At 38.2% G+C, this 144,179-nt stretch overlaps 8 protein-coding genes across 23 annotated transcripts in view; 4 read left to right on the top strand and 4 right to left on the bottom strand.

Moving 5' to 3' along the window:
• Positions 1–901, top strand: part of LOC115425971 (glial cell line-derived neurotrophic factor-like) — a 3,505-nt gene extending 2,604 nt beyond the window's left edge. Inside the window, exon 2 of the mRNA XM_030143869.1 lies at positions 1–901. This exon is cut by the window's left edge and continues 808 nt beyond it. The gene's annotated coding sequence lies outside the window, so the exon portion shown is untranslated.
• A 23,030-nt stretch (positions 902–23,931) lies between these two features.
• Positions 23,932–34,077, bottom strand: ndc80 (NDC80 kinetochore complex component). The gene is made up of 17 exons (XM_030142690.1): positions 33,946–34,077; positions 33,391–33,489; positions 32,913–32,996; positions 32,612–32,738; positions 31,743–31,915; positions 31,457–31,559; positions 29,920–30,009; positions 29,644–29,737; positions 29,332–29,432; positions 29,054–29,198; positions 27,640–27,845; positions 27,332–27,481; positions 27,108–27,197; positions 26,656–26,748; positions 26,449–26,579; positions 25,775–25,877; positions 23,932–24,436 (listed from the first exon to the last, which is right to left on the bottom strand). The coding sequence occupies exons 1-17, from the start codon at positions 33,951–33,953 to the stop codon at positions 24,308–24,310; spliced, it is 1,926 nt and encodes a 641-aa protein (XP_029998550.1). The 5' UTR covers positions 33,954–34,077; the 3' UTR covers positions 23,932–24,307.
• A 532-nt stretch (positions 34,078–34,609) lies between these two features.
• Positions 34,610–60,122, bottom strand: nipbla (NIPBL cohesin loading factor a). 9 transcript variants are annotated; one of them, XM_030142681.1, is made up of 50 exons: positions 59,737–60,122; positions 58,075–58,149; positions 57,802–57,823; positions 56,550–56,699; positions 56,185–56,350; positions 55,833–55,933; positions 55,576–55,687; positions 55,245–55,408; positions 53,639–53,787; positions 52,896–52,986; positions 52,517–52,738; positions 52,132–52,389; positions 51,273–52,024; positions 49,806–50,019; positions 49,420–49,596; positions 48,612–48,785; positions 48,117–48,278; positions 47,919–48,025; positions 47,730–47,816; positions 47,327–47,558; positions 46,893–47,047; positions 46,636–46,716; positions 46,303–46,403; positions 46,031–46,160; positions 45,800–45,882; positions 45,335–45,467; positions 44,107–44,250; positions 43,882–43,968; positions 43,333–43,553; positions 43,100–43,202; positions 42,673–42,771; positions 42,325–42,471; positions 41,517–41,651; positions 41,319–41,417; positions 41,162–41,215; positions 40,969–41,077; positions 40,722–40,852; positions 40,417–40,557; positions 40,210–40,303; positions 39,858–40,012; positions 39,526–39,616; positions 39,224–39,397; positions 38,862–39,052; positions 38,429–38,536; positions 37,983–38,183; positions 37,579–37,725; positions 37,074–37,453; positions 36,811–36,985; positions 35,997–36,194; positions 35,542–35,904 (listed from the first exon to the last, which is right to left on the bottom strand). In XM_030142681.1, exons 4-50 carry the CDS (start codon positions 56,611–56,613, stop codon positions 35,542–35,544), a joined length of 7,662 nt encoding a protein of 2,553 aa, XP_029998541.1. In that variant the 5' UTR covers positions 56,614–56,699; positions 57,802–57,823; positions 58,075–58,149; positions 59,737–60,122. The 9 variants fall into 9 exon arrangements, with proteins under 9 accessions (XP_029998545.1, XP_029998548.1, XP_029998541.1 ...); XM_030142682.1 differs by having other exon boundaries at positions 58,075–58,146; XM_030142685.1 differs by lacking the exon at positions 57,802–57,823 and having other exon boundaries at positions 34,610–35,904.
• A 1,641-nt stretch (positions 60,123–61,763) lies between these two features.
• On the bottom strand, positions 61,764–73,649 carry slc1a3a (solute carrier family 1 member 3a). 2 transcript variants are annotated; one of them, XM_030144277.1, is made up of 11 exons: positions 73,515–73,649; positions 72,980–73,038; positions 72,687–72,894; positions 71,608–71,745; positions 66,331–66,535; positions 65,966–66,008; positions 65,329–65,597; positions 65,011–65,244; positions 64,601–64,795; positions 63,952–64,086; positions 61,764–63,509 (listed from the first exon to the last, which is right to left on the bottom strand). In XM_030144277.1, the coding sequence occupies exons 3-11, from the start codon at positions 72,868–72,870 to the stop codon at positions 63,302–63,304; spliced, it is 1,611 nt and encodes a 536-aa protein (XP_030000137.1). In that variant the 5' UTR covers positions 72,871–72,894; positions 72,980–73,038; positions 73,515–73,649; the 3' UTR covers positions 61,764–63,301. The 2 variants fall into 2 exon arrangements, with proteins under 2 accessions (XP_030000137.1, XP_030000138.1); XM_030144278.1 differs by having other exon boundaries at positions 72,687–72,891.
• An 11,806-nt stretch (positions 73,650–85,455) lies between these two features.
• Positions 85,456–94,127, top strand: lmbrd2a (LMBR1 domain containing 2a). Of its 4 annotated transcripts, none has more exons than XM_030144589.1 (18): positions 85,456–85,564; positions 87,086–87,305; positions 87,516–87,625; positions 89,459–89,554; positions 89,749–89,916; positions 90,049–90,259; positions 90,481–90,555; positions 90,684–90,788; positions 90,880–91,063; positions 91,209–91,390; positions 91,662–91,795; positions 91,993–92,098; positions 92,305–92,402; positions 92,556–92,659; positions 92,873–92,913; positions 93,015–93,123; positions 93,661–93,754; positions 93,851–94,127. In XM_030144589.1, exons 2-18 carry the CDS (start codon positions 87,132–87,134, stop codon positions 93,912–93,914), a joined length of 2,055 nt encoding a protein of 684 aa, XP_030000449.1. In that variant the 5' UTR covers positions 85,456–85,564; positions 87,086–87,131; the 3' UTR covers positions 93,915–94,127. The 4 variants fall into 4 exon arrangements, with proteins under 4 accessions (XP_030000449.1, XP_030000446.1, XP_030000447.1 ...); XM_030144586.1 differs by having other exon boundaries at positions 93,848–94,127; XM_030144587.1 differs by having other exon boundaries at positions 85,459–85,561; positions 87,084–87,305; positions 93,848–94,127.
• Positions 94,128–94,823: 696 nt separating this feature from the next.
• On the top strand, positions 94,824–103,018 carry golm1 (golgi membrane protein 1). Of its 2 annotated transcripts, none has more exons than XM_030143654.1 (11): positions 94,824–95,028; positions 96,461–96,602; positions 96,742–96,921; positions 97,136–97,190; positions 97,305–97,407; positions 97,660–97,783; positions 98,548–98,707; positions 98,828–99,055; positions 99,589–99,738; positions 99,902–100,000; positions 100,397–103,018. In XM_030143654.1, exons 2-10 carry the CDS (start codon positions 96,474–96,476, stop codon positions 99,997–99,999), a joined length of 1,227 nt encoding a protein of 408 aa, XP_029999514.1. In that variant the 5' UTR covers positions 94,824–95,028; positions 96,461–96,473; the 3' UTR covers position 100,000; positions 100,397–103,018. The 2 variants fall into 2 exon arrangements, with proteins under 2 accessions (XP_029999514.1, XP_029999513.1); XM_030143653.1 differs by having other exon boundaries at positions 98,545–98,707.
• An 822-nt stretch (positions 103,019–103,840) lies between these two features.
• On the bottom strand, positions 103,841–115,386 carry naa35 (N-alpha-acetyltransferase 35, NatC auxiliary subunit). Its single transcript, XM_030142658.1, has 23 exons — positions 115,154–115,386; positions 112,166–112,294; positions 112,016–112,049; positions 111,765–111,879; positions 111,521–111,595; positions 111,263–111,430; positions 111,095–111,161; positions 110,897–110,940; positions 110,738–110,788; positions 110,324–110,407; positions 110,054–110,168; positions 109,213–109,391; positions 108,984–109,043; positions 108,777–108,883; positions 108,572–108,638; positions 108,184–108,282; positions 107,404–107,582; positions 107,176–107,312; positions 106,960–107,027; positions 106,730–106,870; positions 105,377–105,499; positions 105,199–105,279; positions 103,841–104,991 (listed from the first exon to the last, which is right to left on the bottom strand). Exons 2-23 carry the CDS (start codon positions 112,284–112,286, stop codon positions 104,932–104,934), a joined length of 2,175 nt encoding a protein of 724 aa, XP_029998518.1. The 5' UTR covers positions 112,287–112,294; positions 115,154–115,386; the 3' UTR covers positions 103,841–104,931.
• A 64-nt stretch (positions 115,387–115,450) lies between these two features.
• agtpbp1 (ATP/GTP binding carboxypeptidase 1) lies at positions 115,451–141,230 on the top strand. Of its 3 annotated transcripts, none has more exons than XM_030142656.1 (26): positions 115,451–115,579; positions 116,952–117,010; positions 118,214–118,344; positions 121,418–121,485; positions 121,973–122,036; positions 122,313–122,459; positions 122,655–122,786; positions 122,922–123,015; positions 123,119–123,156; positions 123,380–123,588; positions 123,706–123,883; positions 125,003–125,103; positions 125,628–125,744; positions 128,046–128,830; positions 129,348–129,431; positions 129,525–129,614; positions 131,046–131,194; positions 131,383–131,470; positions 132,103–132,247; positions 132,761–132,911; positions 133,061–133,241; positions 133,515–133,644; positions 134,732–134,863; positions 135,776–135,952; positions 136,886–137,037; positions 138,866–141,230. In XM_030142656.1, exons 2-26 carry the CDS (start codon positions 116,979–116,981, stop codon positions 139,044–139,046), a joined length of 3,756 nt encoding a protein of 1,251 aa, XP_029998516.1. In that variant the 5' UTR covers positions 115,451–115,579; positions 116,952–116,978; the 3' UTR covers positions 139,047–141,230. The 3 variants fall into 3 exon arrangements, with proteins under 3 accessions (XP_029998516.1, XP_029998517.1, XP_029998515.1); XM_030142657.1 differs by having other exon boundaries at positions 115,451–115,583; positions 138,869–141,230; XM_030142655.1 differs by having other exon boundaries at positions 115,451–115,583.
• Positions 141,231–144,179: the final 2,949 nt, after the last annotated feature.

The following is a 144,179-nucleotide window of genomic DNA, read 5'->3' as shown; positions in this document are numbered from 1 at the left end:
TAAAAAACCAATACCAGTCACAAACAATGGACCATTCTGCCGACTGTACAGCACATACTGTATGTTACATGGAAAAAGTTATACACATATGAACTGTATTTATGAAATATGGAATTTATTAACTTATTAGTATTTATTTTGTTTTTTTTATAAAGTGAATAAATGTTATTTATTATTGTAATGTGATATTTTGCAGTGTGCCAAAGATTTACACAAAAACAACAGTTCAGAAACAATCTCTACACAAGTTTATCTCATTTTCCATGAATTTTTGTAACATCTGACAGCATTGCAAGCAAGCGTTTTTTGGTCTTGTGACTTAAATAATAGGTAACACTGGTCTACAATTTATTTTTATTTTTTGAATTTACCTGCCTCAGAGATTAAATGTGCTAAATCTTACTTTTTTTAATAAGAGGAATGGGGAAAACAAATGACAAAAGTGCTGGTTAGTTGATGTTTTCAGTGAATATGATTAAGTGTTATTACATTATGTACATTTATACAGTAGATTTATAAATGTTCCACAAGAAAGAACATGCAAGGTGAATGTATTGTATGTGCAGACAATGTTTTGAAGTAGATCTGGTAGCTCTGAGACAAACATTCATTTTGAGTAAAACCCATTTTCTCATAAATTCTCATTATTTCACATTTTAACCCAAGACTATACGTTGGAAACTACAGCCAAACAGCATTTTTGACAATGTTAGCGACTCAACCTTAATGAAGTTTTCCTACGTTTATTCTGGAGGCATTTTACTTGTAGACCAGTGTAATAGTCTTTTCCTAGATTAATCATTGCCTAAGCCACACAAGGCCTCTACAGTTTAAATAGAGCTTTATTTTTATACAGTACACATTTGCCTAATGTAATTGATAATAAACACATTCTTTCCCAGTGTAGTGTACTCTGTATCTAAATTAATACCACATTGGAATTAGCGTTTCACTCCTTTGTAAAGAGTTTAAAAGAGAGCAAGCTGTGCTTTTAACATCATCTTTACTCTCAGACTCTCAGACTCTTAGATTCTAGTTTTCAATTACACCCCATTATTTCATAAAAAAAACACCAACATTGAAAACATGGTCGATGACAGACTAAAGCTTGAAGGATGGCAGGAAAAAATGTCTGTTTTCTGTCACTTTTTGTGTGAGGAGATGAGTGCCTCTGTTGAGTCCATTGTAGTAAATGAGAGTAAAGATAAAAGCTTGAATAAAATCTGATCGAATGACAGGAGCAACCATTAAACAGGAGGGTGAGAAGAGTATCCATATCTACTACATTCTGGGAGAATAAAAGGAGTGTGAGACACCGTGGAGAATGGAAGACGGATGAATGAAATGGTTAGAGAAGAGTGTTAAAAGGTGGTGGAAACAAAAAGAAAACATCATGGAGTGTGAGTTATATGTTAGAAGACAGAGAGAGGACAATGGAGAAAACAATTGGATTCAAAGGCGGCAAAACCCATGAAGAAGTTGGAGAACATGAGAAGTGAAGCTGTAACTTGCTTAACTAATGTGTGTGGTCGATATTTGATCCACGCCCCGCTGTCTCACATTTCACACCCCTTCCTCTGCGTGTCTCCTAAATGTGAGTCAATCCAGTCGAGTTCACAAACTCCAGGGCAAAACGGGACCAGCCAAGTCTCTAACATTTTCTTATGCAATTGTTGACGCTATAAATGTCATTCTCTGTGAGAGTTTTTGCACCCAGACATGATGCTCCGGTCATGCTGGTGATTGATACAGTTTGACAGCCGAGGATTCACGGGTAGATCTGCAGGCTTTACTAAGAGACTGAAAATGAAATAGTGATTTTACTGAAGTGACGATAGAATAAAAATATGCAGTAAGTGGTTAAATATGATAGCATTCTTCTGCAATATCAATATTTCCCTGAATGAAAAGAGCCTAATTTTGGAAGAACTTTAATTTCCTTGCTTTATTATCTGGATAAAAAAATCAATATGCATTGAGTGAGTCAATAGTTTCCACAGTCTTTTCTTCTCTTTCTTAAGCTGATTATTTTAGTTTCCAAGCCACAGATTAATCACAAGTAGAGTCAAAAACCTATTGCATAAATATTTTTCAAAACGTAACACCCACAGTGCCGCTTGGCCAAACATATCAAGATTTCTGCAAAGCGTCAGGAGCCCAGTTAAACATCAGAGTTAGTCCTAGCGTTACCAAACCTTTGCATAAAATATACATAAGAAGTTCATCAGCTTTAGCCCTGGACAACAGAGGAAACCATCAAGAGTCAATAGAGCGATGGTGTCATTAGTCGGATGAGTTTTCTGCTCTTTTGTTCACGGTGTCAGAGGAGCTTGTAATGAAGGATAATGTTGCAGAAGCAGTCAGTGAGCTGTACACAGGACGGTAACACAACACAAGTGTAAGCAGTTGAAGAGATGCTGTTCCAAATAGATGCAATAAATACTGTGCATGCTGACACTTCAAAGGATCATTTCACCTGGGTCGTATTTTTCGTTTATCTCCAGTGGTATTTATGGATGATATTACACTTGTTTGTCAGAGGTTTGAGTTATTTGTCTATACCTTACAATGGAATACAATTGAGCGATGAAAAATCGACTGAAAGGATTGTAGAAAAGAAAGAAAAGACAAACAGTTTAGCCCATAAAGACCCAGTGCTACTTTTGTCAGTTCCCAAATGACATTTTCTCTATATTTTATCTTTCTTAAGTGATTTATTACCATTTATTTAAACAATTATCCTCTGTTTTTTCTATTTTATCAGTATAAATCATGTATTTTCCTATATTTTATTTATTGATACTTTAGATGTTCATAAAAGATCAGATTAACGTTAAGGATTATTATGTAAAAAAACAGAGAAAACTGCAGAAAAAGTGACTTTTTCAGTAAAATATATCATTAATTGAACATAATGATGTTTCCACATTCACGCCTCTGAACGTCCAAATGGGCTGAATTTACATAGTGCATTTTCTTTGGTGCCTAAAGTTACTCACATACAGCGCTAATTCCTCACATTCACACACACCAGCAGGTGGCTGCTGCCATGCAAGGCAGGGTTCAGTGTCTTGCCCGAGGACACTACAACCCATGAACAGTTGGTGCCAGGATTCGAACCGCCAACCTTTTGGTCATTGTACGACCTGCTTTACCAACTGAGCCACAGCCGGCCTTTATTATTTACATGTGTTGATAGGATAAGGAGATGAACAGGTATTAAACATTTTACATCAGTGGATGTTTTTGGTCAGTGATGGATGTTTGGGTCTTTGTGGGTTAAATGAAAAGGATTTAATGCAATATAAGGCTTACAGTGTATAATAAGTTGGATGACAATCTCTGTGTTAAAATGAAGACCTATCATTGGAACCCTTTGGCCCTCAGACAGTTGCAGGGTTTAATGTGGGATAACAGAGCTCTTGGTGTTCTCTTCTCCCATGATCTCAAAACCACTGTGGTGACACTTCCATCACAAGCTGACCTCTCTGACATCAGGAGAGAAGCCTTTGTCCTTTGTCTTTCAGCCTCCAGGCATTTTTGTTGTTTCAGATTCATACCATGAGAACTAGATCAGATTCTCATAATTCAGTTCAAATTAGTGACTGGTGTGTTTACCAGAGGAAGCAATTGTGGGTAGAGCATTCTGTGCATGTACAGCGCCTGCTGGCATGAGAAAAGATACAAATGATAACCTTTATGTAATCAAGGTTATACCAAACATTTTATAAAACATCTGTCAAACCACAAGGAGCTTTTTGTGCCACTGCTCTGGAATTTATGAGTGTGACTCAGGCTATATGATGAGTCTGTTGTAAAGAAACCACAGAAGAAGAAAGAAGAAGCATCACAGACAAACACATGTCTGTAAAGAAGTGTTGCGACAACACAATAGTAATGTTATCTAACCATGTTTGATCAAAAGGAGCTGTAAGATGTGTTATCTTCTGAGGGTGATGCACAATAAAAGTAGCTTCTTTTGAAGGGTCTGGATGTTTTAAACAGAAATTCTCTCAAAAATCCTGAAGGTCGGAGAGATATGGTTTTCCCTTTCTACTAAATCAGAACTACAAAGTAGAACAGCTAAAGAAAACACTTGTGTTCTTGTGATTCATTGGAGAAACAGGGCGCTCAGTGCTCTGTGCAGCTGTTTAACGAACACTGCTGTGCTTTCGTTTGACTGGATGCAACACAAAGCAGAGGCACAGGGGATTATCATGGAGCTGTAACCACACTATACTGATCATCTTCAACTGGCCTTTAGCCAAACCTCCAGTCTGGACCACCAGCCGCAGACTCCCCACTCATCACTATCACTATGACACACACATTGACACCAGTTATCAGTCATCACTACTGAAGTGCACATGGAATAAAACACAGATTCAGTCTATGGCCAATGAGAAGGAGAATCAAAGTAGTGTCTTTTTCCCATCTCACTCTGTAATAGATGTGGTCTGATATGCACAAAAACCATATATTTTCTAAACCATTTAAATCCACTTAACTGAAAATGTTTCGAAATCTGCACTGTTATCTTTTGTATGTTTATGGGAAGCACTAATATAAAAAAAAGATTGAAAAGTAATATCTAAAATATTTCTGCAGCCATGCAATCATATAAATGTTTAAAAAATTTGATTTATATGTTAATATTTCATGTGTAAATTATTGGGGTGTCTCCTGGTGATGTAGTTGACTGTAGCCAGCTGACCCTCCCTATGGTTGCTAAGATAAAGTGTTTTGTTTTTATGTTCTGGGCTTTTTACTTAAGGGGGTACTAACTCTGGTTCACACTCAAACTCATTACCCCGCCCCCCAAAGGGGAGGCAAGGGGTATTGTTTTTGGTTCGGTTTGTTTCCTTGTTTGTTTGTTATCACTTTAGCAGCAAAACTATTGGTTGAATTCAAAGCAAATTGGGTTTATAGATTGCCAGTGATAGATGTCATTACATTTTGGGAAAAGTAGGTCAAAGTTAAAATTTTTTATGAATATAAAAAAAAAAATCTCATTTACTTATGATGCATGAAATTTCACATCTATAAACACATCAATTTTCTTTCAATTTACTTCAAACTTGGCACATATATAGGGACACTTGATATGCTGACATCAGCTGGATCGATGCCAAAATAAGATACGATACGTGTGAGGGATGGGGTTTGTTGTGCCTGACACCACTTGTTAGATGTTTGTAATGGGTGTCATGGTGGTGCAGTGGTTAAAGTCACCTTACAGAGAGAAGGTTTGATTCTTGGATGGATCAGGTGTTTGCATCGTATGCTAGGTTAACTCTCCTGTTAGTGCCATTGAATAAGGTACTGGCATGGATCAGAAGTTGGTCCCTGGGTCAATCCATTTGGCAGCCCACTCCTTGTATTTACTCTGATGGGTTAAATTTGTATACTCATCAAATGTCATGCAGTGGACCAAAGAAGAAGGTGATGTCTGCTTGGACTTTCTATAGAAATATGGTGGTCCAACATGTTAGACTGTGGTCAAATTAATAACAGCTATTTATGTCAGTGTAATTACGAAAATGATTGTTAATATTTACTGGTGCATCCTCATAAAATTCACACAACAAACCTAAAACCATATGTTTTCATTGCTTTCATTGTATCTTTTTTGTAGAATTTCCCATTCATGATGATGAAATAAGTTGCTGAAATTATCCCAAATGTCCATTTACAACTAGGTGACTCATTCTTGAAGTACTAAAACATTTAAACATGTGGAAACATGGTCATGGCTGAGCTCACAAAGACACAAATAGAACTCTTTGTCACATGATTTCAAGTACTGTGGTGGGAAGTGGAAAAGGGGTTAATGTAACACTATCATGTGCGTGTCAGTGTGTGTAAGGTGTTGCTAACATGGTAAAATATTCACGTGAAACCTGAGAATGTGCGTTGCAACGTCCTGTCTCTGCCTCACACCTGTGGTACATCATTGTGTCTGTGTATGTTTCATACCAGTAAGTGTAAACCTGTATGGACATTGTGTATGATTAATGACTTTACATTAGCTTGAAAATGCTTATTTAACCCTTTTTAAACACAGAAAATGAACAGAATTGACCCCGTCTTTGGTCACGATATGCACCATACTGTTAGAGAGAAAATGAAACAAATCCTCAAAGCAACGAGGGAAAAATGTTGGTGATGCATAACCACAATCAATGCAGTTCTACAATTTATACAGGTTTACAAATCGCAGACGGGCCTCAAAGCAAACACAGTAAAATAAAAAATGTTTCCACTCTTTACAATTCTTACAGGTGTTCTGCTTCAAAGTCTTGTGTGTGTTATCTGTTTTGTGAATGAATGCATGCAGAGTAAGGTAAAAGTGGAGCGTAACTATGACAAAATGAAATATTTTAATACCAATATATTGGCTGATATTGAATACATAAGTGGAAAAACCAAAACACAGGGTGGGAAGCATAATGTAATGGGAACACTGAAAAAATGGATTTGATGCCATATGTAGACCTACAAAATATGTGCAAGGAACACTATGACTAGTGTTCTACAGCTTTAGGCCGAGGTGAACATGCAGGTACTACATTTATAATAAAGAAACTACATATGTAAGGGTGCTTTAAATGTAACTGATCCTTTGATGATGCAAAGACTTATGTATATTACCCTACAAATATCAGTGCAGATGTAAAAACTGGTATGTAACTGTTTGTGTGCTGGAAAAAAAACATCCAAAAACTGTAAAGAAACTAATGTTTTTGTAGAATATGATTAAGTTTTAGAGCTGACAAACAATCTAAGAACAAATCAAGTCTGGATTCAAGCTAAATACAGTTGTATACATAACGCTCTTGTGCTAAATCCCTAAAGATGGCAGTTGTACTAAACAACACAAATTTCAGCCATTTTAGATCCTTCATTGAGCATGCAAAAACACGAACATGGGAGTTACAAGGTGTCCACATGGTAACATACTACAGCTGTTCCCTCTGGGCTAATAAATGTTATAGATGTTACCAAATGTACATAGCATACATTGTCAATATATCAGCGTACATTCCTCTCATCGTTTACACATGTGGCTCTGAAGCACCTCGAACGGAGTGAAACTGCTCTAATCTCCTTTGTAAACACAGTAGTGGTGTGTATGTGTGTGTGTGCATGTGTATGTGCATGTGTGTGTGTATCTAAGACCCCAAGAGGCAAACCAGACCCCTAACTCACCGTTTATCCTCCCCACATGAGGAAACGGCAGACCTCCCTTTATCCCTTTCTCACTTCATACTATCCCCCCATTCCTGCTTGTATCTTTCACTGCCCCCCCCCATCTCCCATCGGCCTTGTGTCCTTGTGCCTTTTGATGTCCTTTAGATTCATCCATTAATGTCTCAGGCTCTCTCTGACTTTCTGTTTTCTTGCTCTTCCTCATCCCCTGTGAATAACCGCAGGACTTGACTTGGCCGTTACAGCCTCCTGCGTCTGTTCATGTAAGTCCACATGCTTGTGTATCTGTGTCGGTATATTCCCTGGTGTTAAAGGGAGGAACCTCTCACTTCCTCCATAAACACCTCAGTGGTATGCAAAAGATCTGCAACATGGGTTTCTGACTCCTTCACCCTCTGAAGCTGCTCTGACACATATAAACAGATGAAATGTCTCAATGTGCACTCTGTGAAAGTTCTAACATAGGCTAAAAACACGTACATTCTAGGAGATGTCAACCTTGAGTGAGTGGTTTAAGGAATGGCATAGAGCACTGGGATTAATCCCCAAGGAAGGAAAGCATACCTTCAGGAAGTGGCCTAGTTGACAGACCAAGGGTGCAAATGCCTTAAGTAAAACCTAAAGGGATTAATGTAACATCTATTACATAGATCCTTTATAGGTGTAATCTGTAGTACTTTTACTTTCAAACATTAAAAAGTGTCATAAAATTACCACTAGTTTAGAATAGAGTTATGTTAATCCAAAGATGCACTTGATTGTAGAGAAATACACTGAATATATTGACACCAATGCTCCGATAGATTTCTGTGACCACTAGAGGGAGTAATGAGTCATTCTGCTGATTTCCCACGGTGAGAAAAACCAACACCATGGGGCTTTTCACTGAAGTGTCAGAAAGAGCTGAGATGGGATGAGAACCACTAATGCCGCGTTTCCACTATGTGGAACCAGCTCGACTCAACTCGGCTCGGTTCTGTATTCCTGAAGACCGTTTCCATTACAAGATACTACCCACTTTACAGTACCTGGATGCGCCGCGTTACTTCCATGTTGTCTGCTCAGAGAGTTGCTGATAAACTCGCTCATTGCGTGTTGTCTCGTCTGAATTTTTACGTCAGCCACCATAGACTGAATCTCCTCGACCGACCATGATGTAGTTTTGGGCTGTTATCATGTGGATTAATGTATCGCTATATTTACTGTCCACTTCTGCATCTGTTTTTTGTAAAACGGCAGGTCACAGAGACAACTGTCTGACCAATCAGTGGTCTGCAGTGTGTACATGTCACCTTTTAGTATCTGGTCCCCAGTCTTGGAAACTCGGCGGAGGTGATACCAAAAAAGTAGTACCGGGTACCAGATTCCAGGTCCTTTTCGTAATGGAAACACAAAAAAGGCTGAGCCGAGTTGAGTCGAGTCGAGCCGATACCACGTGGTGGAAACGGGGCATAAGACACAACTTTCAAGTTAAAAGCCTCTTTTACACAGCACTTCTGGAATATTTCGCCTTTATTCCGGAACGACGTCTGTGTAAACAAAATGATAAAGGTGGGACCAGATGATCCCACCTTTATCACGGCTCTGTAACACCTCTAGAGGTAGTAACAAAGCCGTGATGAAGGTGGAATCAAGATTGCGGAACGCTACGTAAAAGGAACAACTCTTGTTCCGCAGCCAAGGTGTGACATTTTGATGACGTATTGCATGTGTGACCCCCTCGCCGGGTAAATTAAAAATGTTGTGTACATTAAACAAACGTATCAACATGACCAGAAAGATGTCAAACTGGGGAGACGCCAAGATCTGCGAGCTGTTGTCATTACAGACAGAGGACTCTATCCATGCTAACATTTATGGAACAGTGAAAGACAGGCAGACTCTGGAGAGGTTAGCAACACTGCTATGCTCAGAGTATTTCCAAGGTGCAAGTTATACGTCACACTACACGCTGCATCACTGCCCCTTTGATTCCAGAATGCAGGTCCACTGTGTAAAAGTCCAGCCTGTCTCAACTCTGTTACTCCTTTGGCTGTGGAAATCAATCAATGGTCGAAAAAAGGTGGAATCACCATCTCGTCTTTTTTCCAGGATTTTTGTGTAAAAGTGGCTAAAGAAAGTGACAAAGTAATAAAAGCTAGAAGCACTGTTGTTTTCACCACTGGACACAGCTCTAAACGAAAAGAGTGGAGTTTAAAGCTGAAATCAGAGTGTTTCTTCTCCATAGGTAAGTGTGAGTACGAGTCTTTGGAAGGTATAAAGTTAGTATGTGATTTATTATCTTTTCAGAATAAACTCTGACAGTTCTAACCTTGTTTGGTTGATTCCAAACAGATCTCTGGTGCAGCTGCTGACAACACAAACCGTACAGAAAACAGAGGTGTTTTTTTTTTCATTATTTATTTTATTGTTGCTGTTTACTGTCTAAAATCAGAGCTAAGCTAACAGAGGGTAATATAAACTATTAGCTTAGGCAGCACATGAAGATTATAAGACAGTGTTATTTTGATCAACTGTCGAAATACTTGGTCCAAAGTTAATGAAAACTTGAGGATACTATTATACAGATGTGTAAACAACTTCATTCGGTGAGTGACAGCGTCTGTGGATACATAGTGTTGATTGGTCTATGGTTTTGGTAGTCCAAAGTGTGTTCTTGTGTGTGACTTCCCTCCGCTGTCGACAGTTTGAAATATCAATACTATATATACAGTAACCCCTTTAATCGAGGTATGAAGGAATAATATAAACGTGTGTGGAAAATAGTTTTATTTCTTCTTAATTTGTATTTTTAAGGTAAGCTAATGCATTTGATGAACCTATTTTTCAGTAACATATGGTGTGTATTTCCTATAGATGTAGATGTTTTAAAAGGTGTAACACATGAACAAAGTCATAATTGTGGTGCGTTTATGTGTGGGTTCATTTCCTGTCTCTATACTCAGACTTATTAAACTGAATATATCCCACGTTTGTTTTGACAAGACAGTAAATATTTTGGACATAGAGCCTGAATTAAAAGAAGCAATTATATCTCTCAAAGGCTGGCTTTAGGATCTAACTGACAGTACAATACCCACACACAGACAAACACACAAACATAAACAGACACTATACTCTAACAATCTAACATGATCCACATCCATGATGTAGACTTGAGCCAAAAGGAAAGAACAACAGTGCATCATGCCAAAAACTGACATACCTCTGAACCTTATGTGTAAACATGAACGTACTGCTCATCAGTACGCTAAAACAATATGATCTCCACAAACATGGGATGGCTGCGCTCCGATCATGCAAGAAGAGAAATGCTGCACGAAACCATCCTTTTCTTGGATCTTTTAGGAAGGCAAGAAAACAAAAAAATCCTGTTCATGTAAGTTAAAGGAATAGGTTTATGATTTCATGTAATTGCATAAAAGCTGGGATAGAAATGACAGATGTTTGTCTCACCAATACTGTTACATACTCCAGATCCAAATATTATTGTATCAGATCCTAAAAATACTTAAACAAGTATTTATCTGCCTCTGCTCCCCAAGCACACATCTGTTTCCTCCCTGAGGTGAATGGACCCTGAAATGGATCCTACTAACTTAGAAAATGACTCACAGATCATGAAGCAGGGAGCAAACAGTTCAACCCTGTGACTCAGTCCCCCTTTATAACCCTACTATGACCTTTCATAGTCGAGAAGGACCTCCTCGTGACCCCTCATATGCCTTAATAATGGCCATTCAAGCCTAAGTGAGCAGAGACAGAGCTGATGGAAATGTGATATCTGAAGGTTGGTTGGCCTGTATGTCTCCCACACACATCATCTAACTTTAACTCCTGTACATATACACACACATGTCCCGACTGATGCCACACTGTTGTAGGTTTGACAGCGAGACTGCAGAGAAGAAGGCAGCTAATAAGACACTGTTTATCTGGCCTTTGATTCATTTAAGTTCTTCCATATGTAGGAAAGTGCCCTGTAAGAAGTGGGCACATTTCTACCAGATTACAATAACAGGAAATAAAACATTGACCTGTGTAATGTTTCTGCTGTGCTCTAACCTTTGAGCCACACAGAACGACTGTAGAGGTCAGAAAAACATTACTCCTTCACTCTGCATGGAAAAAAAAATTCACATAAAATCACAAACGAGATAATGACTTTATCTGCTTTCCAAAATGCAATTAATCTAATGACACCTTTTTTTTTTTTCTAAGATGCAATAAACTGCAACATTTACGTAAAATGTGGAATCCTGAAAACCACAATTTGGACAGACCGAGCCTATAAATAGGGTTCACCCACTTGGACTCGTGGTTGATGTAATTTAGCTTTTTTAACAATAGATTATAAAAATAAAGTCTTTAATGTCCATCCATTTTCTGAATTGTTTAGTCCTCATGAGGGTAGCAAGGGGGGTGGGGGTGGGGTATCCCAGCTACACTGTGAATGTGTCGCCAGTTCATTGACTTACATTCACAGTCCAGGTCTTCATGGTCAGTTCTGAGTTTTTGCTGAATTATGATTTTTTTTTTGCATGGTTGTTAACATTATACTTTGGATGCGACTGCCATCGGACTCATATGTAAACTTTAGCCCCTTTTACACAGCACTTTTATTCTGGGAATATTTCACCTTTATTCTGGAATGATGTCTGTTTAAATGAAATGGTGGGATCATTTAGTCTTACCTCTGTCACGGCACTGTAACGCCTCTGGAGGTAGGAATAGAGCTGTGATAGAGACGGAATCATGATTCCAGAATGCCATGTAAAAGGAACACCTCTTGTTCCACAATCAAGGTGTGACGTTTTGAAGACGTATTGCGTGTGCAACCCCCATGCCGGGGGGATTTAAAAATGAGCGTGGGCCGTGTACGGTAAACAAACATATCAACACGACCAGAAAGATGTCGAACTGCGGAGACGCTGAGGTCCATGAGCTGCTGTCACTATGGGCAGAGGACTCTATCCATGCTAATATTTGTGGAACAGTGAAAGACGGGCTGAGTCTGGAGAGGTTAGCAACACCGCTATGCTCGGGGTATTTTCGACGCACAAGTTATAGGTCACACTATACTCTGCGCTGCGTCACCGGCCCTTTGATTCCGGAACGCAGGTCCGCTGTGTGAAAGTCCAGCCTGTCTCACCTCTGTTACTCCTTTGGCTTGGCTGTGGAAATCAGTCAATGGAGGAAAAAAGGTGGGCTCACCATCTCACCTTTTTTCTGGAATCTCTGTGTAAAAGTGGCAAGTGAATGACTCTGAAGTGACCCACATGCACCGAAGAAGACGTGACATCACACACACAGCCTTGCCTCCTCCTCCTCTGTCGCATTTCAATGACTTAAAAATCGGATGAAACGTGAACTGACCGTTCAGACTGAAATTACATTGGTAAACATCAGATATGTTTCAGGTTTATCCCCACACATGAAACTGAGCTGGGTCTGATTTAATACAGTATCAGATATGGGAAAAAGTCAGATTTGGGCCACTTTTTCCTGCAGTGTGAATGTAGCATATACAGGTGAACAACCACTCACTCTCACATTCACACATATGGGTGATTTAGAATAATCAGTTAACCTATTATGTCTATTATGTGCATGTCTGGATGGTTGGAGGAAGCTGGAGTAAACATTAGTACACACAGAAGAACAGATGTCATTATATTTTGGGAAAAGTAGCTCAAAGTTCCAATTTTTTAATGAATTTTTTAAATTTTTTCCCCCCCATTTACTTATAATGGCCGACATTTCAAATGTCTAAAAAAACATCAATTTTGTTTCAATTTACTTCAGACTTGGCACATATATAGAGGCAGTTGATATGCTGACATCAGCACAGGCATAGACATGATGACATCAGCTGAATCGATGCCAAAATAAGCTACAATACGTGTGAGGAGTGGGGTTTGGTGTGCCTGGCACCACTTGTTAATGATTATTATTATTTTAAGTTGTGATGAAAGCTGTGAAACTCTTGTCCCTACAGGGGAAAATATATTTTGCTAGGTCTAAGGAGGTTAGACCATCTCTGTAAAGGTTATACAGTATGCTTCATCATCATTGGTCATCATCTAGCTGGAAAATCTTCTTCCAAGTCATAGTTCTCTTGCAAACTGATTGAGATTGTCTTCCAAGATTTCATAGTATTTTGCTGCTTTCATTTCATCTTCTGCATTTAGATGTGTTCCAGGGCCTGCTGCTGAGAGTCATCCCCACTAGGTGTTTCAGGGTGGGGATGGTGTGTCTGTGGTGATGTGCAGCGTTTGGTCTGATGGCCAAAAAGTTCCATTTTAGGTCATATCCACACAAAACTGCATCTTTTCCTATACAATTTTTTTCTTTGTTGTTTTCAAAAAAGTGTTCTGTAAACACAGAGTCGTTTCAGGAAATATCTGGATCGACACGAAACCACTGAGAACAACTGAAAATGATGGAGGACAAATGCCAGGCCTGTATGTGGCGTTGTAATGCTCTCGCAAAAAAATAAGAAGAAGTGGAGTATGCGCATAAAGCTTGCTTGGTTCTGCCGGGTCTGGTTCCTTCTGGTTGCCCCCCTCCGTGGTACATCTAAGGGCATGTAGTGAATACTGTTAGCTATGGTTGTTTGTTGCTCACTGTAATGAAAGAGTAGCTGAAGATTTTGATTCAATATTTCCAATAAGCTCACTAGATGTTGTAGCACGAGCACTATTCTGTTGTCCGCCATTGTTGTTGTTGTGAAGTGGGGTCTTGATTCTGGGGTGAAAGGTTAGAGAGGTGGGGCTATGACATCATCGTTTTAGAAAAGTTGCGGTTTGGTCGGGCAGACGAGGACATGAAATCGGGGTTTTCACATTTATCCACTCTGGGACCCGGTTTCATAAAGTTGTGGTTTCAGTGACTGAAAATGCTGGTTTTGTGAGGATGAAAGGCCTAGGCTATCCGATACAAAACTTTTGCGGATATGACCAAAACCATCTTCATATTGACAGGGTCTTAGTTTCATCAGGCCAAAGAACTTTGAGCATAAGTTAGTCTTTACGGTATCTCCCATCTGACTTTCGTTCATTTCTCTCAGAGTCGTGATAGGCCTCCATGAGACCTTCAGGGTCTCTGCTCGAGGCAGATTTATAAATGTGCCATATTATTTTCACTTCTTAATGATGGATTGAACTGAACCCTAGTGGATGTTGAGAGACATGGGAATAATTTTTATATCCTTCCCTTGACTTGTAGTTTTCAATAATCTTTTCTTGGCACAGCTTGAAATGTTCCTTTGTTGTCATGGTATAAATGAAGCCAATATTGATCAACCAGTGACTGAACCGTTAAGGGGCTGATATTAATACATATACTTATTTTATGTTTTATGGTTGAAATTTGTTTTCATTTTTACAGTCAAGATTTTTATTAATTTACCAAATCACTCACTCACTCACTCACTTTTACTTAAAGTAAAAAAAAACAAAAAAGAATTAAATTGACTATGATTCCATTTGTGACAGCATTAAAGGATGAAAACAGGGAGTGAATACTTTTTAAAGACTCTGTATGTTCATATGGTGAAATTTAGTGAAAAGAACATACAAAGTCTCAATAAAAATTGCCTTGCGTTTGCTTGTCTATTTTAAAAACAGCTGAAGATGAAAATGTTTTTTTCAGTACATGTAGAGCAAATGAGCAGTTATCTAAAGGGAGTGAAAGAGATTACAGATAAGAAAAGAGTAGTTATTTCACAAATGTTGCTTCCAAGTATGTGTTTGCATTTTTTCCTGCTGGGAAACAAATGTCCCCATTGGAACAATAAAGTTAATGCTGAACTTGAATAAATACGACCTTGCTGTCATTTGTCTTTATGCTGAAATGAACTATGCGATAATGGTGAGTCATAAAACATGCTCTAATCCCCTGAAAAAAAACGTGTGAAGTCAGTTTATTATTTTTTGCTCTGTTTTGTTTATTTGTTATGGAGCTCCTTATGGCTGGGACATATCTGTGGGACATGTTGTCTGTCTTGTTTTCTGGCTAAATCTACAACGGATCATACAGTCATACAGTGGATTAGACAAATGGTCCTGACACAAAGGAATAACATCTGAGAAAACGTTTTGTTTTATGCCTTAGCTGAATTATGAGCAAGTCTAAATGGAAAAACCTGCTGTGTGTAAACCAGTCACTCACTGAATCTATTATTCAACAAAAGATAGCCTGATTACTGCACTTCACACTCAGGCTGAACACACAGGAAACTGTCAACATGCACGGAGGTCACAAAGGAAGCTGCCATGTCAGAACAGCACACTGTCATCAATGGCACCGTAACAAGGAGGCTCCGCTGGCCCCACACAGGCATAATGGAGCAGGGGGAGTCTGTGGAAAAGCTTTATCCCTCTCTTTTACACAGAAATGTGATGACAGAGGTAGACACTATAGGCTGCTCAAGTCTGCTGTCAGACTCAGTCTTCATTTCTGGAGGTTTTTTTGTGACACTGAAACTATTTTGTCAGTCTTCTGGATGACATGATTATCCTCTTAAATCACCAACTGTGATGATGTTTCATCTAAGCTCTGAACGGAGGCCAAGGAATATGGTGCAGACAGCAAATTAAAATATAGAACTGCAATCAGACGGTGAGAACTGACTGATATCTTGGCAAGAGACAGTGAGTGTTAGCTCCGCAGACACTTTTTTGTCTCCTCTTTGTGGTCTTATAATGAGAAAGTACAGAATTCAGTTTCAAGGGCAGACCTGGGATTATGTCTAATAACGAGACATTTACAAAGAAAAGCTTTCATACTGAAGCGAAGATGAGAAATAAAAAGATTGAGTCTCATTCTTTTAAAATCAGAAATGCATGACTTACAGAGTCCAGGTTGTGTTAGAAACTTTCTGTTTTTTAACATCAAAAACAGGATATGCACAAGACAACACGATACAAAGGCATCGCTCCTGTCTGCTCAGTCATCTGCAGGTCACTGCACAATACATTTAGGATTTCAGAGCCCGAGAAAATGTCAAAGTCTTGAATATACAGACACTGTGATGTCACAGGAATTGAACTGACATGATCTGGGTTAACTGAACTTTCAAGAGCTTAAATACAGCACTTACCTAACGTTAAGTATTTGCTTAGAGAATTGTGTGTGGACAGTGTCGGTCTGAAAGTTCTCATCTTTTCATCATTTTAAATAAGAGTAGACAAGCAGATGTTGCCAATCTTACAGAATGTAAAGAATAAAGTAACTGTAACAACTGTCTGTGATTCCTGCACGGAAATCTACACCCCCAGCGATGCATCAGCACAAAAAAAACCTAAACACATTTGCACAGTGTATAATCACAAATACAGCGAGAGTTATTTCTGTCATTGCTCAAATTGTTGCTATTAATTACTGTGTTAAAGTCCAAATGTCAACAATAGTTTTCCCCTTGCAATGAGACAGACAGTGAAGTCTGACTCTTATTACTACGGTTGCGTCATTTCTGTGCCTGTTTGCCGCAAAGCTACAGCAGGAGTAGATTCATCTTCTAAATCTGGAGTCAATTAGTCGCTGGACAGAAATCAAAATGCCACAGCTACTCATAATGCAGGTCTGAGGAAGATAGACTTTAGCTACGCAACAGTGTTTTGACAAGGAAAGGGGAGAAAGAAAATCAAATTAAAAAAAAAAGAAATTAAAAAAACATGGCTGAGTTATGAGATTGCTTTCTCTTTTTATCTTCCCTTTCTTTCTGCCCCCGTTTCCCACATCTGTAGAACAGATTATTCTAGTGGCAGATGGGTGAGATTAACCCCTAATAAGACTTGGCATTAACACCTCGCTGTTCTACTGTGTCTGCCTGTCTCTGACATGACATATTAGCTGCTGAAAGCTTTGGGGCACACAGCAAATCAACGAGACACACCTTCCCCAGGTCAGAGAGCCTGGAAGAAGACAACAAGTAAAATGGGCTTTGCTTTATATCTCTGACTTGTCTTCCTGTGCTCACATGTGCACTCACACGTCCATCACCCTCCTGGTTACATCTCCCTTCTCTGAAAAAGGCCCCATGACAGCTAGCTTTTGCCCTTGGCTGTGTCATATTCACATCCCCTGTGAGAGAGCAGGAACATACAGTGTATTAAGAATTCATGGTGCATGTCTCTGAGAGCAATGATCCATGATAGCGGAGGTCCACGCAGGCAACCAGCAGCGGAGAGCACACAAGTAAAAAATAAATGCACAACATGTACAGCTAACAATGCAAATGTGTGTTTATTTTCGGTAGAACATCAGTATGCAATTTCCCACACAAGGAGTCACATTTGGGCCACCATGTTCATGGCTGTGGGGGTACTTTCATTTTCTCACACATGCAACGACGCATACACACTGGTAGAAGGCCTTTATGGATGCCACCTGTCTGCAGAGATCTGATAAACACACCCGGGTCCATCCTGTTTGCTCGTATTAAGCTGCTGTAGCTGTTAACACATGGCACAGACCTTTCTCATGTCTTTCACTTCCTGTGCACCTCTCCGATCCTCTCCATTACCCAACACACACATAGACTTTCTCTCTCTCTAACACACACACAGTCTAGGGTTGCCTCTGCTAATGGTGGAAGTTATCCTTCACATTTTTCTTTCCCTCTTTTCATGGAGCTCCTCACTATCACCTCATCTTTCCTCATCACATGTGCCAAAACATTTCTCTCACACTTGCAGCACTGACAGCGTTCCCTTTATTTCAGTACTTAAGGGTATTGACATGAGTTTGAGTGTCACATAGTGCCCCCATACGCCACTTGTTTGCTCATATATTCTGTATATTTAGGGTGGTAGATACTTTTTAACACTTTAACTCCTAACGCGTCTGTGGTGAGTGTTCTGAGTGTGTTATTTATTTTAAATATTCATAAAAATTCAACTGTTTGATCGATAGAAAAAATTTCAAAACGTGCTGATAAAATAGACCTTGTGCTTTCCATACTTCTGAGCATGCTCAGTGCACCTCCCCGACGCCTGTGTAATGGGGGACAAAACAGAGCAGTGAGTGAGACTAGCTTTTTTTCACTGTTTTCTTTGTTTTTTGTTTTTACTCTTGTTTGCAATGTTGTTGTGATTTTCCTTCATTGTTTTATGGTGTTTTTACCAAGTTTTGACCATGCAATTGCTTTTTGGAGTTCAACCAGGAGCCAAAAAGCAGCTGGACTGATTTAGAAAAAAAGAGCCCCAAAACAAAACTACAAAGACGGCATTTATATACATGTTGTTCAGTATGTTCCAGTTCACAGCTCGTGTTCAACATCCTAAATCCAATGTGATATCATGACTTTGCGCCAAATGCCATAAGAAGTGGCGTGACATACAACGCGATTTCACGACATCAGTCTGCTAAATCTGTTACTGATGTACATTCTGAGTGCCTTATTTAGTAAAAACCTGTAAAATTTCAATTCCTCTTGTTGTCTTTTTCTGTTATTCCACCCTGTTTTGACCCTAAAACACACAGTCAAACAAAACCACTGAAGAAAAGAAACACAAGCACACACTCACAGCAGCGTTTATGACACCGAAACAGACGCAAATTCACAGCAGCACGTTTACCTGAAATAATGTCTCAGGGGTTAAAGGGTTAACAGATCTACAGGTGGTAATATCGACAAATGCTTGGCTAGAAAGTGTCAATAACGCAGGAAAACAAGAGTTTTTAAGACGTCACTTGCTGAACACGTAAGGTAATTTCTTTCTGGTAGCTGCTGCAAAAAAAAAAAGACCTTGTCATGCATCAAATTATTGGACACTTTGACCACTTTTGATAGGTCCTGGAACACTGCAATGCACAAAAAATACAAAACGAAGCCATAAACAATGTTTATCATGGATAAGTGAAACAACATGAGATAACTGGGAAAGTATCCATTTCTATAAAGCCATACATCAACACCTTCAAATCCAAGAAGCAGTGAATGAGAAAACAGACCTTTTTAGCTGAAAAACATCCTCAGGACCCCCTTATTTCATAAAATAGGCTCAACACTGACTGGAGGGCGACCCATATTACTCAACACACAAAGGAGTAAAGTTCTTTTTCAGTATAAAATTGTATACAGACCGAATCTCTGGACTGAATAAAGTTGTAAAATATTCTAATCCTTAAGGCCAAGCATGCAAGTACATTGGAAACAGGTACAATAGTGTGAAGCATGAATGGAGAAAACATTGGAGAGATATATAGCTGACTTCCTGTTTGCGTCGTCACTGCCAACTTTGCTTCAGCCAGATGGTTTTCAATAAATGGCCCTGCCAGAAGTGTAGAAAACTATTAAGTCCCAGAATAAATGCTTTACTAATGAGCCAGTTCGTTATATGGGTTTTGGCTGTTTTAAAGCCTTTAAATGCTGTAACGTGCTTGATAAAAATAAATTGGCCTGACACAAATGGAAAGTAATAATTTATGTTGAACCGCTATTTGCGTGTGTTCCTATTGAATTATAACAATAGTGTCCCAGATAAATCTTTTCTTTTCTATACAGCAAGTAACAGCGAGAGACAGCAGCCGACTGTCAGTGGAGATGGTACTGACTCTGATCAAGAGTTCAAGTGCTTCAATAACATTGGGGTTGATGTTCTCAACATTTGTCAAGTTAAAAAAAAAAAAGAGAGAAAAAAGTGAAGAGATAAAAATAAGATTTCAATGTCACATGTGTCAGAGCTGATAAAAATGGTAGTTGTGAATGCTATAATTGTATCAGTGAGACACATATGATGTCAAACTCAGCTCCATGTGACTCAAAGCTATGACAATCTGAACAGACATGTTAAACAGAAGGGTTTACATGCTTTTCCAGTCACCACACCAACATCCAGGCCCAGGGGTGTGTGCTGCCCTCTAGTGGCTACAATACAACACAACTAAGTACAGTCAATTCACTATGAAGATGTGGGATGTGAAACGTATGGCCCACAAGCCAAAACCGGCACACCAAAGGGTCCAGTCTGAAGTCCAAGTCCAAATGTACACAGATGGTCAGAGGTGTCAAACTTATTTCAGTTCAGGGGCCACATACAGCCCACTCTGAGCTCATGTGGATCAGACCAGTGAAATAAAAGCAGAATAACCAGTGGGGGGGCTGGTGAAGTAATTTTTTAGTGGGGCGCACTATCCAAGTCAGTTTTCAGCTGCACAGTAACAACATATCACCACTAGGATACACCAAAGTACACGTACCACTATTTTAAAAGATTTATTTAAAATAATATAAAAGTACACAGTATGTGTTTTCAGTCATGTATTTTTTAACAGTAAATTTCACCTGTCTACCCTTCACCTGTCTATTCCTCACCTGTCTGTCCTTCACCTGTCTGTCCTTCATCTGTCTATCTCTCACTTGTCTGTCCTTCACCTGTCTATCCTTCTTCTGTCTATCCTTCATCTGTCTATCCTTCCTCTGGCCATATTTCACCTGTCTATCCCTCACCTGTCTATCCCTCATCTGTCTATCCTTCACCTGTTCACCTGTCTGTCCTTCACCTGTTTATCTCTCACCTGTCTGTCCTTCACCTGTCTGTGTCTTACCTGTCTGTCCTTCCTCTGGCCATACTTCACCTGTCTATCCCTCACCTGTCAATCCCTCACCTGTCTATTCGTCACCTGTCTGTCCTTCACCTGTCAATCCATCACCTGTCTATCCGTCACCTGTCTGTCCTTCACCTGTCTATCCATCACCTGTCTATCCGTCACCTGTCTGTCCTTCACCTGTCTATCCATCACTTGTCTCTCACCTGTCTGTCCTTCACCTGTCTATCCATCACTTGTCTCTCACCTGTCTATCAATCACCTGTCTATCCCTCACCTGTCTGTCCTTGTGTCTTTTCCACTAATAATATGACCAATGCATTTAGACCAGGGATGAAGGTAGTGTGGGGAGATCACACAGCTTTGAAAAAATAGAAATTCAACGTAAGGGTCAAAATGTATCACTAATACCACAAATCAAACCCCCCCACACACACACACACACACACACACACTGAAGTCTGCTGTGTGAACCACTGAGCTATCCAACTGTTTACTCACTACTCAGCAATGTTGGGGAATTTACTTTTAAAAAGTAAGTTTTGTTCATTACTCCTTTAAAAAGTAACCCATTACTTTACTTAGTTATACTCTATGGAAAGTAACTTTTTATGTTACTTGTTACTTTTACGTTACTTTTATGTTGCTCGACTTTGGGCAAAACCACAGATCCGTTCCTAAATGTGTAGGGCTACATAAAGTTCTACTATGGAGGACATAACAGGTATTACATTTGTGCTTTTCACTGTAAAAAATGCCACAGAACAGGGCACACACCAGGAAAACACTGGACTTAACACAAGGCTTCGGGTTCAACGCGACCACTAAGCCCTGTCAAACAATATATATATATATATATATATATATATATATATATATATATATATATATATATATATATAGGTGAACACAAAATACATAAGGGCTTATTTTATAGGATCATCTTTTATGAAACAGGCTACACTGAAACTTCTCCGACAATGAACGAAGCGACAAGTTTGTTCAAATCTCGTTTAGTTACCTGGTGAAACTAAAGTTTTAGCTGCTTATTTGGACTTGGATCATTTGACATTACATCATTTCCTCAGGATCTTGGGCTACAAGCTTCATGCTAGCATGTTTTCCTTTCAAATGCTTAGTGAGGTTAGCGGTTGACTTCACGGCAGCGGACAACAGTTTTTCACCAGGGCACAGTGTACACTTTACACTCACATTCCTCCCTTTAATTTCAACGAGTTCAAAGTAATGGGAATACCTCCATCCTTCCAAAGTTATCGTTGGCTGCTTCTCACTTGCTAATGTCTCCATGCTACTACCAGCCTCTGTGGTACCTGTGGAAGGAGAGCTCATGACTATAGCACAGTCGCAGTTGTCTCACTACCCAATGACAACAGCTAAAATTGTACATACAGCAAATCTGTCCCTAAGAAAAGTAACATTGTGCCAAATTGAAAAAGGAACTGCGTTTTATTACCAGCTTTTCAGTAGTAACGCGTTACTCTACTTTTATTTTTTTAAACCAATAAAAAGTACCTCTGTTACTGCACACCAGAGGCGATTTCTCATAGACTGCAAGGGAAGCGAAAATTAAATGGTCAAATTTGTACGGTTGTGTTGACATTTCATTGACTACAAATGTGTTAGAACGCGTTCATCTCACAGACGAGTTTGTTCAGAATCAGCTTTATCACAAATCAATGGACTGGATGTTGTTCACTTCTCATACATTCCCGTTGCGCTGTTTTCTCATACATCTCTGCTCAGTGCATTTACCTGTAGAAGCTCAGCGTCCATGCACTTCAATGGGACTGAGTGGAACAGTTTTTTTCATTGCCTCAAAACTGGACGGTAATTGGATAAATGCCACGATGTTGTCCCGCCCCCGGACAATCGGCGTCTCTGGGGGTGAATGGAGCTGTGGGCGGAGCTCGGCTGGGCTGGACGCCAGAATCCCACGTGCTGATTGGAGGATCAGTCGAAAGGCTGAATCCCGTTTGATTGACAGCTGTTTTCAGATCTGCTCCTTCACTGACACAGTTCAGTTTAATACCGTCACACATTCTGCTGTGAAATCGAGAGAGAAACCACTACGAAATTACTTGTTCATTTCTTGCACTGTAAATAAAACAGTCATTGTACTTCCTTGTTTCAATTTAACATAATTTCAGCGTTTTCTTGTTTAGTTGGTACAATAAGGTCACTGACCATTTTCTTAAAAAGGAACGGAGGGACGAATTTATGTTTAAATAACCTGACTTTTTTTTATGTAAGCTGACAATGAGCTTCCCCTGTCTGAAACAGGAGCAGCTGTCACTGCTGTACACACCACACTGCTGCTCAGTAGTCATACTTACAGAGGTGTTCACTGAGTCCACTTCTGTGGAAGGTCGCGATTCTTTCCAGGATGTGACGTTTACGCCTGTGGGTGGTGCTTGGGTGCAATGTTTTGCGACCTGAGGCTGTCTTATTTCTTGTACTGGGGGGGGGGGGTCCCACTGCGAATTCTTGGGGCGCCCCAAACAGGAAACACGTGACTTGACTACTCATTAAACAAACAAAAACATTTTCAAACTACACTCGGATGCAGATTATACACAGTACTCACTGGCTGGATCATGTATAGCTTGTTTATTTAAATATTGTTTTTGTAAAATTATTTTAGGTGATTCCTATTGTCTTCTTCATGACACAGGTGGGGTGGTGTCCTAGCGCCCTCTATTGACGAGCCGCCGCTGAAACATAGTCAACTCCAAATGCCACTCTACTAAATGTTTTATGCCTTTGTAGATCCACTGTTGCATACTATTGTTAAAATTGCACTTATTTTTCTTAAATTCTAGGTTGTTCATAGTTGTTCAGGTTACTCACAATTTTTGTGAAAGGATTTTTGTAGATTTTATTTCTTTACTAAAAGAAAAATTTGGAGTTGTCATTATTTATGATTTATTGTTACTGAGGTCAAATTGGGCTGCATATGGCCCCTGAACTACAATGAGTTTGGCCCACCTGGTCTACACAGCTTTATGCAACAAATACATACACAACACTGAAGTTAAATGGATGTACTGTATGTGTTGTAACAGCAGACACTGCAAACTGTGAAGCATGATGCCTTTTTCCTTGACATCTGGTTGACATAAAGTATAACACATTAAATTGTGATTTTAACATGCATATGAATGTTTATTAGTAAAACCAGAGAAATGTTGACATAAAATAGAAAGCACAAGAATAAGGAAATATGAACACAGCAAGAGGTTTTTGTCAGATATTAAGACTGTGTACATTAACAGAACAGAACTCGAACAGAAAAACACTCCTACTACGGCAGTAATTACAAACACAATAACTTATATACAGAAAACAGGCAGTGGCCAAAAATGCTTTTTTCATTTGTTATTGATATACTGTAAAGCTGTAAATTATGTGACACATTTCTAAGACTTAAGATGAAAAACATCAAAATCTAATTCTGATAGTAATTAGTTACATTTTTTAAAAAACTGAACATGGGCGTTGAAGGCCTCCACGCTGCTGCTACTTCTTATAGCCTATTGGCCTTGGAGGTGAAGCTCCTCAACATGTCCCTCAGCTGCTGAAGGGCAGCGTCGTCCTCCTCGACAGCCTTAGAGCAGGCGCGCTCCACTCTGCTGTGAAGATCTTCCATGCACTTCTGTTGTACAAAAACAACAGCAAATGGTGAGTGAACTCACCATGTCACATTTGTCTATTTGGTCAGGTATGCTTAACCCTCCGGTATCCGGGTACACTTTTAAGGCACACTTTGCACTTTGTGTTAATAAACTTCATATTATGTTTCACAATTTAAATAAGGTTAGAATTCAAAAGTTGTTCATTTTTGCATGATCTTTAAAATTCTGGCCACCAACTAAAATTTGCACATTGTAAAAGAAAGAAAATTACAAGACTAGCATCTGTCTCCCAAGTGTGCCTAAAACGTACCATTTCTTCCATTATTACCACTGTTTTTGATCCGTAAGCCAATAAGGCATAAATCATGCTTTTACTGATGTCTGGGCTTTGTTTGAGAGGTGAGGGTCTAAATTAATTTATTAAAGTTGTTAATGTTGCTGTTAATTATTGACATATGCCACGCTGCAAAAATCAAATATGTAATCCAATTTTTATGTAGTATTTTGAAAAAAATATATATATATATTTTGTGTTTTTTGCACCAAAAAATGTAGTGACATCTTGATCAAAAGAGAATGTAATGATGTAAAATGTAAAAATGTAAAATGAATTATTATTTGATATGTATGATTAGGGCTGACCTTGATTTACAAAAATAAAATCAAATTAGAGCAGAAAAATAAATCAATAAATAATAGTTAATAGTTTGATTTATAGGTTGTGCATTTTTCACAGACTTGGTGACAGATGCTAGTATTTTTGAACATTTGACCTAGCGGCAAAAATAATAATGCAAATTCACCGATGTTGCTGTTAATCATTGACATATGCCAGGCTGGAAAAATCAAATAATATGTAATTCACTTTTTTTGTAGAATATTGAAAAAAATACATTTTTTGTGTTTTTTACATCCACAAAAAAAAAAAAAAAAAAAAAAAAAAAACGCTTTGTTTACATTACAAACATGGCATTTAAAGGGTTAAAAAATGTGACAATTATTCAGTATTTGGTATTTTTATTTACGGCTCAAGTTGATGAAATAGAAAAAAGTGTAAAAGAACTAAAAACAAACTGTATGAAAAATGTTTTGACATTATTCCACAAGTGTGTGAAAATGGCACACTTGGTACTTAGTAAGGGCCTTGCTGGATGGGATATCGGAGGGTTAAGAGATCAAAAACCATGTGTGTGTCAGGATTTTCACACTGATATTTATTTTATTCCCCTCTCTGTGGCCAATAATGACAACACACCTCCTATTTTAACAGTTAACAATCAAAAATGTATTAGCTTTTAGAGTTAGATACTCCTTTTTTGTATGTAGGGCAGATACATAACTGTAAAAGTAGAACTTACCTCTGTAATTGTTAAGTGGTTAGCAGCTGTAGTAAACACTGAGGCAAGGTTGTTGAATACTGTTCGCCTTTCCTCACTGGTCTCTTGAAGCACTAGGTGGTACCTGAAGAAAAAAGGATAAGGAGTCTCTTATAATGGAACAAAATAATCCGCATTTAGACCAGGGGTGTCAAACTCATTTTAGTTGAGGGGCCACATACAGCCCAATTTGATCTCAAGCAGGCTAAACCAGTAAAGTAACACCATGAAGACTTATAAATGAGGACAACTCCTAATTTCTCTCATGTAAAATTACATTATGAAAATGTTTACATGTAAAAACACCAATGAACCTGAAATTTCTTGAGAAAATGTTTAATGTTATGCCTCAGTTTATCATTTACACATGTACATGACAACTTACAGATCACAGTGGATCTACAAAGACATAAAACGTTTAGTCAAAGCCATCTGGAACTGACAAATATATTATTTAATGTATTTTTTTCTGTGTCATTTTTGTACTCCAGGCCATATGTTTGACACCCTTCATTAAGACGGACAGAAATGAGCAGAGGCAACAAGTAGAAACACTACATTCAGGGACATTTGATGATACACTTAACTGCTCTGTTTGTAAAGGTCATAAAAAGCTCAATAAATGCACCAACATTACAAAAACAATATTCACTTACTGTTGTTGTGCTGCTTTCAGTTGTTGCATTGCATCATCATAACCATAATTAACCTTCTTCTCAAGAAGCTTACGGTGGTTCTCCATGGACTCTATCTCTTTTGCCCATTCCTGTTCTTCACGGGCCAGCTCCTACACAAAGGCAGATATTAGAACACAAAAAGGGAATTGTATTCTCATAAAGACGACTCATCTGCACAGACTGTACCTGCATGTGAGAATCCAGTTGCTCATCCAGCTTACGAATCTGCTCTCTGAGCTGCTTCAGGTCATTGGACTTGTCCAAGATATTTGAATTCACCTGGAGGAGATACACAAACACTGAAGTACAAACTGACTGGTATGTGGATGTTATCAGCATACTCCTGTATTTTTTCATAGATGGAATTTGATTTAGTGGCAAAGAGATAAAGATTATAAAGTAGAAACTGAATTTAATGCTCATATTATTGGTACATGGTATTTATGTTGTTAATAAAACCCCTAGGTTTCAAATATCATGATCTCATACTGTGCACAATTACAGTGAAGTTCACCATTACACCCTTTTAGAAAGGGAATTTATAAAATACCTGCCTCCATATGATACTCTGGTAATTATGTAACGTTAGTCAATGTGGGATAAAGTTACTGGAGCAAAACAATAAACACTCATGTTACCTGTTCACAGGACTCCTCCAGACTGAGTTTCATGTTGGTTAATCGACTGTTCTCCTCCTCCACATTACTGATCAACTTTCTAAGGAGCATCTACAAAACAGCAAAAATTATAAAATACTTCATATGCATTATACAGGACAAGGCAGAAGGTAATAGGATGAACTAATTAAGACCTTTACATTCACTACAGGATAATGAACCGTTTTCTGAACAGTATTCCATACCTGTATTTGTGTTTTATGCTGAACCATGCCGCCAGAGCCATATTCAAAAGGTCTGATTTCAAAATCATGACCGCAGGCGTTCTCCGCTGACAGCGGTATCAGCTTCAGTTTACGTGCCAACTTGTGGTACTCAGTGAGTTTCAATTCCACCTAGAATCGAAGGAAAAAACATGAGGGACAGTAAAATAAACACAATGGCTAAGGAAACATTGTGATTGTGCATCAATGGTGCCAAAAAATACTGGTCAACACCTACACATACATACATCATGGACATCAGTAGTAAATGGAATCATTACATACAGTACCTTTTCTTTCACTTTGGCCAGAGCGATCTCTTCATTCCACTTGTGCTGCTCAGCGTCCTCTAGAGACTTACTGAGGCTGGAGATAGTCTGTTGGAGTTCTCCTTTCTCTCTGTTGATCCTTTCAACATCGGCTGGAGTGAACTTCTGGTTCTGCAGGATGTGCTGCAGTTCATCCCGCTCATGTTTTAGAGTCTCCAGATGGCTGACTGCAAAAACATGGAGATGAGAAAAATGATATGGAGAAAAAAAAAAAGTCAAATCTATTCTGTTTAGAAGTAGAAGCTAAAAGATATATATATATATATATATATATATATATATATATATATACATATACACACACACACACACACACACATACATATATATATATATATATATATATATAAAGTCAAAATCATCGTTGATCATATAACAATACTGATAATTGAACCTGAAATATACAACTTCAGGGATGTGCAAAAACACTGTAACTGATTTTAGAACAGAATACCTTTACTGTCATTATGCACATCTATAACAAAATTAAAAGAGACAACTCTCTTGTGGTGTGTAGTGCAAAACAGTTTAAAAGAAATGTGTAAATCTTGAATTTCCCCCGGGGATCGATCAATCGATCTATCTATACAGAATAAAAAAAAAGCATGTCAACCAACCAAAAAACGGTAGAGATGAATATACTGCACTTTGAGCAGTCGTATAAGATTATTGGCAGTCACACTGAGCCACAGGGATGTAATACACTTAATTACACCACATATACAGACTGTTTGATGTTAAAAATCTAACTAATCTCAGACTACGATACAAGTAAAGGTACAAGACTTGAATGTAATCCGTGCACTTCCTCTCCCTGCAGCTCCACGCAGCTGCATTATGGCCGCAGCGGCAGCAAACACGGAAACGGCCTCTTGCTACTGCAGCTGCGTGGAGCTCCACTTCCCACAATGCACGTTGCGACAAATTTCTGAAAATGCCCGAGTGACCTCCTGGCTCTGTTTGTAAATAAATGGATTGTTTATGGTGGAGTATACTTTGAAATGGTTCACCGTGAGGGAAGAGATTCAGGTGCGTAATCATGGGAAGACTTACGGATTCGTGATACTTAGGCTATGACTCTGGTTTTACAGATTTGATGAAAAATTGGGGATGAAAGTCATACACAGCTTTAAGGAGATGTAGGTTGTATCAGCTTCACACCGTGAGATGACCCAATACAATTTCTAACAGTCAAAACTTTGTCCCAGAGTGTTTTTGGATGTCTGTGAACCTCTTTCTACTGTGCAACTGTTTTGTTTCCACATCTAAACAAAGTGCTAGGTTTTCTCATATTGTCTGACAACGCAAAGTCACAGTAAATAATGGATTTAATCCGTAGAACTGAGTGAAAGGTGCTTTTATTTCCTCTGATTACCAGTGTTCTCCAGGTCATCAGTCAGTTCTGAAGCTTTGCTCTCCAGGTTGGCTTTGAAGGAATCCAGGCTGCTACGATAACTCTGCAGTTTCTTGAGGTCTGACTGCAGCTTCACCTTTTCCATCCTCTTAGTCATTAGACGGTCCTGTTCAGAAAACAAGCACTTAGTTGCAGATGTTTACCCCTTTGCCTTTAAATGAATGAATAATCCACAACAAATATCACTGTGCACAGAGTTAAAGATGTTCAAGCATGATCTATTTGGTGTTTTTTCTCACCGTTTGGCTCTCCTTCTCCAGTCTTTCAACTTCACTGGTTAGTATTCGGTGCTTCTCCTCCATTGAAGCCAGCAGTGCTTCATCCACATTGTAAAGCTTCTCTGTAAACACACACACACACTCATCAACTAAACTCTCAAATATAGGATATGTATACTTTTCCTCTTGATGGAATTTTTTTTTATCCAATAGAGGAGCAGAAACAGTGAAAACATAATTTTTTTCTACAAGCAAACTTTGTGTTAAATTAAGAACGCCCAAAAGCACAATACTTTTTTATGTACTAATTTCAGAGAGATATGAAGTCCTTACTTAATTTAATGAGAAATGCCTCATCTTCATCTTCAAATGTATCATCACCCTGCATGAACTTGGAGTATGTTTCAACTGTGTAGTCATGGAAGAGCTGCCGGGGCAAAACAAAAGAAAAAAATCTTAAATGTACAGATTAAAACACAAAATAAGAACAGCGGTGTATGTTTACTACTAACGGCTACTGTAGGACCACGACAAGGATGACAACAACTTCACGGACACAGAAAAAAATGAACATTTGAGTCTCAGGGCAGTTGAAAACAAAAAACATACCTTGTTATATTCAGGTCCTTCCTCAATATTTTCACTGTCATCACAGAAGTCACTAAATAGCAGCTCCTGCCTACTCAGACTCCAGGTGATCTGAGCACAAACATACAATACATCAGCACAACACTGCTTTAAAGATGTCACTCAAAGCTAAATACATACACTGATGAACTACACTCAGCTAAAAATGTTTTGAGCTTTCAGTGTTCCTCAACATTTTCTACTTAAATTTACAAAGTGTTTCTAGATTAAAACTTCCAAACATCACAGCAGTCTTTTTTCTATATTTAACACAGACTAAAGGTAAAAGGGAGCGATGGCCCTGTAGCTCTCTGACATGTTCTATCAAGAATCAAGGACAACTTGAAGTTGAGAGGTTGTCAGGTTCTGCCGCTATGTTAGAGTCCTGTGATCAATCTCCCAATAGAAGTGGGTGGTACTTTCACTTGAGGATAACTCAGTCAATTAAATCAAAGTCCATACATGACTTCCTATCAGTGCTCAATAGTAACTATACTGATATCTCAAAGCATTTCAATTTTATAAGCCATTAAAATATGGCCCATTATAAGTAAAGGCAAATTTGTAATATTTCAAAAACTCGCCAAAAAAAAAAAAAAAACATTTTCAAAAATGTGAACATACTTTGTAGACATTGTCCCAAGAAAGCTACATAAACAATTTGACATTAATCTGACCAGTAGTTTCAGAGAAGAAGATTGTTGAAATGTACATCGGTGACCCTGAGTTTGACCCTTCACTCAAGGTCAAAGGTCATGGACCCAAATGAAAGTCCCTATAAGACTTACTATCAGTGCTCAATAGTAACTATACTGATATCTGTAACCATTTCCATGTTATAATCCATCAAAATTTAGCCCATTATAAGTAAAGGCAAATTTTAAATATTTCAAAAATTCAAAAATCAAAGTATCTCAAAACTGTGAACAAACTCTGTAGACATTGTCCCAAGGGAGCTACATATAAAACTTGAAAAAATTAATCTGACCAGTAGTTTAGTGTGAGAAGATGTTTGAAGAAATTGCTAACGATGAAGACGACCCTGAACTCAGTGCCTTCACAATAAATCATGGCCTCTTGGCCGGTGAGCTAAGAGATTTATGTTTTGTTTATGTCTGACATTTTTGCTTATGTGTATGTTCATTACACATGGGAATTTTCACAGTAAGTTTAAGATTCAACTTTTAACAATTCTCAATCACCTCAACTGAAATTACTATTGCACATGACTACTTTTTAATCAATTAATATAAGCAACTGTGCAAATCTGAGCTTTATTTAAAAAGTGGTCTCAGAAGATGACATGAGACTACAATTAGTTATAATACTGTCAATACTGGAAATAAAAAAAAAAAAAAAAAGTCCATACTTTGTCATGATGCATAGCAACCTTGTTTTTTCACCCTTTTTTGTTAAATTCTGTTTACTGTAAAAATTAACCTGCTGTTAGATCACAGTGTTTCGGGTCATTTCATTTAGATTAAGTAAAATGTACTGTAAAATGTCGTTTGTGGCTCACCTTTACATTATCAATGAGCCACATGAGGGCACCTAGTGCCTGAGGCCAGGTGTGAGGAGCTCCAACAGAGTACATCGAACACTTAGAGAGAACAAATGGATACCTTAAAAGTAGAAGGGAAAACAGACAGTAAAACAGTCAGCTGTGGTTCTTTTAATGAGGACCCATATCAAGAATTAAGGTTTGGTTACTCACTGAAGGGAGTGATGTGACAAATGCATAAACAGACAAACTGGAGCCTTTTTTTAAAAAACGCTATTATACAGAATAATCTTTTTTTTGTTACCTCAAAGCTTTTAGGATAGCTGGAACCTCTTCCTCTACTTTTTGGTTTGGCATCTCAAAGGTTGGATCTAGTTGGCGGTAGATGAACTCAAATATCTTCACAAATTCCTTGGTGGAAGGAGACTGGAGGGTCTTCGATGTCAAAGTGCCTGGGTATCCCTGCTCAGTCAAAAACTACACAAAAAAGATACAAACAAACCTGATATAGTTTTTTTAAGGCTGATTTTGATTTTTTTTTTTAAAAATTTAGTCAGCCAATGGCCAATATCTACAGTTGATTTTCGAGGCCAATATTTAAGGCCGATTTTTTTTTTTTAAAGCACATCGACCGTAAAATACAATTGAAACACTCAGATAATTAAGATTTTTATGCAGCAATATAAATGAAATTATTAATACACGTACACATAGTACTCTTAACATTTATGGAGCTTCAGTTGCTGCCAACACAGGTGCATGATCAAATATCTTAGAACATTTCTACTACTGATCAAATATCAGCTTTCGAAAAAAAATTAAGGCCAATATTGAAAAAAATCTATATATCAGCCGGCCAATATATCAGTCTACCTCTACAGAAGATGATGAAAAACTGTTTCATAATGACCAGGATTACACTCTGAAATGTCTTGTTTGGTCCACAACCCACAGATGTTCAGTTTAGCAACAGAGATAAGGAAAGAAAACAAAATATTCTCAGGACTTGCATTAAGGGAATTTGGGTTTAGTAATTGATTACTTAAATAATTTACAACTAATCAATTATTGCAGCTGGATTTAAATAAAAAAAAAGCAATAGTTATAGTAAAGTCAACAAAACTTTTTTGCATGATTATAGTTAATGTACAGTGACAGAGAAGGTGTTTATACCTCATGTAATTGTCTGATGCATTGTTGAACATAAGATTTATCATGGAGAGGCCTGGCATCTTTGATCTTCTCCGTTCCTCCAAACCCTGACATGGTGCTGTTACGATGCATGCTGGCTCCACTAGTCCTGCAGTTACAGTATTATTAAAAGACTGCCATTGTGTAATTCTTTAATCAAATACCAGTTTTGCTCAATAACATAAATACAGTATTTTATCAAAATGTAGTAGGAAATGAAAAAGAAAACACTATAATGTTAGTATTATGTAATGCCGCTTTAAAAGTCTGAAGATTTCCATACCTGGCACTAAAGAAGCTGGTCCGCCTCTCAGAAGTACCAGATTGTGGTTTGGGAATGTTGAGTTTCCCAAATGAAGGCTGTTTGCTGTAGAAACAATTGTTTACTTACCAATTCACATTTTAACAAGATGCCTTTTTCAACTTTTTCTTATTTCTTGTGCAAATGATTTGCCTAATAACTCATCCATGCCTACTTCATGCTCTTATGCTTATGTTGTGAACTTTCTTTACACAAGCTGAAAGTACCATGAATAGATCACGCTCTTCATTTCATATTCCTACATGAATAGACTAAAACACGACAAATAAATACATAGACCTTTGGATTACAATAACAGCATTGATATTGTGTTTCATTCACTCTGTACAAACTGCAAGTCAATGACATGGTATGAAATAGTGAATGAGAAAATATGAGGTCTACATTTTTTAACAAGGTCCTAAATCCATAATGATTTGAATGATGAATGTGCTTGAACCTCTGAGGTGTTGTGTAAACCATGCTCATCCTGTTGCTGTCTTGAACTCGCATCGGCAGCTCCGAGTGTCTGCTGCTGACTGCTCGACTCATCCTTCCACTGGACATAAAAACATTACATAAGAACAAACAAAGGTCATTTATCTGGCAGTTTTAAGTGCCGGGAGATCCCCGCGGTATCCACCGAAGTGCACATCGATGTATTTTGTTTCACATTTAGAGTTTACTAGTATAAAACGTCTTGGGAAGCTAGGTCCCACATACTCCCAGCAATATGGAGTTTGCGTTGAAGCAGCTTAGCTAGCTAACTAGCAACTACTATTCGTTCAGAAACCTAGCTACTTATTTCCCAACAAGGCGAATAAAGTTTCATTTGCTGAAATGTGACGCTAACTGCACAGTGGTTGCTGATGGTTAGCTATACGACTCAAGTTAACAATAGCTAACGTCAACGGTTATAAATGATATCAACAAAGGCGGGTCGCTGGCAGATTTTACTCGCTTAATATTTTGAGAAAAACATTTTGACTAGTGTAACAATGCAAAATAGACGTACCGCTCCATAGTTCGTATTCCTGAGGCTAATATTTACTAAAGTAATCGCTCATCCGAAACCGTCGAAGTTGCCGTCCCCGCCAAAACAATACAAATTACCGAAAGATGGTGACATCAGCGCGTGCAAAACTACGGCAAGCCGCCAAGTCCAAAAACCTCCGATTCGCCGGCGTTATGGAAAACAAAGTATGACGTGAAACCTATAGGTCAAAATAATAATATAAAGAAATTCAAATTACTGTAGCTCATAACGAAAACAATGAAAATTGTGGAAAATTATGTTCTGTCACAGCTGTGATAAAACCCCACAACAGTGATCGTTGTGGTTTAGGTGTTAGTGGTAATACTTAAGTGTTCCCTTATTATGAAAACATTAAAATACCTTGTTCACAGTCTGTCTATTTTACCAGCATGTTTTGTTCAAAAATGCAGGATTATGCTTATGTATGTGAAATCATAGAAACCATTAAAACACTACTGTTAAAATTATTTTGTTACATTAAATAAAGAACCCCAAATAAAAGTGTTGTTTGAAATGGTCCATGATCTCCTGTAGTGAAATAATCCTCTTAATCTTTTCAGGTCTTTGACAGTTTTGATCACTGTCCTGAACTTCTGTTCATTAGTATAAAGTGGAAATCAGATTCACACTTTGAGCAGACAAGTGACAAAGAGAAGTAGAAAATTTATTGCAGTATTTGTTCCACCAAAAGGGTATGAATCCCCTTTCCTCTTATTACTAGGGTGACCTAATACAACAAAATCTACATTTACAAAATATCCTCCTCCAGTAGGCCACATATACTGCATGCGTAGTTCGAAATAGAATAAATTATATTCAGAGGACTCTGCCATTGTACAGCATGGACAAATAAAAGTGAACAAAAATAAAAATTCTTGTTTTTTTTTGTTTTTCTTTTTCTTTCAAATATCTAAAAACTAAAAGGAAAAACCATCAGGGTGCTAGTAGTATAATAAACTCCAAAAACACTTTAATAAGAACATCAAAAAGACTAATTTCCAACATTCACTTAAGGTTTTATTCTTTTTTTACAGCTTTTTTGTCTTCAGAGATATAAACATTTTAGTTTTTGTCGTGTTAAACTATGATACAGTGGGAGTAGAAATGAGCGACTAGAATCTGCTGCACAACAGCGAAGGAGCTCCCACAACAATGTTGACAAAACATTTCCCTCCAGGTCTCTGTTCTGGTAGCCTTTTTAAGGGATAATTTGGGTGAATTATTCCTTTAATGCCTTCTGGATTCTATCCTCTGCACTTGTACACAAACAGAACATGAGCAGTCCCTCTAATATAATAAGTCTTATGTTTTGTGTCTTTTTCATTTTTGCAAGAATAACTCATGTAAAAGTATGTAGTGTCAAATATTCTTGCCCTCCTGTGTTTTCTTACAAAAATGAGGAAGGAGAGGAGAAGGGTAGGAATCCAGTGAAGTTTGGCTGTGGTGTTGGAGGTGGCAGATTGAGGAGGAGGAGCAGGAGCAGGGAGGTGGAGGGTTTTGATAAAGTAGAAATGGAGCAGGGGGACCAAAAAGAAAGAAATGAAAAAAAAAAAAAAAAACACCACACAGGGGCCATTAGCTAGCCCCTCCTTCCCGCGCTGCATACAGTGAGCGTAAAGTCTGTACTACTTTGTTGCTCAGTTTGTGGTTGCTGGTCAAGGCAATCTTCTTGTAAATGATGTCCGACTCCTTAATAGTGTCCACCCAAGGCACCAGTTTGCGGCCATCGCGTTTCTTGGCCTCTGCCCATGGCCCCGAGTAAGAGCCGGCCATCCAGTGGATACTGTATCCATTGGAGGTCTTGTGGATGACTCTGGCTATTTGCGGCCGGTCCTTGTATTTGGGGCAGCAAAGAGCAATCACATCCATAGCCTCGACCGTCTCACTCATTCTGCCAGGGTCCGAGGAGTCACCCGTTCGCCTTGACCTTCGAGAGGACTGAAAAGCAGACAGAAGGGAAAAAAAGGTTGCTCTATTTTCCCCTCAACATATTTAAAGTGTATTAAATATTTAGTGTTTGTCCGTCTCACCCCTGGTGTCCTTTCATCGCCATCGCTGTAATCGTCGTCCGTCTCTGGTCCTGCCTGATTTCGTGGACTGGGTCCTGATAAGGGCCCGGAGCTCCCCAGTAGGGCGTTTATGGCTTTGTTTCTGATATTCGCACTGGCAGATGCTTCTCCCTCCTCGTCCTCCTCATCTGGATCCAGGTGCTCCATCAGAACCTTGAACTGTGTCGGGATAACCGACAAAAAAACCTTGAGAAACAGTCTGCGTTTTCAATTTCAAACCTGACAACATATAAACTTCAAGGATCCAACAACCACAGAACTGATCTGTTAGGAACCAAACAATAAGAAGTTATTTCAGCCAAACAAACTGAGCAATAAGAATCACACAGTACCAGATCAATACACTGCTGTGCTCTTACAAATATATCAGATTGATGTGTATAAAGCAGATAAAATTGATAAATATGAAATACAAGTTTACAATGTAATCACTCTTTATTGAAAATATTAACAGAAATAACTGTACGATTTATTGTCCCTCGGTGGTATTTTGAATACTAGAAGCACTCAGAGAGCACAGACCTCCACTAAGGCAGATCAGTGGGCCCCCATGGCCCCCCCACCCCCGATCACCACCAAAATATAATCATTTGTTCCTTGTGCCAATATCGACATTTCCTGAAATTTTCATCTAAATCCATCCCTAACTTTTTTGAGTAATCTTGCACACGGACAGACAGACAGACAGACCAATGCCAGCAAAAACATAACTTCCTTGGCGGAGGTAATAACACAGCGGTACTGAATCAAACATGAATTTCAGCTCACTACTTACATCTAGGTATTGTTTGACTATCCGCCTCTTGACATCATGCGTCAGTGAGGCGTTGGCCATGTTGTTGGAGATGAAGTCGATGGTTTGACGCGGGCTAAAGTGAACAGTGCTTTTTCTGTTCACTGCCTTATCGTACACTTTGGCTGACTCCGTTGGAGAGTACTTCTGGATTTTACTGTATGAAGAAAACATTTGGAGTTTTAAGGATGGTGGAATTTAAGCAAAAGGCTGCATAATAAAATACATTTTTTTGTAAACCTTACCTGTCAGAAAATCCGTACTGGTTCTTCAAGTGCTGTTTGAGCACAAGTAACAACAGGATGCCCTGAACAGCGTTAGCAAAGTCCAAGAGACCCATTGGATTATCTGGGAGGAGCCTCATTACCTTGTCCACATCCTCCACATCCAAATCGTCAAACTCGGAGTCAGACTCAGAGCTTTCAGGGTCTGCGACATGTTTTCTGGCCTTTTTGGGCCGCCGTACCACTTCATCGTCATCACCGTCATCGCTATTGCTGTTTTCTTCCTCATCGCTTTGGGGAGAATCACAGTTCATCTTTTCCTCATCTTCCTCCCCGTCTGATCTGTTCTTCCATTCTTTCTTTACCTTCTTCTCCTTACGCCTCGGCTCCTTTAATAGAAGCTGAGGAAAAACATGAAATAAAGTCCATATTACTGCTGTGTGCTGCCAACTAGCTCCCTGAGGAAATGCACACACCAATGAATATTAAAAGCTAAATTAAACAGCTGTCATAAAGGGCATTGTACCTCTCTGAAGGTCTGTAACAAGTTGCTGCCAGATACAGACAGAGTGATGTCTATGTGGTGCATGATGAAGAGAGGCTCCTCCTGGCTCTGGTAGGGGAAGCAGGCGAGGTTGTCCGCTATAAACAGCAGCATGTTCACCTCCGTCTTCTGCAGGATGACAACAGAAGAAGAGGATTATGACAAACACTTATTAATTCAAAGTTACTATTTGAGAAACGACAGAAAATTTAGGCTTAGTTATCTGAAACTGCACAGAAGCACGTTTACTATTTAAATACAGATTTAAAAAAAAAAAAAAAAAAAACGTGGGATGGTACAGTAGCAGTCATCATGTGCAAGGATTATGTGCTGTAAAACCTGTAAGCAACTGAGGAGATTGTCACTGCTTATGCCAGTTTACTCACAGCACTGTCATCAAAGAGGTTCAGCAGTGAGATAAGGAAAGCCCTCCGGTGCTGCCGGTTCCCTCTGATCATTGTGAAGAGGTGGGAGCAGAGTGCCGAGTGGGTCTCATCCTGTCTGAAGCCTCTTATGATGGACTTACGAGACAAATCAATGGCTTGCTGCAAATTGTATGACATCTTCATTCCAGCAACTGCCTTCATCTACGGAAGAAAAAGGAAAAGTGTTATGAACTGAACATCTGAGACGACTTCTGAAAATACAAGTATGAAATTTCATTCAACGTCATTCTTGCGCTGAATATTAGATGTTTATCAAATGATCCTCTACAGAAAGTAACAACTGAGCTATTAAACCAGGTTAGGTTTCTTTACTCATGTATAAACAATTTAAACATCTTCAAGTTGTGAAATGAGAACATGGGTCATAATTACAGTAAACAACTCACATGGATGAATCCTGTGTACTTCTTATCAATCTCCACCAACTGCTGGTCAGCTTTGTTCCTCATGCTGGGCTCTGGGTCTGTTCCCATCGCAATGAGGTAGGGCACACACTGCACAGGAAAGGGGAGTGGGTTTGACATTTGTAACCATCACACAGCACAAGATGAAGACACTGGACCATTTTCAAAAGAAAAAAGGCAAGGTTCATTTCACATGACAATGATATTTCATCAGTATCTATCAGTCTTAGTCTGATTTCATAAAAAGAGTGAAAACATCTTTGCCATTTTTAAAATCTTCTACTGTAACTGGCACAGTTAAATGAGCCATACAGAAATGTAATCCTGATTTTGGAATTTCTAACAGGGACAAACAGTTTACATGTCATGTTATGATTCTTCTCCAAAACAATTCCCTCCATGTCCCACCACTTACCTGTACAGGATGGATCAGACCCTGGTTGAGTGTGAGAGCTATGACATTAAGAGCAAAGTGCCGTACACTGGACTGCGTGTGGAAAAACGCCTCCAACACCTGTTTAAGGTAAAGCTGCATAATGGAGCTGCTCATCCCAGAAGAGATATCCCCCATTTCTTTCAGGTCTTCCTGTTTAGACAGTTTCTTCCCTGCACAGACATGAAATGAAAATGATCAGTCATCCTACAACCGTATAGAGGCCAACTGAGCTGATTCAATAGGACATTGTACTGATGCCAAACACTTTTTAGAAACTGAAGTGCTACAAATTAAGTCATCAGTTGAATTAAAAATGAATAATCTGCCACAGATTTACATACATTCTCTGTCTGCTTCCTGCATCCGTGTGTCTTCCTCCTGAAGGTATGTTTGGAGGTTTTTGAGAATCTGGATTTTGAGGTTGATAGAGGAGGACCTGTCAGCGAGGATGCCATTATACAAAGACTTCACCTCTGGAACAAACATCTGGCTGGGATGCATGATCACTAGGAAGCCTGTAACAAAAAAGAAAGCAGCAGAGACATATTAAGAGTCATATGAACAATATAGACACCGACTCTGTCTACGTCATTAAAAGCTCAGATGCGTCAAGTCCAATCCTGTTTATTTATGGTGTTCTTACCTAAGCCAATAATGGCTTTGGTCTTGACCTCCTCGTCCTCGTGTTTGGTGAAGTATAGCAGCAGCTCTAGGACTTTCTCCTTGATGACAACCTAGACACAACAAATAACACAGCTTATGTGAGACATTGTATAAACTATCATTTGTTGCAGCAGTAAAGGTTGTGGTGCAATTTATTTGGTCCAGTGTGAAGTCAATTCTATCTTAGTTCCACCTCAACATATTTTTGAACTTTGGCCATAACAAAAAAAATCTTCAAGTTTTGTCGCTTGACTCTCCTCAGCTCTAATTTAATTTTTTTCCACAATGGTGAAATAACATCCACTACCTTACCTTGTTGGTACCCTTGAATTCTTCTAGATCAAAATCAAAGTGTCGAGCCAGAGCACCAACAGTGAAGAGGGATCGCAACAGGAAGGGCTTATTTGCTACCAAAGTCGTGCTATTGGGATCCTCTTGATGCTGAATCTTCAACTTGTTAAGTGCCCCTACAGAGAAAAAGAAAATAAACTGTTCAAAAGCCTGCTGGTCCTTTTCTTAGTGTAGTTTGTGGTGGAATTTGCACATTTTCATTTAGGCTCTTCTGCTGAAATGTGTTAAATGTGACACTGCAAAGCCCAGTATGAGTATTTTGTTATGCTTTCACAGTGAACAAGAGCTTAACATTGACAGCTGTTACTCTCACCGTAGAATCTGTTGAAACATGCCCAGACAAATTTGTAGTTGTGCGTGACTTTGTTAACAACAGCTCCAAGACAGCTCACACAGTGCTGGACCACCTACAAAAAAGAATGAGGATACTCATGTCACCTCCGTAATAACACTTGACAGGAGCAAACACAGTACTACAGTCACAGATATTACACTTTTGTAAGAAGTCACTGTCACTAACCGTCATGCCATATTTGATGATGAGCTTCATGAGGTCTTCTTCAATGGTAGCAAGGAACGTTTCACTGGGATGCTCCATCAGAGGTACCACAAGTTCCAGGATCTTTGCCACGTTACATATGACCATAAAGTCATTGGCAGTCTGCAGGGGACACAGTACACCAGTGAACATTGAGATCAAATATAGACATTTGTGTTGCTTCAATTCACCGATCACAAAAATTGCTAAAACAAGAGACACACAAACAACCATCACACATCCTTTCTGCAGTCTAGTATAGCATTTGTGATATGATCATCACTTACATTACACTTTGTGGTCAAGTAGGGTTGCATGGTCATGGCATGTTTGACCATGAGCTGAGCCCTGATCTTGCTGAACAAGTATAACGTGGTAATACACGCCACAAGCCGTGTTGAGTTTACACCCTTGTTCTCTACAAAGAAAAAAAAACATTTTCAGTTACACTGTAAATAAACACTCACATAGTTTTATTTTGAAATGAGCTACTGGAAATGTCTCAAATACTGCAGACATAAAAAGGTTACACACCTGCAAGAGACTCTTCATATTTAAGGATGTGCTCGACCAGATTGTCAACCAGCTGAACACAGGCCTTCTTTGCTGGCTTATATGATGCCTCCTCTTCAGATTTCAGAAGCTTGAAGGGCAGAAACAATATTCAATTTGAGGGTCAAGAATTAAACATTACAGGTAATCTTCTAGCACAAAGTTCAACACTTACATTCTGAAGAAGCTGCTCAAACCAGTCATAGCCAGTGTCTTTACATGCCGCAACCTATAAAGAAATAAGACCAGTGAAATACAGAATGAGAATTGATCTACCTTTGTTGGGGCTTACTTGTTTTGGTGTAGTTTTTTTGAAAACTACAGTCACTCACCACATCAGTGATGTTGAGGATCTTTCTCGTCATTGTTTCTTTGTCATGGGCTGGAGTTGGAGTAAACCACAACTTCTGGAATGTCTCATTGACCAATTTCTATCAAGAAAACATGTGAGGAGTGTGAGGAGACTTATGTTGATGAGAAAACTATGGAGCTCATGTTTGCTATTGACTGAAATTGGTCAGGATCCATACCTTGATACCTTCCTCATCATTGACCCTGCGAATCATCCTCACACACATCTCAGTAATCTTACTGAAGGTTGGCTGTTCCAGACAGATATCTCTGAGGATCTTTATCACCCGTTTCCTTACACTGATACCAGTATCCTGTGCACAAAAACAAGAACATTCTATCTTAAAGGCGTCTTCACTGAGCAAAACACAAGGGGTCAATGTCATTTTCAACAAAGCCAGGATGAGATGCAATGGTATTTTTTTGCCTTTAGGTGGCAGCATAAGACTGTAATGAAGAGTGAACTTCTCATGAACCCTAAGACATTTCCATGACAACAGGCACAACAATTTCAAAATGTTTAGCTCACAGGCAGTGAGTACAAAGAAAAAGCAGTATGCTTTTGTCTAGCACTGAATTTTCAATGCATAGCATATACTATATATCATGAACTACATGTTTCGATATTTATTTTACTATTTCAGGTTTGCAAAATCTAAGTTTCAATTTGACAAACCAATGATGCCGGAGCCACACTGCAAATCATTACCCTCATAGCATAATTGGCAAAGCCATATTTTTACTGGGACAGAACAAATGATGCAAAATGAAGCAAAGTCAGGAGAGTAGAATTACACAGATATCACCATCTGGCCAAAAGCATGACTTAGGCAATTATGCTATGAGGCTAACAAAATGTTTATACCAACAAATAACAATGCACTATATAAATATACATTTGTATATACAGTTCATCTCATAGTGATCCCAACACTTAACAACAAAACACAAAAACTTGTATGAAATAAATCCAAAGGGTAAATTTACCAGTATCCTTTCTATGAGCATGTCGTAGTACTGCTCAGTGAGTTGGGGTCTGCTGAGCACAAATCGGCCCAGCAGCTCTACAGCTGCCTCTCTCACACTGGTGGAGTTGTCCATCAAACGACCATGAACACCACGCTGCATGTCAGACTGCAAAATTACGTAAGGAGAGGAGTGTCAGTACATGTGGTACAACAAAAAAGATAACTTACATGGTTAACAGCAGACATAAATAAGCCAGAATCTTTTAGATGGCTGTATGACAAGAGTAGGACTTAACAAACCCTAAACATGATTAAGTAAATATAATTCTGTGACAATACAAACTTTCAAAACACAGTCCATACTAACCCTTGCCAGTATGCTGGGGTCCACAGCCACCACTTCAGACAGACATTTCATGGCTTTAGTCCTTACAGCGATGGCACTTTCCCCAAGGACTCGCAAGATCTTAAAAAAATTTACACCAGCCAGTGATTACATGAATTGATATTTTCTAACATTTGATAAAACAGAGAAAACAAGAAAAGCACTCGGAGAGCGCAGACCTCCACCAAGATAGATCTGCCCCCCCCCGATCACCACCAAAATTTAATCATTTCTTCCTTGTGCCAGTATCAACATTTCCTGAAAATTTTGTGAAAATCCCTCCATAACTTTTTGAGTTATCCTGCTAACAAACAAACAAGCAAACAAACAAACAAACACACATAGCAAAGTGATCACAATACCTCCTGGCGGAGGTAACAAGGACTCTAGTAGAATATTCAAATCTCACCTGTGTTAAATAAATATCAAAGCTCTGGGCGAACGGCCTCATAGAGGCCAAATAACGCACGATCAGACAGGAGTCATCATAGTCCACAGTGTCAGAGTTCATTCTGCAGGGACAAAGAGGGAGACTAAGTATTCCAAAGTCCTGTAACAACCAGGGCAGAGTATTGATGAAATTGCGGAGAACAAGTTTATATAATTAGTGATATGTGTACTTAGACATATCTGTGCCCTTACTTCAATGTGGTGAAATGAGCTGGTGTGGTCTTGATGATGTTGCGCAGGAATTTCTTGCGCTTTTCAGCACGCTGCATGATTTCACCAGTGGTTTCCACCTCCTTGGCATGTTGTGGCCCATCTGATGAGTCCTCATCCTTCGGGTTCTGGTTCCTCATGGACTTCTCAGCCTCAGTAGTGGCATCTCTGAACCACTGAGCAATGTAGAACTTTCTGGCAAACTAAAGGGAGAAGAAATCTTCAGTGTCAGATTAAACTCATTTCAATTATTATAACAAAAGTTTATGGAAAATTATTTATCAGGACCTAGTAAGTGACATTCAATCATGCTTATTTGTGCATGTTTATTGTGATTTAGCTCAAGGCCAGCAGTGTAAATTGTCATTTTTGTCTACCATGTACTATTTATCGATGATAAGGTGCTACAGATACACAGAGGCTAAACAGTTCAATTATTTGAATAAATGAACTAAAAACTAATCTGGCATTCAGAGTGCAGATATTTAAAGTCCTTACTTTCACCACAAACTTAGTCTGATGGAAACTCACCACCAGTGAAGCATCAGTCTCGGCGTTTTCTTCCAAGTAGTCCAATAGAGCCTTCTGTAGCTGCTGAGTTTCATCATTACCTGGAGTCTTCGTAATTAGAGAGAAACAAAATTACTCAGCAAGAAGATTTAGATGGAAGCCTATAACCCACAGAGAATCTCTGTTAGATATTCTTAACAAGTTTATATCAAACAAAGGTCAACCACAAAGACAATGCTCTTTTACCTCCTGCAGGATGCGATCAATTGATCTCTGGTCCATTTTGCTGGTGACCCCATCCTTCCGTAGACGTGCAGCGACTGTGCCCAGGTAGTCTAGAGATGCTACTCTCAGAGCCATCTCTGTCTGCTTATTACTAAACTGGTGTACCTGAGAGGCAAAGAGATCAGAAAAGCATGCAAGAACACAAGTCAGTAAACATGTACTGCTGGGATGCTTATCACACTGACTGATCATAAAAGGGCATGCACTTCTTTTTTCTTTCAAGTCATCAGTCTGACAATGACAATATGATTATCCTAATGTTTAACATGTATGAGTATGATGCTTAAAATGTTATCACCATATTGTTTTTTTTTTTTTTATGTAAGCATGGTAAAATTTGCTGTTTGGCCCTGATAATGGAGATCATAGACACATTATTAATTTTGCTGATCATTAGTTAGAACTAGGGTTGCACCAATCTTATACTAGGATCAGATATCGGCTCTGATAAAAGATTTTAGCTGGATTTGGGGATCGATAAAAGCAACCAATCCTTGGGGGTATGTAAGGGGGAATGTGGTCAATGCCGTACCACACAACGAGTACATGCGGACCATACAGCCGTACAAAGTGAAAGTGAAACTTAATTCCTCTAAGTCTCCCGCTGTTGTGCTGCTCATTTTCCTTTTCCCCACCTTTGGAAACTTTAATTTAAGGGGGCAGGACGTTTGTTTACGGGGGCATTCAACCCACTTACCACACCAGCAACATTTCTACTGATAAGGTTTTGCCGTGGTGCACCCCAACACTGGCATCTGCACCCATCCGTCTGTGCGTACCTTGTGCAATATATGAGTGAATGAGTGAGTGAGTGAGAGCTGTATGGGACAGACACTTATGGACACTTAAAAACCAACGTCAGTGCAGTAGACGAAATCGGCTGACCCATGCGCGCACCAAGAGATCAATTCCACAGAAAACCCTGCACCAGGTAAGGCTTGGAGCTTCTTAAATCAACAATATCCGATTGGTATCGGCTGATCTGAAAACCCCAGCATCGGTATTGGCATTGTAAGTGAAAAAGTTAGATAGGTGCATCCCTAGCTAGAACCTGTCAAGTCTATCAAATTTTTAAACTCTGCCACATTATTCCTCTGAATCATCTATTTTTAGACAAACTCTGGACTGGAAAGGTTTCTTTTTGTGTTTTGAGAAAGTGTCATACATAATAAGGGATTGTCACACTAACCAGTAGTCTGCCAAGAAGACTGAGCAGCAGCTCAGCAGCAGGCCACTCTGGTTTGTTAACTGTGGACAGGAGGTCCTGAACGAAGTTCTCAAACAAAGGTCGGTAATCTTCTTCTCCTTGCTTGCTGCCACACCTGAGGGAGGTGGAAAAAATACAAGAGGAAAAGGTTAATAAGAGAAAGAACGAGAAAACAAAAGGCAAGAAGCAACTGGAAAATGAAGATGCAGAGAATAATTACAAATTTTCAACACCATGCAAAATATATATACAAACAGGTGTGCTGATCACTCAACACACTTAAAAAAAAGTTTGAACACCTGCGTTGACATGTCTGCCTCTGTCAACCATATAATACACTGAATATTTGCAGTAATGCAAATGACATACAGCAATACATCACAAGAAGAAAAAAAGTAATTGCTTTGAGTACACATTTCTAGGCAGTAGAAAAGTGGGGGTAATTACTTTTTGAGGAAGACTGAGAGGAAATTCTGTGCGGTCCTCATTGCCGTCTCATAAGAGTTCGTTATCAACACATCCTGATCCACCTATAAGAAAGAAAATGAAAAGAAACTGATGAGATGAACCAAAACACATGAACATGTTATGGACATACGTGTGAAAGTGTGATTATATTTGTATGAGGTGTATATGTATTTGCTTGCTTTCTTTGGTGTAAATTGTTTGCTTTCTTACTTTACTGTCATATTCCTCAAAAGTCTCTTTGTCATTGGGGAGGTGGACCACACACTGAATGAGCTGCAGGACCAAAGCTGTCACCATTTGGATGTACATTGGCTCTCCATCCTGGTCTGAGCTGTTCAGTCTAAGGACACACACAGTCAAGACACATGATAAATTACCATCATGGCTAACACCCAAAGATCAGTTGTTTTGCTAATCTAACTGCTGCACAACTATGCCTCTTCCCTGCAGAACCTAAGGGTCATTCATGTAACTTTATCTACCTGAAGTTCCTGAGAGAGCGCTTGCTGGTGGGCAGTCTGGCCAAAGACGTGAAAATCTCCTCTAATATCAGTTGTCGATGCTTCTCATAACGTGAGAACACCTGGATAGAAGTAGTAAGAGACAACTTAGTGTTAAGCTTCAATGTTTCGTGCTTTTGTGAAAACACACAGAGACCACATAAACCAAGAGATGAAAATCTGAAAGCACTTCAATTTAAATTACACGCATCAAAAAACAACTCCATATAAGATGACCAAAACCAATATCAACAAACAGATTTTTTTTCTCAAGTATTGCCTGTTTTCAGGGAAGAGGGGAAAAAAAAAACTTACTGCTGTTACTAGTTTAATGGCACATAGCTGCAGCTCACTGACATTCTCCACAAAAAAAGGAGTGATTCCCATGGAGGATACCTGGAAACAAGGGGAACGAAATAGAAAAAACATATAGCTTAAGATAAGATATGTGCATGGTGGGCATGGATATAAGAGGAAATGATTTCAAATTATATGGGTTTCAATGCAATTTATTTACTTTGGAATAAATATTTTCCTTTATTAATATATCACTGAAACACATTTTTTTTTACCTGCAAGATGGTGGTATCTGTAAGTAGCTGGATTTCTAAGAGCTCTGAGATGTTGCTGACAATATCACACACTTTGTTGTACAACATGACAATAACACGTTGTTTGTGTGTGGAGCATTTTGCTCGCTTCGCCTTGGAGCTCAACAACATGCCACCTACATAAAAAGGACAAACCCATGAGCCAAAACACTCACACAGTATAAAAAAATTAAATTAAAAATATTTCTTGAACTTGTAATTCAAAAAAAAAAAAAAAAAGAATATGTGTATTTTATATTTCCTATTATTCAAGTTATATGGTTAATTTCTGTGATAGTTATACAAGGACAGATGGAAAACTCATCAACAAATTCTGCCACATCTCAAATTTGTTTCTCTCAGAAAATAGTTACATTAAAACTCTTTAGAGAAACATGTTTTTAATTTATCCTCACCTCCGTGTGGGTCCACTCTGTACACAGGGTCATATTGTGGATACAGTGTGTTCTGAAGATGAAACTTGGTGTACTGTAGCACCCGCTCTATTACATCTTCTATATAGACAGCCTTGGGCATGTGTGCTGAGGTCATAATGTTAAGAGCTGTCAGACAGGCATCTGCTGACTTTGTGACTCTCTCCATTATCAAGTCTCTCCACAGTCTTTCTTCATCTTCTGCGTCATGATCCTGAGGTTGAAAAGAAACGAATGTAGGAAAAAAATCCATTGTCTTAGTCTTATGAAACAGCTATACACATATGGCTTTATGCATTACATCCCCTGTATGACCTGATATTCTCTTGATACATAAAGTAGCACTGCAATAAATAATCAACATAAAATGACACTAGGAACTCACATGGTTCATCAATGTAGTAAGCTTGGCCCCATCCTGGATATTCTTTTCCAATATGTTAAGCAGCTTCACCAGCTTGTCTGATGGGATCTAGAACAATCAAGAGTATTATTTTGACATACATTTAAACTGCCTCACCACCAGCATTCATGTGTCCAAATCAAGTCCATAGAATAATATGTTGTGCCGTACCCTGCTAGAGATGCCCATGGCCTTAATCTTGGCAGATTCACTGCCCAGCTCATTTAACTGGTGTTTACCAAGTAGCAATTCCTGAGGTATCTCGTCATCATCTGCTGCTACAAAACAAACAAAATTTTTCATAAGAAACAATTCCATATAAATCCAAAAACAAAAATAATACAATGTAGGAAGAGCGTTGATAATTACCCATGGTAGTGAAATCCACATCCTCCAGATTCTCCAAAATGTTGTCAATGCTTGCCAAGAACCTCTTGAATGTGGACGAGTCCATCAGTTCTTCTTGGGTGAGCTTGGGTTCATATGCTTTCCTCTTCTTCTGCTTTTCTTTCATCTTCATTTTCCTGGCAACTGAGTGACAGAAATTTTTGTTTGAATATTTTTATATTTGTAAGAGGAAGTGAATAATTTTTTTTTTTTTTTTTTTTTTTTACATTTTTTCACATTTAGAGTTTAAAGAAACAACATACTCCTTATCTCACATAAACCTAGAACTCATCACTAGAATGTGCTTTGTTTTTTATGCTTTTTGTCTGAGATATGTCACAAACACAGTATATTTTCCTCTGAATACTGACATGTAACCCGAAGCCCCATTCCGTTTTAATATTCACAAAGACATCCTATTGGTCATTCATTGTCCTTGAAAATTTCAAACTAAAATGGGTATAAATCAACACTTACTTTCACTCATGCTTGGTGGTGGTGAATCTTCCTCAGAGGAATCTCGATAGCGACTCCCTGAGCCTCGCCGGCTGTCTCGGTGCCCACTTTTTCGATGTTCCCCTGAACCCCGCCGCTCCCTCTCTTCAAACTCCCAGGTCCTGTCTTTATCTCGACGCTGCCGTTTTCTAGCCGCTGTATGAATCAGATACACAAAGTTGAGGAGATTGATCATAAGTCTATAGGTGTGTAAATTTCCTGAAATAGATAAAATTGAATTAATGTTTCAAAATGCTCTAAAATACTTCTCTAATTTTAGTGGTTGGACACTGCATCCTAATGCCAGGGTTCCTACAGGTTTCTACAAGTTAAATTTAAGACTTTTTAAGACCTTTTTAAGACTACTTAGGACAGAATTTTATGCCCATTTCATAGCCTATTTCATGACCATACAAAGTCAGCGTTCTCGGGCTACACGTGCATGACAAACAGCTGCACGTATGTTGGGCTGAATGTTATGTGATCATTTCTTACCAGGGCCTGCAAAGTTAGAAGTAACTGGTTCCTAGTTTCATTACAAATTGTCAAGTTGGAACAGGTGGAACTGAGTAGACTAATATTACTTTCTTTGCAGCTTGGACATTTAGACACATTTAAACACAACACAGTGAACAAGTTTATAGCAACATAACTTAAGACCTACCATATCAAATTTAATACCCTTTAAAGACTTTTTAAGGTACTAATTGCAGATTTTTAAATTCAAGACTTTTAAGACTTTTTAAGACCCCGTGGGAATCCTGAATGTGGATAAAATAATTTGACTCACATTCTCCATTGGCATCAAATTCCTCGTCCGAGCTCACTTCAGCATATTTGGGCCTTTCGTTTACAGTACTCCGTTTCCTTTTGTTCATTTTTACCCTTTCACAAAGGGGCATGGTGGACTCAATCTCAGCCAGCAGTTCTGGTGGCAGCTCCTTTAAAACTGCTGGGTCCATACCACCTGAAAATATGACAGTTCAATGTGGCTTTGATGACAACATGGAAGATACGTGATTGTCACTGAAATAATTTGAAATGGATAATGGCTATTTTTATTCTTTAAGTGCACAAACTTATGACAGATTATGTGAAGTGAGTGAAAAACAATGTGCAAACAAGTGCAAAACAAAAAACAAAAAAAAAGTCATGCAGCCTAGTGGCTGTTCTTACTTTTGCTAGACTTTCCTGAAGAGAGCCTGTTCTTGCCAGTCTTGCTGTGGCGGATAATCCTCTGGATCTGGTCAACAGAGAGCTTCTTCAGAACCACCACAGGCTTCGGCCTCTTCTCAAAGTCCTGCACCAAACCCAGCCTCTCCAGTTTAACCTTGGGCTGGCCCCAGATTTGACTTTCAGTAGAGCCACTCCCATCCTTATCACGTTTAATCTGGAAAAATAAAAGGAAACGTCATGGGAGTCCCTTGAAGTTGTCTTTCAATAAACAATACAAAGTTTTAAGTTATAGACATAGAAATGTGAGCTTTGTTTAAAGAGATGAAAAAGTAAGATGATAAAACAATGGTTTAAACTGATTCACATGATGTTAATTGTTGTTAGATTACAGCACCATTTCTGTAACAGAGATTTAAAGGAATACTCCACTGTTTTCTTAATGATCTCTAGGTCTATATTGTAGCAATGATCAGTACAAGTTGCATGATCATTCTACCTGGTGGTGCAAAGGTAAAAAAAAAAAAAAAAAAAAAAAAACCAACAGCATGCCACTAAAGAAAATAGTCATTTTACAATTAACCTGGACACACTAGTCAAGCAAAGTGGCTTTTTCCATTTAGGAAAATAAGAAATTACAAAAAAAGAGCAACATAGCCAACATCACAAACAGCCATTCAGTTGACTAATGATTCAGTTAATCAAGCAGCAGCAATTGAAGACTCTCGAAGAGTCAGAGGAGAACATTTCCAAATGGTATCAGACCGTTATAAACAACAAATAAATAAGCAGTAGTCACAGTTGTTATAAACTCACAAGCCAATGCCAAACACAATGTCCAGCAAAGTACTGATGACTGGTACTTATAAGTGAGTGTTATAATGTCCTTCTTTGACAAAACATACAATTTCAAGAAAACACCTCTGCAAAAATCAATTCAGCCAGTATTTCTGCCAGAATCAAGTAAACAGCAAACACACTTCATATTCCATATTTTCAGTGGCCACCTTAGCAGCCTTTATCACCTGGCTGCAATCAAGATTCAGTTTCAGCAACACAAACTGGGGGTCAGTGATTAGTGATTGGTTTGTCATTGGCTTAGGTTGGTGAAATACGGCAACCAAACAAAAACACAAATGCACAACAGTCATTTCAGTTAAGATGTCTGAGCTGAAATACTGTGTATATAAATGAATATAAATGAGTGGAGCATTTCTTTAAGACTCTCGTATTGGTTACACACAAGAGTTACAATTCAACAAATCAAAGAAAATCAAAACCCCGTTCCTCTACTTTTGATAGATGGTTAGGTGTTAGGTGTGTTAACAGAAATTTGAAGTACAGTCCCTGAGATATGGTAAACCAAAAACAAAATCAAGAGTGAACAGTGGTGTGATTTGGTTTTGTGAGATTGCAGGCAGTGACAGCTGAATGATTGGTAGGTATTTGGTTTGGGTCAGCCCAGATCACCTTAGGGATCTGGAAGTTCTTCAGTGCTCCACTATGCCCTCCCAGGAGCTGAGCAGGGAAAGAATCTGGAAGTTTAGCACCAGAAGCAGATGAGGCTGGTTTGGAACCATCTTGCCTACTGCTGCTCCGACCAGGCTCTCCAGTGGAAGCAGACCGGAAGCCAGACCTATCGCGGTCACTGCGGCAACGAGCATCAGGGGAGCGTCTCTCTCGACCACCAGCCTCACTCCGATGCCTTCTATCTCTGTCAGACTCTCTGTCCCTGTCTCGCCCATGCTCTCCTCGGTTTGATGACTTTGGCATCTCTCCCCGTCTGTCTGAGGACTTGTCATCATGTCGATGCTTTGATGACTCCCGACCTTCTCTCCTGCTGTCATGTTTATCGACCCTGTTTTTGATGACTTCCGGTCGTCCATCTGGTTTCAAACGCAAAGCTGTGTCAGAGCCTTCCACTGCCGCAGGCCCACTAGCTGGGTCTTCAGGCCAGCGTTGGGCCTCAAGGGCTGGAATAGGGGCAGCCAGACAGGGGTCAAGCTGGCCATCAGCTCGACCAGCCTGCTGTAGGTCGATGCTCACCATGAGGGGAGGTCTGCTGGCACCGTTTCCTGCTGCTGTTGCCTCTTGTGGGGTCAGTTTCCCAGCATTGCCCCCTCCCGTTGATCCACTGCCGGGGGCACCTGTGGGGCCACCTGGTCCCCCTGCTCCTGGCTCCAATGGAAAAGAATCCTGTTTTCGTTTCTTCAGTGGCTTGTCTGTAAGAAAACAAGAGGAAAGAATAACACATACTATCACTAGTAAAATTTCTGAGGCAATACATTTACAGCATATTAACATGACTCTACACTAATGTCCTACTCACCTTTATCTTGCACTTCCTTGGAACACTTTTCACTAGCAGCCTCTCGTTCTATCCTTTCGATTTCAGCAAGGGCATCGAGCTCTGCCTCATCGTAAGGTGAACTGGGAGGCTGGTTTGCTCCGGTGCCACCTGCTTGGTGGGAAACCTGCTGCTGTTGCAAGCGTGCGCCAATGTTTTGCTGAAGAACAGGGACCTGCTGGAAACCCAGCTCAGCTTCCATATTGTCTGAGTTCTGGTCCATTCCTGGCACAGCCTCACCTGAAATGTTAACCAAAAAAACCTTTCACATGGAGGGTTCTTACAGGCGAAATTAAATTATTGTTCTGTGTATCTTCTCAGTTCTTATGCTCAGTAATTAGATGTAAAGTATTGACTATATTAGTACCTGGAGGATCGGACTCATTTGACTTGACCCTGGACAGTTTTAGGGTAAGTTTCGTCGAGTCCTTGTTTGGGGAGCTTACGATGTCATACATATCTTTCTCCTCTTTCACAGCTGGGGTCTTTTTCCTCTGCTGAAGCTGCTGTTTCTGGTCAGGTCCTCCATCCCTTGGTGAGGGCGTGTAGGGAGGCGGTGACTGCAGAATCAGCGGAGGACGAGAACCCTCTGTGTAGAAGCACAAAGCCAAAGTAAGCTCACACGTTGAAGATGGATTAAAACACAGAATTAAAACCAAGCAATTAACACTGAAATAATGACAAATGCTTCTTCAAGGAAAGCTTACTGGTACTTTGTAAGGAACTGGGATTTTGGTGGCACTTACGTTTGGGTGTTCCTTCACTTCCTGCTGGAGAACAGCCTGATGGTGGCGACCTCAGTGGGAAAGAAGGATTCCTCATTGAAGAATCACCCTCCTTATAATCACAGACAAGACAAAAGTAAATGACCTAATATCACCTTTATAGTTGGATTTTCTTTCATAACATCCCCCTTATGTTTTTATACTACTACTGAGAAGCCTAATTATTTCAGAATGTAACAGTAACTTATAGGGGAGCACTAATTCTGCTGTGCAGGTAACTCCTTTTATTGAACATTATATCACTGATGCACATTCTCTGTGCTGTGGGCACAACATCTACCAAGCAATGTGCGCACTTCCTCGTCTCCAAGAAAGAATGGGGAAACAGAAATAAACAGCAAGATTCCATCTCAAAATCAAAAACTTTTGCTATGTTCATCTTTCTTAAAAAATGCGTTCCAAAAGTCTTCATAGAGCAAAATCAAAACAAGATGAAGAGGTTTGCACAACAAATAATTAAGATAAAATGCAAATAAAATCACAAACTGCTAAATAAAACAGTTTGTGTGGCACAACAGCAGTGGTCTTTCCCATATCTGAATGCATGATGACATTTCATTCCATGTACATGCTGCTTGGGGTAAAAGTCTTTCCATGAAATCTTGCAATTCTCAAATAAATGTGTCCTCATTTTGTTAAAAACAGTAGAATTGTAGTAAAAGTAGAAGTAGAAATGATTTGTTATGCAACTTTTAATAACATACCTCACTGCCCAGCCGGTGTACAATATTCATATAGTCCTCAGTGCCATGTCTGTCTGAGTGGTGGTTGGCAGCATTGGCCATCTGCCCTGATACTTTGCCCTCATGAATGTTTCTTATGCCACCTGGAACCATGGGACTGGCCACAGATACTACAAGATAAAGACAGAGAAGAGGGTATTTTAATCCGCTGTTACTGAGCTGATCATAGCACTGCAACAACAAAAAAAACAACAAAAGGTTCTCTGTTCATTTACTCACAAGTGCTGTATTCAACAAGAGGCCAAAAAAATAATATCCATTATAAACACAATAAAGGACAATTAAATATATCTAAGCATTTAGGGGACACATTTAGCTTGATGTGTTTGTTTGAGACCAAGTCAAATGGTATTTGTGAGTGCGGCGTATAACTCACTAGCCGTGAACCTCGGAGTCTGTCTGTACGCAACACATATCAGTAAACAAAGGGTCTGGAATCCAACTTTTCTGCTTTTGGTCTTTACTTAAAACTTAGATTGATACAAACAAAATATGAATTTCTAAATTAAATTACATGACAGTCAAAAGATGATGCTCCAGGCTTCAGGTTCCGCTTTTCTTTCTTTACGTTTTATAATCTTAGCAGCCAATAGGATTGCATCACATAATTATGTCAAAACTTATGTTATTATTACTTGATATTCACATAATATACATAAATTATTAATAAGAAATCTAATATAAATACATTTTTTTAACTGAAGCACAAAAACTGGCTCTAACAGTATTTACCAAATCACTTTACTAATAACATGTGAATTCAGCAACTACGCTGAACTTGTAGACTGCATGTGTGAAGATCTGTATCAATTTCTACACACTTTGCTGGAGTGAAAGTCTCAGCTGACTATATAATTTAACAAAACCTGTTCTTCCTGCTTTCCTATTATATTCGAATATTTCACTAGTGAAATCAAAATGTAAAACATCACCAGTGACACTAATTATAGGGTCCACAGCTGTTATATTAATTGTTTTGGTTTTTAAAAAGGCATGAATTTTCTTGCCAAAACCATGTTCATGAGCAATTTATTTAATAACACTTTTTTAATTACCAAAAGGTGCTGGTAATACAATCTCCATATAATTAGTACTTTTGGCTCGGTAAACCGGTTGCAATTAAAATGTTAAAATACAAATACAGAACAAAACATTCAACTTCCATTGTAAATACATTATAAAAAAAAGAGATGTGTCTTTCAAAGAATGTTTTTCCCTCATTACTTAAATTACGAACACTATATTTTCAGTGTTAATTGGATTAAAAAAAGAGAAAAAGAAAAACGAACTTGCTGTGAGTGATGAAAAAATGTTGGTTTAAAATGAAAAGAAATTTTTTTTAAAAAGTGGAAAACAACACATTTCTGGATAGCACTTGTTGCATGTCAGTCCCATTCTGTATCGTCCTGTCCAGTCTCAAAAAAGTAAAAATTTCCCAAAAATAACATTAACAAAATTTTGTAAATATGAATGTAGGCTTGTGCATATGCAAAGTCTCACATGGGAAATGTCTGATGTACATTGACCAAAAACACTCATGTGAGCCTGTGCATTAAATGCTTCGTACCTTGTTGTATCTGTTGGTGTTGGTTGTAGCTGGGTGGTTGTTGGTGAGAATACTGCTGTATGTAACCAGTGGCTGGGCTCTGAGGAGTGTAGGGACTGGGTACCGGACTGTTCTGCTGGCCCATATACCGGCTGCTGGAACCAGTCTGGGGTGCCACAAAGCGGCTGTAGGAAAATTGTAAAGAGGAAGTGGTGAGAATAAAGACAGTCACTGTGTATGATCATTCAATTATTACTGTGGAAAAAGGTTATTTCTGCAGTAACACACAGCAAAAAAAATCTAATTACTTTACAACATAATAAATTAAGGTTATTTCCAAATCTTAATTTACCTTGTTGAATTGGGAGAAATTGCTGCCGGCTGGAAGTTTGCAGATTGGGCCGGACTATGCATGGAATTTTGGGTGATCTTGTACGGTGGTACCATTGGCTGCTGCATAACATCTGATTAACAACAAAAGTGAAAAACAGGACGATGCATTACATCTACACAGTTCTACAACACCTGAGAAAATATAATGTTTTGCCATGTATTGATTTTCACATGAGGTTGCTATTTATGTTAAATTTGCGGCATGGTTTTCCATACTTTTCTCCCTGAAGATGCCAGGGTTCCTGGCCAACATGGTCTGCAGCAACAGTGGTGCATCTCCCTCTGGTTCATCACTTCCCAGGTTGTCCTTCAGCTCTCTGGAAACAAAAAATAAAGAACACATTCAACATTGCAGGCATTTATTTACACATGCATCTGATTTATTTTGTAGATATTACATTTATATAATGGAAACAGGAGATGTAATGATATACAACAAACAGTACATTAAAAAGGAAAAACATATTTTAAAATTTTGTAATGAGCAGAGTTTATAACTGAATTGGACTTTTCTGCAAGAAGCTATTTTTACACTCCCTTGTTACAACAGCAATGTTATTACACTTACATGTGCTCTGTGGAGACCTGGTTCAGACCGTGGGCTAGCTGGGAGGCCAGATTCTCATCCCGACAGCCCAGTAGGCAGGTAACTTCCTCTGCTATCCTCCCATTGTATAGGAGGCTCTTAGTGGTGGTGGCCGGGAGAGGGGAAGGGAGGGGAAGCTGGTTCAACACTGAGGGAAAACAAGAGATACGGTGTTGGCAAAAGAGACATAACTCAACACGAAAGAACTGATGACGTGCAAAGGGCAAGAGGTTAAAGTAAGCAACATGAAGTCAAAGAATATGAAATTGCACCTGCAAATTTACAACATAATTTCTACAGATTAAAAACTCTGACAATGTATTTCTGGAACCATGTGCGTCACTCACAGTCTGTGAGGCTAGCGATCCCAGCAAGAGTGGTAATGGGAACATGAGGCATATCCCCATTCATGCTGAAGGTGAGGGTGGGGGAGTGTGTTGATACACAGGTAGATCAGGGGGTCAATGGACGACACCCGTCCTCACATCTCCTGACACCTGGAAGAGAGCAAGATAGATGAGAGAGAAAGAATTAAAAGTTAAACTGATGGACAGGAATTAGGCAAAATGTTGTTGGGTTCAATAACAGAAGCAAAGATTTACAATGAAAAAGTATCAGAAATAATAAAAAGACAGAGAAATAAGAATGGAAATAAACAATCATTAATATTCAGTAATATCCAAAACATTTATAAAACTCAAACAAACTAGAACATATATACAGCTACAAACTCTAATGCTGCAATTCTCTTTGTAAACGAAAATCAGGGGCTGCCTCTTCAGTGCAAAGCCCCAAATAGATGCGTCTCATTAGATCTTGTCAATCAAGTCTATTTACATTCTTGTGGTAGAGGGAATGTTAACTGTCTTGAGGTAATTTTAAGCAAAAGATCAGCTTTTAACTTCCATAACTCCGGGAATATTATTTGATAACATTATTCTCTCAATGTTAATTATCTCCCATGTTCTTCTGACAATAAGTGAAGCCCTTGACCTTTGTGACATGAATATTGTGATGTAGGTTTCAGAGGACAATGGCACATATTTTAACAGACTGTGTTATTTACCTAAAAAAACCCTTCAATATTCAGGATTGCAAAAATAACTGAACCTTCAAGATACAAAACCAGGTTCAAACTATTACGTCACTATAAACACTAAATTGCTAAATTCTCTAGTTTTTATATACCACAACTGGAGCTTTTTATGCTCTCAATGTAATGAAAATATAATGCAAAATGTAAACAAAAGACTATTTTTCCACATGCATTTGAAAGTTCCCTCCTCTGACTGAAGAGAAGAAAAGGCATTTAAAAATGCATATTTTACAGTATCATCAGTGAAAGTTCTAAAATACTGTGAATGATGTATAACTGTAGTGGTAACAGACTTCTGGTAATGGCCCCTATCCGTATGACGGATTATTGCCTACACCACACATTTTGAAAACATACTGTAAGGCTGTAGAATCATACAAAATATCTTTCTCAACTTTCCCTCCAAATCTTGTGTGAATGAAATATGGATATTACACAAAAACTTTAACCCATTATTACAAGTGACCTAGTAGTTAACTGAAGTGTCATCTTCATATAATTACCTTGGATGTACATTCTGCTGCACTGTATAGAAATAGATAATGTATTTAAAAAACGATGATTCTTCACATGAATTTCAGTACTTGTGAAATGTCACTGACATCTCAAGAACAGCAGGAAGCCAAAAAGAAAAGTTTGGGATAGTAGGTATCTTCTTAGCATACTATTAACATTTTCCACATTTGTAGTTCAGCATAAATAGATAACCCAACATCATAGCAAACTGATAATTAATTCAAACCAATGGTGCTGCCACTACCTGTTATCACAAGTACCTTTTTGAAGAATGCTGTGCAGTCTCGGGTGGACTCACTGACATTTCAGATAAAAAGTCTGACTCCTACAATCTGCTGAAAGAGAACATAGTCCTGCATAAGAATATGTCACATTGAACTGCATATTGCAATACATAATCATAATCATTCTTTAGGACAATTAAAAATGCGACTTTGTCAACAGAAATTAGACTAAAACATATCCCTACACAGAAACACTGTAACAGAGAGCATCACAATATTCCCTGCGACATGTGCATTATTGGCAATAATAGTATAATTACAACTCTTCTGAATCTGCAAAAGTCAAAGTTTGTAATGCATGCCACTCATAAACAAACGTGAAACACCCTTTCTAATTACTTACAGGGAAACGTAACGTCTTTTTTCAGCAACTTCTGCAAACCACTGATGGCATGTAAACATGGTGTTGTAACTAGAAGTGAATGCAATCTAATCTTTGAGGCCAACTTGGAAATGCACGACGCAGACTGCACGACTAAACTATTACTGAGATTCAACTGTTGGATATTGTAAACATAACATTAGCTAGCCGCATCGTTAGCATACATAGTGTATGTGCTCTCCTTCAGTACGCAGGGGCTTGGCTGACAGCTGTGAGACTGACAGGCAGGAGGCAGCACAAAGGAACAGATGCACTGTGATGGTGGCGGCAGTAACGGGGGGCTGCATCCTGTAGTAGCCAACAGCCACTGTACGCTTTCTGCAGCTTTCTGCAAACTGGATAGCTGCAGAAAGCAATTGTATCTGTTGTGGTCAGAAAGCAAAAGCACTTACTATTCCCATTAGCAACATTTCCATGCCTTCCAAACTCCGGTAGTTTAGTTATTACAGCTAAGGTAACGTAGCTTGAGCTGGGTTTATAGTAAGTGAAAACACTGCAAAACTGGATAGATACTAAAATCTAAATTTGTCTACTAGATAAGTCAACTAAAACTAAAACGTTAGTGGCCAAATTATACAAAATAATAACAAGATAACTGTAAAAGTTTGCATTAATTTAACTGTTTATCTGGGCAACCACAGCAAACTGCAGCCGCCAGTTTAACAAAACCATCAACGTTGCACTGCCAAGAAGTTGGCTGTCTGGGTCTTTTGAGCTTACCGCGAAGATAATTTTACCACTTAGGATAGTAGCTAAAACCACTTACGCTAGCTGCTTAACATTCGCTAACAACAATAGTCGTGTTTTAATAGCTAGCTAGTAATGCTAACTAGCTTTGACGTTAACTGTTGTTAGTTAGCTTCTACCGCTGCCCCCGTTCAAATCAAGCGAAGGCAATTCAAATATCAGAAGAAGCGCTAGTCGGGTTAGTGAATGTTAGCCAGTTTCGCATAACGGGGGGAACGGGTGATGAGATTGTTTGAGTAGACGTAAAGGCAATTGCACCGATTCTAATTCCGTGGCAACGGCCCAATCCTCGGGCTCGACAAATGACATCCAGTTGAGGCCGTGAGCCTCGGCAGAGCAAAAACACACCTAGCTAGCTTGGCTGGCTAGCTCGCTAGCTTCCGTTACCTCCCGGTCAACGATTAACGACGCCGTAGGTGGTCTTGCAATACAACATTTATTTATGTTATTGTTAATAATCACAATTCAAAAACTTGACTTCACAAAGATAGGTATGTGGATTTATTTACCTTCGGATGTTGCGTTCAAAGGGAGGGGAATGTTTTAGCTTGGTTTGTGTCCGTGTCCGTATCTCTAGCTCCCCCTTTCTTCTCTCTCGCAGCTCCTCCAGAAGGAACTCGATTGGCTTGCCAGCTAGCTGGTGAGCTAGCTTGCTAGCTATCAACAATAATCCGGGTCGGACTGATTCGTTCGTCTTCCGTCTCTCAAGGGTGAATGTTTCAGCATACATTCATGGGGAAACATTCGTTCTTCGGTGTTTTAGTCGGACTGTGCCGACATAAACAATGAGTATAGCCAATTTCGACAGTAAATGAGAAATATGACGATTGTTGCGATGATCAAGAGGCTCTCCTCTCGTAGAACAAAATGCCGACCGGAAGTTCTGCCGTCTGATTGACCAAAGATCTCAGGAGTGACTCCCTCCATCGGCGCCAAACAAAATGCCAGGCAACGTTTCATGGTCGAGTCGCTAGAGAGCACTGTAAGACAAGTTTATACACAGACGCGTCTGAAGATAAAACAAGCCATGGCATGACTACAGCTGTCTTTAAAATGCCATTGCCAAGAAATGTAACAAAAATTGAAAACAGTGGGAAATACTGCACAAATGTATGTATTTATTGTTTAAAACAGTTATATTATACACTGGTCTTCCTACTTGGATTACAGTGGCCTTTAGGCCTCTCTATTCTGTGGTGGAAAACTTTCATATCTGCTGCTTAAAAAAAATTATTTGCCAATAACACACACAAAGGAAGTAAAGCCCATTATCACTCAAATATGTGTGAAATATATAAGTAGAATACTTAATATACAAGTACAGAAGATTTGACAAGGATTAGCTTTATAAGAAGGGTAAATAAACTATGGTTAATACTTAAACAGAATCATACTCTGTGCTCCACCTTTGTGATACATGATGTATTATAACACATCTTTTTTTGCATTTGCATAACTGTTATAGAACATTATAAAACAGTATTTGAAACATAGTTGAATGAGACAGATGCTTCAACAACTATGTGTTGTCTTGTCTTCTGGGCTGATGTCATATAAAATAGATAGTTTATATCAATATAATAATATAAGAAGAAAAAGAAGAAAGGCCCTAGCAAAATTTCAAAGCAGATATGCACAAACTTCATCTAGAATCTTAATTTAATTAATTTAATATTTGGGGGGCATGGGGGCTGCTGGACTGACTGCCAGGTGCACATAATTTTGTCACACTGTTGCCTAATGTTGGTGCGTATTTTTAATCACAATCTTCAGATCCAGTGGAAAAGAGTCCTGTAAAGTGTGTGTGTGTGTGTGTGTGTGGATGTGTGTGGGTGTGTGTGTGTGGGGGGGGTACATCTCAATTATTTTTTCTTCAGACATTCCAAAAATGTTCACACGAGAGTATACAAACCATTTGCGCCTCCCTTTGAGACTTGTTAAATATAGACGCAGTTTGTATGGGCAAAATTGCTTTTGTGTTTGATAAATCACTTTGCGTTTGCTAAATTAGTAAATTTGCAATTTCTCCTCCCAGCACAGGCACAATTGCATGTAAACGTCCCATATTGCAAATTCATTGCAGCAAACGTACTAACTGGATGCAGACATGCTTTTTTGCACCTTTGAAAGATGTAACCCTTAGTGTGCACTGTTAGTAAATCAGTTTGAACACTTTTTTTGCCTGTGCAATGAGTTTGCACACATTTTAATACACTCAAACATTTTGTACCTTTAGCCCTTTGTCTTTTGCACCCTCGTGATTAAATCATAAATGAATGAATACACAATCATAGATTTCATTGTTTTTTATTATTTTAAAAAAATCATGCAAGATAAAACTACAATTATCATCAGACCTTTGTGTGTTTGTGTGCATGTGCTCATTTGAATTAATAATAGGAGTCAAAAGAGACATCAGCAACTGTAAACAGAGGAAATATAAAGTTTCCTCACATGTTTAACGGAAAAACATTTGGTCCTTTAAACCAGCCAGTTTTGCATTTGTGAAAGAACTGAAGGATTAGTAGGATTTTTGATAGAAGCATGGTTACAGCATCTTTACATTAGTAATCCTCAAGTAACCTTTGACAGATTAAAGCTACAATTAATATACAAATTTATCTACATTTCTCTATACATGTACAGTATATTCAGACAAATCTTCTATACAAGGCCTCTTACTGTATATTTAAATGTTACACGTTGTATGTATAATGAATTCAAATGCAAAACAGCACAACCTCAAGCTACAAAAGAAAAAGGATGTAAAGGAAGTCAGATCTGTTATTTTACAACATGCATTTGAAGTACATCATATGAAATGAGCATTAGATTTCATTAACCGGAAAAAACGCTATCAAAATTTTAAACATACATATCAAAACTACTTTCATTTTTTAAAATTTAATACAAAACATATTCTACACTGAATGTTGCAACTAAAAAATGAAAAAAGTCTTTGTGGGCCATATTAGAGTTATGGGTTAGCCTCAAAAGGCAAGCTGATCTGTACAGATATGTACGTAAATCATTACTGTGTGGTAATTAATGATTTTTGGGATATGGTTTGGTATCAAGGAGCATCTGGATGATTTGGTGATTTTTGTTTTGGTAAGAATTGAACTGTCTAAAATCCTCATTTCATGACTGACCAGATTCTCGTGAATTTCATTGCTGAAAACATGACTGGATGATTTTGGTTTATCAGCCTTAATGATTGTAGCCACTGGTTTGGGATTTATGCTAAATATTTCACAAATAAACAAGAATTGTAGAGCAGGTGCAATGGCATTTGCCAAAGCTCTGTGCCAATAGTACTGGTTTGAACAGTTAGGATTTTAAAAAAAAGCATACGCATTATTCAGTTTCTACCTGTACAAAAACAAAAAAGCACAGAGAATAAAGCCTCATCTGTCTGTACAGATGTTTGCACTGTAAATTAAAAGCCCTTGTTCCCTAAAGTGGTCAACCTGGTAAACTCAGCATATGTGCATGATATCCAACCATTTTGGCATCTGTGTACAATTTTTTGTCTTTTTGCAGTTTCTTCATTGCGAAAACAAGTCATATTTTACACTGAAGCAAAATAAAAGCAACAGCTTTAAAGCCAGCAGTGTTTGTACAAGACAGTAAAACTCACAGCAATACTGGCCTCTAGTGGGTGAGATTAGTCATCACAGTTCTGACAAGAGTTGGATATGGCATATAGGCCAAGGACCATCATGCTCCAGAGAAGTTCAGTTGCAATGCTAAACAGCTGCCACCCAATGGCAGATATGCGCATGTACACTAAGACGCATCAGCTCAGACCCTTGGAAAAACAATACAACAGTGAACCGTTTCAGATGTGTCTTATCAAAGAAATATTCAACCTCTTATTTAACCTAACACATTAAATAAACTCATCTTGGCTCATAATGATATTTATACTGTTGGTAGCTTCGATCATTTTAATGTGAATGTTCCAGTTTTCTCAGATTCATACAGTGGCAGGTAGCAAACAAATCAGAATATGGATCAAAGGTGCAATGTTTTCCTAAGAATGCATGTATGCACGATGACAAAGTTTCATCCCTACATCTTGGTCTCGCTGTTAGGAGGCCTCTCATTCTCATACTCATTCTCCTGACAGATGAGTTGATACGGCTTCTTGTTGGTCTCCTCCACCACTGAGTTGCCTGTCTCTGGGTCCTTGTTCTGCAGCTCATGGCGAGACAGATGCTCCACTATACCTGCACCGATAGAGTCTCCAAGGACATTGGTGGTGGTACGCAATCGGTCCCTGAGGAAAGACAGGCGGCACAAGAGGATGAGCGATATGAGATGAATGTGATACAAAACAGAAGGTATGAAATACTTAATATTTCCCCTTTGAAAATGAAATCCATGTGGGTTGCCTTAAGTAGGTGCTCATTACAAAATGGCATGTAAAAACTGGAGACATGTTTTTAATTGCCTCAGGCAGTTTCAAACCACATGAAGCACATCCAGTGCACATAAGGAAGTAAAGCTTTGCAATGGGACTGGATGCCGGCTGAATAAAAACCAGATGGATTGAGGGACATGGAATGCAGAGGGAGTGTCTCTGGAAGCTGTCTGGTAATCCTCTGGGAAGTTTACACCATGCCACTATCATCTCATCGAACCAATATTTTGAATCCTTTTGATATGATTTTTAACTTTCACATATGTTGTGTGAAGTTTCTAGTACAGTATACACTTACAAGAACCAATCAACAGCAATGATGAGTGTGATGTCATCAGTGGGAAGGCCTACAGACGTTAGTACTATCACCATGGTGACCAGTCCTGCCTGAGGGATTCCAGCTGCACCAATACTGGCTGCTGTGGCTGTGATACTGATGGAAAAAAGAGTACAACAAAAGAGAGAGAAATTTGGCTGTATTTTAATTTGTCTAGAAATTATTTACTCAAGTGTAGTTTAGTCTAATCTGTAAAAACAACTGACAGATGTGTCCTAGGATTGACCTCTTGAGTTTCTATTATTCAGCGATTGTCATTTAAATCATTCTGTTTGTTGAAATGCTATCCTCATTATTTCAAGCAGCTATACTGGTGGTTAGTTCAATAGTTCATCTGCTATTAAATTGGAACGTGTGGTTTTGTGGCTTGGAAATGTTTCATTTTGGTGTCAGTAGCATTTCTTGCTGTACAATTAAAGCCAAATGGAACATTGTTATACATATACAACACGTCTAAACTGAAATCAACTCTCAGATCAGGTAAGTTTGATTGAATATTTTTTGTCTTAAATTGCAGGAATGTTGATGTATCTGTCAAGACTAACTAATAATTATGGCATAAAAAAAATTTTATGCAGCAAAAAGTGAAAGTGCATTGTATTTTGCATACCTAATGGTGAGAATCTGTCCGAAGTTAAGGTCATAATCATTAACCTGTGCAATAAAGATGGCTGCCAGGGCTTCATACAGGGCTGTGCCATCCATGTTAATAGTGGCTCCAACAGGGAGCACGAAACGGGTCACGCGCTTGTCCACTTTGTTGTTTTCCTCCAGGCATTTAAATGTAATGGGCAATGTGGCAGAGCTAGGAGACAGAAGGGATGACATAAAGAAAAAAGTGAGAGTGAAGATGCATGTCAAATAAATTGGGATAAATGAGTTAGTTGTTGGTTTCCTTTGACTAATCAACTCAGGTCAGCAGTGTATTATAGGCTTATAGGTCAGTTGCTGCTGCATTTATCTGGTTCATGTTAGTTTGTCAGCATTTCAGTAATAGAAATGATTAGTTAGAACATGTACCTTGAGGATGTCCCCAGAGCAGTGATCAGTGCCTGCAACAGCCCTGCGATGAAGACGAAGGGGTTCTTCCTGGTGACAACAAAGTAGAGAGTTGGCAGGACAAAGATGGCGTGGATGAGCAGGCCACAAATGACTGTCACTGTGTACATGCCCAGTTGTCCACCCATGGCTGTGATGTCGTCCATTTCCACTATCTTACCGGCAATCAGGAACAGGATACCAATGGGGGCATACCTGAGGGCGATAGGTGTTCTTTAAATTGATATCTGCAAGAACCATAAAAAATGGCTTCACTCCTGCGTCCCTCTTTGCACTTACCACATGATTATGGCGACCAGTCTCATGATGGCCTCATTGAGACAGTCGAAGAAGTCCTTCAGAGGTTGCCCCTGCTCCCTCATGCTCCCAATGATAAGACCAAAGCACATGGAGAAGACCACCAGGCCAAGTGCATTTATTCCATTCACAGCACCTGGGACTGGGATCATTTCCTCTCGTGTAATCTCCTGACTTCCATTGACCGTGAAAATTGACTCATTCACAGTCAGTGTCACTTGGACAACTCTCTTGGCATACTGCGTCTTAAACTGGATTAAGCAGTGAAAGGAAAAAGGGTAGATTATATGGAAGCTGATGCACAGAAACAGTTTTTTTAATGACACCACTTATTGGCAAGTCTTATCTGCAGTTAGATAATATTAAGGCGTTCTTGAATTGTCAAAACACTTGTTCATTCTAAATATGATATCTAGATTCACTATTATAAAAGCTTAAAACAATGTGCTTCTACATAAATACTTGTGTTCTGATGATGTTGTGCAATATCAGTCTGGGAAGAACAAGACTATCATTTCAATGAATTAATTGTTTTTTTCTTCTTGGAGTCTGTTACCCATTTCTAAAAGTTTACAAATTCTCACCATGGGCTTTGTGACTGATTAAAGGCAGAACTTACCTGTTTGGTGCAGGCTTCCACAAGGTTGGGAGGAAACATGTTTCTGCAAAAAATAACACAGACACAGCATTAGTGAATGAAACAATCGCTTTTAACTGCAAATGCACATAATAAAAAACAAACTAGTGTATTTAAAACATAGTGTTCTCTATCTGACAATAAGTGGCATTTTGAGGACCTCACTGCAAATGTTGCTGAGCCTTTGTCATTTTACGTCCATGTTGATTAGTGTGATCTGTATTTGAGTTTTTGTTCACAGAGATGGTGTAGCTCACTTCTGTCACATGAATTTACAGTATATGTATCAGTGAATGTGTGTCTTGTTGTGGAAAGTCGGTAAATGTGTTTTTGTGTACAAAAAATACCTGATCAGGTCCAAGAAGGCATCAGCAGGGCTAACCTGCTCAATCTGCTGCTGTTTGGTGAACTCATCCTTAGATCCTTTTCCAGGATGGATAATGAGCACCATGACAATACCAATGAACACAGCAATGACGGTAGTGGAGGTGTAGTAGACCACTGCTCTCATACCCATCTTACCAGATGCCCGACTGTCCAGAGCAGCCATACCTGGAAAAGAAACATTGTACAAAAATATAATGTGATATTAGTTCTGAGTATCAACAGGTATTGGCATTCTATCTGCAGGCATGGCTATGTATGTATACATGGAGTAGCACATGCAACATGTATGATACTTCTACACATTTCCTGTAGAGGGGGCAGCGGTGTAGAAACAGTGCTTTAAAATGTAAAAATAAGCAAATAACATCAAATCCAATGCAACAGTGTCAAAAGAGAGCTGGAATGAAATTAGTAATAAATACACTTAGTTTACTTCTTTGTTTTCTTTTGCTTTTGTACATGGAAATCCACTCTGATGAAGTGTAGTCCTGCTGTCCCATGATCTATAGGTTGTATGAGGAACAGCCTACTGTCCCAATGAGAATAGAATTAGCTTGGGAAAAGGCGTTATAATTATAAGTGGAACACACCCATATGAATTATCTAGTCAACTATCTATGAGAACAAAGCGCAGCAAGAAACACAATCTTACATTGACCTTTACCGGGGGAAAACAATATAAACTGCACAATACCCACTGGCACATTTTATGGAGACAATATGTTCTTACTGGACAATTAAGTGTGTACAAACACTTTTAACTAAATTTAAGCTGAAACGTTACATTATGTCAGAAATAAAAGTAGCAGAAAAATGCAACAAAGAAGAATTTGTTCACACAGTGTTGAAAATTATGATGCAGAATGAGGAATAGTGGAACCAAGGCCAAAGCCCAGATTTTGCTATAGAATGTCAGAACCCAGTGTTTAAAACTGAAACAGTTCATTGTTATAAATAAATCTTTCCTTTCTTTTGCAGCCATTGCATTCCTACAAAACTGGATACTTTAAAATTATACAGAACCTAAAAAAACATCAAGATTTTTTTTTCTACCCACTGGTGAAAAAACCACAAGTCAAATTGTGGTGATGCAGAAAACACTTCTGACAAAATTGGGTCTTACGAACTACTGTTTCATAAATGTAAAATACAGTCAAATACAAAATTGTGTTTGACGTAAGCTGGAAAATAAAATGAGATAGTCACAAATAGTCCAAATAAATAGACTTATTGAGAATAATAGTTGTAAAAGAAGTACTGCCATTCACTAGAGTGGATTTGAAAACAGATCAGCTGCCTCTACAGGTGTGACAGTGGCGGTGAATTTTCAAAGTATTAAGTCCTATTATAGCCATTATTGTTATTCAGCACTGAACAAGGCAAAGCAGCTTTGTGTGATGGGAGATGTATGTACTCCTTTCATATGAGGCTCTCTGATACTGTGGTGACTGTGTGTGTGTGTGTGTGTGTGTGTGTGTGTGTGTGTGTGTGTGTGTGTGCGCGCGCGTACATGTGTGTGTGGTTTACACTCTGCCCCCTCTTTGGTCCTCTATGCTCCTCTTGTCTCAACATGCTTAGGACTTAAGCTTTCATCCACTCCTTTTTGATCCTCTTCCTCCCCTCCTCACCCTTTCCTCCTTCATTCTCCTCTCAGATTCTTCACCTCTTCTCTCTTCCACCCTTCGATCAAAACCCTATTGTTTTAATGTGCTGTTAGTCCCCTTCCCCAGGGCTTGTCCTCCTCTTCACCCCTACATCTTGCCTCCTTCACTTTTCTCGCTGATCTTATTGCAGCAATCCTCTTTCATTACCTCCCCTTTTTTCTTCCACTACCCCCCCCCCCCCCCACCTTTCTCTTGCTCTCCTCCAATGCCTTTTCTGACAGCCCTGGGAAAACTTGTTGACTTAGTCAGCCCCACATGCACACAATGATCCCCGGGCCGTTGTCCAGGCAACAACGGACGCAGCCTCACCAATTCCATCCTTTCAAAAGAACGAAAGAATCAAGATTGAAGGAGAGCTGGGAGAATGACTTTCTTTCTCATATAGGCAATGTTCATCAAACACAAAAGTAGGCCTACTTCAGGGGGAGAAAAGTTAAAGCTCAGAACGTAGCAACTGCAAGAGGTCCACCCCATGGGCAATTAACATTCAATGACTCTGTGAAAACACCGGCTGCACACTTCCTACCTGAAGGCACTTTAGTTAGAAAATCCACAGAGGAATCAGTTCATAACATTCAATATTTGAGAAGTAATTTTACTTGACTCACCAGTTATACAGAAAACTGAGCTACTTTGTTACGTGGTTTGGCATCTGAGTTACTATTCAAACACAATGTCCTGCTTGTCTACTTGAGTAAAAAATTAAGTGTTTGAAAAGTGGAAAATACCTAACAGCAACCTTTGAATTAAACAATATTTGCATCTGATTCAGAGGAAGGAGAGATTTCAGTTAATATTTGCTGAAGCGTATGTAATGTTAAAGATCCTCTAGCTACTTGTAGTTGCAGTTCTGATAACCATTAAAAAGATCTTGCATGTCCCTATTTCAGAACCTCTCCTTCTTCCTCCTACCAGTAAATCCCATCATCACGTTTAATTACTTCTTCCTTACATGTTTCTACATGCTTTGCTAGAGTCACAGTTGATCAACCATATCAAATAAAAATATATGATTCCCTTTTTCATTTCCCAACATAACTCCTTGTTGCAGACATCCCTTCTGATTCCCATTCTACATTCCCTTTTCCCTTCCAATATACTCCTCTGTAATCATCCTCCTTTCTTTGTTTTATTGGCCACATCTCGTCTTTCTGTCTAACCCCTTCTTGGCTCTATAAATGCTCTGCGGTAGACTTTTAGTTCATACAATGAATGCCTGAAGACATTTTGGATTTTGTGGAAAATATATGCTGAGTGGTTAGTTTGAAGTCTGTTCGTGAGTTTGTTTGTGAGTGAGAGAGTGAGTGAAGACTATTAAAGACAAAAAATAGGAAGATTAATTATTTTCTTGTCATGTAAAAATAGAAAGTGTTAGAATGAATATACTGCTTCCCATTTCAGTTGTGCTTTTAGCCAAGATCAGAATTAAGAAAGGAGTCTTTTCTAATTGCAACACCTTTTCACTTTCACTTCACACAGGCAGAATTCAGATTTGGGGCCATGACACTTTATTTGCACAAGTGCCTCATGTTTACAGACAAGTCATAGAATTTCACCCTACTCGAAATTCCTGCACATTTCTGACTGACTGATTAGTTAATAATAGTGTAAAGTTGCATTTTAACTCATTTACTTAATAGTGCCACAATCTATCATGTGCTAGAACTTTTGTGAAAGCAGAGAATGTTCAAGCCAAAGCAAACAAGCTGAACAAAGTCTTCTATCTGTGTCCAAATAACACAGATTAACCTACATAGTGTATTCCATTGGTTGGATCTACCACATCACTGAAAATGAAATATTATCTGACATATTGTGAGGTCCATCAATCCCCGCAAGGGACACTTCTGAATTACTTTGAAATGTTGCATGAAATACAAATACAAATACAGAAATAACCCCTTGTTAGTTTTTTAATTTTTTTATTTTTAACATGTTTTATCAGTTGCAGTCATGTAAAGTTCTGTATGTCTGATTTCCAAAAACAAAACCACCACTCTTTTGAGTTGGCCGTGTCTCAGCTATCCTCAGGATGTACGTTACTTCAAGGTTTCTTGATAATATTGAATCTAAGAAAGATAGGAGCTGTTTGCCTGAAATCCTGACAACAGAACAGCAGTCTTTGTTGGTTTCCACGTGTTAGCGGTGGTCATGTGACATGATGTCATAGGATGCTGATGTTACGGCATGCTGCAGCACAAAGTAGGTCATTATCAGGCTTTGTGTCCGCGCCATCCCTCAAACACATTGGTTGCTTCCCCTGTCAGTCATTGCTCTGTGATTGGACATTTGGCCCTGCCTTCGTGCGTTAGTCTCTGCTGACCACTGTTTTTGGAAACTCACGCATTTCGAGGAAAACAAGTCATAACTTTTCTCAGTTACCATAATGTGGGTCTTTGCCTTGAGAAGAAAACAGCCATGTGTGTCTGAACAGATTAATGAACCATTACAAAAGTGTCAAATGAAGTCATTACACCCCTGGATCAGAGCTACAGTGTCATGTGTTTGTCTGAAAGCCCTCAAAACATGTGAGAGCTGTACAAGGTACTAAATGTACGAAAACCATCTAACTTAATTAGTCTGAGTTTAAGTAACATTGGTCATATTGCATCAAGACCCTCACTCCCTGGACCAAGCATGTGATTGAGACCAAGTTGAAAGCAAACTGTATCCTCCCTATCTCTCTCTCTCTCTCTCTCTCTCTCTCTCTCTCTCTCTCATGTGTAACGTCATCCTAACCCTGGCCACTATTGGACTCAAAAACAACAAACAACAGCGGCTGAAAAAACAGCTGGCTTACTGTGTTACTAAGGAGGAATATGTAGGGCAGTTGATCAGCAAAACAATAAACAGCATTGATCCTGGCAAAACATGGAGTTCAGATTTCTGTGGACCTGCTTTCCCAGAGGTTTTACGTGATGCTGTGTTATTTATTCTAATTTCAGATGAGTAAGTAGAGAATTTAAAGATTTTGCTGAGGTGGGAACTACTTCCATAGTACCTACCATTACCAGTGAATGTAAAATAGGAATGAGACCTTTGTGAAGAATAAAGACAGAGATGTCTAGAGATGTCCAGGTTAAAGAAAAATAAGTATTTTAACAGTGTACCTTGTGTAATATTGAGATACACTGAAATACAGTTACTGCATGTGGTGACTGAGTAGTGTTTTTTTTTTTTTTTTTTTTTTTTATTTATACAAATTTAGAACAAGATAATGTCACAGACAGTAGAATTGTCAGTGAGTAAGCTTTGTGGGTTTATTTTAGCCTTCTGAGGTACCTTTGAAGCAAAAATAGCCAATGACAAGTCAACACATCTTTTCCTGCAACGGTGTTACAGCCTTGAGCAAGATTAGCAGCACAACTGGGTTGGATATGTGCTTTTAATTTGTAAATATCAGTAAACTGGTAAATTATTTTCTTCTTTTGGACTAGTCAGCGAAAAAATTTTTAGTCCTGGCAAAACTGTACAAAGAAAATAAGCCCCAGAGCCTAAAAAAAGACTAAAATTTGTGAATTAACTGGATAAATAAATAAAACCAAGTACTTTATGGTGTGTCTGATAAGGTACCTGTAATGAGACTGGAAACTAGCAGGGGTAGCACCAACATCTGCAGCATTCTCATGAGCAGCTCTCCAGGGAAAGAGAAGAACTTCACTTCACGATATGACATCTTATAGGGCCGCAGGGCAAATCCTAAGATAATACCTGCAAGGATCAGATATGCAACAATAATCAGGTTATTTCAGCTATTATGGAAATGGCCAGGCCTTGTCATTATGTGACTCCCAAATTCAATAACTGATGTTGAAATTATCACATAATTATGAATAAATGTTGAAATCATTGAAACCAAAATAACAAGTGACACCAAAAACTAATGACATCATATCATTGCTTTTGATTACAGTAAGAAAATCAGTTGTTTACTCACTACTCACTGCAAATTAATCAACAGACACACACATTGCACAAGTAGGCTAACTCGTGAAGGTGAAACCATACAATTGTTCCGTCATTACCGGGAATAGTTGTATTGTGTAACATCGTAAACACTGGCGTTTTGAAAGGAGCGGAGAACAGGAAGATTTATTTCCTTTCCTTTTTATCATGAGTTGTACCAATTGTGCAATAACTGTCACTACTGCTGTGGTCTCTATTTTTAGATCAGTGAAAAATGCACATGTCTTCACTACACTTCTGTCACTGCAGCACTAATCCTGCAACAGGCTTCCCCTGGAGTACACTGTATTCTAAATTTAACAATTCAGCTCTATCTTGGCATGGTGTAATTCTACCAGGGCTGCAGATGTGCAGGCAGTGGGTGGGCCTGGCTAACTTCCTACAAAGTAAGATTCAAAGGTTAATGGCCACAGGTCAGGGGTCAGTTAAAGGGTCAGATAGCAGCCAGTCTGCTAAGTTCATCTAAGTTCCCTCTATGTCTCACATCCGGACTGTTTGTTTCTGTTCTCTTCCTTTTTCTATCCTGTCTGTAAGGAAATGGTCACACAAGACTGATGGATGGGGGGGAGAGGAGAGGAGTATCTTTCATTAAATCTACTTTTATAACACCTATATTCTCTATCAGTTAGTATCAGTTATTAAAGTATTTAATTTAACAACTAAAATGATACAAAAATCATACTCACCGAGGATGACAGCAGCGACTGTGAAGATCACAAATGCATTTCTCATGAAACATCCTTTCACATCATCTTTTGTGATACTCTCCACTCTCTTTTTGGCCAGTAGCGAGCGAGCATGGATTCCAGCTCTGATCCGATGGAGACCACCTTGGGTCCTCTGTGGATTCTCTCCGTTGCTTTGAGTCATAACTGCTGCTGATATTCAGATCTGCTACAAACATACAAACGTGAATCAACTTCAGTGTCACTGCAGTGTGCTGTGTGTGTGAATAGTGAGAATGTGCGGCACTTCTTACCTGTTTTGGTTTCCTCCCTCTGTGACACTTTTCCTTTGGTTTATAGTTATACGTCTGATCTAGAGGGATTTATGATGCAAGAGTTAACCATCTGGTCTACGATGAGGTAAAATAACTAATATTATATGCTTGCCAAATACTTTGTCCCACCCTTCATATTCCCTGGACTGTTCTTCCAAGTATGTTCTCAGTATTGATTTAAAAAATGAATAAGAAAACCTAAATTTCTAATTAACTCAAATCCAGTAAAATCATGTAAATTCCAACATATGTAGTAGAAATACATACAAAAGTATTGTGCAGCCAACCCAAAAACGTAAAATGGAACTCATGTGTTTCAGTCCCAAGTAGAACAGCACGCAGACTTCCTATGTAATTTTAACCCACGTGTGCAGTTTTGTGTCTGACGGTTAAACACTAACAGATCATGTCTGACATACACATGCATAAGTAGAAGCACCACAACAGTTTCTTGTTAAATGTTAAAATGCATTTGTAGACATTTTAGGCTAAAAAATAGAATTTGTTTCTGTACCTGTAGACTTGAGGAATAACTTCCTTTGGAGTAATGTCTCAGTTTTTCAGGGGATGGTTGTGCTTTAAAGCTCGCTCAGTGGCAGAGGGACACGGCAGCACTTTGGTTGTGAGCTGGTCAGTGTGAGCGACCAGCAATGAGATGAAAACAGAGAGAAAAGGGAGAAGGGAGGAGAAAGGAAAGGAGGGAGCAACAGCAAGATGAGGGAATAAAAGCGCCAGTGAGAGAAAGGAGGCGGTGCATAGTAGTAGAAAAACTAGTGTTAGTCACTCTCACAGTGTGAGTCTGTGGGGAGGTGAGGCGGGGACTAAAAAAGTGAAGGAAGGTAGAGGAGGGGGCGCTTTCAGATAGAGGAGAGCTTGAGGAATAATGAGCTTTCCAAGCAGGAAAAAGAGAAAGGACCTTCTTGTTTTCTTCTGTCCCTCAGTCCTCTTTTCAAATGGTTTTTCACGCTTGATAAGTTCAGGCTGATTACAGATTCCTGTGGAGAGTCAACAGAAAAATAAGAGCTGTCCAGCCACAAAAAATATGGAAGTGGATTAGTCATTCATACATTTATTTTGGCACATCTCCAGCTGACACAGTCATCAATCAATTTTCTTTACTGCAGTTAAAATATATCTAGTGGGCATTTACACCAAGTCCACGGTTGTCTTTTCAATTTTAGTTTGTTAAGCTAAACAGAGTAGGTAAATATTTGCCAAGTGCCAGCAGGGCAACTGGGACTCTGCAACTTTGGCCATGAAAAAACAAATCTGTATAAACAGAGACAAATGTTTTATGCCTGGAGGGCTTTGGTATTTAATGAGCTACTGTACTACTGTGGAAGATAGCTACACATTAGCCATGAAAACATAAGAGCTACTTATGTTTAAGCACGGGAGACGCTGGTTTGAAAGAAAAATAGTTCAATGGAGTGTGATCCTAACACAAATAGGTTGGTTGAGTGTAGCTTTTCTCGGAGATGGCACCAAAGTTTGGCGCAATATCACTGATAAGAGTGATATGTGGGTGAAAGTGTCTGAGAAAAGTAGGGAAAAGAGTAAGTGAGGGAGGCAAAGCTGGAGGCATCCTTTCTGACTCATACCACAAGAATTCATGTTTGGCAGAGATGCTGTGAAATGGAGTCTGTACCTCAAACTGTGACCCCAGTGAAATTATATAACTTCAAACTTTGTAAACCACAACATACTACAATATTATTGACCAGTTTGGGACATTTTTAACAATAGCTGCACTCGAATTCAACAAACGTCCTCCTACACTGATTTACAAGAATTCAGTCAGACAGTTTTTGTTTGTTTTTTCAGACATACCATGTGGAGTAGTTTTTTTTTTTTTTTTTATTAATATATATATTATTTTGCCCCAACAATCTTGTTAAACAGATCTTGTTGCCATCTTGTTGACTATTTCCTCCTTTTGTGTAGCCAAAAACACTTTCATAAATGCTGGTGCCACTATTTGATAGTGGAAAATTGACACTGATTTTTTTCCAATTGTGTTTTCTGCCATTGTTATTTGAGCTACATTTAATCACTCTCTTTTTCGCAATTTCACTTAAAGTATTTGCATGTAGAAAACAGCATAGGAAACTGTTGTGCCACAACTCAAAGACGGGTTAAAGGTTGCTTTTTTACATTAATTATTCAAAAACAATTGAAAATGAAACAGGTCTTCAATTAGAGTTTGTGAAAAAAAAAGGTGGTAATTTATTAACAAAAACTGCCAATGAAAGAGAAAGAAAAACAACTCAGGTAATTCAAGCTAAAGAGAAAAACTAACCAACTGCTGCCCCCTCCTTTCTCTTCAATCACTGTTATGCTCTCTCACTCTTACCTATATGGACCATATGTTCTGCACAGGGAAGGGGAGGGTGAGCACAATATGAAATGAAAACAAAAGAGTCACATAAGTTGATTTCTGCTGACATACACCACACCGAGGCATAAATGTCCATTTTCTAAAAGATGGTCTATATCTACAGAAATCTCTCTGTCCTCAGTCTATCCTCCCCAACTACTGACCTAAACATCCACACCTGAACTCAATCTGTAATGAGCAGCAGACCTCAAGGCAAAACATTAAAAATTTAAACACCGTTCACTCTTTATAAAAATGTGAACTGATTATCTAATCAATAATTAACACATAGGTCATAATGTTGGGTGAAGTAGGAGGACACCCCATTCACAGCAGTAAAGAAATGAGTCTTGGTTTTTAATCTTTTCAAATCCCCAAGCTGGCACTGCTTGCCTTGATTTCTCAAGATTCACCAACAGCTCAGAGCTTCTCCATGATTCACCATCAGATGCACCTGGACAACCATCATTAGAACTGAACAAACTGGTAATTAACTGCTGAATTGCAGGGAAAGAGAATCTGCACCATGTTATGATCATCCTCTGTTATCCCCGGAGTCCCAGAAACTGTGAACAGCTCCTCTCAACACTTCAGTCTAAGGCATGGATGTCAGAGTCATTTTAGTTCAGTGGCCACATACAGCCCAATTTGAACTCAAAAGGAAAATGACAGCATAGTAAGTTTAAAACAGTGGCAACTTCAAAGTTTTATTTAAGTGCAAAAAAGTGAAATTACAGCATGAAAATGCTTATATTTACAGACTATTCTTTCACAAACACCTCAACATCCATGAACAACCTGAAATGTCTAAAGAAAAATAGATGTGATTTTAGCAATATTATACCACAGCTTATCATTAACACATGTACATTACAATTCACAGAATGCAGTGGATCTACAAAGGACCAAAACATTTGGTAAAATATATCTGGAAATATAACATTGAACTTTATGATCAAAACAACCTGTTTTCCGCATTACATACACTTTTCTTTCTTTTATTTTATGTATGATTACGAATTTGTAGCATATTAATTAACTGCTGTCGGGACTGTGTTGCTGTAAATTCATTGATGTGTGGGAGGGGGGTGGGGCTGCTTTATGTTTATGTTGTTTTTTGTAAAAAAAAAAAAAAAAAAAAAAATATATATATATATATATATATATATATATATATATATATATATATATATATATTTATGTATGTATGTATGTATGTATGTATATATTTTTTTTCTTCTTTTTTTTTTTAAACAATTAAAAAAAAGCCTGTCATGACTCAGTGACACCCTTAACTATCAATGTCTTCTCTCTAATTTTTGGCTTACAGGTTGTATCTTGGACACCCCAGGTCTAAGGATTCTGGACAGAGATATTGACTTACTTTTATTCTGCTTATATTTATAATATTAGTATCTGAACATGTGTGTCAGAGTTGTTAGCAAACATACATCTCATTAGACATGCTGCTTTGAAAATAAAATGTTTGTGGGTTATCATGTGACAACATGTGAGTCACAGTTTCATTGGAATTTGCAATGTTTCAAAATGTCACTGCTGATGGTTAAGGCTGTGTTAACTGTTAATCTGGAAGTGAGGGACAGATCATACTTCCAGAGCAGGGGTGCCCAACCCTGGTCCTCAAGAGCCACTATTCTGCATGTTTTAGATGTTTCTCTCTTCCAGCACACCTGATGGTCGTTATCAGGCTTATCATTTGAATCAGGTGAGTTGGAAGAGGGATCCACCTAAAATATGCAGGATAGTAGCTCTCAAGGACCAGGGTTGGACACCTCTGTTTTAGATGTTTCCCTCTTCCAGCACACCTGACAGTCGTTATCAGGCTTCTGCAGAGCTGGATGATAGGCTTATCATTTGAATCAGGTGTGTTGGAAGAGGGATACATCTAAAACATGCAGGGTAGTAGATCTTTAGGACCAGGATTAGTGATCCCTCTTTTAGAGACAGGTACAATAATGGATAACAGTAACATGTGTTTTGTTTTGTTTTTTATTTTTTTATTTATTGTTTCTGTAGTCAAATCAGGAAATGCAAAAGGGCTGCAGAGAAATGTCATTTGTTATGCATCAAAATAAACATGAAAGTAACAAGTTGACCTCACAAACTTTCCCATAACCTTCTATTGTCACGACAGTCTGCCAGTCACTAAAGGTTTCAGGATTCCTTTAATCTCTCTTCAATCTTTGCAATTACCGATGAACACAAAGCACTTCCAGGCAAATACTCCAAAATGATCCCTCATATTTGTGTTTATACAACACAGATCCTAACCTCAGCTCATCTGGAAAACTTTAAAACACAATCTCACAATTCTTCAGCCTCACCGCAGCGACCCACACGGCATCCGTCACACAACTATCCTAACAAGCAACAACAGACAACAGCCTCCTTTGTCTCTAGTGAGCAAAGCAGGGGATCGGCTGATGGGGTCGGCCGAAGAGCAAGACTTGTAAATTAAGCAGAGGAAAACACAACCAGGGATCAACAAAGGAGAGGCAGGTGAATGTGACACATTACCATGGCTGCTGGGTAGAAAATATGTCACATTTGGAGGGTGTCTGTCAGTAAATCTGTTACTCACACAGTGGGCTATACCTCCCATTTGGGGCCAATGACTGACCACCATAGGGCACAGGGTCAAACTGTGCAGCTTAAAGAAGGATCAGGGTCAGAATTAGGGTCTGGCATGTAACTTTATTTGGTTGTAATCATAAATCTACAAGGAATTACAACCTGTGTAAAGTCTATTTAATTTATTTCTTTGTCCTATTCACACAAATGTTAACATAACACAGCAGAGAACCACCACACAGTTTTTAGTTTAAAAATAATTCTAAAACATACATACGCCAAAAGTTATTTCTCCAATATATTATATGATTTCTTTAATCCATACTACCATGTGGTTAAAAAAGAGATTTCTGCGCCTCTTCAGGTACTTAAAAATGAAGTCTGTTCTCAGTTCTGTTAAATAGATTATAGAAAGAATGTGGAACAAAGTGGGTTCCTTTCCAATGTAGTGATCTGTTCATTCCTAGTTAACTATGGGGGCCATATGCCTTTAATAGTATCACATGGTCTACCAGGATTTCCTGTAAAGGGATTAAAGTGGAGAATCAGGTCAGAAATATTGGCAAAAACATTAAAATATGGAATAATTGGAAGAGATTTTGTTTCAGCATCTCTTGGAAGAGATGGGGCTGGCTGCAGTCCTTTGAATTATATAAACATTTGGTTTTTGGATGTTTTTTTTTTAATGCTTCATTCAATCTTCAGTTTAAAATGTAATGAAGAGTTTTGTTATTTATTGTTAAGTATTTTTTATTGTTGCTGTGATTGTTATTGTTATTTGTTTGTTATTTAATTTTCAATATTGGGTGGAGGGAGAGCCAGGGCACATTGTGTTTTATTGCCATGGTACTTATGCCCTGAACGCACATGACAAATAAACTTGAAACTTGAACTTGAAGCTTGGTTTTTGGATGCTTCAATCTTCAGTTTTAAATTTTATGAAGAGTTTTGTGAAAATATTAGGGTGCTGGTCTCACAGAGGCTTATTCATAGACATACATTTTATGCACATGTACACCCAGGCCATGCCCTCAATCTCAGCACCACTCAGTGTGTGTAACTCTAGCTTTTCAAGGCTCTGCAGGCCAGCATTTTCAGATGGGAGTGGTCCAATCCCAGGGGGGTGATGTATCCAGGACAGGTTATAAGATCTGTAGTCTACAGTGGCCCTCCAGGGACACACAGAACTGGGACCACATTGTCCGCCAGCATCATTGTGCACAAGGGTTTCCCATGGATCAAATGTTACAGACTTCAAACCCAGGGGTCTCAGCGCACTCGTAGCTGTTGTTCAATGGGCACGATGGGAGACGAGGCTGTTCACACACTGTTTCTCACTGAGCTGAATGAGGCCACACTGGATGTGGTCCCAGAGGTCCTGGTTGTCGTCTGGATGTGGAGAGGGGGATGAGGGCAGTGGAGGTAAGCAGAGAGTAAATCAGCAGAGGAAGATGGTGAGTAGAGGAAACGGAAAAGACAGAGGAAGTCTGAGCACTTATTGGACTCAGACAGAACGGTTACCACGCAGGAAAACACACTTCCCCTGCACACCAACAAGACACCTTTCCTCTTTCAAAACAGAAGTGTCAAAGACAGGGAAAAGGAATACATCTGTCTAAATGTTTGTTGATTGGTTGTTGCTGATTAAGTGAAATGATGTGTGTGGGATTTTTTTTTTTTTAATGAAAACGGCTGAAGCATTCCTGTGAAATGTGGAGTGATGTGTTATAGATTGTGATCCCATCCTGATTTAAGAAAACTATTTTTGTCAAGAATAGAGCAAACATTTCTTTTTCACCACAACTATTATATAATACTACTGTAAAATGCACAGAACCAAAAAATGGCTGACTAATTGTGTGGCAATTTTACAGTATGATGAGTCACACAGGGCAACAGGTTGTACATTTATTAACTCTGTTTCACACTGTTTATGTTTTTACCCCAAGCTTACACAACTTCACAAGACTGAATGAAAAATTACGGAAAGAGACAGGCTGTTTCACCTTAATGTCATTTTATTTATCTCAGTAAAATATATATAAGTTTTGCTTAGTTATAAATGCTGATGATCATGGCTATATTGTATTTACTGTACAACCCTAATTTTAGTCTCAAGATAAATGAAGCAAAATTATGAGAAACTCAAAGAAAAGAAATTGAATTGCTTTGACAATGATTTTTCTGTTGTAACCAGTGTAATGCAATTTATATTTTCACTCAATTATAGCATCAACAATTTAAAAAAAAAAAAAAAAAATGCACTTAATATTGAGTTAAATCTTTCCAGTCTTCACATCCCTTAGTTTTCTTCCAGTCCAGCAGTTTTGTTTTTTTTACGACACTTCCTTGAGGGACATGCTGTGTATTAACTGAAGTTGTTCTATTTCCACATAATAAGTACCAAATTACACCCCTCTTGCCTGGAACATCTGTAATCCTTGTGAACTTTAACAAATCAAATGTGTTTTACAAAACTTCTGAACCAGTAGTGTTACTGCGGCCACCTCCCTATTGAAATTAACATTGAATGCACATTGTAAATCATTAAACAGACATGATATAACTGACTGAAAATATAATTGCAGGTTTCGGTAGGAGTTTTAAATTTCTCAAACAACCCATGCTAATCGATACCAATCTGTGGTCTGTGTTGGCAAAGGGAGTGAAACCTGACAGAGTCTTTGTCCAGTCAGTGTATTTGAGGTGATATTCTCTTCTCAGAGATTAAAATATGATACCCCTCTTTTTGCACAGAAAGACAATGAAACTTTTTTTTTTTTTAAATGCACAATTACAATGATAAATGGAATCAGAACAAGGGGACAATGACAATGAAGGAGACATGCTCCAACCTCAACACTGGAGCCCGAGACTTAGTTCCTCAAGTATTTGTTATATGCACTAGTTATTGTTCAACTCTTACGGATGACAGATTCCAAAAGGGCATGACTGGCTAGAGTTGTGTCTATATTTGGTGCATGATGGTCATAATAACTGGAATCATAATGATTAACATCCCTGTGATCAATGATAACATGCAACTTTGACATGAGACATAGCCTTAGCATGACAAGGTAAACAGGATATCTTAAGCAGTTTTATTTAAATTATTACATCATTGTGTTGTTTTTGTTTATACAGGGTGGGGAAGCAAAATTTACAATGAACATTTAGTTGTTTTTTCTCAGCAGGCACTACGTCAACTGTTTTGAAACCAAACATATATTGATGTCATAATCATACCTAACACTATTATCCATACCTTTTCAGAAACTTTTGCCCATATGAGTAATCAGGAAAGCAAACGTCAAAGAGTATGTGATTTACTGAATGCACTCGTCACACCAAAGGAGATTTCAAAAATAGTTGGAGTGTCCATAAAGACTGTTTATAAAGAAGAGAATGACTATGAGCAAAACTATTACAAGAAAGTCTGGAAGATACTATTAAAGAAGAATGGGAGAAGTTGTCACCTGAATATTTGAGGAACACTTGTGCAAGTTTCAGGAAGCGTGTGAAGGCAGTTATTGAGAAAGAAGGAGAACACGTAGAATAAAAACATTTTCTATTATGTAAATGTTCTTGTGGCAAATAAATTCTCATGACTTTCAATAAAATAATTGGTCATACACTGTCTTTCAATCGCTGCCTCAAAATATTGTAAATTTTGCTTCCCCACCCTGTATATGTTCAGCTTTCAAACTTTTTTAGTTTTTCCTTCCTTATTGATTCGTTACTAAATACCAAGTATAAGGACGCATGTATTACCTCCATCTAGTGGTATAACTGGGTAACTACCATCATAACAATGATTTCCAAAAGTTGGCAATTTAAATCAGATTTGACAGCAGGAATTTCCAGATGGAAACAGTGATAAGTGATATTAAATTCCAATAATATACTAAAGCGAAAGGACTCATAAATATAACATACAGACAAAAAGTGATGTAATTGCTTTATGTCCTGGCCCACATGAGTTTATGTGTGTTAGATTGTTTATTGTCTTTATGTGTGCACATGTGGTGAATGGACTGATTCACTTGAAAATTGAGTGTGCATACGTATTGGACACTAATCTGAGAGAGGGGTAGCGGATGTTGAGGTGACAAAATAGGCTGACAGATGGTCTAACTAAGCACCTGTCAGCCCTGCCAGGTTTTATCTGCACTGCAACTGTGTAGATGAGGGCAATTAGCTTAGCAGTGCACATACACGACAGACTCAAAGCGGTGGAGACACAGAGAGGAGCACTGTGACAGGCTGCAAATGGACCAGCACACAGTGGATATCTCCTGTGTATTCTGTTGAATCTGAAGATAGGAGTTATTTCATTGATGTGAACTCTAAACAGCTGAACTAAATGGAGCTAATGGACAATCTTCTGGAGGACTGGCCAGAATCTCTGGATATGTTTGGGTCAGTTTGGATGGACGCACTGGGTGTGTCCAGAGCTGTTGAAGATTGGTCTATCTGTCTGAATGTTGTGGAACATCTGTGTCTGGACCTGCTGGGCCAGGTGGACTTTTTACTAGAACACCAAAATGTTTGCTTCAACTTACTGGGCCCACTGTACACTGATGACCCATACGTGTGGATGTTCCTCCAAAACTGAAGTGATGTTTTTCTTCCCTTGTTATTTTTTCCACAGTTTTACTTTGCTGAATACAAAAGATTTAATCACTGAGGTAATGCTGAAATCTTAAGTAAACATGTACATTTGTCATTTCTCAGTTAATATCTGACTTAAGTGAAGATATAAAATAAAAAGAGTATCTTAGCAGCATGCAGAGTGTGGTCAGATCATAAGTATTTCCTTGTATGAATGTTTTTACAATGCAATGGAAAGATTTTATGCTGCTTTCATGCACCATCATCATTGTTTCATGATAAACTAAATCATATGAAGGAAAACTGGACTAAACTTCATTGTGAGCCTTCTATTGCATACTGGGATTGGTTCAGGTGTCCTGATGAGAGACACTTTTACTAAAGTGAACCATCACAGACTGACTTCTGTTGCTAAAAACTGTGACCATCATGTAACATAATATGTAATTTTGTTTCACACGGCTGTACATGCGTCTTACATGGCCATTCACACTATGTTATCATATACAACTTGATTATGTGAGGTTCACCTAGACCTCTAACCTACTGTGTTTCAGTGAAATAAAGTCTTATCAAGTAGAAATCCTGCCTCAAATCGCTCACTGTTTGTGTAAAGTATTTCAGGATCATCCAATATAATTTTACTCTTCATTACTGTTACTAGTAGATTTCCACTTTTCTGCTCTAATATACAATCACAGAAAAAACTATTAGATGATCAAAAGTCATCCAAAACAAAGGTTATGCAATCAAGTACTAACTCCTGTGTGTATCATGTGACTAAAACAGACAGAAAAGAAAACATGGAATGCCTAAAAGCACTGTTTTTGTCAGTACAATGCCATAGATATTGATGTAAGAACTGAAGTGATTTTGGTTATTATCAAGAAAACCATGGAAAATGGCTAGATAAACTCTTATGAGCTATTTTTGGTGTTATCATTATATTTGTCCAAACAAATGTATACCTTTAGTTGTACCAGGCATCAAAATGACCAAGAAATTGAAGAAAACAAGGGTGGTCTTATAATTTTTTCTGCAACTGTACAGTAATATTAGTAACATAGTATCCTTGATCTGAGTCCTCGTTATTGTTGGGTTCATGAGTTATTTTACATGGAGAAAATTCACATTTTGATATCAGTGGGCTACATTATAGGATATCCACACTACTATCTTGAGGATTTTAATAAAGTGCACAGTTGAAATGTTAATTTTAGCCTATAGCTTATCAAAAAAGAGGTTGTGTAAAACATATTTTAGCACATTTCAACACAACTTTGGCTGTTAATTTTATTTAACATGTGGGGTTCCCTTCTCAGAAAGTCGTGGTGATTTTCTATGCACCAGCATTTTTTGTATCAGTTCATTGTGGAAATGTATGTAAAGAAAGATGACTTGAATCTCCAATGACACACTAATCCATTTTAATGTTTAAAAGATAAATCCCTCAATTTCAGTAGATCATATATGTACAGAACTGCACGGGAACTCTGAGGCTACCTTTAGCTTTGTTGTTTTTGCAGGGTTGAAAAGAGCAAATTTATTTATTTGTCATTCTCTTTTCTTCAGATATAGTAAGAAAATACAGGAAATAGGTGCACCACCTTAAAAGATGAAAAACTGATCTAAATGGGTTCTACAGGTTAAAGTGACTATTTAGTGTGACCTCTGACCCCATGACAAGAAACAGGATAGTTAGAAACATCTGATATGTGTTGAATGAACCCTAGTGTAAAACACCTGAAAATGAATGTAATAAATCTCATATTGTCTGAACAAAACTGCTAAAAGCAGGTTAAGTGCAAAGGGACATCACACTAAATACTACCTCAGGTTTATAGAAGCAATTTTTTTTTTCATGAAACTTGCTGTATATATTTCTCATATATGTAGATTATATCTTAATACAGAGAATGACAAATGCATGTGTGGTCATTATAACTTCACTAAAACAACAAACCTAATGTTGGCATAGGACTGTTACACTGTTGTGTATGGTGACAACATTTTTGTTTTTATCTTTGAAACTTTCTGCACTTAAAAAACACATCACAGTGGAATAAAAATAGAACAGATTTTGGGGGTTTAAAATACAGCACCCCACTTTGTCACTATTGTTAGGAGATCTTCCTGACACTAAGTGATAAATACCTTTAAAAAATCTTTGATGCTGCAGCAAAAAAAAAAAAACAATCACTAGTAAATGGCTTCAATTTGATCCACGAGTGTTAAAGGACTGGCTGAAAATTGTTGATGAAATTCACAAAATGGAGAAATTAACATTTATGCTGAGGCTGCAAGCTGAACTTTACATAGTAAGATGGGGCTAATGGATTCGTTTCTTTGAATACAATTAATGTGTGGTTTGTCTCATAGTCCTGTGAAATTCTATATAAACTGCAGCCTTAAAAATGTAATTGATTAGGTAACTTGATTGTCATTTCATAACTGTAACCTAAATTATCATTACTATTAGATTGTGACTATTATCTGTCGCTGATTGTTGTTTGTTATGTTCTGTATGACAAAAACATAAATAACTAATAAAAACTAAGTGTAAAAAAAACAAACAAAAAACATCATATTTGTGTTTTGTGATTGTTGTTAAGAAATAGAAGATTACTAGAAAAGTAGAATACACACATAAATTATTTTGCACTTAAATGGCTAAAACATTGTTGTTGTTATTATTATTATTATTATTATTATTATTATTATTATTATTATTAGTAGTAGTAGTAGTAGTATTGTTATTATTATGCCGCAGGAACATTACACTATCCAGCCCCTGGTCTCCCGTTTGAGACACGGTTGAGACTACAATACCCACAATCCCGCCTGGAGAAAGCACGTTGTTTCGTAATTACGCAATGGCAGTTTCAAAGGTTGTGTACATCTGTTCAACTCCACGTCTGAGGAACATTGTGTTACCAAAAATTTACCGGTTCGCAAACTTCAGCAAGAAAGAAGAATCTATAAAGGTAAGATCCACTGCAATACTAATTTAATAGTTTTTGGAGTAAATTTTAACCAAAACATAAGGAGACGAAAACAACAACTGAGGAAAAAAAAACACTAGGAAAAAAAAAACACTAAGTATTTATCCTAAAGGATTGTTTTGTATTAATAAAGACGGCATAAGTAACAGTAAAAATATAGATTTAGCCTAATTGTCAAACAGTTTTAAAGCCACGAAGCAAACGTAACATGTTATTCAACTTCTATTCAACATTGTTAATGTGAAACTTCATCCCAGTGGAGATTTATCAGTTGTGGGATATATGTAAGGTTATGGGATATGTCTGCTGAAAGATAAACATGTTGGAACAAGCACAAGCCATACTTGTTCTGCAGTAGTTTTTTAAGGCCTACATAGTTTTTGTGTTTTGGAAAACGCTTGTACTGAAATATGCTGAATTACACGTTAAACTCAGATGTAAAAGCAGTTAAATATCAGAATCAGCTTTATTGGCCAAGTATGTTTTTTTTTTTTAGCTTACGACCTACAATTTCAACATAAATCCAAACACACTTAACCCTTTCATGCATAATGGTCACTACAATGGACAGATATTCTCCAGCTGTTCTCTTGTATTTTCATTGGTTTTGTGGTTTTAGTTGTATATCAGCCAACACAGTGGATGCTTATGCATTATCCCATAAACTGCAATTCATACCATTACTGTAACTTTGCTGATCTTGATAAACCTGATCTGCAGTAACATGTTTTAGTGTAAATCAATCGCTCATTGTTATCAGACTGTCCTTAACAGTTTTCTTAAGTAAAAAGATTTTTTTTTTTTTTTTTTGCATATTATCTCCATGAAGTGAGTAATAACTAGTATTAGAGAATGATAAAATGTGAGAAAACATCTGATTAGCAGCATTAAAAAGGTTTTTTATTTCATAGTCTTCACATAGTATATCACTGCTTGATATTGCGTTTTAAATACATGTCTCTTTGCTTCAGAAATTAAACACATGGTGTCCAGCTGAGTGGACATTTTTGTAACTCCATGAAAAATAGGTTCATTTAAAAAAAATGTATTACCTTGTTTTTTTCAAGCCTAAAGAGGAATAAAAACACTCAGGAAAAAATCTTTACCAAGGTTCTTATAATTCATGCATGAAAGGGTTAAACATAAAACAAATATAAACAAACATTCAACTAGAGACAAAGACAACAATGGGTTGAGATTGAGAATAGTTAAGATAAATATGAATAACTGGGCAGATGTGTACAGAGAACCGGTCTATTAAAATATATATTATACTGAAACAGTATTTGCCAAATAGGTAGCTGTAATGTAAATTTTGGAATTTGCATAGCACCAAAGAAGACAACTTATGAGGAAGCATTGTAATCCATACGGACATTTTCTGTTTTCACTGCCTTCAGTCTTGTCTCTACATGTTTTTTCTCTTTTATTTCCCATTGTATCTCCTTTTCACCTCCATATCATTGAGTGTTTTTCTTCCTGTATTTACCTTTCCCTCTCCAGTCTGCCATCATGAGTCCCTGACATCTAGGCCTTTGCATTTATCACTATGAGTGGTGCTGCGCTGGCTGTTGTGGTCATAGGAGCTTTTTTCTTGGCTCTCTACCTCCTCCAGCGATATGCAGATCTACGAAAGCAGCAACGGATGGTCCTGTTGGGCACTCTGCTGTCTTGGTACCTCTGCTTTCTCATCGTCTTCATCCTGCCACTCGATGTTAGCACGGTATGACATTATCACAACTCATATGCATGCCAAATTGGACAATATTTATAGATTATTACACATTATTTTATTTCCTTTGCTGAAGAGATTAAATTTTAAGAGTAATATGTGTGTGTGTTTGTGTGTGTGTTACTCTGTATTGTTGGGAAGGAAATGAATACATGAAATAATAAATGTTTTTATTTTGTGTCAACTCTGCTTCTGGTGTAGACCATCTACAAGCAATGTCTTCTCAACAGTATAAACCATCCTACTGCTGTACCTCAGCAAAGTCATATTAATCAAACAGACACCAGACTCTCTTTTTATCCAAATCGAAGGTAAGACAGATAATACTTGGTGTTACAGTTTGTACAATTCAGTTTGTGCATATATCACAGTTCAGTATCAAAGTTTGGAGGTCATTACAATCAGTACTTTTATGCCAGTAATTTTTCAATCTTAAACCTAATTACCCCCAGCTGGCAAAGGGTATTGTTACCTCCACCAAGAAGGTTATGGTTTCATCAGGGTTTGTCTGTTAGTTTGTTAGCAAGATAACTCAAAAAGTTATGGATGGATTTGGATGAAATTTTCAGGAAATGTTGATACTGGCACAAGTAACAAATGATTAAATTTTAGTGGTGATTGGGGGGGTGCTTTTCTAGTTTTTGATTTGGTTTGTGATTTGGTCCAAAACTAGTAGTTGAATTCATACCAAATTTGGTTTATAGATTGCCAGTGACCCAGAATAGATTTCATTACATTTCGGGAAAAACAGGTCAAAGTTACAATTTTTTTTTTTATACATTTTTAAAATCTTTGTTTCCCATTTACTTATAATGAGTAAAGTTTTAAATGACTGTAGCAGCAAAACTTTTCTTTGAATTCATACTAAATTTGGCTTATAGATTACTAGGGACCCAGAATAGATGTTGTTGTATTTTGGGGAAAGTAGGTCAAAGTTTCAATTTCTTAGGAATTTTTTTTTTTTTAATCTTTTTTTTCTCCATTTACTTATAATGGGTGAAATTTCACATCTCTGTAGCGGCAAAATTATTGGTTGAATTCATACCAAATTAGGTTTATAGATTGCCAGTGACCCAGAATGGATCTCATTACATTTTGGGAACAGTAGGTCAAAGTTCAATTTTTTCTAAATGAATTTTTAAAATCTTCCCATTTTCTTAAAATGGGCAAAATATGTGCGAGGGGTGGGGTTAGTTATGCCTGGCACCAGTTGTTTTCTTTTTTTTTTTTTTTTGTTTGCACCAGGTTGTAGTGTCATAGTGCTGTCAAACTAATAGTATCATAAGCTCTATAAGGACATGTCAGAACATAAAACATTCAAATACTTATAGATAAAATTCATATGAAGAAGAGATTTAAAAGAGAATAATTTTATAGGCATGAGTTCCTCAAGCACGTAGGTAAGAGGACAGTAAAATGTTGTCATGATAATGTAATTATTCTATAATAAAAGAATAACATCTCACCAGGCCTTCAGCATTTAAATTACTAAAAAAAAACTTACTCAATTACTTCAGACAGTATCAATACATGCAGGTAGTTTTAATGTTAAGTATGAGGTGTGTGCTGGACTACAGTACAACTGAATTACAATAAAACAGGATATAGTGTGTGTCTGGTGCTCACAGCATACAAAATACAAAACATGCTTTTTTTCTATTTTATAAAATTCACCAGCTATTTATCATGGAAGATATCCACAGCTATAGCTCTGCGTTGTGCAGGTGAATTGGAATAACATAAGTTTGTGATGATCACAAAATGATTGTCAGCAGTAATATTTCTTTCAAGAAATATTGACCATCCAAATACTTGCTAAAGGAACAGTTTTCACCAGTGCATTTTAGATTTAAAATAGTCGTAATAGCTTTGCATTATACAAACAATTGTATTTGACATGGTTGATGAAATTACACTTTTAAGACTTTGCTGACACCAAGTGGTAAACTCCAGAAAGACACTGTGACTGTGTTAAAAGCTTATAATGTCATAAGTCATATTACTAGGATAAGAGGTGTAATGTTTTTGTTTAGATAATCTTAACTAATAATTAGTCCAAGTATTTGATGAAGCTGTCATAAATTGCCATATCACTGCTTTGGTTGGACTTTGACTACACATGCATGTTTTTCTGTGTTTTGCAGTGAGTCTAAGTGTGTGCAGCCATGGAGTCACATCCCAGACGGTGTTCTACCAGTGCTCTGGAGAGTTGTCTACTGGACTTCCCAGTTTCTTACTTGGTGAGATCTTATTATGCTCTTTATATTTTTTCTGTACTCCTAATAAAAACTTTGCTAAAATTATTGCCACTCACTTGCATATTTTGTCAACTTTGTTTGTTTTTTTTTCATTGTTTTGGCTGTGCTTTACAATGTGTGTGTGTGTGTGTGTGTGTGTGTGTGTGTGTGTGTGTGTGTGTGTGTGTGTGTTCCAGGCTGCTTTTACCTTTCATGCAGTCTTATGCACAGTCAGGAGCTTTTTCCAGGGCTGGAAAGATTAAAACAGCCCTCATTGAAAATGCAATCTATTACGGCACCTACCTCCTTATCTTCATCTCTCTGCTCATATATGTGACTACTCAAACAAAGTGGAAACTCTCATGGTAAGTGTACCTTAATTCAGGAAACATAACCACTGGTCGCATAAATTGGAATGTTTTTGCATCAAAAATCAGCAAAGTTAAAGCTCAGCCACCATGAGACCATCTGATTATCTATTTGTCAAACTTTTGCAGGACAGGGATCCAGACCGTTGGCATCACAGCTGCCAACACCTGGGGCCTTTTTCTTCTGGTGCTGTTGCTAGGTTACGGTCTGGTGGACATCCCTCGCTCTTATTGGCTCTCCTCTCGCCATGGTCACCTACTGACCAAGACCTACTTTAACGTGGCCAAAATGGCCACTGAGAAGGCAGCAGCTGAGGAGAACTTGGCAAATGTTATGGAGGTGAGAAGGCATCTGGGGTTTGTGTGCTCCATCAGTTTTACTTTGAAACTGTTAGGAGACTGGATTCAAACACCTGCTTTTTTCAGAAATGTTTTCAGTAGCTCAGGAGGTTTGTGGAACAAGTAAACTTCTCCTCAGCTGACTTGTACAGCACTGAATATCTGTGTTAATATGGCCTTTTTAATAATATGAACACAGCACATTCTTTTTTTTATTTTCAGGAGGTGGCAGCTGTGCATGTATCTGTTAGGCTAAGTAGTTGTTTACGGAAGTACGTGGACACCATTTTAACAAAGGTGAGAAATAGAGTTGCTTGTGTGATCATCAGATCAGAAAGCAAACTACTTTATATTGCAGTTTATGTCACATTCATCTTTAATCATTGTAGTTTGCCATTCTTCATTTTGGTGTCTCCTCATTTCAGTGTCCCACAGAGTACCAAGAAGAGATGAGAAGAGACGGGGAAACCTCTTCTGTTGAACATAGTATCCTTCCTACCAAAGGAGGACTAGTTAAGCTTCATAAAAAGGTAAGTAAACTGTACTTTATAATAAAATACAGCAATACCTTTGTAAATATTAATGATCATTTGCCCCTGCTGTGTTGCCCATGTGTTTCAGGTGATCTGTGCAGTGCAAAGACATAATCAGGTTCGTGTTCAGTGGCCAATCTTGTTAGACAAGGCCTTTCATCTAGAAGACGTAGCTAAGAGTCAGACCTGCCCAGCCCGCCAATTCATCCACAGTTTCCCTTCAACGCAAAACCGTAGCTGGATCCGCAGGTTCATCTACAGGCCCTCAGTTGGTGAGTTCAGCTAGCACCTCAATTTGCAAGTGGCAAATAAGTACATTTGCTTAAATACAAGTGGTCACATGTCTAGAACTCAAATGAGTCGCTTTGCTCTACCAACATTTGTATTTACACTTGCATATTTTTTTATCCTGTGCAGAGTGGTACTGGGAGTGTGTGTTGAGGCAGGGCTTCTACAGGCTGTTGGCAGTGTTCCTGTGCCTTCTCTCAATTGCAGTAGTCTGGTCTGAGTGCACCTTTTTCAGCACTCATCCTGTCCTTTCTCTCTTTGCGGTCTTTGTTCAGACTGCCGAAAAACAATACAATTACATATGTATTGAGGTATGTATATGCATAATAAGGAGCATGGAATCTACCATGCTTAATCAGTGTCAAAACATTGTTAAAGAGCACTCAATACAATGAAAATAGAAAAAGACAAGAGTCCATACACTATAGTCAGGATTACTCTAGTGGCTTTTATTTTATTCAATTAAAACTGATTTCAGAATTTGTATTTTTGTGAACAATAAATATACAGATTTTATATACAGTATGTACTGTAGTTATTGAACTAATCAAACTAAACTGTTGTCCTCTTTCTCTCCACCAGATGGTGTGCTTTGTCAGCATCCTCTTCTTGTGTGTATGTGTCTACTCTACAGTGTTCAGGATACGAGTTTTCAACTACTATCACCTAGTGCCACATCACCAGACTGATGCTTACAGCCTGCAGTTTAGCAGCATGTATGTCCTTAATATAGTAAAAATATTAGATATTCATTGAATATCATGGCATTTTGAATTATCTGGTGTTGGTCAGAGTATTAACTCAAACTGCAGCATCAGTTGTACTTGTATGCAAAGTTTTACTGTAAATAAGTATTGTGTGCTCAGACTCTCATCCAACAGTGATCACTTTTCTCGTTGTCTTGGTTTCTTAGGTTGTTTTGCCGTCTGACTCCCCCTTTATGCCTCAATTTTCTGGGCCTCATTCACATGGACTCTGCCATCTCACACGAGGACAGAATACAGACATCCTATACCTCGGTGAGATTCTCAGAAAACACAAATACACAAGAATATGCTGCATTAGGGCATGTCATTTTAATTTTATTTACATGGAAATGCATCACAGGAGTATATTATCATAAAAATATAACTTATATATGTAACATTTGTTTTAAGAAAAGCATAGAGTACTGAAAAGTTACTGTTCAAATGGTTTATTTTTCTGTCTTACTCTTCTCCTCTAGATAATGGGTTCAATGCATCTGCTGTCTTTCATATCTGATGGGTTCTACATCTATTACCCCATGCTGGTTCTGCTGCTATGCTTTGCTACTTCGTGCAAGTAAGACAACCACTTACACCACTGTACTGAAGATTACATTACAACAGTAATAGTTAATGTATGTATTTTTTTTGACATACACTCAGTAATACATTTTAGTGGGATTTTTTGTGTTTTGAACTTGAACTTGAATGTATTTGTTTGTGTTTGTAGCCTAGGCTCTCGCTGTTTGAACCTCCTGGGTTTCCATCAGTACATTACCGATGATGAGTTGACCTCTGACCTTGTTGATGAAGGCAAGGAACTCATTAGAAGAGGTAAAAAGGTTTAATCTATGTCTTTATTTACTTTATCCTTTCTTTGCATTTATATAAAGCTGAGCCAAATAATCAAAGACATGCATGTCATGCTGTAGTTTTTAGTTAATTAATTCCTCATTTCACTGTTTACTGTTTATTTCATTGTAATTATTTGCGTTCCTCATTTTGGTAGATAATTTTTGAATGTTTTAATGTTGTGTCTTTTTGCAGAAAGAAGAAAACAACAAAAAAATAGAGGAAATCGAGGATTGGTTAGAATTTTTGTGTTTGTGTATTTAATTCATGATGGTTTTCAAGATATTGATCTTAACTGTATGTAGGTATTTATGTGCATATTTTGTTTTTATTACAGGCCTGGAGGGATCGGTATGCAGACAATGAGGGGGCTGGACGAACCAGAGCAGGTTACACAGAGTTGAACGAGAATCAGAAGAGCCCCCTTGCAAAGCTAAAAAAAAATGGTAGGATTTACAGAAAACTTCTGTATTGAGGGAATAAAGTACATTTCTGTCATACTTGTATAGATACTCATATTGCTAAGTTTCAATTGTTTGCATGTTGATAATGAACCACCAGACCCTCATGAAAGAAACTAAACATTTGCTTTTTTACCTAGAAAGGTCCCCACCCCCACAAGGTAGATAAAGTTAGTGTGCCAGGTTACTTCTGGGCACACACCTCCCACTGATGAATCTCTGCCCTCTGTTACCACACACATTTGTCATTCTGTTCAGTAGTGTGACAAACCCAAGTCATAGCCAGTTTTCCTACATAATCACACACCTCCCAGTCACAAATGGGTGCCTTATTTCAGCAACAGCATTTAACATTCTGATAGTAGAGATGGTTGATCCTTTTACTCTGACAGTATAACACTCGTGTTTTAACCACACCTTTTTGGGGGATGAGGATTACTTACATGTATCCATTACTCAAGAGGCTCTACAGTGGCCTGTGTATAAAGGTTTTTTTTTTTTTTTTTTTTTTTTTTTTTTTAGTTAACCAGTTTACTAGAAGAGATGAAGAGATGGAGGAACAGCAGATAGGTTTACTGCAAGATAGCCCTAGTAATGACGGATCGCCAAACAAAAGGTTTGTTTTTTTACGGACATTTCCTTAATTGAAGCCATTGAGTTTGAGTTTTTTCAGCTATCATCACCAACACTTTCTCTGTGTCTGCCACAGTAGATCAACAGCAGGACGTTACCTGTCCCTATCGCCTTCTCAAACCAAGATATTCGATGATGTTTAATTGACAGATGGAGGAGATGGAGGAAAAGCAAGAAGCTAAAATGTGCTGGTAAAAAATGATTTTATCTCGGGAAATAAAAAGAAACATTAAGTAGATTTCTTTCAAGTGACATAACACCAAAAGGTTCAACATGCACACACAACTGTGCTGAAATATAAAAAAAAAAAAAAAAAAAAAAAGATAAAAAATTAATTGTAGATCTTGGACAGAAAAGATGACTATCTGAAACAGAATCAATACAGTTTGTAGGATCTCAAATTGGAATTCCAGAAGCCTAATTTATTTCATATATGAAATTTTCTGTTATTTCAACTACTGTATACTTGTTTGTATGAAAGAGTGTATGTTTTATAATTGTGTATCTACTTTTGATAATGAAATAAAATAATAACAACCAAAATAATTCTAGTTCTATTATTATTATTATTATTTTATTTTATTTATTTTTTTTTTTAGTATGTATAGAATGAGTATAAAGCCCTTACAAGCAGTAATTTCAGTGTGTTAACATGTATTTGAGTACAGTGGATAAAGAAATGAAACAGGTCTGGCCAGTAGCCAATGAAATACTTTGTAATTTGCAGAGTATAACTTATTCATGGAATGTTAAAACAGTTTTTAATAGTTTCATTGTATTAAATGGTTAACACGTCGGTCTTTTGATCTGTATTTAATAGCGGCAAGCGCTGCCTTCATGGTCCCTCGTAAAACGACCTCCTTCGTTAGGGTTCGTTACCAAGTCAAACAATCTAATAATTATAAAATGTATTAAGAAACATAACCTCTGTGTATATATACCGAATATATAAAGTTCAGCTCGAGATATACTTTCACCTACATCGAAGGTTCATACTTTATTTGGCCTGTTTCATAATATCTTTGACTGAAAAACACGTCAGTCCTACAGTAAATGAAGGTAGCACGGTGCTGTCCCTGTCTCAACCCAACTGTTAACACACGGACAGACGCTCGGCTGTGTTTATGATAATAATGGATAAGAGGTCATTGTATAGTTATTGGTAATTGCCGGTCAAAGGTCGCCAGATATCGCCAAACATCACGACTTTATCTTTGCATCAGCTCGGTCCAGTTTTCTTGGTCTGAAGTCTCCCGGGTAAGTTCATGATTTGGTTGCTAATGTTAGCTAGCTACCCTAAACAGCGAATGGGGAAAAGCTATGATGCTAGCGACGTTAGCGTTAGCTTGGAAAACACAGTGGCATCGCTGGACACATCAGCACTGATAAGAATAAAAATTAACCAGTTTGAGACAAGTTAATCATTCTCTTTCTCTCTCGTGTTGACTAGGTTATGGTTAAGGTTTACATTAGACAGCTTTGTCATTCTGTGATCCACGTCTGAGTGGTCACCGTTAACACCGAACCTAACCTTACGATTTCCAATCTCCTTCCTGACCTTAATTTTGCTGATCGATTATACAAACAGCCTGAATTTAACGTTAGCTGTCTGACGTTAACAGACACTGTTAACGTCATTGGGATGAAAGCGTCATATCTGTCTACACCTGACTAAAATGTGTTGATGTCTAAATGACGGCTAGTTTACTTGACTAAATACTACGGATTTCTCCTTATTTGATTGTGATCTTTAGCGAGCATTTACTCTCTCGAGGAAAACTTTGCATATACTGAAGACAGGATTCATTTGTCTATAGACAGAATTATCTAGTATCAGCATCGCTATATTGTTACAACATTAATTACTTTCTCTGGGTCCTTCTAAGAATTATTTGCATGTGGTTTTTCGTGAAGAGTAATAGATTTGTCTTAATCATTGACTTTGCATTTGGTCTGTGAGAAATGCATAGAAATTTGCCTCTTACACCTGGGTTATGGCCGAGTAATTTGAATGCTGGGGGGAAAAATGCCAAGGTAAAAGGCTGGGTTGGCATATTAGTAATATGGAGATTGATGTCCATCTTAATCAGAAATAGTTGAGATCTTGGATCTATTTGCAGTTGGATACTGTGGCCATTGTGATGCAGGGCCTATGAAACCGTGAGAATGTCCTGATAAGGTGTGCTTTCTCAACATGGTCCTGCCTTGTTTATAATTGACTCAGCACTGCTGTGCAAAGTATGACAAAACATACACTTCAGGGTGGCTTTATGGTCTTTAAATGTCAATCTTAATGTTTATCTCTTTAAAAATAAAATTTCAGCTTGTATAACGAAATTGTTTACAGAAAAATGTCTTAATGATACTCAAGTACTGCAGATAATAGTAATAATAATAATAATATGTTTAATTTGTGTAGTGCTTTTCATAGAACTCAAAGACACTTTACATACAGCAGATAAAAATAGAAACCAGACACATTTAAAAACAGATAAAAAGCAAGTTCAAAAGGCAGATATACGAATATAAAACAATTAAACATTAACATTAAACATTAAAAGCAATCTTAAATAAATGAGTTTTTAAAAGGGGTTTAAAGGTGTTGAGGTCAGAGCAGTGTTGGATAGATATTAGTATTCCTGTTGTAGATGAAGGTCAGGGATGACCCTGCTGTGATATGTGTCCCCAGTCTGTGAACAGCCATGGGTGGGCTTGGAAACGGGCGTCGTGGAGGAAGATCACCCCCTCTAATGATTGGTGCGCTGGTTGCCTGCATCCTGGTGCTGGGCTTTAACTACTGGATGTCCAGTTCCCGCAACCTTGAGCTACAAGTAGGTGGATCTGTGTGTGTGACTTTGGGCGTATGACTTTATAATGTGTAACACACAGTCAGTTCCAATGCAACTTTAAAATCTGCAATGAAACTTGAACGTACCTCAGCTCAACTTAACTCTCTGGTGTGTGATACAGACAAAACTTTATGAGTTAGAAGGCCAGGTGCGCCGAGGGGCAGCAGAGCGAGGAGCTGCAGAGATAAAGAAGAATGAGTTCCAGGAGGAAATTCAGAGACAGAAAGAGCAGATCACCCACATTGAAAGCCTCTACAAGAGACAGCTGGAAGGGGCCCAAAATGCCTGTAACCAAGAGAAGGTGCGCACACCTTTACTTTTGTTTCCTCAAGAATTTGAGAAACAGCTCATCCATGTTTCAGGCACTCTACAGTCAGCAAAGGCGGCTTCTGTTCTATCTGGAATTAAATTAAAACTGCATATTTGCAGTGTCTATGCATTTTCACAAGAAACACAAATAGATGCAAACTTCAAAGCAAATGTAAAATTAAGTTTTGTTGTATTTTTCTTTCTAGAGCACATTACAGCAAAACATTTCTTCCAGTACAAAAACTATACAGGAACTCAAAGGTAAGTCTTACATTTGAACTCAGTTTCTCAAAAGATGCATTTCAACATAACAGCAGAAAGTGCTAGAGGAAGGACATGATACCAGTACACAAAACTGTGTTAATGTGTGTGCAGGTCAGTTGAATCAACTCAATGATGATCTGGGGAAGCTTCAGAAGGAATTGCAGAATTGCCAAGCCAACATCAACACCCTCAACAACAAACTCACTTATGACATGTAAGACTAAGAAGCATTTCATTAACCTGTAGACATTAAAGTGAATTGTTTCATGTGCTATTTTTTGCTGCTCTCTTGATTAGATTCATTTACAAAAATGTTTGACATTAATTCAGTTACATGATTTCATGTCACAGTGTTGGATATAATGTGGTACTGGTTGATGCTCTTGTTTTCCATCCAAGTCAAGTGACTATGACACTGTGCTCCCTGACTGTCATGTTGCATGTTTTTGTTTTCATGCATATGTAGGACCCACTGTCACTCGCAAGTCCTGTCTCAAAAGGAGCTCTGTGATGAAAGAGTGGCAGCCGCTAAACTTGAAGTTCAGAAGAAAATGGAAAAGCTTATCCCTCCTCCAGGTGTTCCCTCACAGGTCAGGTGACCTTCCACTCTAACATGTTGAAAGCTGTAAACTTGTTATATGTTCTTCTTAAACCTCTTACACCCAGATGCCCTGGTATCAGGGGTTTGTTGCTATCGTATTGCTACGCAACGCTTGTTGCAGTGTACACATGCTATACATCCATGCAACCAGAAGAACGGCAGCTAAAAGCTCAACAAAACCAATGTTCATAAAACAGAACATAAGCCAAACAACAAGCACTTAAATGAGCAAACATCACGAGAAAACTAACATTCTGAGACCAGCACATGTCATAAATAATTTCATAAAACAAAAGACCAATGCAACAAACTTTGGACTGCTAAGCTAACACTAAGCAGAATAGTACAAGTATTATTTCTCCACTGGTGAAAGTCACTGAACAAGTCTTGGTTTTGCCATTTTCTGATCATAACTTGGTTTTATGTGAATGAAGCTTCTGCTATTGGGTACCTATTCCTTTGTTTTGTGTTAAATTGAAATGATTCTGACTGGAAACAAAAGACCTAGAGTTTAAGGATTAGGTTTTGAGCTTACATGCCAAGACATTTTGTGATCCAATTCTAGTCCTTTTTTATTGCATCATTGTTGTCTGTCAGAACATTCTCTTTATTTTGATTGTGATCAACTAAGCATGTGTAAAGTGAGCCCATGTAGTTGCATTTACTGTTTCTACTTTCACAATCCTTGCCTACTCGCATCTTCTTTTGTAAGCAAAAGGGAACTGGAATTGATGATTATTACCTCCTCAGCAGGAAAATGGAGGGGAAGGAACAGTTAAGGAAAAGGAACCATTGACAAGTGAGCCTGACACAGGCAAGACATCACTTGTTGTAAGCCACACACCAAGCATCATTCAACCCAAAGCAAATGAACCAACAGAGTTACTGACCAATGAGATCATCGAGGAAAAAGGTAAAAGAGTTGCACATATATTTGGGTCAGTCACTGTATACAATGATATAAACAGAAGTGTAAATTTAATAGTTTTTTGAATGCACCCTGGTTAAGCTGGCTTTCTCCCTTACTTCTTAGCTTCAGATACACTCTCACCTGTGAAAGGTCTTGCCAGACTGGAGTCCGAGTCTGTTCCCTCAGCTGCTGCAGTCAAGCAGGATGACATTCTTCCACCACCAGAGGGAGCTGTTAAAACACAGGCTGGTGAGGCAGAGACCAATGGGCCTTTGGAAAATAACCTAAACGAGAATAAAGAGGATAAAGACTTAGAGCTGATGGATGTCCATGAAGGAGCACAGACGGAGGGTGAGGAAGTTTGTATTTTAGTGGCCATGGTGTCACAGATCTTCTATAACTTACTTGCCTCATTCAACTTTTAGTGCTGAATAGAAAAACACCAACATCTGACTTGTGTCGTCAGTATGAAAGAGTTCATTTGGAAACAATCAGGTTGTTCATTCTCAGGTCAAATGACTGCATTAGTCACTGGTATTTCTGAGCTCCTGATCACCATTTACAAAGACAAGAAAACCTGGTGTATCTGATTTTTTTCACTCCCTTTTCCAGTGTGACACTGTAACACACACAAATAACCAGGGAGTACTGGTATTTATTGTTTTTTGTTTTTTTTTTAAGAACAAAATGCCATTGCAGTTTTGTACTTTTCATGCAAGAGGTAACACTGGCAAGACAGTGAGGTGAAAAAAAAATAGTATTAGTGGGTTTACCTGTATATGTGCAGTTGTTTTTTTTTTTTTTTGTTATTGTGTAAAAACAGTATTAGTAACAGGTTGTTACAGGTTGAAGTTTTCGTAAATCAGTCCTGTCTTTTCAAGCAGATCCTGGGATGGAGGGTATGCTGATTGGCCAGGGAAAAGCAGATGAGACTCCTCAGAAACCGGAGATGGCAGATGAATACGACACAGATGACCAAGAAGTGGGTGAAGGTGGTTTAGAGAAACAGCAGCTGAACAAACAGGAAAATACTGGTATGTGTGTCCTCATGGAATAATCATGAGAATATTTTTGACTTAGCTGATGCAAATGTGTGAATGGGAAAGTTCCTGGCTAATAGAGGTTAGGAAATACATGCACCATGGGAGGGCATGTTCCATGCTAAATGTCTGTGTTCCACATTTTATTATTTGATAGATCAGGACATGGAAGAGGAACTAGCCAACTACAATGGAGACGACGAAAACGAAGGCGAGTTTGAAGCAGACAAACAAGCTGAGCTTGCTCAAATCTAAGGTAAGTATTTTCACATATACCCTCGATATTTGTACAATATATAAGAAATATTAAGCTGATGTGAAGTGGTAGCTGTTGTTAATCATGTCAGTAGGTTGTGTTTTATTATTGTTTTCATACTTACGTCTGTATTCAATTAATTTAGTTTATTTGCCAGATTTATGATCATTGTTTCTGTTGACCATTGGTTCAACTACTGTTAGTGAAAGTAAACTATATCATACTAAATATATCAAACTCATTCATTACAACAGTTTCCTTATGGTTATCTCATTTCCCATCAGATATGTACACGCTTTAATAACTGTAATGAAAGTGTTTCCTGTGTTAATATTTATCAAAATGACAATGAATCTGTAGATACTGAATTCTCTCTTTTTTGTTTGTTTTTTTCAGTGCTGGATTTGAAAAGCCACATACACCAAATTGTGACTGGATGTGTTTTACATTTCAACACCGCAAACACAAAACGGAAAAAAAACAGGTTAAAGATCTGTGACATACATTTTACTTTTTTTTTTTTAAATTATAATCTGAAACTTATTTTGTTGCTTTATGTTTTGTCAATCTCCATGATGAACTGTGCTGTATTGAGGATAATACATTCACAGCTAAATACCATATCTAATTTGCAATATTCTGAAAGACTCTAAGGTCTCACACACTTCACCATCACGTACATTTCACTGTAAATGTCTGAAGACAGGAGATGTTTACAGTGATGTGGAAGTACTCAATTCTTTAATATTTTGCTGTATGTGTTCTTCTGACATGGAAAACACAGCTTAAGACATCACAGGGTGGGAACTATTGTGGCTTGAATAACCGAACATCTCAACATGCCTGGAAATCAGTTGTTTTTCTACGTTGTTTAGTGTGTCACATTCACTCGTTCATAGGGTTACAGGTTTTAAAGAGTGGAAAGGATGCTGTATTTGGGTCAGATGTCAAGTATCTCAGCGAACACAGTTTCTATATGTACAGAAGATGTAGGTAATGTGCTGAGTTGCTTGTTAAAATGCTGACACCAGTTATTTGACTGACGTAACCCAGTCAAATGGCAAACAGCTCGAGTCCCAAGTTGCCAAATACCCTGTTAAAACAATGGCTTCCTTCACGACTATCAAGCAAATATTAAATTATTTTCTGATGTAGCTTGGTCAGGGTTTAATGTATATATTATTGTAACTGCTGTAACTGTAGATGTTTCAGAAAGGCAGTGAGGCGATCGTTACCGAGAGCCCACTGTCTCGGCTTCATTAGCATTTCACTGTCGACAACATTGTTGCTTCTCAGCCAAATGTGGCGCTGCTGAATGTTTGCTATAATGTACATTTGGAATCAGTAAAACCTTTAGAGAGTTTTATGAAGAAAATACTTTGGAACATGGATGACATGTGTAGGTCAAGATTTTAACAGATGCCTTATCAGTTGTGTATACACCTGTTTCTCCGTGAATTTGTACAGGTAAAGCATCTTTTTTTTTAATTTCAGAAACAAGTTTTTAATAATTTTGTTGTTTACTAATAATTTGATAGTCATAGTAATATTAGGAGAAAGCAGGTAGTATATAGAGGTGGGAGTCCTTTTTACTTTGTGGATGCTGTCCCTGGTCTGCGGATTTGATATGTTGTATAGTTTGTAAAGAGCAAGGAGAAGAAATGCTGCAAAATAATGAAGGATGTTTCCTTGAAGGGGAACAGCGTGTTGTGCAATCCAGTAGATATGAACTATTCAGCCGCTGTGCTACAATGTATTAGTCCAAGAAAGCTGTACTAGTCTAACAAGCAAGCAGGTCGACACAGATGTAAAAGTATAGGCATCAGAAATAGCAAAATATTTAACTTATTGCTTTTTATTTCATGGAAGATAGGAGAGACTCAGTGATTGATTTCACTGTGTAACCACATTTACGCCTTGTATTGTAACACTTCGACTTACCAACGGCTCATTCCAGAAACCTGCAGTCATGTAGTGGAAAGTTCTGTGGTTCCAGTGCCATGATCTGACTGAGCTCTTTCCATGAAATGGCAGTGATACACAGTCAAAGCAGCACAGATCTGAGAAATATTACAGGTACAGGTGTATAGGTACGAGTTTATATTAGAAAGTTTCAATCTCCTGGCCATTTGAGGTATAACCTTTCATTCACACGGTCGCTTTAGCTGCTGTTGTGTCCATTACAGCGATTCAGCAGCCAGGCGTTAGTCTCAGATCATATTTCATACCCAAGGTTTTCAAATCTAGAATGTGTTTCTAAAGCATGTGCTATAGTAATTAAATGTGCTAAACAAAGACGGAACCTAATGGTTTTATTTAGCAGTGTCCCCTCAACATTTCTTAGATCTCCGCTGTTGAGGGTATGTCATATTGTCTTCATTATTTTTACTCGACGAGACGTTTTTAAATCCGTGTTTATGTGTACAAATTAGATTTATTGATTTATCACTTTAAAATTCTAATCTAATTGTTTAGAGCTCAAATTGTATAAAGTAAGTTAATTAAAAGTGAATGTTTCTGTAATAAATACAGAGGAGAGCTAATGCTGTGAGAGCTGAAGCAGAGAAGTGGAAGATAAACGATCTTTATTTTGGTCTAAATCGATGCCAGTCCCAGCAGCAGAGAGGCTGTCGAACAGCCCCACATCTGCCCTTCTGTTCAAATTCAAAGACGTGGACCCTTGTTTGTGTGTTTTTTTTTTTTGTTTGTTTCCCCGCTGGTAGATCTAGCTGGGAACACATTTCCTGTAAAATATTATTTCTAATATTTTGTAAAATGTGACTTTGTTTTCAAAGTGGTCACTGTTCATGTTACGTCGACACTGCAGAGCATGCACAGTTCCTGCTTTGTCCGCCTCTTTGTATAAACTGTTCTGATTTCTGGGTCTGTGTACTGCAGATGCTTTTGTAAGTGGATGAACATTTTCTTTTGACTTTATTTAGTCCTGTTGAACAAATTTTGATTTAAATAATCCTAGTTTGTTTGTTTTTTTTGACTAAATAAACTGTTTTATTACAATTACTGTGCCTTATGTGATGTTTACGTTATGACTAGCATCATCCACAGCAGAAACAGAATATTAGTCTTATTTTAGCGGAAGTGTAATGATATATTATTATGTGCATATGCACCTTAGTCTCTGTAACAAACAACTGAAATTTATGTACTCTTTTTTTTCTCTGTAACCCCAACTGGTCAAGGCAGACGGCCATCCTCCAGGAGTCAGGGTCTGCTCGAGGTTTCTGCCTATTAAAAGGACATTTTTCCTCAGCACTCACAAGTGTTTGCTCCTGGAGGATTCTGTTGAGTTCTGTAAATTGGCTTGAGAGTCTGGTTTCGACCACCTCTCTGTATGTTAAGTGTCATGAGATAGCTTTTGTTATGATTTGGCGCTATATAAATAAAATTTGATAAAACAGCATTAAAATAAAAAGCGTCAGAAAAAAAACAACCTGAAGTATTCTGTATTTAGTGTGACCTTTTCTACTTAATGTCTTAAAGTCTTCTATGCAGACATTGTGAGATTTACTAAATGAACCTTTTAGTGTTTTACACCTGGTTTCATTAAACACATTTAATGTTTCTTGTTTGAGTTACTTTTAAATAGATGTCTTTTATTGATCTCAAACTGGGGAATTACAGTGCAACAGCAGCAGGACACAGTAAAAAATACAAAACAAGTGCAAACAACACTATACATATTAAATTAGAAGTATAGAAATGGACCTGGATTAAAAAAAAAAAAAGTGAAGTTCAGTATAATGGTGCAAAATGATGATAGGAACAGAGATCACACTAAATACTGTTTCCTGTAGGATCCGTGTATATAATTTTTTTTACTTTTTAATGCTGTGAACAATATCTTCCTTATTTTTTGTATTTGAATAATGGGACTGAGAAATAGATATTATGCTCATTACAACCACGCAAAAACAACATAGCAAAGGATGATTTAAGACTTCAGCTCGGTACTGTACATACCACCTGAAATGAGTTTTGAACTTCAACAACTGAAGATTTCATATAAAACTGAATTCCAAAAATGTTTGACTCCTGAATCCTTTTAAATGAGGTTTTTAGGCTTATCAGTGATTTTTTTGACATAGAAAATCCTTATCATCCAGTTTAAAATATCAAATGGCATCAAATTTAAAGAATTAAGTTTCAACATATTTGCGTTGGCAATTCTCACATAACTGATTAAAAGTCATGAGGAGAGCTGATGTCAGTTATTAAAGTGTCCTCTTCTTTTACATAAACATTTGATGTTGCAGCTTGATTAATAGTGTTTAAAAAGTACAAAATTTTAGCAAAAGTTTTCCATATTCCCACATAAGCCCCCTTTGTAAATGTGTTTCAATGAGTTTTTGACAGTGGGGTCTATGTGTTATTAATGTGTATAATGGTAATAGTGCTGACAAAAAAAGCTGAATATATACTGAAAAACCTGATAAACACGTACATGTTGAGGGTTGAGGGTTCACATGTTTTACTGATATGCATCTGTCATTACATCAGTCATTTTCAAACCGTCACACAATATTGTTCTGTGGGCAGATTATAAAAATTCCTACTGGCTAATTCTCTGTACCAAAGCACCACGACTTGTCTTTGTGACTGACAAAACAGATACTGTTGCGCGCACACACACACACACACACACACACACACACACACACACACACACGGTAGATACATCTGGGATATTTTACATCCGGTTGTGATTTCTGTTGAATGGTTTCACAAATCCCACCTTTTATTCATGTGAGGAAAACAGCACGTGTATCAAACACTCCTTTACTCGACAGTAGAGATAGATGTATCACACACACATACATACACACAGGCGCACACTGTTGTTGAGACGTGGACTGGATCAGGGCCACCGCACACTTGTTCAGGTGAAGGTATGGTTTTTACAGCTGATACAATCAGATAATCTTGACCACAGGGAAGTATTTGTGAGCTGAGAAGTCAAACTCCGGGAGCACCTAGGGATGAGAATATTACAATTTTACTGTAATGTCTGAGGATGAAGTTTGAAAAAACACCACTGTGCTCACATCAGCAACTTAAAAAATACTATTCACCACCTATTTAAGAATCTTAAATCAGTCTCTGTGTTTACAGCCACCTAGTAGTTGTAAATTTTTCGTTTTAACCACATAAATAATGTAACAAAATGTTTTCAGTGTTACCTTAGTCTCCTTTTTGTGTCCACCAGCCAAGAGCTTCATGACTACAATATTGGGTTTTGCCACCTTTAGTATACGGTTCACCTGTTATCAATTAGAATAAGCACGTGGAAGTAGTAAGAACAAGCTTAAATACAGTAAGAGCTAAAAGTTTATTTTACAGTAATTAAAAATTCCTGACCTCGGGGTCTGGGCTGGGTACATTTTCTAGGATAAGCTTAGCCTGCTGGAAGTGTTTACTGGCTGCCATGTAGAGGTCAGCAGAGCCTGGTGGAGGATTGTACTTCTTCAGATCAGACATTTCCTGGAAGAGGACAGAGGGAAAAGTAAACATTAAAAAAGAAAAGTGCAGGGCTTCAAGACAATTGGACATAGGGGACAAAGCAGACCTAACGGTGGTTATATAAGAAAACAGAGCACTGACCACAGGGTATATAATACAGGTATCATATGTACTTTGTTTTTTGCATCTGACACAATATAATAATGATAATAAAAATTAAAATTAAAACAAATTGCACAAAAATAGTTATTAATTATTATTATGACATTCGCACAGTCTGTTTGCTTAAGTTGATCTGTCTTTTGTCTGTTCTTAAATAAGAAATTAGGTCTCTAATATAATAATGATAATAATAATAAATTTTATTGGTAACGCACTTTACATTTGACACCAAATCTAGAAGTGCACAATACAAAGCAACAATATACAATAAAAAAACAACAGATAAAACCAACATTTCAGGTTGGTGCTGCCTGTGCTCCAGATGTGGCTGCATTCACTGCTCAGCCTTGTGAAACAACGGGCAGCCTATGCCATTGTCAAAGTAGGGCGATTGTCTCAGGGTTAGGGTTGATATTTAATCATCTATCACCAGCATAAAAGGGTAACAAGAATGAAAGAGAAAACTTCCACCATAAGGACAAAAATACTGGGACACATTATAGGACTGTCCATTCATTTTGATTTGGAATATTATCACATAAAAAATCTTTACTGGCGATAATTATCAGGATAAATGCGAAGTCAGCAATTCTTTTAAGTTTAAAGACTGATAAAGTTTGTAGAGAGAAGAAACCAGGTGGTGACTTGTGGTTTAAAATCATTATTTATTTTCAGAAATCTAGAAGGCAAATATTTTTAACAATTATGATAAAAAAAAAATCAACATTGAGTAAAATTAGGTAAAAACTCATTTTACCTAAAGCTTTTTGTATTGATACTTTTTTTTTTGCTAAGTTTAATTTTAGGCATTTTGCCATTATTTGGCTGATTAAGTAGAAGATAGGAAATGAAGGGGAAGAGTAGAGGAAGGACCTGCATCTAATGGTCTCTAATAGGAAACTCTCAACTGGGTGAGCCACCAGGACGCCCCACAATGTAAACAAACTTAACCCCAAAACATTTATCATTATTATCTTTATAGCGCAACAAGGAATGAACCACCTGAATTCCATGTGTCCCAATACTTTTGGCCCCTTACAGTATACATGTAACTGTGACTACAAATGACACTTGAAACAAACAAAGTACCTTAAATTGGATGTAGTGCACTGGTGGGGGTGTGACCACACTGTTGAAGGGGGCGAAGCGATGCTCATAGCGAACCTGCTCACTGTCGAGCTCAAACTGAGGCTTGCGCACTTTCCCGTCCATATCCAGAGCTACCATGGTCTGACAAAAAATAAGAGGTAATAACAGGATGGGTTACAGCTCACTGTGTTGAACAGAAATGGAGAAGGGTCATATTTATGAAGTGATACCTTGTACATGCCGGCACACATGTTCTGGTATGCTTGACTCATTGTTATCTCTTTACTCAGAGGACGAACTGCAAAAGAAAACCAAACATCACATCAGTATATACTCTTTAGTCAACCAACTCCAGTGACGTAACACTTCATGACAGATTAAAAGCATGTTTGAGGAAACTTTGGTTTATTTGCCAAAGTTTATAGTAAGGACGCAGGAGAGTATACCTTTCTTCTTCTTCTTAGTCTTTTTGCTGCTGCGTCCTTTCAGCTGTTCTTCCAGAATCCGCTCCTCTGCCATCTGAGAGGAGTCGGCTCTACTCAAAGTAGACATCAGCCATGCATAAAGAAACTCGGACAAGTACCTACAATCAAATCAAAATGCAAATATAACCATATATAACCGACATGAATGCATTTCAGTTTTATCACCTCCCCACCATCGTCATCTCTTACCAGTAGATGTAGTAGTATTCGTGCATGCTGTAAAGCTCCAGTTCAAAGCCACTTAGCAGGTATTGGATCATGATCCTCAGGTTATGATAGAGGATCCATGTACCCAGACAGGCTAAATGCTGCCGCTGAGGCTCCAGTTTCATCAGCAGACTATGCAGTGCAGCATCAACCTTCTCTGCCTGCCAAAAGGGAAACAGTTTGGAGCAGTTGGGTTAGGAAATCAGTCAAAAATCTAAATATGGATCAACAGTTTTGTTTTTGACAATAAAATAATTAACCATTCAGTTTTACCTCACAAACCATGAATCTGCTTGTTTCAGTAACTGCAATATTAAGATCCATCTTCACTTTCCTAACATTTTACTGCTGAACTCAAGTGAAGTGGTCATGTTAATCAATCTGGATAGGGACTATGCAAAACCAGTAAAGTTATGGTGATATATGTGACTATAAATTGTCACATATATCATCATCACTTGGCTTCTAGTGCTTCTACTCACACTGGTGTATGAAAGCGTATGAATGTTTGGTGGTGGTTGGAGGAGCCGTTGGTGCGGATTGGCAGACATGCTTCCATCAGTCTGCCCCAGAGCAGCTGTGGCTACATATGTAGGTTACCACCACCAGAGTGTGAATGAATGAATAATGGATCCATCATACGTGCTTTGAGTATGCGTTAATAGAAAAGTGCTATATAAATCTAATCCATTATTATTATTATTATTATTATTATTATATAGTGCCTAATCTAATGTGGATATAAATACAAAAACAGTTCACCTCATCCTGTAGAGTTGCAAACTCTTCAAGAATATGACCCAGTTTGTCTCTTTGCCGAGCTCGGTTGTGTCCATGGATCTGGATCAAACTACAGAATGGCTGTAATTAAAATGAAGACACAAATCATTTTACAAATATGAGCAATAATAATTACCAACAACAACAACAACCAAAGTTTCATTAAAGTGTCATATCTAACACACACAACATTACATCTTCCAATAGCGGATAATCTATGTTCCCCCAAGGTTGTGGAGAAGCACTGTAAGTCACTTGGCAGGGAACAGAATTTCTCTTCCCTGCCAAGTGACTGGGCTTGTCGCTGCCAAAGCAACAAGCTACATTCTGAATGTACAAAATATACAGACGACAAGAAAAAGTAACACACCCTGGAACAGTGAGTAACAAAGGAGTCGATGTAGTCTTTGGCCTGGTGGTTGTTGAACAGACAACATCTGGAAAGGAGCAGGTACACACAAAATAAGTTCAACACAGCTTTGGTCAATACCCAATAAACTCACTCATGTGAATCAAATCGACCTTCACTTTGTTAAGACTGACTGAAGAGAATCATTTGATCATTTGCAGCTTACTTGTAAGAGAGAACAGGTGGGCTCACAAAGTATCTGAGAGCATCTTTGATCATGTCCTGCATCAGGTGGGTGCCAAACACTTTCTTATTGTCTATCAGGAAAGTTGTCTGGATTGTTAAGAAAAAAAAAGTTTTGTTCAATTAAAATGTTATTTTTTCATTCCACCAGTATCAGAGACATTAATCTCACTACAAACTTCAAACTCACCTGGAGTAAAGATCTGGAGAGTACACATGGAGACTGTTCACTGAATTCGCAAAAAAAGTCCTGCAGAGCCAAAAGATATTCACATTCAATACAATATAACATTCTCTACATGGATGGATCGATGAAGCGTTTATAATACCTTAATGCAATTCATTTCTAACAAAGGAAAATCAATAAAACACAAGATGATTCTTCTTGATGTAAATTCTAATGAGAAATTTATTTTTACCAGTATGCCATGCAGGTTGGTGGTGTTGATCACATCACACACAGTCTTGATACGTTCTATAAGTTTGCTAAAGTAGGCCACCATGTCTTCTCTTTTAATGATTTTGGCGTAGCGTGGAAAGGTAGGTGGCAGCAGTCTCTGGTTGACAAGAGGCTCAAAGCCCATCATGATAGGGTGGTCTGTAGAAGACACAGGAAATACACAGCAACAGTCAGCCACTAGCATGAAATGTATGTGATTATGAGTATTCTGTTGCGATTTGTAATCATTATGTGTCTGATTTGGAGGTTAATGAAGTACATTTACAGTGGACAGTGTTGTAACTGCCTTGGATGCTAAGGTGAATGAAGAGTAAAAAAAGAACAAAAATAAGGCTGCTAAATCTAGCAACTCACAATATAAGCCTGTGCAAGTATGTAAAGTAGCTGCAAAGGCTGCAGTTTACAGGCCTATATTTAGGAGGATTCAATATCTAATAGAAGAAATGAAAAAAACAAAAAAAAACAAATGCAACCTCTTTAATCTGGTGATGTTTTTGATTTAGTGACACTGAGCAGAAAGAGGTACTGTGTAAAATAGTTGACATGTAAGCCACAACAGCTAGAATTTGAAAATACACACACTGCTCTCTTCTTGGTCCAAATCAGAAGATTAAATATAGCTGAACCCAATGTATTTTATACTGTTTTGGAAGAGAGAAGCCACTTTTCCAAGCTTCAGTGCTGAGATACCTCGTAGAACAGTAGAACTGTCACATCTGATGGATTGTGATAAACAACTGGTAGTTACAGCAGTCAATAATGTGTTTAACCTGTCTGAAAACGCCTGTGATCTGTCCTACCTCCTTTAGTGGTATCATTCTGTGACTGGATACCATGCTGAATACTGGAATGTATTGCTGATAAAAGGTCAGCTGCCTGAGCAACAAGCTTCTGGGCTTCACCCACCGAGCTGGTCTGATACAAATGCAAACAAACAAAAACATGTAAGACTGTATATCTCTTAAGCACATAAATACAGTTGTAACAACAGTAATACAGTGATTTTAAAAGCCACTTGATAAGTGTGACCTTTACCATCTTCTGTTTGTGTATGTTTGTTTGTATATTACCTCTTTCTTGGTAAAGGCGATCAGCACAGTCAGTAAAAGGCGTGTGAATTTGATTCTATTGAAAAGTGCCAAACACTGCTGATGCTGGAAAGAAAAAGGCATATAAGGATATTGAACACACATGTGGTTACAAAGCTCTTACACACTTATTATCGGGCTGGTCTTTGAAGTTCTATAACTGTAGGAACTACAAAGGCTGAATGTTATTTTTATTTTGACCACCCAGAATAATTCCATTTAGGGTCTGACTTTTTAACATTCTTTATTATTATAGTAACTATCATCAAACAGCTGGGAATTCCAGAGCAGAATCTCTAAAGGTTGTATCAGTCACACAGTCTGAGAGATGATGGATAAATGTTGACAAAATGTGGATATAATATTATGTTCTACCTCATAAACATATTCATTTACCTCCAGCTCAACCTCTGGGTCTCGCTGCTCACCCTGTCGACTACGTGTGCTCTGAAAAAGTAAAAGAGAAATTAATAAAAAAAAAAAAAAAAAAACAATTGTTAAAAAGCCAGCAGTGTTAAGAGAAAACTCTGATTGGTACCAGTTGAGAGCAGTTACCTTTACTTTCCTTTGTAACTCATCTTCCACATCTTTCAGCATGCCTAGTACAACAAACATACAAATAAACAAGTGAGAGAGGACATCAGCTATCTTCTATTCTAAACACACTGTGTGAATTGAGTTACTTTGGGCTTTTCAAAACTTACAAGAACCTACAGACATAGAAAATGATCATAGTACTGGTTTTTTCAGTACCTGTTACTCGCAGGTCTGTAACATTATTGGCCATCTTGAAGCCATAGGTCATCGCCTGGAAATCCTCCTACAAAAAATTTGAGACAGATTTGATTATAGACACATCCATACATCATAGAGTAATTAACACCACATTGCAAATTGAACTCTTTTTGAAGATATACCTACCTCTTCAAAAACAGCTGCTTTGTTGACTTTCTCTCTTGCAATGTCACACACTTTCAAGATGCCCAAAGCAAAGGCTTTAAGAGCAGGTTCCTCAATCAGATCAGGGTTGTGAACATATAAACAGGTAAACACAGTCTGTGCCAGGGAGTGGCCTTCCAGCCATGTGATCTGTACATACACAACACATATGAGTAAAACAGCACTGGAAGTAACACTGATTTAAATGAAATAGGGGGCTCTCTTGCTCAAGAAACGCACCAAACAGCAGAAGCATGTGTCTATGATACCAATGAGCTCTGGAAGACTAAGGTCTTTCACTTTTATGGCCCCTTCCTGGAACAAACATGAGAGAATATTAAACTTGGGTGATTGATTTTGCTGTTGAGACTGGAACAAATAAAAATGGACAAAGAATGTTATTTTCATTATTTTAAATTGAAAAATGAGCCATTATGCCATGGTTTGTCATTCATTGTGTAGCAACTGAACTGAAATGCCGTACCTTGATTGCTTGTTCAAAATTGAGCACCTTTCTATTAACCTGGTTGCCAATCATTCCTGCATCCATCTTTGGATCCATCATTTCTATGGCTGACATTGCCTCAAAGAGGCCAAATCTGCAATCAGAGTATCAAGAATTTGAGAGCTGATAATAAATAATATACAGTACTGAATTTATTTGCCACTGGACAAATTTGAACAACAGAAATATTTTACAGTGTCAATCTTCAAAAAGCATTTTGCCATACTTACAGTTTGTCATGAAGCAACTCCCCAAGGTTCAATTCTGCATAAATACAAAGGAAAAGCAGAAGGTACTGTTTGGGTGTTCAGCACAAAGAAAAGGAGAAACAAATAAATCTCTTTAATAACACAAGTATATACACCTATTACAGCCTGTACCTTTACATGCTCCCTTGAACTCATGTGTAATGTCAACCCAGTTGGCATTGTTCTTCATCTTTTCAGGGATGCCCAGCCCCCAGCCAGCATCATCATCCTCAACTGCAGACTTCATCACCATGGTGATAACTACAGAAAAACACAAACGGAACTGGAGGAATTAATACATGGGTCCCAGCAAGTGAAAGTGAACATCAACATGAAAAAGTACATTTGCACACATCATTATCATGTGGACTCATTGTGTAGCTAAAGATTTCTATTTAATGGAACTGTTGTCCTTTTTAAAATACCACTTACACAGTACAGGAGAAGTTCTGAACCTTCTGCTAAGCTGCATTAAATTAACAAACAGACATGCAAAAGACTGTCTATTACTTTGAGACATTTAAATTCTGAATGATGAAGTTTGTGAATTTATACACTGGTCAAATTTAAAACACTGTCTGTGAACTGTTACTGAGAAATTACTCTTTATTTGTAATTTACTTGTATCAGTATGGACCATCACAAGCTGTAAATAACACTGTGTTAGTATTAAATACATTAAATAAAACATTGTGATTAAATCTAGCTTGTTGTTTTAAAAAATAAGTCAACATTTGGGGTGATGCATACAACGGTAGTCGTCCACATGTTACTATGGCAACCTGTCCACACATTACCTCATTCTCATGTCAACAAAACAGAGATTTTTTAATATTTTACTCCAAAATTTATTTTCAGCATAGTTGAACATAATATCTAAAAGGTTTTGTCCAAGTTGATATCAATTTCTGTCAATAACCGGATGTTTTGAATGTTTGCATAAAGCTTAAAAAATTAATGTCTGTTCCAAGTCCATGTATTACTGAGCAGTAATTTGACATTTTTCACCTAAAAATCTTTATCTCCCCACATTTTGTTGTACATAATGTTAAAGTACTTAAAAATACTTACTCATATGATACATGCATATTAGTTAGCTACTCTGCTTACATGACATAGACTGTTGCACACGGAATGTGTCCATGTGCTACCGCTTGATCAGACCCAAACACTTAAAAGGTGTTACTCATTACATGTTTTTTTTTTTTTTAATGAGGAACTGTTCCATGTCATAAACTCTTAGGAATGTTTTGATGTATAGCACCAGTAAATACAGAAGTGCATTGTTAATGATGGGGCTATTTGTAAAGTATCACAATATGTCAGAAAGTGATCTCCAACAGCACAATGCTGCCATTAATTTTTTTAAAATTAAACCCGTGTTTTACAAATCAAAGTGTGCACACACAGAAACAGGATGTAATAGTAAGTACAATGTATATAGGACAATATCTGTGTGCATGTAATGTGAGTGACAATCCACAACATAGCATTAAAGCCAAATACATACAAAGCTAACATTCTAACACAATACGATAACCTCAACTGTGACCTAATGACATAGCAGTTATTAAAATATTAAATATTGAGTTCAGCCACATATCTTCTGGTAATATATGAATTGTGGACTGAGAAGTTACAGTCACACAATCATTTACAGAATCCTTCATCTTCTGCACTGGACATTCCAAAGGACAGTTGGAAAACAGTCACCGGGCTGATCAAGTTTTACACATCCCTTGTGCTTGACATAGTCAGGCTGCAAGTATAAGCTATCTCTAAATGTACACTGGGCAGTCATGGATATTGTAACAGACTACTGTACTTAACTGCCTGTGTGTCCTAAGATAAGTCAGCAACTTTGCTTCACTGCATGAAATGCTATTACCAATTTTCTTTTGCAATATGGCATCAATGAAAAATATTACACCAGTCTTCGATATTGCTTTTTTTCATATTTCACATGTACTGTATAAAATTCAAGAACAAAGGTGGTATTTTCTTTTTCCAAAGGTTGGTATAGCCTACATTTTTTCTAAAACATATACTTGACCTCTGTATCACAGAGGAAGGCATCTTATTATGCCAGCAACAGTGGAGGATTATAATCATGCTCTATGACCTGACATGAAGGGCTTAAGTTATCAGCCTAAAATGGTATGAAGTAGATGCTTGAGTGCACAGGAAATGCTCAGCTTAGTAAACCAAAAGCAGGTCAGCACTGGAACAGCTGAGTGCAAATTTGGAACAACCAGTCCGATTTATCCACAACTGTACATAATTCCAATAAGCATCTACCTTTTCAAGATTTAGTTTAGAGTGTAGTAATTTAAACATGAACTAAGGATGACAGGCACAGTGCAAACATAGGCTTGCAGTACAGACCTATTTCATTCCAGACATTTTGACTCTATGACAAAGATGAACATATGTAATATAATTCACAGTGGTTCCATGGATGTGTTGTCAGTTAAATGATTTTGGTGTGTACATTATGGCTCCGCGGGGCATTTAAACGTAGCATAACACACATCTTCTGTGTGTCCTGACAAAAGTAAAAATATTGTTAAACAGGTCTATCAGCAGATTACAGTGTCATCTAAGAGCTGTGTAAACGGACTGAAATTATCTTTCTTTCTAAATAACAATGCATATCCAATTGTTGGTTAAGGCACTGTCGCATTTCCCTAAGTGTGATTCAACTTTTTGATACAGTAGGCAGTGGTTTTAACGTTAAATATCAAGCCTACGAACAGCAGTCTACAGTTTATCTTAATGTGCACTATCATCAGCAGCAAAGGGTTAATGGTAAACAATCCCAATAGATTATGTTACAGTTGAAGTAAAACATCAGGACAATATGTAAACACACTAATACATGATTAGGGTATTCGCTTTAAATTTTTATTTTTTTTTCCCAGACGTCATGTTAGCTAGCTATCACTTACGTTAAATTAGCTTGTAATATCGTGTGCTAACAAGCTAATACTACTCATAGTACACACTGCCAGTGGACAAACCCTGAAAATCCTAAGTTTAAGTGGACGTCATTTTGTAAGTTATCCAACAGATGTATGATGTTACTATAAAGTCATATTTTCGTTTTAAATGAACACATACCTTACTACTTTGTATTGACCATGTAGCTAATGATCTCCTCGACGTCTGTGGAGTGTGAGACGCATAAATTTAACGTCATAAGAGACTGCCACTCTGGGACGTGTAGTCCTGATATGCTTTAGTCGCTATGTAAACGGTATAGACGCTCAAAAGGTATCGGGTGTATAGGGACAACTAACAAATATTGGATTTCGGTGTAGGTTAGAGTCACACAAGCGTTGCAAACAAATCCTCGTTGTTGTTGCTGTCAAATAACGCGGATAAACGTACTCTCGCGTTGTTCTGTGACAGCCCATCTGACAGTTGAGTGGGGATGGTCTCATCACAACATCATCAGGGCGTTTCAGGCAACGCTCAGACTCTCAGTAGCTTCACTGCTTATCCTGGAATCGATCCACCCTGGATGGGACAATAGTTCCTTACCGTGTAGGTTTGTACATTTTTGCTAACTTTAGTATTACGCAGGCCTGTGCCTTTAGCTGTTGTTGCCCCTGTTTTCTTATGTATCATTATTGTTAGCATATTTCTCCGTTAGCTATCCCACTGGCGTAGACTGGCGGCCGTTAATGAGTGACTAGTCCAGCAGGTGCAACGGCCACCAGCCCCGGCTACTTTAGCTAATTTAGCATCTTGTAAAACTACTTTGCCTTGCTGTTTATTTTACTACCAGCCGTTAAATGTCAGGGACTGCCCCCGTTTCCCTAGCCGGAGTCACCAGGAGGGGATATCGGATTCTGGATTGTGTAGGGAGACGGCTCTGTGGGCTTATTGTGGCCAGCTACCATCTGTCCTGGTTAAGCTGGCCTGACAATATGCCCCATGTCAGTCTGAACGCTGCATCGATTGTTGAGGAAAAACAGTCGATGGATTCGTGAGATTTTTCGAGATATTTAGGTCTAATCTCTCACTACATCTAAGTTCGCTTATTTCCTGTATGTTAAAAGGCATGACCTTACCCACAGATCCCCACGTTTGTTAAACCCATCTATTGACATAGGCTGATGTGCTTTTGTAGGCATCCCACAGAAAATAGGACTGATTTTTATGCTCTCTTTGTCCTCTATGTAACTCTGCTACTTAGTAAATTTTTGCCTTGACAATGACATTTGAATCATATAATGTGTTATCTTTATCAGGTGCAAGTTGATGTCTAATGATGTAATATTTTATAGCCCCTGTGTTTGAGTCACCTTATCTGAACTCATTGCTTCTGTATTTCTTATCTGACCTGACCTAAAATTAAAGCAAGACTAGAAAAAATATATAATATGGGTCTGCAGTCACTATCTAGACCTTTCTAAACTTGTTACTGCTTTTCTGTCTATAATCATTGTGTTCAAATAACGCTCCTTTGTCTCTAAACATTTAAGATCTGCAGCATGTAGGGCACCCCCTTTGTTGCGTTGAAGATACTGGCTATCTGATAGGAGACTCATCTATCTGCAGCTGCAGCCTCTCCCAGTATTCAGTGTTTGACAGTGTAGACATTTTGCAGGTCACCAGTCTGTCAGGATCAATACATATGGGCAGTTACAGACAAGTCTACAAAACATGCATACCTTTTAAACAGAATATGCAGTTACAGAGGAAAGAATGTTTACAGTGCATACCTCTGGCAATTGGATTGCATCTGAAAGGTCCTGTCAGTGTGGTCTAGTTTAGGCTTAGCTCTGGGGCTTTCCACAGCTTGCCACTTCAATAGCGAGAGTTCAGTGAAATCTCTTTGGGTACCAGGGTCAAAGGTTTATTATACTTCTTGACTGTTTTTGTTAGAGCTTCTATTTTTTTTCTCTTTCAGACGACATGAAATGTTGATGTGGCAAAAATGAACAAACCCAAGATGGCTACAGAGAAGGGGTGAGTTGCTTTGGCACAAATAGATGTCATTTTATATGCATATGCAAACGCAGCCCCAGACAGCAAGTGTGTCTGTGTGAGAGCCCCTCTGTCACAACCACCTGTTAATGTGTTCTCTCTCTTTTCCCTGAGTGATAACCTTTGGTTCTCTGCACTTGCATTATTGTACCTTTTCACTCCCTTTGCAGAACAGTGTATCTTCACTGTGCATGTTTTTATAAAGAAAAAAGAAATGACCACAGAACACTGCTGCTGGAGTTCTTAAATAATTTACAAGGGGAATATAGTTGTAGATATAAAAATGTTCTGACTGTTTATTATGTTACAATATGTTATAATGCATTTATTTAGTTTTATGCTGCATATAAATGCTAACTTGTAGGATATGTATTAAAGAGTTTCCAGTGATGCTGTCTGGTGTTGATAAATCACCTTTAATGCAGACACACTATGCTGGGGAAAACTTATTTTTCCTCTTCAAGTTTGAATAATCATGCATTGGAGTTAATCTCTCATCATTAATTTCTAATCTGGTCTTCATTTTTTTCTGTGTGTTTATTTAGGCTTCATTTCTTGTTTTCTTTTGCTCATACTTGGATGTTTTTTTCATACATTCTGTCTTTTTTTTCTTTTCTATGTTCAACTATCAGTCTCTCTCTCTCTGTCTGTCTTTATAAGGGCATATGAGAAGCCAAACTCTGCTGGGTATAATCAGAGAGTTTTGATTTGATCTCTCCCATGTTTGCCGTTGCTGTACCAACAGCTGACCTCTAACCCCGAGTTTCCAGCTGAATGACACAGAGCAAACATTCTAAAAGGAGCCAGATTCACTAACCCTGAAATAGTATTAGCATTAAGAAATAACAGTCTGTTTTATTAAAAGGACTGGAGTCATGTTGAACTTAAGTGGTATTTTCACATAATTTGTCAGTAACAGTACACTACACACATACACAAGGCATGTAAATGTCTGGGCAGTTATTTCTCTTTTCTTTGCTAAGAATATTAACCATATGATAGGAGAGTGTGTGTCTGTCCAAAAACATAATTATTGTTTTTGTTTTGAGCCCATGTGTTATCATTTGTGATACTGCATTTCTAAATTTGCTGGTTACGCCTCTCTGTGCACTATTTTCTAATATCTATTTCCCTGTTTGAAACATTTTACCAAAGCTTATTTAGTATTTGTAAATGTGTTCCCAGTGTTCCCAGTAACTCTAGAGTGTTGATGCTGCTGGGCCAGCTGGAGAAGATAAATGGCGAGGCAATGGTGAGGGATGCAGAAACTGCGCGGCAGGTCACTGCAAAGATACTGCATCTCATACAGACCCAGGGTGAGAGTGCTCACACACCCACATGTCATGCAACATCATACAGTGTGGTGTATTCAGAATGATACTATGTCCAATCTCTGTGGGTCATCAATCAATGTCTGACACCACCAATTGTTATTTAGAGTTTTTGTTATTTTCATGCAACACGTTTAGTGGTGTTAATGACAGACACGGATGTTTAAGTTGTCAGGTCAACTTGAACATGCATGGCCAATGTAGTTGCTGTGTAAAAAGAGATGGGATAGAGTATCAGTAGTTAAAGTGTCAGTGTTTTTAATATAGTGTTCCCTGATCTGGTTTCTCTGGTTTCAGTTTTGAAAGGAGAGGAGAAGATCTGATAGCAGCAAATGACGGCAGTCTGTCACATCACATAAAAAAAGAATATGTCTCTTTTTGCCAGGGTACTACTTAAATGATTAAACATCTTTGCAGCATTATTACTTTAGTGATTGTACAATTGATCAATGAGTTGACTGGCCTAATGCTCTAAAGCAGTTTTGAGAATCATTTCTAAGTCACTGGTTTGAGGCTGTATAAAAAATATTTGCTGCTTTCCTCTGTTGCATATTACACTTAACCATGTTTATTGTTCATTTGTTTGCCAAAATGAGCACTTTGAACAGCTAGATTTGAGTTCTGTACAGTTTTTGTGAGCAAGGACAACATGTAATTAGCTGACTAAACCCCAAAGGCGTCTTTGTTTAAAGTTACTCTAAAGGATGTTGGTTAATCGTTACAGAGTATTTTAAGCCCACTGGCATGCTTTTAACTTTGTGTTACGACCTGCTCCCACTTGCTTTTCCCAATTGTCCTCCACCAACAATTCTTTCATCTACTCTATTCAGAGTCCACCCATGGTTATTCCATCATGACTGATGAGAATAGTGGAAAGGCTTCTGTCTGTGAGCTTTTCAATCATGATACATCAGCTGTTCCTCTTTTATCTACTGCTGGGCTGTCTGTCAGACCCCGCCTGCAGCTTAACTTGAAATGTGTATAACTCTGACGTTGAGTAGGGGGGTGGGGGCTGTTACAAAGTAACTGAACACCCCAGGATGGGCTTTGCTGTGCACTTGTCTCATGTTCTGAGGCGAAGGATCATAGGGGGCAGTCAAGACATACCAAGAGAAAGAACAAGGGTGTTAGGAGACATGAACGTCACATTTTGTTGACGGTCAAGGAGAGGGCTTTTAAACTGATATGATGCAAAAGAAAAATACACATTCATAAAAAAGAAATACATCCTGATTTTTCCATTATTTGAATAAAAATGGTACATTTAGAGTAAAAAGACAGCAGTGCCCTTTTTGTTTCTGACAGCAAAAATAATCTGTGTATGTTTAACCCGTGTCTCCTCCCTCTTTACTGGTCAGGCTACTGTATTTTAAAAAAAAAAGTGGGGGAGGAAGCAGAAAGAGGAGTTGAAGCAGGAGGAGAGGTATCCTATACTGTCTTAGGGGAGCAGGTGTTGGTTTAGTTTTCCATTGGATGCAAGGGGAAACCCTGATTGCCAGGTTGATAGCACCCTGCAGTCTCAGTTCAGTGAGCTTGCAAACAGTTTAGATTTTACTTTTAAAGTTTTTAGCGTAATGCATTATACCATAGTACCATAGTAGACTGTTGGTGAACTTTGAGACTTGTGTTATAAAATGGAGTACCACAGAACCAGGGGATATTATGGGTCAGCGATCTCTCCAGACTCACCAGGTAAGGTCTAGAATCATGAGAACATAGCAGAAAAATAACCTCAGATTGCATGTTCTTATTTTTTCTTGCACTTTGAAACCCTAAAAGTGACAATAATTTTGAGATGAAAACTGAGAGCATGGTCAGAAAGTCCCCTCTGCTGCATCCTCCACATTGTAATCATTTCAACACTCAGGCAACGACTAACTGCATTCACATGAAAAGTAAGAACTGATTCATTTCTAAATAGGAGGTCATTGTGCAGATGACAGTTAGCCATGTGTCCTCTAGATCTTCCAATGGAGTATAATGACTACACTTAATTCATATTCGTTTGCATTTTTGCAATTTTAAAAGCAAAAATAAAATCACTGCAGGGATTTTGGAGGTAGTTACTAATTATGTTTTTGTTTTTTTTTTCCTCAGATGAGCTCAGGAATGGCAGTCATGAGGGGAATGAAACATGCCTATTCACATGATGTATTTCCACTAATTTTATGTTGATGTATGGTACAATATGATGACATATGAGTTAGTTTTGGGATTTTTCTGAGTTAGGTTGCTTGAAACCGTTAAGAGAGATGTTCTCAATTTTTAACATGTCGGTGCATTATCTTCCATGGATATATTTCTGTTCTTTGTCTCGTATTAAATTATTTATAAGAATATGAATTAAAAGGTTATAATGCAAGTCACAATTACTTATTTTCACAGTTTTTTTTTAGTTATACCTCTTTTTAAAACTCATGCCATTTTCTTTTGAAGTGCTTTAAAAAAAGTCTGGCATGACAAAAATGTATTTTGAGGTCACTGTGTCCCAGGGCAGAGAAGTGTGTGTCTGTATTTGTTTACATGCCCTGACATGCTCATAGTCACGTGTGGTGATGGAAAGTCTTTTTTTCCAGGCTGTAATTTCACTATCCCATGCTTTTTTATGAAACATGAATCTGGAGACATTCATATCCTTTACATGCATACAGTCATCAAGGTTCACATGAGGCCAGAATGAACCACAATGAATTCATTTAAGTGATCAAATTTTGGCGGCCGTAGAAGAAATCACCATAAACCGGAAATCAACACCACTGTTAATATAAAGTTTTTGTATTTTGTAACCTTGACCTATTCCAGTTTTTATTTGGCAGAAGCAGATGGGAAAGAACCACTTACTGAGAGGGCAAGAATCTGTCACCTCCGAAATAACAGGACAAACACAGTGTGATTTAAAGGGTGGTGAAGTGCAAGAGTGGAGGGAAAAAGATGGGCACAGTTGGAGCGAGATACCAAAACCAAGTTACATCTGTCAGAATCCCCTCGTTTACATGTGTAATACTGATTCCTGCTATATATTTCTGATAGATATACATTTTGTGTGTGTGTGTTACAGAGAAAAGTGGCAAGGAGGTGATGTCTAAAGGTTCCAGTGGCATGGAGGTCATCCTGGCATCACTGGAGGTTGGTCAACAAGACACTTAGACAAGACAGCTCATCCTGTGGCAAGACTTTGAACCTATTCACACACAGTATTTCACCTGCAGAGAGGAATAGTATTTTAATTGAAAAATATAATCAAATATATCCTTGCACAGTATATTAAATGAAGAAACATGCAGTGTAATAGGCAAATTTCACAGGAGAATGGCCCTTATGATGTGCCACACTGTTTTATATACTGGTAAGATAATGACAACAAAATGTAAAACTATGACAGTAAAAATGTTAGAAATACATCTGTGGTTTTATGTGAACAGTTGCAGTGAGACACCCCGCTGCAGAAGTGTCACTGACATACTGTATGTTAGATTTAGCATTAGACAATACACTTTACAACATAATGTTAAATAAATGAGTATGTCACCAATAGAGAAAGAGGAAAGGATTGGATTGACTGAACAGTCTATGTATAGTATCATAAAAGCCATTTTATATCTGACTTTGACAGAATACCCGGGATGTTCAAACCATTCTGAACATACTGTACATTCTCAGTGAGCTGCTCACTGTTGGTAAGTAGGGTTTTTTTTCCTTTTCAAAGCTAATTTCTTCTATGTGTCTAAAGGTTTTAGTAGATTATATTATTTTTAATGATTGGTTATAAGTTAGTAATCATGTTCATTATCATCGTCAATAATGTAGCAGTGTTCTCAGTTTTGTGTCTTCCAAAGGTTCCAGTCTTTATATATTTTCTACCAACCAACTTGTTATTGTCTCATCTCAAATAGTGAATTATCACATCTGACCGTGTCTTCTGTCTTGTCTGTTGTTTGCTTTTTCGGTATTAGGCAGAGGTCGCAGGGTGGGAGTATTTGTTTCTAAAGGAGGAACAGGAATATTGTTTCAGATTCTCCTCTCTAATAGTAAAGAGTTGCCTCCCAGTGAAGAACTCATGTTGCAGCTTCACTCACTGCTGGCGAAGGTTGGATCTAAAGGTAGGCTTAGTTTCAGAGTGGTACAAAAATATAGAATAAGTCAAGATGCACATATTTGCAGATATGTTTTTTGTAATGGTCAGGTTTCTTTAAGTGTTCAAAATAACATGTCTGCACTTCTGCAATGTAAAATATAGACATCTTTTTCAAACAACAATTAGATGCTTATTGACTTTACAACATCTTTGTGCTTAGATAGAAAATTTGGAGTCAAGGCTCGTCTGAGTGGGGCACTGAATGTCACAGTAAACTTAGTGAAACAAAATCTACAGAACGCCAAGCTCCTTTTGCCCTGCCTGCAAGTTCTCAGGGTTTACTCTACCAACTGTAAGTTCTTTAAAACGTTACCCTTCTCTCTTCATTAGTACCCCAAATTACTACAATTTTATACAAATGTATTGGTTCTGTTACTTATTTTTTGTGTTGCCTGACAAATCTAATCTTTTGTCCATCTCTGCAAAGCGGTGAATGCTATTTCACTGGGCAAAAATGGAGTGGTGGAACTCATGTTCAAGATTATTGCACCATACAGTAAGAAGAACACCAGTCTGCTCAAGTGAGTGTCAGCCTGACATCCACAGGCCGTAGAGCTCCTTGACTTGTTCTGCCATTGACGCTTGTTTACCAGGGCATGTAACCTGTTATTTCTAAATCTACAGGGTTGCGCTGGATGCACTGGGAGCACTACTCAAATCTAGTGAGTAAATTGCTTTGTACCTATTGATGCTGTAGCTGTGATCTATAGATGGTTAGTGTTATCTCTGCCTTTTTCACCTCCATCAGCATGATTAACACTTTGTCTACAGTTGAATGATTTTCTACTGCATTCCACTGAAGCAAAGACACTGATAGATTAAGTAATTCCATGTTGTAAAGTACTGTTTATTAAAACCGCTCCTGTGTCCTCCACTTCTTTTCAGAAACCAATGCTCGCCGTGCAGTGGATGGTGGTCACGTGCCTGTCCTGCTAGCTTTGTACTTAGACTGGCATCGCAACGACACCCGGCACCGTCATATGCTGATCCGCAAAGGGCTGCTGGTCTCCCTCAGGAACATCACCAACATCAAACTTGGAAGGAAAGCATTTTTAGAGGCTGATGGCATGAGGATCCTCTACAACTCCTCTACTGTAAGTGAGAATTCGACATACATACGACAAGTTATTTGAGAAGTGAACACATACAGACCAGACCCACACACCCTCTGTCACACCTACGCTCTACTTTCTGTCTGCTTTTCTCCCTAGGAGTGTCTCCCAGTGCGAACTCTGGATCCTCTGGTCAACACTTCAAGTCTCATCATGAGAAAGTGCTTTCCAAAAAACCGTCTGCCCCTGCCTACCATCAAGTCAGCCTTTCAGTACCAGCTGCCACATGTCCCTGCTGCAGGGCCAGTGGCACAGCTATACAGCCAGCCTCCAGGGGGTGAGAACACACACACACACCCTTTGCCATGCAGTCACATCACTAGTGTGCCCCACCTGATCACTTTAAATGCGCATGCCTTTTCTTGAGGATACAGTCCAATACGTCCAGTATAGACAAATACACGATTTCATCACAGTTCTATCCATCAGTTTCAGTCTCACACGTGATAAGTGTTCAAATATCGCTGGACACGCTCAATGGTTAATGGCAACACTATTTTGACACTGCTACACACAATGTGCCTTACAGGAAGAACAAGTCATCAGGTCTGCAACAAGCCCTTAAAGAAGGGTAAGACGTACGTAAGACACAACTTCATCCTCAGAATATAGAGACTCACTCACTACTGCTTTGTTATTCACCTCATGTCATACTCTAATCACTCTAAACTAACACATCATAGTATCGAAAATACTCAGCCCACATTGCACAGTTCTTGCATGCTCACTAGTACACATGTCATTTGCTTCCAACATCATGTTACAGGCTGAAATATTGGAGCACCTTTCCACTTTTCTTACTCTGATCTATGATGTGTTTTAAAATGAATTGTGATTTTTCTTTCTCTTTCTTTTTTTGTCGTCCATAAGCATTGTACTTAGGGATGATGTAAGCGTGTCGCACATTTTATTTGATATCTCTCCTTTGGGTTTTGCAGATTGTAAAATCACAATGGCAATCCATTTGGACAGTGATATACAGAAGTAAAGTTTCTGGCAGCTCTAATTGGCAACAGCAACCAAATAATTGCCTCAGCAATCTTGTCACTTCATCTGTCAGTAAAGCAACCATGGAGAACAGTGTAACAGTGCAACACATTGTTATTATATTGACAGTGAAATCAGCAACTCTGTGTGTTACAATACACACAGTATCTTTCAACTTCCTACTCTCTCACTCATCTCTTGGTCATGGCTGCTCACATGTGGTGTTAACATTTCCTGTCTTACTGTCACAGCTGTGAAACTAGCACAATCAGCTGCGTACTTCCACTCTAGTTATGTGCCAGTACTATACTACTTTGGCAAAATATCAATCCTCCGCCTTGATACAAAACAGGAAAATGCACATCACTTTGCAAGAGTATCACCTGACGATTCTTTTGTGTGCACTCAGTGGATGATGTCGTGGATGAAAGTGACGATAATGACGAGACGGAAGCAGACACAGAGAATGATACTGAGAACGAAGAGGATGAAAAGGACCATCACACTTCTGTAATACTTACACTCACACATGTCACCACCGTCTTGTTTGACTGATTATTTTGTATTAAGTTTTAAATGAACTGAAAATGATGATGATCTGTGATATAACCCCAGTGGAATGTAGTTACACATTAAGTTTTAAAGGAGCTGTCTGAACAGTTTTGAGAATTACTTCAAATAACGCACATTCATGCATAAATAACAATGCATTAGTTTGATATTTAATTAGGTGCACTGTTGAATTTTGGTTCTGATTCTTTTCTGACATCTGGAAAAAAATACCTGAGATTACTGAATGAATATGGAGTTGATAGAGCCAAATTGCATTGCTTATAATTTCCAGCAGAAGGCAGTCTAGACTCATACTCACTCATAGTAAATGTCCAGCATGTACTAATTCTATTATACTACACATAATACACTTCTACTCATAACCTTTGCTTGAAATACAATTAATGAAATGATGCACTACTCGAAGTGCTGTTTTGATCTGTTTTGATTCCTGTTGTCACCTGTGTCTGTTTTATAATCAGAATGACGACATTGAGACAGACCTGAACAAGCTGCATCCTAAGAAGAACCCAGGTCGTCCATTTGAGGAGCTGAGGGTCTATGAGAGGTTCTTCTCTGAGCTCTCTGAAGACTTTCAAGTAATCCTTTTTCTTAAAAATGGCAGTTTCACTGACTGAAGATTAAAAGTTGTAATAACGAATGAAAAAATGCTGAACAAGTGGTGCCAGGCACAACAAACCTCACCCCTCACACGTATTGTAGCTTATTTTGGCATGGATCCAGCTAATGTCCTCATGTCTATGTGTATGGTGATGTTAACATATCAATTGCCTCTATATATGTGGCAAGTAAACTGAAACAAAATTGATGTTTTTAAAGACATTTGAAATTCACCCATTATAAGTAAATGGGAGAAGAAGAAAGATTTTAAAAATTCATAAGAAATTAGAACTTTGACCTACTTTCCCCCAAATTTAACCACATCTATTCTGGGTCACTGGCAACGTATAAACAGAATTTGGAATGAATCCAACCAATAGTTTCACTGCTACAGAAATGTGAAATTTTGCCCATTATAAGTAAGGGGGGGGATTAAAAGATTCATAAAAAATTGAAACTTTGACCTACATTTCCCAAAATGTAATGCCATCTATTCTGGGTCACTAGCGATCTATAAACCCAATTTGGTATGAATTCAGCCAATAGTTTTACTGCCACAGACATTTGAAATTTCACCCATTATAAGTGAATGGCAAAAAAAAGATTTAAAAAATTCATAAAAAAATGTTAACTGCTCACTAGCAATCTATAAACCCAATTTGGTATGAATTCAATCAATAGTTTTGCTGCTAAAGTGTTTACAAACAAACCGAACCAAAAACAATACCCCTTGCCTCCCCTTCAGGGGACGGGGTAATAATCAGTAATTTCTAACTACACACAAGTACAGTACTCAGCCTTGACAAAAAATTACCAAGCAAAAAGGTCAGAGCCGTCCGTTGGATATCGACTGCCTTTAATATGTTTCAGCTCTAACAAGTTCTTTAACTCTAACTGATACAGTGAGTAGCTTCTCATTTCTTAAACAACCATCAGTTTGATAGAGAGCACAAAGGTTGGACTGTGTTTAAATAGAAAAAGGTCACATGGTCTGATGAGTTCAGATTGACCCTGTTCTAGAATGATAAATGTATCAGAGTGAGAAGAGAGGTGGATGAAGCGATTACCCATCATGCCTAGTGCATATAGTAGAAGCCTGTGAGGGCACTGAGCCTGTTTACATGATCATAAAAGTCCGATAACTGGGAGTAATTGGATATTTGTAATAATCAGATGTAATGCATTTACATGCCCTTAAGAAAAGCAATAATTGGAAAAACCCTGGTTTGGACGCTCCAGTCCATTATTGGATTTCTTTCAGAGTACATTCGTATGTAGTGATGTTAGTCTTAAACTTCCTGTTGTCTTCCGCTCACGTTTGACTACCTAACTTCGGTTCTCTGCAATTTAAATTATGTTTACACATGGGCAGATATAAAAGAATGAAATAAATCAGATTAACCTGTATACGTGTAGGAAGACATTGGAGTATTGGGCAGAAATCCAGGTGTGTTAATCTGAATTCTCATAAGATAACAGCAGTTATCTGATAAAGTTTATTAGATTATCCTGGTTACATGGTCACATGAATAATCTGACAACTCCAGAAATTGGATAATGATCAGCATATTGGTGTGCATGTAAAGAGGCTCAGTGTTATGATTTGGGGGTGATCATTTGGTCAGGTCTGTGTGTGATTGCATAAGCAAAAAAAAAAACCGAAACGATGCCATGAGCAATACATACCATAATCAAAGACAGAAGTGGTTCAATGAAATATTAGAGTGTGTGACCTTTTTTGATCAGGCTCCGTGTATTTCATTTCAAATAATTCAGTACTATCTTTGAACAAAGATTCTCTCCTGTGAATTACAGATTTTCATTTCATCAAAGCCATTACAATTTTCAGTAAGCTTAAAATGTATATTTTATTTAAAAAATTTTTTATCAGCTTAGAAGGCAGTTATTTCTCATATGCTTATATAATATGTTATAATGCAGCAGTAATTTCAGTAATCCAGCGAATATGGAAAAAAGACACTGTGTTCAGAGTGATGAATATTTTTGACTTGTGTTATCAAACGACCAATAATTGATATTTCATTCTACACCACACTGCTATTTGTAGAATCACTTCAAGTGGCCAACAATTGGAAAAGGTTGATCAATTTGTTTTTTTTGTTTTTTTTGATCGTGTTAAACATTTCAATTAATTGTAAAGATTAACATGCTAATGTTGACAGCACTAATCTAAATGTAATGAGTATATTTGAATATATTAATTCAAATGTCCATTGCCACTTTTTTAATAGTATATGTATTATCATCTTTTCCTGCAGGGTTATAACTTTGAATGCTCAAAGACTGCCTCCAGCACATCTTCATCATCATCCTTCTCCTCATCAACTGCCCCACCTCGATCCCCTCGACCCATTATAGTCCCTACAGCTCAAGCACTGTCCCCAAAGCGTGTTCCTATGTCAAGTTCTCAGGAGGATGTCAACCCAACCAAAGGACAAAACCCACAGCTGCCTCCCTCCACTTCCACATCCACTCCCCCCGCTCCTCTTACCCCTTTACAACTGGATACCATCCACCTTTCCAAGGATCAAAACACAAAAGACGAGGCTCACATTCCTTCCACAGACGGACATGCAACCTTGTCCACCCTCACCAGGCCTCCTCCTCAAGGCCAGACCATAGAACAGGAACTAGCGCATGTGTTAGAGTGTGTTTCTTTAGATGTGGATGTTCCTCTAAATGCAGAGGAAGGAAATAAGGGAGTCAGACAAGAGGGATGTGAAGTGAGTGCTACAAGACAAATCCAGTCTCCTCTGCTGTTAGGAGGTATTGCTACTCGCCGTGTGGGAGGAGGAGGAGGCAGCAACTGGGGTTCAGACTGTGGCTCAGAGGGACCCGAGGATGAGGCAGGGGAAGGAGCAGTTCTCGAGGTACCAGATACAGCTTTGCTCCTCCCACTGCATGATCCCGACGTCTACGTTGAGATGGTGAAAGGAACACATTCAGTACCCCAGTATGCTGAGGTGGCTTACCCAGACTACTTTGGCCACATAACCCCAACATTTAGAGAACCTCATCAGGAGAGAGTATATGGTGTGCAGAGGTGAGATATTTTTGTGAAATTGGCAATTCTTTACATAAATCACAAAATGTGAGGTTGTTAAGAAACATAGTGAAATGAAATAGTAAGTTATTTTTGTACATCTCGCACAACAAATGTACAAAACCAGATTTGTACGTATATTTTGTATTTGATATCCTGCTTTGTTCTATGAGTCATGTTAATTAAAACCTGACTCACAGAAACAAGGATGCTTTAGTTAATTTCCATGGAAAAATTGTGATTGAAACTTCCAAGCAATTTGCAGCAATTTACCAAATGTAATCTTGTGGTCTCATTCTGGGATGTAGCATTAAAGTTAAAATTGTCCATTTACTTTTTAGCTGATGAAAGCATGTGAGCTACACTTTATATTTTCTTATTTTGATTCAAAGAAGGCAGGCCTTTCTTCTATGTTCTGTGATTCACTACTCCTACTTAGATTTTAATTGAAAACACAGTGGGAAAACATCTGCTTCTGTTGGGTTTACATTTGTTTGTTTGATGCCTTGCCTTGCAGGTCCAAGATATTCCAGGATATTGAGAGGTTGATACATCCTAATGACATCTTGGATAAAGTAGTTTATGACCTAGACATTCCCAGGTGAGAGAACATAGAGCATGTTCATATCAGATATTTACGTCAGGGTGTCTGTTTTCATTTCAGTAATGAATCCTAAATTGCTTTGTGTTGCAGTTGTCCTGTGATTGAGGACGATGGAGAATCACTGAAATTTAACTCTCAGTTTGAGTCTGGCAACCTTAGGAAGGCAATTCAAGTTAGAAAGTGAGTACTTCTAATTACAAGAGTACATGAGTGCATCATATTACATTTCCATTAACATATCCAAAAAATGGCTCATACAGTGTATTTGAATTATGTCAACTGTTTGTAACCAGTAATGACAAAATTCACTTTGTTGGGTGTAATGTAAATGAAACCTAAGTACATTATTTTGTCTGTAACTATTGTTTCTGCCTCAGTCACATCAGACAGATTGCCAAGGCGGTAGTGGTGAAAAGAACAACTCCTTTGAGCCCATGCTCCATCACGGCACAATCATTTTTCAATTTATTTTTTTATTGAAAACCCAGTTACAGAACTTACATACTGCACATTAAATAAAGTGTAGGGTCATGAACAATAACCTCTGTTTTAGCTGATTTTTTTTTAAACTTTTTTTTTTAATTATCAAAGTTTTTTCATTGATTTTTTTTTTTTTAACAAAAATTAGAAACAAATTAACAACACAGACTAAGCAAGACAGATGATATTAACAGTCTTGGCATTCCTCAGTACAAAGCCCAACAATGACGGGACAAAAAATAAATAAGTGAATAAATAAATGAAAAGTAGTGCTTTATGTCCAATCAGAGACTGGAGTTTGTGTGTGTATATATATAAAACAAATGAAACACTGCTGAAATAAAGAAACACAAATTAAACAAGTAGTGCCAGGCACAACAAACCCCGCTCCTTGCACGTATTGTAGCTTATTTTGGCATGAATCCAGCTGATGTCATCATGTCTATGCATGTACTAATGTCAGTATATCAATTACCTCTATATATGTGGCAAGTTTGAAGTAAATTGAAAGAAAATTGATGTTTTTATAGACATTTGAAATGTCTCCCATTATAAGTAAATGAGAGAAGAAAAAAGATTTTAAGAATTCATAAAAAAATTTGATCTTTGACTTACTTTTCCCAAAATGTAACCAGATCTATTTTGCGTGACTGGCAATCTATAAACCCAATTTGGTATGAAATTAGCAAATAGTTTTGCTGCTACAAACATGTGAAATTTCACCCATTATAAGTAAATGGGGAAAAAAAAAAGATTTTAAAAATTGATAAAATATTTGAACCTTGACCTACGGTTCCCAAAATGTACACAGATCTGTTCTGGGTCACTGGCAATCTGTAAGCTCAATTTGGTATGAATTCAACCAATAGCTTTGCAGCTAGAGTGTTAACAAACAAACAAACCGAACCAAAAACAATACCCGTTGCCTCTCCTTCAGGGGGTAGGGTAAAAATACCTCAAGAGCACCAATACTGCCAAAGTAAAGTTTAACACTTATTGAACATTTTCATCTTTAATAAAACCAAAAATTCCCCCGACCATTAAATAGGTGTCTTCGCTGTGTAATATAGTTGTCTTAGCTGCATTTACAACCAAATGTAATTGACAGTTGTTGTTGTGGCATTTCTCCAGGTATGAGTATGACCTAGTGCTGAATTCAGACATCAACAGTAATCACTACCACCAGTGGTTCTACTTTGAGGTGAGCGGCATGCGTGTTGGAACTACCTACCGCTTCAATATCATCAACTGTGAGAAATCAAACAGCCAGTTCAACTACGGTAAGATGTGTAGCGACGTCAGATGAAAACAAAGTGAAGGCTCAACACCAAAGAGTACATTTCAAAATGATCGACAGGATTTTTTTGGACATATAACGTATAACTGTCTTGAACATAAACGAGTCGGGACTCATTTAATTGGATTTTCAGTGAGTGTTGTGTTTGTTTCTTTGCATTTGGCTGTGCAGGTATGCAGGTGCTGATGTATTCTGTGCAGGAAGCAATCAGTGGCAGGCCTCGCTGGGTCAGAACAGGAACAGACATCTGTTACTACAAGTAGGTAGAGCCATTGGTTATCACGACGCATCACATCTTGGGATTCCAGTTATTTTGTTTATTCAGGTGCAGGCATCTCCTGTCTGGAAGTCAATTTAGGAAGAAAGTCACCACAGAGGGAGTGTGTTGGAATTCCTATTCTGGGCACTTTAATGCCATCTGGCTTGAGTGAAAATTTCAATTTTGCAATCTATTTTCATGGTATTAATTAGTTCAGTCAGATTTGTTTTATTCTTGCAAGCTCCTCCATGCAATTATTGTGGTTTATGGACAACACAGAGCTACTTCATTATGTTATATAACTCACGTATGCTCTGCTGTAACAGAGGAAGGCCATCTGCACATGAATAAAACACGGAATAGGAACACAGTCCGGCTGCTGATTTTTAACAGACCATACCTCTAAATAATTGAAAGACTATATTTGTTGCTCTTCATGTCTGACATGCTTGCAGTTTCACATTTTCTGCCTTTTATAAGCATCGACTGTAAAATCTTTACATTCTAAGTTGATTTTGAGTATTAAGTATTGCAAGATATTGACATATGATGTGATTGTGAGTATATCAGAATATGATATTAGATATTTATCATGTTTTCTGCATTTACATATTTAATCATTCTGTCCATAGGAACCATTTTGCTAGAAGTTCCATTGCAGCTGGTGGTCAGAAAGGAAAGTCCTATTATACACTGACCTTCAGCACAAGCTTCAGGCATAAGGATGATGTCTGCTACTTTGCCTATCATTATCCTTACACATACTCTACACTCAAGGTACCATTACATTTACTGTTTGCTATTGTCTGATTGCTCATTTTTTTCACCATATCCACAGCTTAGACATGTTAATGATTCCGTGAAACAGAATGCTGACAACATCTTTGAATCTGCTGCATTAATTAGTACTTTTGTTCGTCTCCCACATCCTTAGTGACCTCAGACGCATCTGCCTCATGACACATTCCACCGATTTGTTTCCACTGTTGTGTAATCTGTATGTCATTCAAAACTGAGGTCTTATAATTACATTCTTTATTTCAATAGTTTTGTTATTATAATTACATTCCTTTGCCTTTATGTGGTGTACCTATGCAGAATTAATTATAACACAAGCAACATCAAAGAGGCCAAATGTCTAAAATGTCTTAATTACAAGCATTTTAATGTGAAACCTGTGTAGCCAGCATGCAGCAAGATAGTGATTAGTGGGATGGACAGATGCTAGATGATAATTTGTGTAATTGAAATGTTCAGTTGGATATTTAGCCTCTGCAACTGGATTTTCAGATGCACCTGTCCAAGCTGGAAGCTCTGAGGACTCCTCAGATCTACTTGAGACAAGACGTCCTGTGTGAAACCCTGGGGGGCAACAGCTGCCCCCTTCTCACCATCACTGCCATGCCAGAGTCCAACTCCAACGATCACATCTGCCAGTTTAGTAAGGAAAAAACCCAACGGCTGATTTGTTTAAGTGACAGGCTTATTTCGTTGATAAAGCTTTGTAGTTCACTGATTCGATTTCTTAGCTCTGGAACACCTTATTTCATCATTGTCTTTTTGTGTCTCTGCTGTGCTCCCCCTCTTTAGGAAACCGTCCATTGATCTTCTTGTCTGCCAGAGTGCACCCTGGAGAGACCAATGCGAGCTGGGTAATGAAGGGCACGCTGGAGTTCCTGATGGGCACCAGCCCGCTGGCCAGCAGCCTTAGAGAGGCATACATCTTCAAGATAGTCCCCATGCTCAACCCTGATGGAGTTGTAAATGGAAAGTGAGTAAAAACAATGATGCGATCACAACAAATCACCACACCCAACCAATAAACTTTCTAATACCCACACACACACACACACACACACACACACACACACACACACACACACACACACACACACACACACACTCTGCTGAGCCTGGACCTGCAATGCGGTCAGAGCTTTGTGTAAATCCAAAATCTTGTCATGAAGAATTTCTCTAGCTGTTGCTCTGTTCTTCACTCTGTATCCTTCCCTTTCCTTTTCCTTCCATCTCTTTTCTGCTGTAGTCATCGTTGTTCTCTGAGTGGAGAGGATTTGAATCGCCAGTGGCAGAATCCCAATCCTGAGCTTCACCCCACCATCTACCACACTAAGAGTCTGCTGCAGTATCTTGCACACATACAAAGAGCACCCCTGGTACGACTTTTATAAACTGGGCTTAAATAACATCAAGCAATTTTGACTTTGCCACTTATTACTGCATAATGCATTTTCTTTTGGAAAACCTATATAATTTCTGCTAATGTCTTATGGATGGTGGTGCCATTTCCTCCATTCAGCTGCACATTCTGTTTGGCTGCACTGCTCTCCACTAGAACTGTTCACTAAATCATCGCAGCAGTTTTAAGACATTAATGGAGTTCCCATGAGCAACATTCTCTGCTCAATACATAGTGTGAATTTGGATGTGATTACATGAGAGATTTGTTTACAGTGCACTTAAAGCTGCATTTTTTTCTTTTTTGGCATCATTGAGAAACAATTCTATATTTTTGTACTTTTTAGAATATTGAAATTCAAGTGGTCTGAGCAGAAACAAGAATTATACCATCTACTGTAGACTTTTCAGACAGATAGGCAGGTTATTGATCTGACATTTCCATAGACAATGTCAGATCATCTATATTTATATTTAGTCTTTTATCTTGGATTAAAAATAGAGAGCTGCAGAAGTGTATTTTATTTTCTCCCATAATTTCTGCTCCTGGTGCTTTAACAACACAAAGCATCCTGAAGATGTTTGAGTATTATGTCAGTGTACACCTCTGGATTTGACTGGGAAACTTTTTTCAAAATATACTGAGATATTTAATGTGGAGATGGGACTATTCCTCAACTGTAGGTACCAAATTGGTCAGGTAAAAACATCCTAATTTGTCAGAATCGTGCCCACACACACGCATACACGGATGCTCTGAGAACTTCCAGTAGTATGATTATGATATATATATCCTTCCAGTGCAACCACTAGCTGACAAGAGTACCCAGAATTCTTCCCATTTCAACAGTTTTTCTTTTATTTACACCAGGTACATTTCATCAAAGTCTGTTTCATCTCTGTTACTTTAACCGTTTCTGTTACAATCAGGTACTGTGCAGGAAGGGAGAGAAGGAACAATTTATTCACTGTCTTGTTTGAGAATACTGTATGTAGTTTATATTATGAATTCAGTCTTCTCTCATCCTGTTTTCTTTATATACATGTTCTTTGTGTGTGGCACAGGTGTTTTGCGACTACCATGGTCATTCCAGAAAGAAGAATGTATTCATGTATGGCTGCAGTGTGAAGGAGACAGTCTGGCAATCGAATATAAGTGCTACATCCAGCGACTTACAGGAGGACCTTGGATACAGGGTGAACACACACACACACACACACACACGCACACACACAATTGTGTCTGTATTTCTGTGGGGACACTCTGCTGATGTCATTATAACCCTTTACCCGACCCTTAACCCAATTCAAACCCTGAAACCAAGTCTTAAACATAAAATACCTATCACTACCTTGTCACTGACCTCGTTGGTTACCGTACCATCAGATTTACAATCGGGTTATTAAATCAAAAAGACACATACATCAATATGTCCTGTGCTTTTGATAAACTTATTTCATGCACACTTCCTTTCATCCTCACTCACTCACTTACAAAGAGATGAATGTGTCAGTGTACATACAGTGAATCTATCTTAATTCACTTGAATTTTTTAGGTTTTGTTCTTTTAAACAGAGCGATTACTGTGATTATTACAGGCTTTAAGACACACGGTTGAAACACTACTTCCCAGCAACAGGCTTTCTTGACACGCTCATTGAACTGTTTCCAGTGAGTAACATCTGAAAGATATTTTTTTTTTCCCAGAGTTTTGAGTTTCAGTGGGAATACATATTGTTTTCTCTCCATTCACCAGTCAAGCCGGTCAGGTCAAGAGCAGTTGGCTGTCTCTATCTGTTGTGGGAATGCAAAAATATTTTTCCACAGAGCGGAATACTAATAAAGAAGCCAGTGTGGTCCAGAGTTTCCTCGTGGACATTTGGCCTCAGACTACAATCCCAAAGCAAACCTTTTTGACTGCAGCATTCAATACAGCTTCATCCCCAATCAAATGTACATAATGTGTTCTCTGTTGCTTACACTTATGTGTCCCTCGTATCAAATGTATTCTGTACTCTATGGTGTGCTCCAAACCCACCAAATGTATGCACACATTTACATAAAAATATGTCTAACGCATGATCTTTTCTTTTGGATTTATTTTTCAGGCACTTCCTAAAATCCTGTCCCAGATTGCCCCTGCTTTCAGCATGGCCAGCTGCAGTTTTGTAGTAGAGCGCTCTAAAGAATCAACAGCTCGTGTTGTGGTATGGAGGGAGATAGGAGTACAACGCAGCTATACCATGGAGAGCACACTCTGTGGATGTGACCAGGGCAAGTATAAGGTAAGCATGTGTGTATTTATAGATAACCGACAAGTAAAAGGCGTAAAGGCTGTATTTAGTGCTAATATCTCATGTGAATTGCTGTCTTTTTTTTTCACACCTCTAATTAAATGAGAGGCAGGGTTCTGATAAATCTTGTAGTGTCCACCAGGTGGGGCTGCAGTCCTTTTTTCGCTCCCTTCTATTTTTTTTCTCCTTCCTATTGACCCCTTTACCTCCCTTTCATCTCTGTTCGTCTATCCATCTCAGTGGATTTCATTCCCTCTGAATTCTGCCAATATCAACATCTGAAAAACCCAGAGGCAGCCTCGGGATGCGATTTTTGGCTCTGATTAGTACCCCTACTGGTTTGTGTGAAAGTATTTGTCCAGATGTGCAGGAACTATCTGCTCAGTTGTGGCTGCACTTCTCAGTGGCCTGTCAAAGTTTAGATGTTCGGAACTCTGCTCCAGAGACAAGAAACATAGGCGTTTTTATTCAAAAGTGTTTGTGTATGTGTATGCAAATTTGTGCGTGTCCTTGCTTGAATGGTCATTTACTTGTATGAGTGAACACTGATGTACAAACTTTATTAGGGTTGCATGTGTGCTTGCATATGCGTTTGAGTGTGTGTGCTTCCTGCAAATGAAATATACTATCATGTTTCTACATGAAACGTTTCCTCAGCAAGTGCATTTCTGCATTGAAAATTGGAGTGTTTGAAGATGGACAATGGTTCCGTCCCCAGGCTCCAGAGCAGCTATAAAACTGACAGAGGCAATTTTTCTTCATTTTATTTCTGTTAAACCTTTGAAACTATTTTGTCAGTATATTGAAAGAACACGCATATGTACATTATATGTATGTTTGAGTAATTTGGGAGTTCTTTTTTGTGTCTCTTTCGGTGAACGGTTTTATAGCTCTCTTTTATGGACGTCCATTTGTTTTGTTCAGGGTCTTCAGATTGGGACCAGAGAGCTTGAGGAGATGGGAGCCCAGTTCTGTGTAGCCCTGCTGAGGCTGAAGAGGTTGACGGGGCTCCGCAACCACCAACACCTGCTAGATCTGGAGAGCGACATCATTGGGAGTCAGTCAAAAGTCGTCAGGTGAGAAACCCAGGTGCACAAATCCATGTATACATTGGATGAATGCATAAAGAGAAGCTTGATGATGTATATATTTAGAACTCGTTCCTCTTTGTCATAATGTTTTCAGCTCAAGCATCTGTGCTTCAGAAACTCTAGTGTCAGGAATCATACCTGAAAAATGGTAAATTGATTACAGGCTGTTTTCTTTTACATTTGCACAAAAACCTGCATTACTGCCAGATATGTCCCCATTTGCACTGATACTCAACAGTCAGTCTGTCATTCTGGCTCTCTGCTGAAGCACTACTCAAGAAACAAATGAAGGCCTGCATTTATGCAGGGCTGCTGTGAGCATCATTGAAATTCTATCAATGATGGTGTGTGATGGATATAATGAAAACTCTGGAGTGAAGGGAGAATGGGTATGAATAATAGCCGAATTGTCATTATTTTGTCCAAAATGGAGCATAAAGCAGACCGAATAGCCTTATTTTCCCCCAGACCTTTCAGACGTACACAGTGAGCTTGTTTAGGGTCACAGTGAACACTTGTTGTTGGGGATACTAATGTCTCGGTTGATCACACATGAGACATGCAGGTTGAACTTCAGACACTGAATCAGTTTTACCCTTGTATGTCCTAATGAATGATACATACCTTCATATCTAATCACTTCCCTCTTTGGAGGAATGAGGTCTAAACAGATTAAACGTACTTCATTTAATCACAGCAAATTAATTATTAAAGTTAGCCAAACCCAAGCGCTGACCACTGAGGTTGTCTTAATTTCTTTTTTAAAATGCCAGCCTCCTAAGATGTGTTAAAGCAGCTGATTTGGAAGAATGGCCTTACACTCAAAAACCACTTAATGCTCTGGTCCATCTCTCTCTTTGTCTTATTCCCCCTGTCTCTACTGGCCTCACTTCTCCTAACCTACTCTACTCTCATATTGATATATTCATTTATCATTTATGTGTCTGATCATTAAGGGACTCGTGCTCGTCTGCGTGTGCGGTTTATGGTTTTCTGCGCGGGGCTTAGTATGGTACCACTTACCTTTTAATAGGTCATCATAACAATGATACAGCACCCATAGGGAGATGTTTGCGAGTAACTGGGTGTTTCAGATGTGGGTAAAAGGCTGAATACTCATATGGGTGTGTTTTCTGAGAGAGTGCAGTAAGGATCTAAGATATGGGGGTTTGCTTACATGTGACTTAAGAAAGTCTGTCTCTGGATGAACATTGATGTCTATTTAAAGGTGGACTGTGTGTTCTGTTGATGCAGTAGGTGGTTACTGAAAATGCTTTCCAACGAAAGAGAGAATGGGGTTTGTTGTTACTATAATGGCTTATAATGGTTGACTAAGAACTCTCATTATGTGTTTGGACAACACTGTGTCCATCTAAATCATTACACACACACACAGATTTACTGCACATATGCTTAGCACACACAGTTTCTGTTTCTGCTTCTCTCTCATGCACTCATACTGGTTAGCTTGGTGGGAGATCATTGTCTGAACCCCTGATCGACTGTCTCCCTGGGATCACATTACAGACCATTAACACCATTAAAAACCCACTAAAGCCACTAAAACCTCAAAGAACCAGTAACCATTTAACCATTAAGACCCACAGGAAAAAAGCAGTTTCACTAGTCATAGCACACAAACAGCTGCTGTTTTATTAGAAAACATAATTGTTCTTCAGTGTAATAGTATGTTTAATATTTAAGTTGTTTGTTTTTACAGAACTTTTTATATAATGTTAATTTGAATGTAATATGTCTAACAGATGTCATAACATGGCCTCTGTGCTGATTATGTTTTTGTGTTATTGTGCAGTAGTTGTCCCACCACCTATGTGATGGATGAGGACGAGCCGTCCTTTCTGGAGGCGATAGACTACAGTGCAGAGAGCAACGATGAGGATGCTGAACCTGAAAACGAACACGGCAGCGAAGCCCACGAGAATCCTGATCACCTCGACCACCTGTCCGACTCTGAGACGAACCACAGGGACTAACACAGATAACCGCTAACCAAATAAAAGTTCATTAAACTCTTCCTACATGGCAACTTTATCATCTAAGCAGCCGTTGCTTAAATTGTAAAATAATAATATTCAGAACTCACATTTCTCACTTGACTGTAGAAAAAACAGCATAGATTCACACCTGATCCTATTATATAGACACTTTATAATGGCACATAGCAACACTCAAGTGCTTTTTTCTGATATGGATTGATTTTTGTTGGCCCACTGGAGCCGTCTGTGATCCTCCTGAAGGTGTGCTACTCACATGTGTTTCGCTTCAGGCTGATTTAAAAACCCTGAGTAAGAATCAGGGTGGATTTCAATGAATGTTTTCACCTAGGACTCACTGTCACGCTGTAACCTTCATAAACTATTAACTGTAAACCCTGACCTCAGACACCATATAGCCTCTGAGATTCACACAGCTAATCAGAGCAGCAGACACCGCCAATCCTTAACTAAAATCCTCGTACACTTCTCGTTTTTCACAGCCACTCTCACTGAGACTACTTGACAAGGCTGTGGTTTGTAGTAGAGGTGTGGGTACTGTTTTCCCTCAAAGTCCGAGCCATTCTTTGATCATCACTGGACGCACAGTTGGGTTCAGACCCTGTGTTTGATCAACACACAAAAATGATGATTGAGAGAACTGGATCCCCCCCCCCCCCCCCGACCAACATAGAAATGCAACCAACCTGCCTTCTAGGTCTTTTCCTTCTTTTCTTCACTATCACCCAGCACTTTATCTTTTTTCTCCCACATATTTTGTTCTTGGAGTATTTTTTTTTTTTTTTTTTTTCGGGGCTCCTTCCTTTCTTACTGTCTAGCTCTGTATGTTGTATTATAAAAGCTGTGGATTAATTTAACATGAGAAAAATGATCAAGAAGAAAAAACCCTGATTTTATTACACAAGAGCCTCCTCACCTCTTTAACGTTTTGGACTTGGTTCACATGGTCTGATAGCCCTTCTGTTGTTTACTTTGCTTTATCCCAAACTTTATTATATAGACACAGTATTAGAATGTACATGTCTTCATCAAGACACACCTTGTATAATACATAGAATGCAAACATAAAGGCACACCTCAAACTAACGTTGGTTTTGTTTGTTTGCTGCAGTAAAACACGAAAACGGAATGTAATATAGTCACATACACAGTAGCTGTTTTCATTGTCTAAAGTAATACACAGTATTATATCATACAAAGCAAATATATTAGTAATAAATAAACAAGAGCATGAGCTGCAGAGAGCAGAAAACCTTTTTGCACTTTGGATATACACTATTACACACTGCTATACAAGAAAAACAGACAGGCAAACTATCACTTTACAAAATGTCAGTTTGTTAACCTCAGAGTTCACCTCATTAGTTTAACTTTCTCAAAGCTCAGCCCAAAGCTGAAGGTTACATTGCTGTGATGTTTTAAGAAATTACTGGAATTTTTTTTTTTCACATTTCATTTTTATTCTGCAGTCTGTGTGTAAAACCTCGTGGAAAGACCCATGCATAAAAACAGATGGTGCTCAATGCTGAGACTATAAAACAGATGTATGTTGGATTATTTCTTTCTCTTTTTATGGAGATGGTTTCTGTTGCATTTGTACAGCTAGCGCATGGCTACGTTTTGTTTTTAATTTGTAATTTATTATTGTTTCTGGAATGCAACCTGTATGTATTTGAAGCAAGAGTGTGTAAATCCAAGTGTGTGTACAGCTTTTTAACTTATTCCATTATTCAGTTCAGCTAATGCTCTTATAGTGTGGCTTTTTCTTTCAATTTGATTATCCCCTCTACTCTCCCCAATCATTCTCTCCTTCTCCACCCCTCCAACCCCTTTTATCCACTCTTTTTTTTCCCTTTTATCTTGGTCTTATGTCCTTTTTCTCATGAACATGTTATAAACCCAGGGACTTTTTTGTTGTTGTTCTGGGTGTGTGTTTGGTAAAAGAATAAATGATTTCTAAGGTACGTGAAGTAATATTGGTACACTTTGAGAATTGTGCGTGCTGTTTGTCTTCTGTATTTAATCAACACAATGCTGGGCTTTTTATTTTATGTTTATCTGAAGGAAAACAAACGGGCATAGCAGCCCATTTTAGGTTGATTGTAAACCAGAAAATTGAAAATAAGAGTGACAACATCCGAAATAAAATATGAATGTGGTAAACTGTTGGCTGTATTTTTTTTTATTTTTTATTTTTTTTTAACCTGGAGCACAGAAAATGATATGCTTTGCCAGAACGAAGTTGCAAAATGTTTCAGGAAGTCTGTCTGCATAAATAACTATTGCTGTGTAGAAATGTGACCAAAGCCAAACCAAAGTTTTTTTCCACAACAGTCCTAGTGTCATTGCAATATCATTACCCAATAGAAATTTAGAAAAAAAAATCTGGTTTTTGCTCTAACTTGAGTTGTATACGACCAAAGCCCATAGTCACTGTATCTTTGAATCCACTTCTGCATGTAATCGGCTCTGGTTTCTTCCTGGCAGCCTTGAAGAAATTCTTTTTTTTTTTTTCTTTCCTGTCAGATCTCAGGTCTGTGGTGGACGACAACAAATGATAGTCCTGCTGCAGCCGGTTTTATAGCCCATACCTCTGCCTGTAGCCATGACACAGCTTGTTTATGATTGACCAGCCACAGATTTGTGAGGCTGTGAGACTTTCTATCTTATCTATTAAGGGTAATTTCTGCTCTGAAGCAAATGCAGTTGTTGGATGGAAATAGCAGAGGCTTCAAAAAATGTGGTAGTGCCATGCTTTGTATTCAATCAACTCCTTTAAGTGCATCGGCTCTCTGTCTTTTCTATCTTGAAGGCCAGAGCACAATTGTATATCAGCAGTGTTATTGTTGCCTGCTTGAAATAACACACAAACTTGGTGATTTTACTTGTATCACTGTATTGCAGGTATTAGTACCTGGTTAAATCTAAAGAACACAGTCTGAGTTTGACTTTAGCTGATTTATTTCCAGCCTTGTAGGGTGTAAGTAGATGCGTCATCATTTTATATTAGTAGCACAGTTGTATAAGCATTTGTTTGGCGTGTACCTGTGCTTCTTAAGGGGCCTGAGTAACCTAATCTTTTCATAAATGAGTAAATGAACAATGAGACAAGAAGTCAACACAAAAGTCTTCAAGCAGTATTGTATGTATGTAAATGTAAATAGATACAAATGGAGCAAAGAGGCAGAGGAAGAAAAGAAGTCAAACATAACAGAGAGAAGAGAGAGTGCAAGCTGGAGCGGAAGAAAGGGGAAGATGAGAGGTATTTGGAGAAGCAGAGGAGAATGTTAATTTGCGGAAGGCAGAGCAAAGAAAAGCTCTTTTCCTCTCTAAGCTCCACGCCCTCACTTCCTGTCCCTGCTGTCAATCAGAGTAGCTGAAGTGGACTGGACAAAGGCCCGCCCCGCACCCTCAAACCAACACCACAAACACCAGCACAAACCAACCAATTAGCTGCACTGGACAGAAGACAGACGGGAAGTGTGTGTGCATGGAAGTGTGTATGTGTGTGTTGCAGGGTGGAGGGGTTTTTGAACTGCTTCTGTAGGTTTCTCATGTTCATCAGAGACCCCTAATTAGAATCTGTCTCTCTGTGTCTCTCTTCGTCTCACGCATTCACGCAGGCACCATGCCCAGTCTCCATCCTCACACTGACTGGCTTATTTCTGTAGTCTAAGTGTGGCTCTGTGGGCCTCTAATAGCGTAGCCAATTAGTGCCAGAGCCCAACTTGGCTGTCTCTCTAACTCACTGGTGGTCCCACTGAGGGACAGAATGGCTCCTCTGAAAAGGTACAAGTCCACAAAGAACGGCCTGACAAAGACGTGTGTGTATAGGCTGCATGTCACCGCAGCACACAAGGTTGGGATAACTTTATGTGTGACTGCATGTGTATGTGTTGTATCTCATTATAATTCACCGTCAGAAGTCCCCGATGAAGAGGAAAGCAGTATAAGTTAACATACATCATAACAGCGTACTTATGAAGATGGTTCAGCCGTGAGAAGTGGAGCCAGTAATGCTAAAAATTCACACATGCACACACACATGCATTTTGGATTTCCATATGTTTTGTAGGCGCTACATTGACTTATATTCATGTCCTGAATATTTTAAAATTCACCCTAAAATTTAATGATTTATCCTTATGATGTCTAACATTTTGGTCCAAACTGAACAAAAATGGAGCAGACAAATACAGAAACCATACAATGTACTGTTACTAACCTTTACTGTTGCCCATAAATTTCAAATAAAATATTTTTTTACCTCTTCTCATGAAATGATTGTGAAAATGTGATGTATTCTTGATAGAGAAAGTGTAACTGGGACTCAGTATGTGATCATTGCACCTGGTCGAAGGTGATACTGATGTGTATGAATAGAAATGAAAAGAGGAATGTGTCTGAAATCAAAATTATTCCAACTTTATCAAAAATATTGATACTAGTACTAGTATTACCACTTTATTAAAAAAAAAAAAATCTGCATGATATGGACAATATTCTATTTTCCTTTTTTTTCATGGTAAGACAGGGTCACAGCCCTTTAAAGTGGTAGTTAAATGGTTAAAATTAATGATTGATAGTTGTGATCAGAAGTGACATTGAAAGATTTAATTCAATCAAAGTGGAAAAAACTGGTCATGAAGCTGAAAATAGAGGGACTTTAGTCAAAATGGTTGTAATTCCAATATTATAGTTAAACCCATTGGATTAAACCTAAAAGTCGTCACTTCTGTCACATCTTGATTGTTTCACATTGGATTTGCAGTAGTGGTGTACTGACAGAATTACAACATTTGTGTTACTGTTTATATGGACCTGGCAATAAAGAATTTTTTATGACATTTTTGTTTTTAAAGATGCCAAAGGAAGTTCTTTTATGTGAATTGTGGGTTAATTAACACTTTAAACTTTATAGGCAAATACAATTCGACAATTTCCTTTAGTATTTTAAGACTGGAAGCAGAATTTTCTGAGTTTAAGTGCAGATACACAAACTAACTACTGTTCATTATGCTGGAGACATACCATGGATGAATAAGTCAAATAAGAACATAATTACAACAAGGGTGTGATCTTTTGCATTCTCTAAATAATTACGTCAGTGTT

This window comes from Sphaeramia orbicularis, chromosome 9 (genome assembly GCF_902148855.1).
Source record: "Sphaeramia orbicularis chromosome 9, fSphaOr1.1, whole genome shotgun sequence".
NCBI lineage: Eukaryota > Metazoa > Chordata > Actinopteri > Kurtiformes > Apogonidae > Sphaeramia > Sphaeramia orbicularis.
Note: the sequence above shows the minus strand (reverse complement) of the source record. Positions and strands in the feature narration are given on the sequence as shown.

Coding starts and splice junctions, on each gene's coding strand:
- slc1a3a (XM_030144277.1), bottom strand. CDS start 72,870: ATGACTCAAAGCAACGGAGAGAATCCACAGAGGACCCAAGGTGGTCTC. Junction 66,009..66,330: donor GCCTTCTTGGACCTGATCAG/GTATTTTTTGTA, acceptor TATTTTTTGCAG/AAACATGTTTCCTCCCAACC. Junction 65,245..65,328: donor CTGGTCGCCATAATCATGTG/GTAAGTGCAAAG, acceptor TATCGCCCTCAG/GTATGCCCCCATTGGTATCC.
- lmbrd2a (XM_030144586.1), top strand. CDS start 87,132: ATGAGTGGTGCTGCGCTGGCTGTTGTGGTCATAGGAGCTTTTTTCTTG. Junction 89,917..90,048: donor ACAAAGTGGAAACTCTCATG/GTAAGTGTACCT, acceptor AAACTTTTGCAG/GACAGGGATCCAGACCGTTG. Junction 91,796..91,992: donor AGCCTGCAGTTTAGCAGCAT/GTATGTCCTTAA, acceptor TTGGTTTCTTAG/GTTGTTTTGCCGTCTGACTC.
- naa35 (XM_030142658.1), bottom strand. CDS start 112,286: ATGGTGATGAAGTCTGCAGTTGAGGATGATGATGCTGGCTGGGGGCTG. Junction 110,169..110,323: donor TCGCCTTTACCAAGAAAGAG/GTAATATACAAA, acceptor CATTTGTATCAG/ACCAGCTCGGTGGGTGAAGC. Junction 105,280..105,376: donor TACCCAGCCCAGACCCCGAG/GTCAGGAATTTT, acceptor AATTGATAACAG/GTGAACCGTATACTAAAGGT.
- agtpbp1 (XM_030142656.1), top strand. CDS start 116,979: ATGAACAAACCCAAGATGGCTACAGAGAAGGG. Junction 123,157..123,379: donor GGGAGCACTACTCAAATCTA/GTGAGTAAATTG, acceptor ACTTCTTTTCAG/AAACCAATGCTCGCCGTGCA. Junction 133,645..134,731: donor ACATACAAAGAGCACCCCTG/GTACGACTTTTA, acceptor TGTGTGGCACAG/GTGTTTTGCGACTACCATGG.
- golm1 (XM_030143653.1), top strand. CDS start 96,474: ATGGGTGGGCTTGGAAACGGGCGTCGTGGAGGAAGATCACCCCCTCTA. Junction 97,191..97,304: donor AACTATACAGGAACTCAAAG/GTAAGTCTTACA, acceptor ATGTGTGTGCAG/GTCAGTTGAATCAACTCAAT. Junction 99,056..99,588: donor TGAAGGAGCACAGACGGAGG/GTGAGGAAGTTT, acceptor CTTTTCAAGCAG/ATCCTGGGATGGAGGGTATG.
- ndc80 (XM_030142690.1), bottom strand. Junction 32,997..33,390: donor GTTTACACAACACCTCAGAG/GTTCAAGCACAT, acceptor TTGTTTCTACAG/CAAACAGCCTTCATTTGGGA. Junction 27,482..27,639: donor TGGCCAAAGTGAAAGAAAAG/GTACTGTATGTA, acceptor CTTCGATTCTAG/GTGGAATTGAAACTCACTGA.
- nipbla (XM_030142685.1), bottom strand. CDS start 56,613: ATGAATGGGGATATGCCTCATGTTCCCATTACCACTCTTGCTGGGATC. Junction 44,251..45,334: donor GTCTTCTTGGCAGACTACTG/GTTAGTGTGACA, acceptor TTTGCCTCTCAG/GTACACCAGTTTAGTAATAA. Junction 39,053..39,223: donor GCAGGAAGCAGACAGAGAAT/GTATGTAAATCT, acceptor ATGTCTGTGCAG/GGAAGAAACTGTCTAAACAG.